Source organism: Lontra canadensis, unplaced genomic scaffold, assembly GCF_010015895.1.
Source record: "Lontra canadensis isolate GAN:19392208 unplaced genomic scaffold, GSC_riverotter_1.0 scaffold25, whole genome shotgun sequence".
NCBI classification, from domain to species: Eukaryota; Metazoa; Chordata; class Mammalia; order Carnivora; family Mustelidae; genus Lontra; species Lontra canadensis.
Genome location: NW_022631019.1, coordinates 17,466,914 through 17,591,174, shown reverse-complemented (window position 1 = coordinate 17,591,174; position 124,261 = coordinate 17,466,914). Strand labels below are relative to the sequence as shown.

Genomic DNA, 124,261 nt, shown 5'->3' with positions numbered 1-124,261 from the left:
GTGGGAGTATTAGACTATGTACAGTGCGCCGCGTGCTTGGCGAGCTTTACCTCGTTTAACCTCACGGTCACCGGCGAACCGGATATTATTAGCCAGCTTTTACAGACGTGCTGGCTTGCCCGAGGAGAGGCGGCGGCTAGATGGGAGCTGAGCTGCAGGTAGCACCGAGGGTGCAGCTCCGCAGCCTGGTCTCTTCCTCGCAGTGGGATTCTGCTCCCGAATCCCGCCGCTGCCGCAGCCTCCTTCCACTCCGCCAGTTCCCCGGTCCCCGCTCCCTTCCCTCTTCTTCCTGTTTTACAAATAGAGCAAGCACCTAAGCTAGTCAGTGAGTTGTCCAAAGTTACAATGGTAGGCCTGGGGCTCTTTGGCCATCATCATCATCATCATATTTCCTTTTTTTTTTTTTTTAATCTTTTTACAAAGCATCTGAGCCAAGCTTGGAAGTGAACCTGTGCCTCTTCCCTTAGCTCCCAGAGTGGGAAACAGAGGCAGCGAACAGGAAAGGAATTTGTCTTAAGGATGTGCAACTGGAAGAAAATCAGTTCTAATCATCCACCCCTAGCCCCCTCAGAGGCAAGGTAAAGCAAACTGAAGGTCAAAATCCAGAAGCCAGCGTTGTCAGGCACTCAGCACCCTAGACAGGGGGCAGGAAGAAGGGTTAAAGTGTCTGAAATACATCTAATGGCTGTTAGATTCACATTAAGGAGATGGGGTTGGATTATGGTCCCAATTACCCTAACGACTGACCCTGTGCCATCAGAGAGATCGATCACCTGGTCTGGTTCCTGCTCATTGCTTCTGTTGTTGCTGCTGCTTCCAACCCTGCTGCCCTTGCTGGCGACCTTGACCTAACCAAGTTCTTCCCTTTTATTCATTTCACCAATTTTTATTGAGAGCCACTTCTTTCATCAAAGACACCCAAAGAACTGCAAGAATTTTTCTTCTCTAGATGCCTCTAACCCAGAAACTTGGGCAAAAAATTGAATTTTTAGGTGAAATGAGTTTGGGAATTGCTGCATTTTGCAAGGCTGCTTGAGGATCCATGATGCCTGTTAACACAGAAACGGTTCTGGGAGGCCCTCAAGTAAAAAGACCCTGCAGCCTTGTTTAACCCAGCGTTCCCCTTGAGGTATTAGGCTGGGCCCTGGGCTATTAAGCATAATGTCCACACAGATCTACCCCTTCAGGGGCTCACAGAGGAGACAGATGAGCAAATGCAGTAATAGAGCATTTGCAAAGTGCTGACAAAGCAGAGGAAGAAGTGAAACATTCTATTGGGAAAATGGAGGGAAAGATTTGCAGATAAGACAGTATTTGAGGAGGAGTTTTCTAGGCTGAGAATATGGGAAAGGGCATTTCATAGTAACAGCATATTTAGAGACATGTAAATAAGTATAACTTTGTGTCGGTCTTTGGGGATCGGTATTAAGTATTATTCAAGAGGATTTGTTTGGTTTTGTTTTGTTTTTGCATGTAGTAAACCCCGCTGAGCTAAGCAGCAAATGGAATTCATTGCTTCATGTAACAGAAAAGGTATGGATGGGCTCCAGGCAGACTGGATCTGGGGGCTTAAAACTATGACATCAGAACTTAGTCTTTTTTTTTTTTTTAAAGATTTTATTTTTAAGTCATCTCTACACCCAACATGAGGCTCGAACTCACAACCCAAGATCAAGAGTCGCTTGCTCCACTGACTGAGCCCACCAGGTACCCCCAGATTCAGTCTTTATTTACTGCTTCCTGACTGTTTTCCTTTGTGTTGCTGTTTCATTCTCGGGCTGCCTTTCTCCATGAGATGGCAGAACGACTGCTTACACTTCACATCACGTTCTTACCAACATGAAACAGAGCTGGTTTTTCTCGCGGCTGTCAACAAGAGTCCTGGGACCGCCTCCTGTTGTTCGGACTTGGGTTACTGGTGCATCAGTAAACCACTCTCTTGAGAGGGGGGCCTGGGATATTCTGAATGCCCAGGCCTGGGGCCCATCTCACCTCTGGAGCTGAGGTGCAGTGAGTCAGCAGCTCTCAGGTCTCAGAAGCTGAGAACTGAGGCAAGGCGGCTTCCTGTGAGAGGGTGTTTTCTGTTGGTCCCTCTAAGGGATGTACTCTCCACCCTTTTCCTTCCTGATTTGTATCTCAGTAGGCCGACCTGCATAGATGGCTTCAGCAGGTCCCTTCTCCTCCGGCTTCCAGTTGAATTTTTCCAATAGAATATGTTAGTAGGAGATCAGAGGGGTTGGAGGAAGAGGAAATGAGGGTGTTAGTCTACAGACCTCTTCCCTCCCAGGTTCCTGCAGGTTGGCTGCATATATGCGCTGAGGCTTCTGTCAAGTGTCCTACAGATCTCGCCTCTAGTTATGCTAAGGTCTTTCTTTCGGTCTTCTCTCTGCGGGCAGCTTCAGGGTGCCATAACTCTTCCATTCCTTCTGGTTTCCCTCAAGCCTGCCCGCACACTTGTGAACAACTTTTACCAAATGCCCCTCAGATTAATCTTTTCCTGGAACCCTGATAGTTACATTCACCAAAGGTAAATCAAGTGTCTATTACCTGCTCTGTCTATTACAGAGCAGGCACTGGCAATTAGAGAGTCATACTGGTTTGGTAAAGCTATGACAGTATTGCAGACCAGGGGTGATAGTACCTTCGACCAGGGTCGCAGGGAAGCATTTATGAAAAATAGTATGATCCTGACTGTATTCAATTTTTTTCTAGATTTTATTATTATTTTTTACTTGAGAGAGAGAGAGAGAGAGTGCGAACACACAGATGGAAAGGGGGGCAGAGAAAGGGGGAGAAGCAGACTCCTCGACAAGCAGGGAGCCCGATGTGGGGCTCGATCCTAGGACCCCGGGATCATGACCTGAGCCGAAGGCAGATGTTTAACCGACTGAGCCACCCAGGCACCACCCTGCCCCCGCCACACCACTGTATTCTAAAGGGAAAGTTAACAAAATTTGCTGATTTGAGAGGAGTTGAGGATGGAAGCATTTGGAAGACCTAGGTCTGGAGCCCAAGGTGAGGTCGGACTGGGCGTGGTGATTTGGAAGGGAAGTGTGATGCGTAGTTGAAATCATGCGCTTGGATGAGATGAGAAGAGCGAGTGGAGTAGAGTGCAGCAAGAGCGAAGGACAGAATCCAGAACAGTGTCAGGTCTTCACGGGGTAGGCAGAGAGGGTTGCCACCTCGTATCCATCAGCTAGGTTGTAAGCAACTAGAGAACAAGAATGGAAACTTGCACATCTTTCCTCTTTTCCATTGTGTCCGGCAAGGTGCTGGGCACACCCCTAAAATAAGTGGTTCTTATGAATGAACTTTACACAGTTTCGTATTTCTAACACTCCCTTCTTCTCCTGTGGTCTGAGTCACAGGCGGAGGAAAAAAAAGAGAACGAGAACCTGATCCCTCGTGGCTCAGTTCATTGAAGGCTGTGGCAAAGTGGATAAGCATTTTGCTGTCCTGGAAAACGCAAGCAGAACCTGTTGATTCTTTTTAAAGTTTTTTTTTAGTTTAATTTAATCTATTTATTTGACAGAGAGATCACAAGTAGGCAGAGACTCAGGAGGGAGAAGCTTTTTAAAGTTTTTTTTTTAGTTTAATTTAATCTATTTATTTGACAGAGAGATCACAAGTAGGCAGAGACTCAGGAGGGAGAAGCAGGCTCCCCGATGAGCAGAGAGCCCGATGTGGGGCTCGATGCCAGGACCCTGAGATCATGACCAGAGCCGAAGGCAGAGGCTCAATCCACTGAGCCACCCAGGCGCCCCAGAACCTATTGATTCTTAGCAGCTTAATGCCTGCCTTTCAGGAGAGTTTCCAGACAGGCTATTTCATTCCAAATTTTGTGAGTTTCCTTTGATTAGATTTAAAAGTCAATACTTTTAAGAAGTCATTATGGAGGTAACAGAAGTAGTCAAAGATCTCTTTCTCACACTCATACATTGCTGGTGGAAAAAATACAGCCATTCTTGGAAATCGTTTGCCAGTTTAACAGTCTACATGTACACCTCCCCTATTACCCAGAAATTCTGCTCCTACTTAGACACTCAAGAGAAATGTAAGTGTAGGTATACACACGCACCGCTCTTAATATCTTTATTTGTAATATCCTCAAACTGGAAATATTCCAAATATCTGTCAAAAGAAGAATGGAGAAACTATGGTATAGTCAAACAAGGAAATAGTACACAGTCATAAAAAGGAATGAACTACTGATACCCACAACAACATAGATACATCTCAAAAAAAAAAAAAATGGTTGAGCAAAAGAAACCAGATACCAAAGAGTTGTGGATGTCATTCCATTCATAAAACATTCAAGGCATTCAGGCAAAACTCATCTCTGGTGATACAATCAGAATAGTTTCTACTTCTGAGGGGTTGGATTGAGTAGAAAAGGGCATGAGAGCACATTCAGGGCTTATGGGGAATTTCTTTCCACACTGTACATTCAACACATATTTATTGGATATCTGCCACTTGCCAGGCACTGGTCAGGGCATTGGGAATATAGCAGTGAATGAAACAGGCCAAAGCCCTGCTTTTATACAGATCTATCTTGACTCTTCGTTGGCTGCACGGTATCAATGGATTCTTTTTTATTTTTTTAACTCCCTTTAAAAAAAAAAGATTTTATTTACTTATTTTTAGAGAGAGAGAGGACACAAGCAGGGGAAGCATCAGGCAGAGAGAGAAGCAGGTTCCCCGCTTAGCAAGGAGCCCAAGGTAGGACACGATCCTAGGACCCTGGGATCATGACCTGAGCCAAAGGTAGACGCTTAACTGACTGAACCACCCAGGCGCCCCCTCAATGTATTTTAAATAGAAAAAAAAGAAGTGGCCTGCTTTAAATATGGATAATGACAAGACTGAGGAACTTTCTTCTACCCTTTGAGTTGCTTATGGAAATGTAGCAAAATATAGTGGAAAGAGCCTGGGATTTAGGGGATCAGCTCCACTATTAAATAGTTCTGTGGTCATTGAGCAGGCTCATTAAACCTACTAAACCTTACTTTTCTCATGCGTCAAATGACATCGATGATACCTGCTTTGCAGGGTTGTTTTATAAAGTGCCAGACACAGAACAGATGCTCAGTAAATACTAGTTGGTTTATAATCAGTTTATAATTAAGTTTTATTCAAGGCAGCAGTATTTTGCCTCCTTTGCAGCTATGTGTGAGTTAATTTTGCTCAATGAGATATGAGCAAAAAGAAGCTGACTTAGCTGGGAAGAGGTCCCTCTTTGTTCTTCTACCATTTCTCTTTCTTCTAGCCTGTGATGTGAATGTGATGGCTGGAGCCCCAGCAGCCATTTTGGATCAAGAAGTAACCCTGAAGATTGAATGCTGAGATGGTGGATCAAAAAGATGAGGAGCCTGAATCCCTTGTGATATTGGAACTGCCATGCCAGCCCTGAGTTGCCTATATCTAGACTGCCTTCACTTGGGAGAGAAATATTGCTAGGTGTCTATCACAGCCAAACCAAATCCCCACTGATATACCCTTTAAGTCATCCCACCATCTAGTCTGTTCATTGATATATCCTTAGCTCCTTTAACAATATCTGGTTCTGATACTAGTAAGTGCTCAATAAATGTGGAAGAGAGGAAGGGAGGGAGGAAATAGAGCTGCTTCTGATTATGGGAGAGCACATAGTGAAAAAGGAAGAGGACTAAATATAGAAGCCTGCCTGCCAATTCAATTGGTCTCTCTATCTTTTCCCTTCCACCCTTCAGGCTCATTAGTGTGCATCTGGGTTTACTAGATATTCAAATTCCCAGTCTGCCACACACTCTAGATCTCCTATGGGATTTGCCTCACAGATGGTACCTTTAACTGAAGAGCCTTAAATTAACCAGCTTCCCTCATAACATCCTCGTTTGTCTCCCGCTCCTGGAAAATCAGTCATGCCCCCAACAAGAGAGTTGCAACAGGATCCAGTCACTTACGGGAGGAGTGGACCTTCTTACTAGCACCACATTCAACATTGGTTGGGCCATGCATCGTGTATATTTTTGATATTTTTAATTTTCCCATTATAAAAATTAGTCTTGCCCTATATAGATAATTTTGAAAACAAAGGATAAATACGAAAATCACTCACAACCTCATGGTCTAGGGAGCACCACTATTCAATACTTTGGTATATTTCCTTCTAATCTCTTTAGTAAGATGAGGTATATCATTAGAATCATTCAGTTTGGATCTCCCACTTATTTTGCTTCACATTACATTGCAAGGTTTCTCTGTGTTGTAAGATATTATTCTGAAGTATGTTTTTTGATGGCTATGTGATATTGCATTGTGTATATTCCATTATTCATCTAATTGTTCATTGTTGGAATCAAGTTTTTTTTAGGATTTTCTCTTCTATAATTAACTAAACAACAAACGCCTTTTAAAAAAAGATTTATTTATTTGAGAGAGAGAGTGAGAGAGCATGAGTGTGCGCCCATGTGGGGTGAAGGAGGGGCAGAGGGAAAGGGAAAGAGAATCATAAGCTGACTCCCTGCTGAGCACAGAGGCTGATGGAGAGCTTGATCCCAGGACCCTGAGATCATGACCTGAGTGAAATCAAGAGTCAGCTGCTTGCTTGACCAACTGAGCCCCCCAGGTGCCCTCAACAAATATATATATAAGTATACTTTATATATAAATATATTGTTACATTTATGATTTTTTTTTCCCTTAGCAAATTTCCCAGAAGAGGTTACTAGGCAAAGAGGCATGAACATTTGTAAAACTCTTCTTGGAAATTGACAAAATGCATTTCAGTAAGTTGTACAAATCATATACTCCCACATCCTCAGTGTACATCTTACCACGTTGTTAATAACATCGTATTTTGTATTAAATTTTAAAAGCCTTTCCTGTTTGGTCAGCAGAAACAACTCTGTGACATCTTGACTACTGGAGAGGATGAACACTTTTTCATGTGTAATTATGAGCTATCAACGTTGTATGATTGATTGTAAGAACATCTATACTGAAGGTAGTAATCCTGTGATGATCATACTTGTTGACATTTTCCTTTTTTTTTTTTTTAAGATTTATTTATTTGAGATAGAGAGAGTGGTGGATGGGAGGGCAGAGGGAGAGGGAGTGTCTCAAGCAGAGTCCTTGCCGATCCCAGAACCTGACACAGGACTCAATCTGATGACCCTGAGATCATGACCTGAGCTGAAACCAAAAGCTGGACACTCAACTGCTTGTGCCCCCCATGTGCCCCTGTTGGCATTTTTTCTTAGTTTGTGTCTTTCCTTTTGAATTTTTTCTTTCTTCTCCTTCTCCTTCTTGTTCTTCTTCTTTGATATATAGATGTTTTTAAAGTTTCGTTTGAAGGTAAATGTATCTTTTACCCTCATAATTTCTTCCCTCGCTTTCTTTCTTACAGGCATCTCATTAATAGGGACCTTCATTTTGGGGGATGATTTCTATTTTTTATATTTACCACTTTAGTTCAAGTGAAATTTATTTTAGTATAAAAATATGAGGTAAGACTCTGACCTAAATTCTTTTTTTCATAGATATTTTAAAAATCTTTAAGTAATTTCTACACCTAACATGGGGTTTGAACTCATAACCCTGAGATCAAGAGTCCTGTGCTCTACCTATTGAACCAGCCAGGTGCCCCTTAAATTCTTTTTTCAATGATAGTAACATTAATGATTAAAGGATCCATTTAACCCACTGCTTGTATGTATACAATTTAGTATATATAAAAACACAGGGCACCTGGGTGGCTCAGTTGGTTAAGCAACTGCCTTCGGGTCAGGTCATGATCCTAAAGCCCTGGGATTGAGTTCCACATCTGGCTCTCTGCTCAGCGGGGAGTTTGCTTCTCCCACTGACCTCTCTCCTCTCATGTTTTCTCTCTCTCTCTCAAATAAGTAAATAAATAAATAAAATCTTAAAAAAAAATAAAAATAGGGGCACCTGGATGGCTCAGTGGGTTAAGCCTCTGCCTTCGGCTCGGGTCATAATCCCAGGGTCCTGGGATTGAGCCCCGCATTGGGATCCCTGCTCGGTGGGGAACCTGCTTCCCCCTCTTTCTCTGCCGGCCTCTCTGCCTACTCGTGATCTCTCTCTCGTGTCAAATAAATAAATTAAAAAATAAATAAATAAATAAATAAAAATAAAAACACAGTACATATATATTTCTGGTTATTTCTTCTGTTTCATGGATCCAGCTGTTAATAGAAACTGTTTTGATTATTGTAGTTTTTTTTTCTGGAAGAGAATGTCAGGGCATGGATATTTTCAAATACATTTCAGAAAAGTTTTACCATTTTTATACCACCTCCTTCCTGTCTCCCCCTTCCCACACCCCTCAAACTGCAGCAGGATTCCAGAGAGCCAATCTCAGGATGGCAGGCATTTTCCCTAAAAGTCTTTGGAAAACTGCACTCACATCCGGCTTGTGCTACTGACTAGTTGTTGAACCTTGAGCAAATCTCACACACTTTTCTCTTCAGCTACCTGGAAATAACAGTGGTACCTCCCTCCTAAGACAGTTTTGAGGCTCAAACAGTTTATTGAAAGGCTCAGTGGGCTGAGCCTCTGCCTTCAGCTCAGGTCACGATCTCAGGGTCCTGGGATCGAGTCCCACATCGGGCTCTCTGCTCAGCGGGGAGCCTGCTTCCTCCTCTCTTTGCCTACTTCTGCCTACTTGTGATCTCTCTGTCAAATAAATAAAATCTTAAAAAACAAAGCGGGGGGATTAGCAGCTCCTCATACCAGTAGAATCACACAGTATTTGTCCTCTTGTGTCTGGCTTATTTACTCAGCACACTGTCTGCAAAGTCTGGCCATGTCCTGCACGTGTCAGTATGTCCTTCCTTTTCAGGCTGAGTAATCCACGCATACACCACATGTCATCTGTCCACTGGTCCGCTGATGGACGGCTTGAGCGCCTTCCATCTTTAAGCTGTCTTGAAGAAAGCTACTCTGAACCTAGGTGTGTTCATATCTGAGTCCCTGCTTTCAGTTCTTGTGTGTATATGCCCAGAAGGGGCCTTTCTGGATCACCTGGCAATCTAGTTTTAGTTTTGGGAGAAATCACCGCAAGGTTTGCCACAGAGGCTGCACATTTTACATTCCCCCCCTGCAGGTGCACGAGGGTTCCCACGGCTCCACATCCTCGCCTACGTGTGTGCACTTCACTGTTTCTTTTGGAGGGGCTGAAAATGTTCTCCAATGGACTGTGATGACAGTCACACATATTTGTGGATAGACTAAAAACCATTGAGGTGTATAATTTAAAAAAAATTTTTTTTAAAGATTTTATTTATTTATTTGACAGAGAGATCACAAGTAGGCAGAGAGGCAGGTGAGAGAGATGGAGGAGAAGCAGGCCCCCTGCCGAGCAGAGAGCCCGATGTTGGGACTTGATCCCAGGACCCTGAGATCATGACCTGAGCTGAAGGCAGAGGCTCAACCCACTGAGCCACCTAGGCATGTATAATTTAAAGAGCGTGTTGTATGGTGTGTGAATTATGTCAATAAAGCCGTTGAAACAAAGCAAGAGGAGGGGCCCCATCAAGGTTGGGCCCCCCACCTGAAGGAGGGCATGCTGATGTCTCTGGGGAGTGGGGGCCACGAAGCTGCTCGTGCAAGTGTTGGAAAGAACTGGAAAACTAGACTCCATTGCTGCTCTGCAAGGGGAGGAAGTGTCCCTGGAAAATGCGCACAGGGACAGGAAATAGGAAGGAGCGAGCCCCTTCTTCCTGCAGCCTCACAGTCCCCCTCACAGGCGGGCAGGGGGCAGCTGGCCCAGCGGAAAGGTGGCATGTGGGGTTCCAGCCCCAGCATCCCAATGCCTTCCCCGAGAAGGACAGGTTTGGAGCCGAGAGAAAATAGCTTAATGACTTGCTGTCTTAATCGGTTCTGGTTGCTATAATAAAATACCATAAAGCAGGTGGCTTATCAAGAACAGACATCAATTTCTCAGTTCTGGAGGCTGGAAGCCCACAGTCACGGCGCCAGCGTGGTCGGGTTCTGATGACCGCCCTCTGTCTGGTGATGGCTGTCTTCTTCCATGCCCTCACAGGGTAGGGAGAGGGCGAGCTGTCTCTCTGGCCTCTTCGTGTAAGGGCACTAATCCCACTCAGGAAGGGGTAGAATGTGTGCATATCAATACGTGAAAATACCAACAGTTGAGTTCGCCTTGTGCAGGCTTTCCACTGTCCTGATAAGAACAAAATACGTCTTCATGTATAGGCGATGAAGTACAAGACGTCTAATATCAGCAATTCCCATACGAGAGAAGCGCTCTTCTGCTTACATTTAAAATGGGTATTGCGGGGGCCTGGGTGGCTCAGTGGGTTAAAGCCTCTGCCTTCGGCTCAGGTCATGATCCCAGCGTCCTGGGATTGAGACCCGCATCGGGCTCTCTGCTTGGCGAGGAGTCTGCTTCTCCCCCTCTCTCTCTGTCTGCCTCTCTGCCTACTTGTGATCTCTGTCAAATAAAATAAATAAAATCTTTTTTAAAAATGGGTATTGCATGAAATAAAAAGTGAATGGTAAAAAGTTGTGCCTTTGATGGTAATTTTCCTGCTCTTTGAGCAAGGGATCCCTGCATTTTCACTTTGTGCTGGGTTCTGGAAGTTGGGGAGCTGTCTCTGCAGCCATCCTAGTTTGGATTGGAAAAATCCTTGGTCTCTGCCTTCCTCTGAACTCTTTTCTTTCCTCGTGGCCCGCCCTGGGCACCGGGTCAAGCTAGGCCCACCCTCTGGGGCCACCCTCCCTGCTTCCACAGCCTTCCCTGGTTCTCTCGCCTCCTCCTTAGTCCTGACCCTGTGGCATTTCCTCATGGATCCCTGCACTCTAACACTCTCATACTAACTCTTCTCATACTATGTGCCCCGTGCTCTGACTCCTTTGCATGGACTCTCCCTTTTGTTCATTGGTGCATGAAGGTTCCTAGCACATAATCAGTGCTCAAAACCTCTCTTTCACTTAAAAAAAATTTTCCCCACATTTTATGATGAAAATTTCAAGCATACATAAAAATCGAGATAATAATTTAAACAACCCTTGTGGACCATGGACCTCTTTATCTACAGTATCCTGTCTTCTGTTTCATCTCACTCATTTGTCTTTCCCTGTCGTGCTGATGGGTTTCCTCAAATGCCTTGTGATTCTTGATCACCAGCTCCCAGTTAGGAATAAAGAGCTGTCTTGCTTTCTGTGGAGAGTTGGTGTGGATCTCCTTCGCAGTTGTCTGGATCTGTGGACCCAAACCAAGGCGTACTGTCCCCTGAATGTGAGGAGGGATTTTTTTTTTTTTTTTTAAATCTCTGAGGAAGTGAGCTGGAGCTGTCCATGGCCTTGTGGATTGGGTCCCAATTCCGTCAGACCTCTCCTTCAACCCAGAGACATGGCACCAGCCTTGGTTTCAACGTCTCTGAGGTTCGGCTTCGCAAGGGCCCCTCCTTTAGACAGAACATCTAAGTTTTAATAATTCCACCCTCTTCCTCATCTTCCCCCAGCCCTTGCTTGTTGCCTCTATGATACCTCGGCATTCTCTCCATCCCTTTTCTTCTACCTAATCACCAACTCTTTCTGTTCAGTTCTCTTTTCCAGTAATGGGTGTGGTTCTGGTCTCCTGATTGGACCCTGATTGATTTACTTAGGTACTAAGTGCTCCAAGGGAAAGAAAGATGGCGTGTCCCAGGCCACCGTGAAGATGGACAAGCCGATGCTCTCACACCACTGCAGACTCAGGGACAGTTACACTCAAATGCTGAACAATGAATAAAGTATTGAGAAGTAAAAGCATTATTGCCTATTGATATAGCAAGCACTGGATTTAAAATACCTGGAGAGAGGGATGCCTGGGTGGCTCAGTCAGTTAAGCTGCTGCCTTCGGCTCAGGTCATGATCCCAGGGTCCTGGGATTGAGTCCCACATCGGGCTCCTTGCTCATAAGGGAGCCTGCTTTTCCCTCTGCCTCTGCCTGCCGCTCTGCCTGCTTGTGCCTTCTCTCTCTCTCTCTGACACATAAATAAAATCTTTAAAATACCTGGAGAGACTCTGGGGTCAGGTATATCTGGGTTTGAATCCAGGTTCTGCCACTTACATGCCAAGTGGCCCTGAGCAAATGGCTGAATTTCTTTGAGCCTTTGTTTCTGTGTCTGTAAAACAAGGACCGAGCAGCTTCCTTGTAGAGCTGTTGCAAGGAGGGAACGAGACAATGCGGTTAGAGGATGAGCTCAGGAAATGGTGGTGGTTGTGGAGCATAGGCTGTGGCGGGACTGAATGGTGCGATAGAAGAGGAAGAGGCCAGAGATCTGAAGACCCGGGTTCTAGTCCCGCGCCTGGAGCTAACTGGCTGGCGAATCCCTCTGAGGGCCCCCCTTTCCCAACATGTGCAACCCCACATTTGAGTCACAATCAAACCAACTCTGGTTCCCTAATGCCGGTGTCATCTGATGGGCCTGCAACCAAATGAGGCCAATCATGACGCTGTCCTACAGTTTTTCAAAAAGCTAAATTATTCAGCTTAAAGGATTATCCGTTACTGTGAGATTTTGCCCTTCTTACCATTTGGGTGTCAATATCCTGTTTTAATGAAATGGTAATATGGAAGGGTATTTTTTTTCCTTTCGATGTCCTTATTTGGTAAAATATGAAGTATGAGTAAGAACAATGAGAGGAGACTTGCCCTACCAGATACAGAAGCACAGCCTTAGTTAAAACCCTCAATAATTTAAACAGCGTATCAGTGGTGAATGGATAGGCAGACGGTTCAGTGGAACAGAGTGGAGAGTCCAGAAAAATAGAGAAATTTAAAATATTATAGAAATGGCATCTCAATTATGTTTATAAAATACATAGAAAAGGACATATTTTTAAAAAAATTTTAAAAGATTTATTTATTTTGGGAGGGTGAAGGGGGAGGGGAGAAAGAATCCCAAGCAGACTCCCCATTGAGCGCAGAGCCCTACGTGGCACTTGATCCCACAAAACTGAGATCACAACCTGAGCTGAAACCAAAAGTCAGACACTTAACTGACTGTGCCACCCGGGTGCTCCTAAAAGGGCATATTTTTTAGAAATAATTGGATTATATGTAAAATAAAATACATAAAACAAACAAAAAAGGTTTTTCTCATAGCAAAAAAAACTAAAAGCAAATCAAAAAGCAAATAGCAAACTTTGGGGACTATTTTCAGTTCACGTCACAAAGAAAGGGTTAATCAACGCAAAATACAAATAGTATGTTCAAGGCCCTCAGAGGCCCACAGAGCCATAGACTGTGGGCCAAGACTGTGGACAGTTCACAGAAAAGGAAACACAAATATGTATAAACACATGCAAAGACACTTAGTGTCATTCACGTGAAGGGAAATGTCTGCGACTTGAACATTTCGGTAGATGACATTTTGGCAAAAGGATAAGACAGCTGTGTAGTTGCCTCAATCAGTCTGGGATGCTTACACAGATCAGAGTGCAAGGGACACCTGCAAAGATAGATTTCTGGTCTTGTTGTTTTCATGACCAACAGGTTTCTGGGGAATTAGAGATGGGCTTTGCGGAGGTTTTGTTTTGTTTTGTTTTAACTTATAAAGTAATCTTGAGAATTAAGCACACAACTGTTTCTAGGGTGCCCTCTTCAAGATCCACATTTCTGCATCAACAGGAGAAGGCAACCTGCAATGTTTGCCCCGCGATGAGAATTTTCTCTCATTCTACTGGCCTCTTGGTCCATTCAGGCTGCTGTAACAAACACTTCCATAGACTGAGTGGCTTCAACAAACGAGCATTTAGTTCTCACAATACTGGGGGCTGGGAATTCCAAGATCAAGGTGCCAGCAGGTTCAATCTGGTGAGAACCTGCTCCCTGGTTCAGGTCTTCTCGCCGTGTCCTCACTTGATGGAAGGGGCGAGGGAGCTCTCTTTTTATAAGGGCGCTGTGAGATAACGGAAAATGCACATATTGGTCTCTGCACCCTGTCGCTGGCACAGAGCTCCTAAAACCCTTGTGATTTCCTCAGTGGTAAGAACACTCAGAGCAACTCTCGTTCTAAAATTGTCTTTGACCTTGTTCCTGACTCAGGGCCCCTGAACTTTATAAGTTTGTGAGTGATACGAGCACTAGGAGTGTATTTTTTTCTTTTTTTTTTTTTCTTTTTTTAGAGAAAGACCACAAGTAGGCAGAGAGGCAGGCAGAGAGAGAGTGGAGGAAGCAGGCTCCCTGCCAAACAGAGAGCCTGATGTGGGGCTCGATCCCAGGACCCTGAGATCATGACCTGAGCTGAAGGCAGAGGCTTAACCCACTGAGCCACCCAGGCGCCCCTGGTTTTTTTTTTTTTTTTTAAGATTTTATTTATTTATTTGAGAGAGAGTGAGAGAGAGCACGAGCCGGGGGAGGGGCAAAGGGAGAGGGAGAAGCAGACTCCCCGGTGAGCAGGGAGCCTGAAGTGGGGCTTGATCCAGGGACCCCGGAATCATAACCCGAGCCAAAGGTAGATGCCCAACTGTGACGGAGCCACCCAGGCACCCTGCATATTTTGATGCCGTGTGGGCTCTTGGATGGCTCCTGGGTGGGCTGCTCACTAGAAAAACCAAATCCTGATTAGAAGATGGGAATTTTCAGCCCCGCCCTCCAACCCCGGGAGAGGGAAGGGGCTAAAAACTGACTTACTAATTGTTCAGTCTCCATAAAGTCCAGTCACACAAGGAGGTGGGCAAAGACATCCACAACGGGAAGTCCAATGACCTCAACTCCCTGGGGACAGAAGCTCCTGCGGTTAGGACGCCCCCTTGCTTCAGCATAATGTAACAACCTGATGGGATGCTAAACATAGTTGCAAGACTTCACACCTCTTAGCTCATCTGAGCCTCATAATAACCCTTAGGTTGATCCTGTTACTGTCCCTGTCTCACAGATGTCACAGATGAGGCTTAGAGAGTTACCAGTAACTTGCCATTGCCACACAGCTAATAACGGAGTTGGAATCAAACTTAAGCAATTAGCTACAAAGTCTATAGCCATAACTACTGCAGGAAAAACAAAAATAAAGTGTTTAATTCAGCCTTCACTGCAATCACGGGCATCTCTAGGACCGTATTACTACAGGAGCCACTAGCTATGTGTGGTATTCGAATTTGATTAAATTTAAATAAAATTAAAAATCTAGTGTCTAGGTTGCACTTGCCACATTTAAAGCGCTCGATAGCCACATGTGGTTAGTGGCTGTGGTCCTTGGTGGCAGACACAGAACAGAACCTTCCGTCACTGCTGAAAGTTATGCTGGACAGCACTATTCCCGACAACTTGAGGAAGTATTAGCCAAACATAAGACTTGAACTGAATAGGTGTCACATGGTCTTTTTTTAATTAAATACCACTTCATAATATTATTTGCACCTAACACATACATTTTTTGAAAAATAAGACATGCTATATCAGTCATGGAGTTAACAAAATATAAGCATCCACATAGAATATATTCTAAGGTGACTTCAGTTACACAGCTTCTCAGAGAAACACGCAGTTCTTTTTTTCTTTTTTTGCTTATCAGCCACTGTTGGACCAGATATGGAATTCACAAGAGGGAGCGGTGGAGGGTCTCCAGCACTACCCTGATGGATGTCCTGTGTATACCAGTACCACCAAGCTGGCTGGTTTCCCCTGGAAAAGCAGTGGAAACGTTGGTCCTCCCTTCCCTACACAGCAATCAGTTTCACGCTGCAAAGACCCTACATGACCTGAAGCTTAATGCAATGGCCTCATCAGATCTGTGGCTTCAAGGGAGGGGTCCGGGGAGGGTCTGAGCTCTCATTAAAGCCCACTGGGACCAGTCTTGGAATTGGTTCTAATGTCTGATTAGAGAACCCAGAGTCCCAGTCTTTAGAAGAGGAGGACAGAGTGGAGTGCAGAGAGGAAGACCAGGGAATGATGGGAAGTTTGAACCCAAGTTTGGTGAGCTTGCTTTGGTACTGGCTGCTAGGAAATAGAGAGAGGCATGCTTCTTAACATGGCTTGGAGCATTCCAGAGCCAGGAGAAAAAAATAAAGAAACTGGGCTGTGAGTAAAAAGTTGATATCCTCCCCACCTCCCCTGTCCTAACAGCAAGTGCCACCAGCAAACAGTCCATTTCTACTTGGAGACAAAGGGTGGGAGAAGACAGCCCCAGACAGACTCAGAACTCTGGAGTCCAAGGCCCCAGATCGGCTGCTCTCCCAGAGTCCCCAGGGGCCTACCCCCCGCTTCCCATCAGGAAACTGTCCTGCGATCTCTGCTCAGACTTCCTGTGCTCAGCTTCAGAGGACAATGCCATCACCCACAACCTGCAGGCAGAGGTGGCCCAGGCCCCAGAGGTGGGGGCTGGTGGTACCGAAAGCATGACAGTCAGCTGACCTGAAACTGAAACACGCTTTTATCCATTCCTCTCATTCTTGCCTGGCTTGAGACCAAAAGGCGCATAACCAAAAAAGGGAAGGGGCAGAGTGAGGTTGGAGCACATAACACTCCAGAATGATCACCTGGTCTGACACACTGAGATGGCTTCCCTGCTCACCTTCCCTCCTTTTTTTTTTTTTTTTTTTAAAGATTTTATTTATTTATTTAATTGACACAGAGAGAGAGAGCATAAGCAGGGGGAGCAGCAGTGGGAGAGGGAGAAGCAGGCTTCCTGCCGAGCAGGGAGCCCAATGAGGGGCTCAATCCCAGGACCCCAGGATCATGACCTGAGCCAAAGGCAGATGCTTAATGACAGCCCCCCAGGCGCCCCTGCTCATCTTCCATTTATCCACTCTGCCCTCATCTCGCCCACCTTAGAAAAGTCACTTGGAAAATCTGAAGAACAGCAAAACCAGGTTTTAATTCCCCTTTTTTGTTTTGTTCTGGTGGGCTTACAGCTTGACCTTGAAAAGTGACTTTTACTGTCCCTTCAGATTCCCTATACTCGGCATAAAGCTTCCTTTCCAATCAGTGTTGATCCTGCCGTTCTCTCTTATGAATCATCAATGGCTCCCATGCTCTCTGAGATACACCTTGATCTCCTCTAGCTGGCATTCGAGACCTGCATGACTGGGCATCCACTGCTTATCTTTCCAGATCATCTCCCACCACCCTCTCTACCTCTCTTTTCTTTGCCAACACCCACTCCCCACCTCTGCCCCTTTGCAAATGCTGGCCCCTCTGACGGGGGCAGGGGGAGGTGGTCACCCTACTCACATCTTTGCAAGATTTGCCCCCATTGATGAGCAAAGCCCAAATCATCACCAATTCTTTTTTTTAATTAATTAAAAAATTTAAAACATTTTTAAGTAAAATCTATACCACACATGGGGCTTGAACTCATGACCCAGAGATTAAGAGTCACATGCCCAACCGACTGAGGCAGCCAGGTGCCCCCAAATCATCTTGGGTTCTGAATAACCTGCTCTGGGCTTGGGCCTGACCTTTAGCAGGGCTCCCCTAACTGTCCTTTTTCTGTGGCCCATGGTTGCTCTGTGCCCCCCTCCAAACCTCCCTGTTGTATCTTCCATTGCGGGTCTGCAGGGCAGAGACCAAGGCTGTTCTTTGTAGCCCTCACCATCCAAATGCTTATTTATTTAGTTTTTTAAAAGATTTTACCCATTCACTTGAGAGAGCAAGAGTGAGAGAGAGAGAGAGAGAGAGAGAGATCACACATGAGTGGAGAGGGGGGCACAGGGAGAGGGAGTAGCAGACTCCCCACCGAGCAGGGAGCCTGACAGGGGACTGAGCCAAAGGCAGACACTTAACCAATTGAGCCACCCAGGCGCCCCCATCCAAATGCTCAATAAAACACAGCAAATGCATCACAAATATTGTTGAACTGAGTGGATACGTATCCTGAAGAAAAAAGGTCATTGCTGCCTTCTTAGGCACGTCAGACACAATACCGGAGTGGTTATCACAAGCAACAGATGCCAGTTTTCGAAGTCAAGGTAGTAAATCGATATGAAGCACAATCCATAAAGGTTAATGATCTATCAACACTGGTCTATTAACACTGTTATCTCGCCTATTATTTAAAGAGTGCCTAGGGAAACAGTAAGTGTCGATCTAAGTAGCAATCATGGGATGGATAAATGCCTTGGATCCTATGGGAATTATTTGACCTGCTAAATGAGCCCTAGACAGGAAACAAGTTGGGGTAATAACAACTTTCCAGGAGGGGTGTGGCACCCCTCCCAACCAGGAGGTTTTCGCAGCCCATCTCTCTCAATTTCAAGGTGTGTGCTCCTTGGATCGCCTGCATCAGAATGACCCTGCTGTCCATTAAGAATGTGGACTCTTTTTCCTCCCCGTCATTCCCATAGAGGAATGGGTGTAGAGGTGTAGGAATCTGCATTTTAAACACACTCCCTAGGGGATCATTATGCTCAAGTCCTCAAACCCTTCTGTCATTCTCAGAAGTCCAGAAAGAAAGCAGCAATCCCTTACCAAGAATGCTTGCTTTCCCAGACATACGCACATGGTGTGACCTAAAGGGTCTTGGTCAACTCCAAGGAAATGAACCAGTAATTCAAGTTTGGTTTGATGGAGAGAGGATGGAGGCTGTCTCTGCAGTACACAACCCCAAGCCTTCCAGAGGGCACTGGTGGGCAGGAACACACCCATGAAACAGCCAGGTTTTCTGCCTATCCTTTTATAAGTGGTACAATCACCTTTTGTAAGATGAAAAGGGATTTTTCTTCCTTTATGGGCTAACGCATCATTACCCCTGCTCCTGTCCTTATTTCCCTCCTTCTCTTAACTCTTAACCCGGGGTGGGGGGGGGTTGGGAGGAGAAAAGCAATTACATAGTTCACAGAACCAAAACCAAATTAGTTTTCAGAGCAGATCTAATACAAACACACCAAGCATGTTTTCTCCAGAAGGGCACAAACCACTGGAAGGCAGAAGTGTATTTTCTACAGGTGAATGATAGGATGTTCCCAGGGCTGGCTTTACTATGCTTTGGGATGACAGCACAGATGTTAGCGGAAATGTGGGATGTTGAGTGAGATGGGGAGGATCAGGCAAGGGAAGATTAGATTCTGAGGTCTCTAGCCTTTCACGGGATGTGGAAAGTGAGAGCGGAATGTCTGCCTTGCTTTAGCCCCGAGGAACGCGGCAATCTTTGGTCACCGCCAGAGGAAGCTCAGTTACCATCCTCAGGGATCATGACTGCTTTCCCAAGCGGGCTGGACAGAACCTGGCAGAGTCTGAACTCCGCACTCCCTCCGACCCCGGGGAAGGGGGAATACAGCTTTTATCCCCGCCGCCACCCCCCACCCCGGTCATCTAAAACCTCTGAGACCAAGATAATACATTCTTTGCCAGAGACAAAGGTCTCCGAGATCCCCTTCTAGAGAGTTCTCGGTTTAAAAAAAGTAAGAACTTGAAAGGCAAACTTTAGAATTCAGGGTCGAACTGCTCACTGTCGGCCTGGCTTGAGAGCAGTTATAAATGGAGGGAAGGGCAGTCTCCTTCAAGGCGGGCTCATTCCTTCTTGGTGTGTTCCAGGACTCGGTAGGGCACCCCAGAGGCACCCCCGGAGCTGTGTTCCTCTTGCATGATGGGCAGCGTGGCAGGAGCGTAGATCTCTGAAACGTTGTCGTTGTTTTCCAGGGCCCCATAGGAAAAAGAAGCTTTGAGGTCAGGCTGAACTGTCATTCCCTTGTCATGCATGTTTTGCATACCTGAAATGAAATCCATGTTCTCCAAATCATTATGGGGCAAGGGGGCCCAAGGATGCTGCATCTCCCTCTACCCTACCACGGCCTGATTACAGTGCTCGGGCGCTAATCACGTGCCTTGCCAAGCTCCTGAATGCTTTAGATTGAAAAAAGAACAACCATAAATGTATGCTAGAAATATTATGGTTGCCAAGCAACAGGGACAAATCTTCAGGAAACAGGCACACAGACCAGTCCCTGTCAAGAGAAGCCCGGGTTGGTCTAGAATGAGGCGGGATTATGTGCTTGGGTCCCAGGGGAAGCATGACTGTGCTTCGAACGTGGTAGATGCCAATACTTTTCTGCCTAATTAAACTAGGATCATTATCCCCTGGAGAGAAGAGGGTAACTTCCATGTCATGGACACCTGGCGGGGACACAATGCATCGTGACACTCAGAGAAAGAGATCTGACCTTTAACGCTGAACATCGCTCATCTGCAGAGAGGGGGTATGACACAACCTGCTGCTTTTGAGCACATGGGGTTGCTGGATGTCTACTTAGTCGAGAACAAACACTTTAATCATTAATTCCGTTAGTCTTACTCGGCAAATCCTCCCACAGATGGGCCCTGGGCTTGGAAGCCAACTCTCTTCCTGGCAGGGAATGGAGATTTCAAATTCTCTTACCCCCAGGCTGTCCTATGAAACTGAACGCCAAGTGTCCTCTGTGAAACTATGACAATAACAGCAGGTGCTAGACTATTCCCTCTGCCCAGACTCTGGGCTGAGGGTTTAGATCAGGACGGTACCAACAGCAAGCGTGAGAATAGCTAACAGGTACCGAGTGTTGAGCTGGGGACAGACCCAGCTCTAACCAGCTGAAAAGTTTTCTCTCTTCTGATTCTCATAACTACTGATAAGGGAAACGAGGCACTTGGAGGTCAGGTACGTTGCTTGAGGTCATCAAGATGGCAAGTGGCCAGGCTGGGATTCAAACTCAGGTGGTTTGAACGCTGAGGACCACGCTCAGCTGGAGTGCTATACGGCCTTCCTAGGCGCTTCCACTGAATGCCCCCCAGATCCCATCCTCCTCATCTGGGTAAGAAAATGGATTCTGAATGGTGAGGTTACTTGCCGAGAGTCACAGAACTGAGATCGGACACCACAGCACATGGCCTTGTGACTCCGTGAGTGGCCTGGGGAGACTCTATGCTTTCACACAGCACTAGCCTTAGCTCATAAGCATTGGGAAGGGTACGGTCTAAGAATCTGTGGTTTGGATTTTTTTGGTGGGGTGGCGCTTGGGAGAAGTTGAGGGATGCCTGTTGGCTCACCAGGCACACTTTAGCTCCTGGATTTTTTTCATAGTTCCTCAGCCAAAGAGCACCAGGATTATACCTAGAGTCTAACAGATGTGGCTTTATCATTCTCTGCCATGAGAGATTTGTCCACCGTGGGGAACTGTGGGATGCCTCAGTAGGAGGGTGTTAGAAAATTCAGGATTTGTGTTAGGCAATTTGGGAGAGGGTTTAAGGAAGCTGGGCTAGGGTTTGGATTAGATGCTGTCGGGAAGTGGGACCAGTTTAGTAACTGGGAATCTTAATAATTCTTATCTAGATGGAGAGAAGGCCGTGTAGGCTCAAGCTGTAATTGGTAAAGAGGTGTCAGTCCCCCGTGGTTTGGTCAACGTTCACGTTTTGTCTGCATTCATACGTGACAATGGAGTGGCCCTGTTTGTGTCTGGTCTTTCATGGTCGGAGTGCCCCTGTCTGATGCTGAAGTTCTGGGAAGCTGGTTTTTGTCAGCCAGGGACACTGAGGCCCAGCTGGGAGGGCTAGGTAGCTCCCAGCTCTCAGGGACAGCTTTATCTTTTCTCATTTTTTAGAAGTCTTTCCCGTGCTAGAATTACTGAAACCCTCTCTAAGTTGTGACATGCAGAACATTTTTTGGAAAACTAAACACCTCTTGAACTGTAGCTACTGTCTGCTGTGGAGCTGTTGATCTAGATGGACCAAAAGCAAGGTTCTAATGCTGACCAGGGAAACCGAGTAGCTAGGAAAGACAATCTGTTGAAGTGTTTTTTTTTTTTTAATTTTCATTGGTTAATTAATTTATTTCTAAAGTTTCAAAAAAAATTTATTTAAGTGATCTCTCCACCTAATGTGGGGCTCGAACTCATGACCCCAAGTCACAGATCCGGGATCCGACATGGATGCTCTTAGGCTCTCTCTCTTCCGACTGAGCCAGCCAGGTGCCCCCCTCCCTTTTTTAAACAGTTTTATTTTTCATGTTCTACCTGGCATCAGGTCAAACAAGTGTCTGAAATTTTCAAGGATTTTTTTTTTTTTTAAAGCAAAAGGGACGTGAAATCAAATTTAACCAGGCATCTACCAAGTCCCAAACACTGTGCAAGGGGCCTTTAACATATTATCCCACTACCCCGAAAGAAGGAATCCCAATTCACAAGTGAGGGTTGGAGGTCTTGGGAGGTCCAAGGACATGCCCAAGGTCACACCACGGGTGGGTGGTAGAGCTGGGATTTGAATCCAGGCCACCTGGACTCCAAGCCCACACTTTTCATTGCAGAGAATATGTCTACCCCCAAGTGTCTTGACATGCTACAGCACCAGGGCGGGATCTCCCTTGGTCAAGATCTAACCTCCCACCCATCACAAGGTACAAAGAGGAGCCCAGAGCCACATCCACGAACAGACCACAGAATGTTGGTATCTAAGTTTACCTTAGGTTACCTTCTATTTTCTACTAGCAGATACGTCTGTATATATGCATACACAAATACTTAGATGTATACACATACACAATTTGTAAACACACCAACACACAGATACACACACTTGCACACACAGAGTTGACACCTCACCTATCTGGAATTCAGCTATCCAGCGCCCTCATCTATTGGGGACACAGCCGAGAAACAAGGAAGTAAGCAAAAAAAAGGCATCTGAGCAGCCCGATTAGATGTTTTAAAAGTCCATGCACTAAAGCTCATGCACTTAACTCCTAGGAGAAAGCGTAAGGCCCCAACTCAAAGCTTGTTTATACTAATTTTACGTACAGTTCAAACAAGTGGGGTCAAATGAGATGTTTGACCCGCAAATGCTATACACAGGCGGGTTGGTAAGAGCATGAAGGACAGACGACAGCTTGATAGCAAAGGATGAGGAAATTAGATAAAAGTAGACACATACACCTTGGGGCCATTTAAAGTCGGGGTACCTCAGTTGGCTCTGAGAACACACTGGTATCCCAGAGTACTTTAGTCAGCGGTACTATATGTCGTCCGTGGGCTTACAGTGTGCTCATTAGGGTGTCTTCATGAAGGGTGGGGCTTATGTTCTGCAGAATTCCATCTTTTATTTTTTTTTAAAGATTTTATTTATTTATTTGACAGACAGAAATCACAAGTAGGCAGAGAGAGAGGGGTAGGCAGGCTCCCTGCCGAGCAGAGAGCCTGATGTGGGGCTCGATCCCAGGACCCTGGGATCATGACCTGAGCCAAAGGCAGAGGCTTTAACCCACTGAGCCACCCTGGTGCCCCTGGAGAGTTCCATCTTTACACCTAAAATAAAAATTCTGACTGAAAGTGAAAGCTAGTGGTCACCAGCAACCCACAGAACTGAGCTCAGCACACCTGCATGAACCTTCCTAATGTGGGTCCCTGTGGGCAGGGCAGGCACTCTCTGGTTCTCCACAGACTCCCCTACTCCCTTCTGTGCCATTCTCTGCGGAGTCACACCTTTGTTACTGTCACCAGCTAGAGGCATTTGAGCTTGTGCTTCTCAGTGTGAACCCCCAGCTCCTTGGGAAATTAGGCTTTCCAGAACAATCCACGCTCTGGTGCCACCTAAGAAGTGAGGCGATAGTCTCTGAATTTCATTCATCCTATTTTCCTTCCCCTCTCTGGTTATTCCATTCCATTTCGATGAGTGGATTTTTTTTTTTTTTCCTTCTGCAGGCATGAAGCCTGATGTACAGATCACAAGTATACCCGGTGTGAATCGGGCCTGTCTTTAAAGAGATCCTAAAATAAACACGGGAACTGGCAAGATGGGCTCAAAACCAACCGAGGTGCCTCCACCATTGCCTATTTGGCACAGAGAGATTTTAAAAAAGAGAGAGGGAGAGAGAGAGAGAGAGAGAGAAAGAGAGAGAGAGAGACGGTCACACCGTAACGGCACAGCACACCTTCCCTGTACCGAACCCAGCGGCTGGTTGTCTCTTTTTAAACAGGAAGTAGCAGTCATTCTATATGGACGGGCTGGCCAGTGGGACACACGGGGTTTCAACGTTACCTGGCATGGCATCCATGGAAATATAGGGCTCGAATGGAATGGCCTTCTTCCGATTACGTGTGATTAAGAAGACGCCCAAGAATGCAATGAGGCACCTGAGGAACAGGGATAAGGGAGGGAGAGAAAAAAGTCCAGGGTGAGGGCAGGAGAGCTCGCTTTCCAACCCCGGGTAATGGGAAAAATGGGAAAAGAGGGCTGCAGGCCGCAGAGGGGGGGTCGCTGCTGAGGAGCCCTGGGAGGCCTCCGGGCTTGAGATGGGAAGCCCGAGGCAGGGCTCGATCCCACAACCCTGAGATCATGATCTGAGCTGATACAATTTTTTACTCTCCCTGTTGATACTCATACACGGGATAAAGAAAAGCCTCCCATGCCTTGCAGGCCACACAGCATTCATCAGAATAAATTAGACAAAGCTCCCATGGTTCTTTACTTCCATTTCACCTGTATCTTAGAACCTCGCCTTAAAAAAACATTTTTTTTAATTAAAAAAGTTCTTTTTTAAAAAAAGATTTTATTTATTTATTTGACAGAGAGATAGAGAGCACAGGCAGGCAGGGGGAGAGGGAGAAGCAGGCTCTCTGCTAAGCAGAGAGCCCGATATGGGACTCTATCCCAGGACCCTGAGATCATGACCCGAGCCGAAAGCAGCTACTTAACCAACTGAGCCATGCAGATGCCCTAAAGAAAGTTCTTTATGGCCTAAATTCAATCAATACAGGAGGAGAAAAAGAAAAAGTTAAAAGTCCCTGAACTCCCCCTGGTCCTATGTCCCCAGATAGGGGTAGATTCTTCTAGATTCCTTTTCTCCCCCCTTTTCCCTAGAGCTTAAATAAGTGCACTTTTTAAAAACTGAGGTGAAATTCACATGCAGTAAAATGCACAAACCCTAAATGTAGTGCTTGAAGAATTTTACCTGTGTGTACCCTCTTGCGATTACCACACAGGTCAACAGAGAAGAGATTTCCATCTCCTCCACCCCAGAAAGTTTCCTTGTACCCCTCCCAATCCATGATAAACCACAGGAAGCCACTGGCTACTATCATCTGATACTTGATTTGCCTGTTCTTGAACTTTTTAAAGGAATTTTTAAAAAGAGTTATCTATTTAGCTGGGATGGGAGGGGCAGAAGGAGAGGGGAGAATCTGATGCAGAGTCCACGCTGAGTGTGGAGCCTGATGTGGGGCTCGATCCCAGGGAGCTGAAACCACGAGTTGGACGCTTACTGACTGAGCCACCCAGGTGCCTCATTCTGTCCTTGAACTTCTTACAAGTTAAATCATACAGTATATACTCTATCTGGTTTCTTTCCCTCGTAAATATTTTTAAGGTTCATTCACTTTACTGTATGTATTAGTAGTTCATTATTTTTCATTGTTATACTGAATTCATTGTCTGAATATACTGTATCATTTGTTTTTCACTCTCCCTGTTGATAGACATTTGGGTTGTAACCAATTTGAGGATATGACGAATACAGTTACTATAAATATTTAGGTACAGGTCATTTTGTCAAAATATGTACTCATTTCTTTTGGGTATGTATCTAGATGTGGAACTGCTAGATCATAGGGTAGACCATACATTCAGAAAAATGTAACTTTTTCCATTAATGCATCCTAGACATGGTTCTATGTCGGTATCTACAGACTGGCCTCAATTTTTCAAAATGGTGGCATGGTACTTTATTATATGGGAATACTGCAATTTATTTAACCTGAATTCTACTGTTGGGCATTTAGTCTACTTTCAATTATTTACTTATACAATTAATTTTAAAATTAATAAACAGCCTCATACATGTGCCTTTGTGTCCCATTTGGAATGTTGCATCAAACATTGCTCATTTGTAATTTTTAGTGGTCCTGCCAGATTGTCCTCTGGCATCAGAGATCTCCTCACTGTGGCACAGAACTGGTCTCTTCATTCTCTGGCCGACATGGACACCCTCAATCTTGCTGGGTTTTGCAAAATCATGGCATCTCCTGTGGCTTCAAAATGCATTTCTGTGATCTGGGGTGAGGCTGAGAGTCTTTTCATGGGTCTAAGAGGGATAGTCTAGAAACTATGTCAAGGAGATTAAAGCCCAAAATAAGAGAAGGGGGAAGGAGATAAAGCCCTTTGGGGAGTAAAATGCTCACTCATCTCTGGGGGACAAAGCTTTGAATTCTGGCTGCTCCCTGGGCTCTAGAGGATTGTGTGAGAGGCAGAGGCAATAGCGGGCCAGACAGGTGAGCTGCCCCAGGGCCACGGAGCAGGGACTCACCCCAGTGCAAACATGCAGATGTGCAGTACGTCCTCCCCGATGAAGTCCAGGTAAAACACTGCGCCTGCAGAGGCAGAAAGCGGCAAATATGGGTGAGCTGTTTTCAAATCACCTTCTTGCCTGTCTGTCTAAGATTCGGCTAAGCTCTCTTCACTGCAGGAAACCGAAGTGGTCAGGAGCCTGATGACCAGCAGGGTACATGTCAGAAGAGTGGAATAAAAGTCCTTTTGGGGGGGACAGATTGTCTTCTCTTTCTCCTCCAATGTCCCTCTTATCGCCATCTTTTTTCTTAACTTTTTATTTGGAGATAACATTAGACTCACAAAAAGGGTATAGAGTTCGCATGGACCCTGTGCCCAGCCTCCCCCAATGAAACATATTAAGAATAAAACTGTAGATCTTTTTTGCCAGTTTTTAACACCCTCTTCACCCATCTTTTTTTTTTTTTAGATTTATTTATTTATCAGAGAAAGAAAGAGAGAGGGAGGGAGGGAGGAAGGGAGGGGTGGGAGTGGTGCGAGAGAGAGAGAGAATCCCAAGCAGACATGGCACTGAGTGGGAAGCCCGAGGCAGGGCTCGATCCCACAACCCTGAAATCATGATCCAAGCTGATACCAAGAGTCCGACACTTAACCAACAGGGCCACCCAAGCGGCACTCTCTGGTCTTTCTCAGAATGGAAAAACAAGGCTTCAAGTTAAGCTCAGAGCCTTCCTACCTCACATGGCCAGCAGACGGCAGGCCTGCAGCCCCCTCCCAGGAGGCGGCAGTAACATGGGCTTGCCACCCTCACCTGCCCCCCAGCAGCCTCTGTCTGGACTCATTTCACCTCCATGGGATTCTAGCTGTATCTCTGGGCTCCCACTCCCCACCCAGCTTCTGACTGCTTCGTGCTGTTGGCTATTCCTTTCAACCTCGCCCAGACCCAAGTTCTTTTTTTTTTTTTTTAAAGATTTTATTTATTTGACAGAGATCACAAGTAGGCAGAGAGGCAAGCAGAGAGAGAGAGAGAGAGGAGGAAGCAGGCTCCCCGCTGAGCAGAGAGCCCGATGCGGGGCTCGATCCCAGGACCCTGGGATCATGACCTGAGCCGAAGGCAGAGGCTTTAACCCACTGAGCCACCCAGGCACCCCACAGACCCAAGTTCTTGACCAGAACTTAAATCTTCACACTGGGTTCACTTTCTGGCTGCTCCGGGTTGACATCCCACTGGATCCCCGGGTCTGCTCATCGCACAGGCCCCAGCAGGCCGTGTGCCTACCCTGCTCCTGCCTCTATGGGCAGGATTTGAGCAGCACTGGTTCTAGAGTGCGAAACACACAGCCTTATGGCCAAGCTTTGCTCAAAGGGAGGCACACTGGCCCATACTGGTCTTTTCACTTTGAAGATTTTCGCCTTTACTGCCCCTTAAAAACAAGACAATCTGATATGCTTGTAGCCTCAGAAGCCACCTAAGGAAGAAAAGGGGACTATAAGAATGATGACAGGTTACCCACCACCTGTTCTATCACAGATGTTCATACGGTCGTAACCTTTCGAAATTATAGAAAGAAATCTGGGGTCACGTAGAGGAGCTAGAAGACGATGGCAAAAATTGTTAAAGAAACCTTATACACGCTCTACTGAGTACATATTGTACATATTTCAATTCTGTACATATTTCAATTATTCCCATTTTATGAATGTGGAACTGAGGCTCAGAGAGGCTAAGTGACTCTCCCAGAGCCACACAGCTCCGTGTCTATTCTGGGACCCAGGTCTCTCTGGCTCGAAATCTTGCACTTTCTCCATTAAACTATACACAACTCTGACAGGTAGAACATGTCAGTAGAATTGGCCCTTTGCCAGAGGCGGAGCCTCATCCGTCGACACTGGGGTAACGTCGCTGCTGCTAAGGTAGGAGATGGAAATCCAGCAGTCGCCGCCCTTACCTGCCGTGATGGCAATGGTAGTGGACAGAATGTAGCCCACGCTGGCAATCAAAGAGGAGTCGTACATCTGTGAGGCTTGACTTAAAAACCTTCAACACAAGAGCACTCTGGTCAGTGGGCACATTAGAAAGGCTGAGGTGACAGCTGGTGACAGCAGGCTTAGCTTGAAATATGAAGACAATACATGAAAGAAAGATGCCATGCAGGTGCATCTCTGGGGCTGGGGTCCACGCTTCGCTCCCACTTGTCACACAACTTGAGGTCCACCGCCATTCCCCAAGGGGGCCATGCCTTCCCAGGTATATACTTCTGGCCGTATGGTTCTCACCCACTGGAAATACCCCTCTCCTCACATCAGTGTCCCCTACATCGCCACGCACCCCTACAAAGGGCCATCCTGTTCCCATGAACAGTCCAAGAAACTCCCGTGGCACTTACTGCATTCTGCCTGTTGCTGTCAATATTTTTTTAAAGCACATTTTCTGCTCAATAAAAAAATAACATGCTTACTGCAATAAAGGTGGGAAAAAGAGAGAGAGGAAATTAGACTCATTCCTCCTCTCTCCATCTAGGATTGATACTCCCTCATTCTGGAATATATTCTTTGTCTGTTCTCTGGGTGGTAGCTGTTCATATTGTCCCACTCGACTGCACTCGTCCATCCCAGCGCTGGCAGTGCCTCCAAGGACAGCGGCTGTTGCTCTTGCCTCTGTGGCAGAAGACCCTGGCACACAGGAGGCCCTCGGTGGCTGTGTGGCTGTGCAGCTGTGTGCTGGCTGGGTGAGTGAGAAGCTCCCCCCCATAGGGGTCGGGGGTACTAGATTCTCCTCTGTAACCCTGGAGTGCTCAGCACGGAGCCTGGGGCTGGGTGGGCTCAGGGGCGATGACCAGAATCTCTGCAGTAGGACTCGGGACAGTAATAATCAATATAATCATGGTCATCAAGATCATAAAAGGGGCTGAGATTTTCAGGAGGTCATCCTGGGGATGGCACGGAGAGCTTCACGCTCCTTCTAAGGAGGGTTTGCTGTTATTCTCAGTTGTGGACACGAAATCTGATCCCAGGGAAGCTGCGGCAGAGGCCTGGATTGGAATGGTGAGGGTGTGTGGGATGGGGAGCCCAATGCCGGGTTCACATCTCAGCCCTGCCCTTTTGGTTGCTCAAATGCAAAATGAGGATGGGATCATCTGCTTCAAGGGGTTCGGTGGGGGGATCCGATGAATTAAAGTTTACATGAAAGGGGGGTGTGTGAGGGGCTTCCCCTGGAGCCCCAAGGCAGCGGTCACTCTAACAACTGCTCCAGGCCACTGCTGGGGGAAGGCGAGCCCAGCCACCAGGGGCCCAGGGCCTGCCCTGCCCAGGATCCATCAGCCTCATATGCCACACTGAGCTCTGTGCCGTTTACCCTCCTGTCCCCAGCAGGGCCATCCCAGGCCCTCCTGGGCCCTCTGCAGAGCACCTGGTCTCAGATGGGAACAAGGCCCAGGGCCACCCTCAGGACCACTGCTTCTGAGACAGAAATGATGCTCTCACTCTCTGGAGAAGATTCCTGGAGGACAAGAAAGGACGACTTGCTATGTTCCACCTAGCAGACAGAGAAGTGTCTCATGGGGGCACACACAGCCTCTTCTAAAGTTCTTGAAACAGACAACCACACTGGGGCAGAGGCAAAGTGAGGCTGCCCCTTCTCCCAGTTTGAGGCAGAGAGAAAAACATCTCCACTCCCAGCTTTTTCTTTCAAGGAGCACAGAGTCCCTCCAGGGGACAGCTCAGCAGATCAGCGACCCCTCTCTCCACAGTGGATGCTGACCCTTGCTCAGCTCACGGGCTGTGTCTCAATGTTCTGCCTTCCCTACAGCTTCAAGAACAAATGAAATCAGGTGCAAGAAATGGAAGTGACCCCAAAACGTGGAGAGGCCCAGCAGGAAAAGACTTTGCAACTCACGCAGCCTGGTAGACAGCGGTGGCCACCATGCACACAAACATCACGTAGAAGATGGGGTAGTCGAGCTGCAGATTCCCCTGTATGGACAAGACGAGCATCCCGGCCACGGCCTTCACGGTCACCACCGTCATAGAGCCTGCAGGGGGTGAACGAGGACCAAGCGAGGGCGTCAGACCCTGCAAGTGAGTTGATGACTCCAAGGGACGTGTCGAGAAAAGATGGAGGGAGCCCTGGCTGGGCCACCCCAGGGATGGTGAGGATACCAGGGGCAGCAGATCTCCCCTGCCTTCCACGAGTTGCCGCTATCTATGTGCTCTGTCCAAGGTGTGGAAAGCAAAATGCCCACATGCTTCCAAGTGTCACTTCTGAACACCAGGAAGAAAGGGCATTGAGTTTAACTCTCTGTGTCTGGACCATGGTCAAAAATCATCCCTAAATGGATACATGAACTTCCTGTGAGTACCCTTCTTATGGCAGTTACAGGGGAAAAAAAACACGTGATGTGTCAAGCGCCCTCTAGTTTTTATTTTAATGCTCATTCACTTGTATTTTTAAAAATGTTTCATTAGACAGAGATCTCCAAATATTTTGGAATCCTGCCTCTAGGCACATGAATACTTTTCCAAAATATAGGTGTTTGTGCATTTTAAAGTGATCCTCATGTAACGCTGTGCTTATAGGGTATGCACGTAATAGAACAGGTGTTGGAGGTACCACTGTTCACCTCACCGTGGAGACCACTGCTTTCCCCAGTGGTGCAGAAATGGCTGCTGTCAGGCCCCCCCACTGGCCACCCCCACATCCGGGTACAAATGAAGCCCAGTGTTCTGGCTGAAGGGCTCCGGTCTCCTGTTTTTCTCGGCTTCTGCACATTTTCTCTCTTGCTAACAGCCCATCACACAGCAGCTTCTGGGCCCCCGACAAACTCAATGACCATTTCAAACATCAGCAGTCCAGTTAAGAGACGCTCTTTCAAGAGGGTGTCCCTGTTAGTGAGAAGTGGGCAGGAGGAGGGCGGCCAATGCGCCTTAGAACCTTCTGGCCTCCCTACTCTCCAGAGAGGACATTTGGGGACTGTGACATTCCAATCTACTTTGGAAACAAGAGCACTTAGGAAGGGACCACCGATCTTAGCTACTCCCGGGACAAACATCTAAAGTGTTACGCTCAGTAAAAGACACCGATCACAAAAAGCCACATGTTATGGGGTTCTGTTTATACTGTATACTTTAAATAGGTGAGTTTTATGGTATATAAATTATATCTCAATAAAGCTGTTTTAAAAATACCAAAATAATGGAAACTTGTCCTACGGTGTCCCCTGTCTGTGGGGCTGAGGGCCTGTCACTGCAGTGGGGGCTCAGTGTGGGAAGGACAGAAGACCAACAATACATCTTTGGCACTTATGCCCACCTCATTTAACCCTGCTCTCCCCACTGAGATCTGGGCATTCTCCTATGTCTATTCTGAGAGGACGATGTGGCTTAAACTGGAGGGGTCACCAGTCTGAGGCCAGAGCCCCTGGGAAGCAGCCAGAGGGGGTCCCCCACCTCTTCCCTAAAAGCTCAGGTCCTTCTCCCAGCTCTAGTGAGCGTGTCAGACTCCGTGTGGAGTCAGGCCTTGCCTCGGTCTGATGTAGGAGCTGTCTCTCACATGGCACCCATCCCTCCAAGAAGAGAGGGAAAAAAAAAGTCAGAGAGCAAACTTGGTTCCTGTTTTTGAATCCAAAACTCATTCCTAGCCTGACCAGTTTGCGGGGAAGCCCTCAGGACTCGGTTGCTGGAGCCTGTCTGCCTCGACCTTCTCGCCCCGCCTCACCTTCCCTCTGCTGTCCTCTTCTTCACCGTGATCCTCATGGCCCCAACGTGTCTCTCTTCTATGCATTCACCTACTTGCTTACTGGTCATTCCTGCCTTTGGAACGGAGAACCCCCGAGGGCACAGGGCCGTCTGTCTTGTTCACCCCTGTGGCCAGTTTCCAGCACTGTTCCTGGCACGTAGGGAACTCTGGGTATTTGACAGGACTGACGGAAGCCACTTCCTGTCCACGGGGACCTCGTGGTGCTACGGGATGGTGGCCACGCTCAACCACCCGGACCCCCACTTACCCAGTAATGCCACCAGGAGAAGAATCACGATGATGTTGTTGGCATTCTTCTCCTTGTAGAAGTAGAGCAGCAAGCAGAACAGGATGATCTCCACAAGCTATGGGAAGCAGCAAGCAGGTGGTCAGCGGGGCGGACACGATGAGGGGAAGACTGGGAGATGCTGGTGGGCTGGACTGGGGCTAATGCTGCTGGAGTCACCAACCCTTAGCACTGAAAGGGACTTGAACAGCCAGCATTTCCCAAACCACGGACAGACTTCATGGAAAAGGAAGGGATTCAGAATGAACTCTGCGGCAATCTCTGCCCCTTGGGTAACACCGACAAGGAGCTCACCTCTGAGCTTTGAGGGCGCTGTGCTGGCCGTACACACACACAGCCGGTCATGGATGGCCAGGATCAGGCTGGGAAGGTTTCTTTCCACTTTGCTGCTCTGCGGGTGACCCCTGAAGGTCGGTCAAAGAGAGGGTCACTGGCTCACTGAGGAGATGAGCTCCCTGGGGCAAGTAGATAGGTATTCACGTCCCCATCCCCTAACCACACCTCCGGTGGGTGCGGCTCGGTGGGGGAGAAAGACAAGGACATCTGCAGTCAGGGAGGCCAAGTATGAAACCAGATCCACTGCTAAAATAGTTGTGTGACCTTGGGCCAGGCACTTAGCTTCTCTAAACCTCAGTTACCCAATCCGTGAAATGGGGATGATTCTTCCTTTGCAGGGTCACGATCACTGCTAATACTTAACGAACTCATAAACATACCAGGCACCGTTCTAAACATCGTATCTACGCTAAACTCACTCAATCAGCACAATGATTCTATGAAGTAGGCACGATCACAATCTGAAGCTAATAAAAGGGCAGAGCCAGGATCTGAACCTGGACAGTCTGCCTCCAGGCCCCATGTATTTCCCACAAGGCTACACCACCTGAACGAGGGAAGCCCAGGGCCTGGGGCTTAAAAGGCGCTCAGTCAATAGAATCTTCCTGCTAGACATGCACAAGTGTGAAGTGGGAGTTCCCGCCTTGCCTTAACAACTGTCCTTTCTACTCCTCAAGGGCCCAGACATTTGGCAACATTTTCCCAAGAAGTCAGACCAGCACCAGCGCCCAGCAAAACAAAAGCAGCAAACTTTGACCTTGGCACGGTCCCATCTGCCTACCCCAACCTCTTACCGGAGTTTATTTATCATAACAACCAACGCAGAAGAACTAATGGGTATTTGAAAATTTTTTAAATTCCTAATTAGAGACCATAAAAAAAAAAAAACCCATCTGGCTGTTTTCATTTTCCTGTTTCTTCCTGTCTTTGTGGCCAGGAATACATATTAAAAATATATATATATTTTATTTATTTGACAGAGAAAGACACAGCAAGAGAGGGAACATAAGCAGGAGGAGTGGGAGAGGGGAAAGCAGGCTTCCTGTCAAGCAGGGAGCACCATGTGGGGCTAGAACCCAGGACCCTGGGATCATGACCCCAGCAGAAGGCAGACGCTTAAGGACTGAGCCATCCAGGCACCCCCAGGAATACATATTTTATCTGCTTGTCGTCATAGTGAACGCATAATTTTGTGCTGGGCCATTTTTAGTCACCACAAACCAATTCCCATATTTTACGAAGTTGTCATAATTATCTTTAATCGCTGCAGAATACACCATAAGTAGGTAAATGACTCATCCACATCCCTAACCATCGGGCGTGCCCAGTTTGCCAATCATTCTTCATGATGCTTAAATGAGCCTGGGAAGAGCGCTCAGCCTTCTGCGGCGAGAGGGCGGTGTGGGTGACCTTGAGTCCTGGGAACATGTCTCTCTCCTCACTCCCCCCCTCCCTCCCCCTCCTGTTTTTCTATCTTTCTTTCTTTCCTGAAGTACAGTTGACACACGCGGTGACATAAGCATCTGGTGTAGGACACGGAGCCTGGACGCCGTCCCCTCTCTCTGCTACGCTGTGCTCGCTAGCGCCCCTACCGTCAGCCCGGCGTCCCCGCTGTTTGGCACCCAGCAGACAACAAAACAAACAATGACTGAATCCGCTGGGGACCGATCTCTCTAGCTGGCAGTGTTAGGGCACAACAGAGAGTTACTCAGTTCAGAGGACTGAAAGCCATCAGGGGGACGGGGAAGGGACAAACGCAGGGGAAGAATGGGTCTGTTTGGCAGAACAAATGGCTCCCACCAAGCAGCGGTGTGGGCAGGGATTCCGCGGGCTACCCCGCTGCCAGAGCCACACCGAGATCGATGCCTGCAGGGCAGCCCCCTCAGTTGCCCTAGAAGTCACCTCTGGCTCCTTCTAATACCAAGATCTCCTTCTACGGGAGGGGTTTTCCGCCATTTTTTTGAACTTACAATGTATACACCAGCATGCGGACATGCTAAGCATGTGCAGTTAAACCCAAGTGTGGAAGGAGCGAAGGTGTCTAAGTTTCTTAAGATGCCAAGCTCTCCACCCCTGCCCCCTAGCACGCTGCATAAAAGCTTCCTGCACTAACCCCAAGGGGAGACAGTGCTCTGACAGTGATCTTCCTGTCTCCTTACTTGTGACAAGGAAGGAAAGTTCTTTGCTTTCAACACTTCCTCGGATTGTGGTCCATTTAACGCACCCCCAGCAGCCACCCCACTTGAGTTTGGTTCCAGTAGCACCGCCTCGCAGACACGAGGAAGGAAGACAAACTGAGGGATAACTAGGCATCTGCTGAGGGATGGGTGATTTCCACACCACCTTGCGTCTCCCAGCCACCAGCTCTGGTCCAGTGGCTCCCACCTGATTCCAGCTTCCAGGTAGGTGACTTGGGTGAGGTCACACAGCACAGATTCAAGCCCAGGGCTCCCTGAGAGAAGTCTGTGTTCTGGGGGTTAAGCTTTTTCTGAAGGGGTTGTTCTCTGGCTCTGCCCTACAGCCGTTTCTCCCACCCAGGACCATAGGTGTGTGCTGGGGCTGGCTAGAGGCAGGGAGGTGACTCAGGCTCAATCCTGGAGAAATCTATTCTCTGCCTCATGAGCAAACTAAGGAGAAAGAACATTCCAGGCCTGTAGAGCACTGCTAGGCTATTCGTGTCAGAGGAAAAACAGTGACCACCTTCATCAGCAGGCCAAGCCGGCCTCGAATCCAGCTCTGCTCTCATGGGACTCTGGGCAGTCAGCCAACTTCCCTGAGCTCAGTTGTCTCATCCATAAAATGGGGAGAAAAACATTTACCTTACAGGGCGGTTGGATTTGAGATGATACGTAAGAAAGTATTTTGCACTGGGGTGCCTGGGTGGCTCAGTGGGTTAAAGCCTCTGCCTTCAGCTCGGGTCATGATCCCAGGGCCCTGAGATCGAGCCCCACAATGGGCTCTCTGCTCAGCGGGGAGCCTGCTTCCCTTCCTCTCTCGCTCTCTCTGCCTGCCTGCCTACTTGTGATCTCTGTCAAATAAATAAATAAAATCTTAAAAAAAATTTTTTTTAAGTGTTTTGCACAGTGCCTGGCTGGGAACAGGAATCTACAGCAGTAGCTTGATCAAATACCTTACATGCTTCCTCCATCAGTTTATCTGTAGACCTAACATGGGACACAAGTGGGCCTGGGAGTTTAGGAGACCATTTCAGAGTCTCCTGTGTTTCTATCAGCTTCTATCCCTGTGGGATACCAGGAAAAAAATAAATAAACAACACAAATTTTACTGTTTAAAATTTTAACTGTTTTCTTACCATAAAAGTCTTAAATGCTCACTGTAGAAATTTCGGATGGTGCATAAAGACAAAAGTGAAATGAAAACTCAGTCATAATTCCAGCTCCCAGAGACAACCATGGATGGAATTGCTGATCTTCCATCCAGTCCTTTAGCAACACATTCTACCTACACACCTACGGTCCAAAACTAAAAACTAAGATTATCATATTATCTATGCCGATGTAGACATTACTTGGAATGTAAGTGATAAAAGCATTTTCCCATGAACTCCATACTCCTCACAAGCACGGTCTTTGGTGCTGGGAAATACATCACGCGTCACTCGAATCCCCTATTCCTGGAGGTTCAAGTTCCCGGGTTCTAGGACCTGATACTCCCTCCTGCAATCACGGGTAGGACCAAGGGCTTCTCTTACCATGTACAAGAGAAAAGGCCAGCTCACGAGGTGCCTGGTGATGTTCTCGCCTGTCATCTTCTCGTGGCTGTTGGGTGCGAATGTCACCAGCAAGTAGGTGCCCACGATGGCCAGACCACAGCCGACGAAGGACAAGACGTAGCGCCCTGCAGGAAAGGGGGGAGGCTGTCACAGGCTCACCACAGGTGCAGGCTTCAGGCCCATATGTGTTTCTAGAGCAACACGTGATGACCCGCTATTTTTGGTTTTTCTTCACCTCACAAATAGATCATCTCCCTTATTGTTATTTTAAAAAATAACATTCATAAAAAAATAATGATAACATTTAGGGACGCCTGGGTGGCTCAGTCAGTTAAGCAACTGCCTCCAGCTCAGGTCATGATCCCAGGGTTCTAGGATCGATCCCTGTGTGGGGCTCCTTGCTCAGCAGGGACTCTGCCTCTCCCTCTCCCTTTACTGTTCCCCCTACTTGTGCTTTCTCTCTCTAATAAATAAATAAATAAATAAAATCTTAAAGAAAATTACATTTAATATTAAAAAATTTTAGCGAGAGTGTAGCATGTATGCCAACAAGTACTCCACGAATTCTCACAAGGAGAACACACCCAATGTAACCACAACCCAGGTCAAGAAAGGGAAAATTAGCAGGACCCCGACATCCTCACTTGTGTCCCCTTCCAATCACTAGGCCACAGCCCCAAGGTAACACTGACTTCTGCCAGCACTGAGAGTTGGCCTGGTTTTGAACTTTCTCTACGTGGACTCAAGCTATATGATTTCTTGTGTCTGTGTTCACATAAGATGTTTGTGAGTCTGTGAGATTCACTTGTATCCTCGTGTGGAGTATGGAGGTGTTTCCTTAGTTCTCACACCTGTACGGCATGTGAACACAATTTATCCCTTCCCATATCCACACCCATATTTATCCATATGCTGCTCATGTGTGTTTGAATGCTCTCCAGGGTTATAACAGATACTGTCGCTATGGGCATCCTTGTGCGTGTCATTTGGAAAACACACTGCCCCTGTTTCTGCTGGGTATAAAACTAGGAGTGGGAATTCCCCAGTCAGGGGACAGGTGGACCTTCAGCTTCGTAGTTACTGTCAAATGGTTTTCCAAACTCCATTTCCATTCCTGCTGGGAGAGCATTAGAGTAGAACTGCCTCTTTTTCTCCTTCAGAGCAGCCATTCTGCTACTGAATCATGGTTTCAGTATGCATTTTACAGGGAAGGTTTTAAAGTCAGAATCACTTTATGGGCAATATAAAAAAAACCAAATACAACAAAACCTCACAAGCAAACCTTCAGAGCCTACCATGCACCTTTTAAAAATGACCTTATCATTTCCCATCTGCTAGTTAATCTCATCCCAAGGGACCGGTCCAAAGGACTATCAATGTTCTTTTCCACAGACCTGTTGGACACTGTTAGGGCGGCCTGGGAGTTTCCTGACTCTTCCCCTGGGTCCTGTCACACTCCATCTGAACCTTGTGGATTTTGTGAAAAGCCTCTTGAAGTCCAGCCCAGACCCGGGAAAGCTGAGAAGGGCTGTGAGTTCTGAGCTACACACAGTGACCACAAGCCTCTGGATATTTCTGGATAGATCTATCTACATATTTCATTCCATGGTCTCCCAAAAATGTGATACATTTTTATGTCTTTAATTTTCATTCTAGGCCTCATAAGGTGCCCTCAAAACAGTTTTTCAGTTTTTCAATGAATGAATGAACCACGGTTAAACTTAGTAATGAGTCCTGTGCTAAGATACAAGAGTCTGTTTTCTTCAGGGAGGGAAAGGTCTTACTCATCTCCATGCCTGTGGTGTACAGCACAGGTCTAGCATTGGGTGACTGTTTGCTGAATTTAATAAAACTTTAGGCAGGACAGCCATGTACAGTTGTACAAGTTGCTCACTGCACAAAAGCACCTTAGAACGTGGGCTAAAATCTAGCCCATGCTCTGCTCACCAAGGCATGTGCCCATGAAACCACAGATGCCCAAAGGGGGTATCTTTTTAAAATTCGCATAGGGCACTGCCTGAACTAGCATGTCTCTTATACCAGGACTTTCTAGAGTGAGCCTGGAAGGGACATAAAACTACACTGGCCTCAGAACCAGCCCAGCTACCCCTGCATCCCCCCCTTCCCCCACCGTTCTGCCATCAGGACTACTGCAAATCACTGAGTCTTTTGGTCTTGGCATCGTATATTAACTCTTCTTTTTTCAGTGAAAGATTCTTTTCTTTTCCAGCCACTGGCCCCATCTTGCCCCCATCCTGTACCCATGATTCAGAACAGTGGTTCCCAAACCTGGCTACGTGAGCAAATTCATCTGGCTGCATGTTTAACCCGTAAGCTCTAATCCAGCTTGTACAAGTAATAAAGAATGACTCCTGACCTCCAAGCTTCCCATTTGCTTTAGAACTCATTTAAATAAAGAGGGTGCCTTTTATCAGGCCTCCTAAAATCCCAACAATGGATGCTCAATAAATATTGATTGAGTGGAATGAAATCAACCTCCTTTTAAGAAGTCTCACAGATGATTCTGCTGTGTAGCCAGATTTGGGAACTACTGATTAAAAAGCCCAGCTCTCAGGAGCCCTATAAGGGTGGACTACACAGCACAGAAGGGAGCAGGAGACAGATGATCTCTAAATTGGGGTGAGCTGGTTTTATAATGAAAAAACAAAACAAAACAAAATAGCACAAGCACAGAATTAAGAACAGGGGCTCAAATTGGTGAACTTACTCAGAAAGTCTTTGGGTTTCCATTTTTCTTTGATGAATATGATTCCTATGATGGCACTAGCTACAAAAAAATAAAAGCACAAAGAAAAGAAAATGGAGGCTGCTCTCAGTCCAGTGGAGTCCCTTTGCCTAGGCCCTAGGGTAGACTCATTTGCCTTAGGGTTTGGTACTTCCTACCCTCTCCCTCCTGCTCCCCCAAACTCAGTCCTTCTGGTTCCTCTCTTTTCCCATCTCAGAAAGGGAGGCTCCTCTCTGAGTCTTCCTGAGGATTTCTACAAGTCCGGGAGCACTGGTGTGGAGTACTTGCAGTGTGACAGGTCATTTGCACAGGTTATTTCTGGCATGTCTACCCAAGGTGGGTGCCGTTATTATTCCCATCTGAAAAACGGGACACTGAGGCTGGGAAAAGTGAGGGTGCTGGTCAGGACCATGCAACTGGTAAGGACTGCTGGACCCCAGGGCCCTCGCTCCTTCCATTGCTGTGACTAGCTCTGACATTCTCCCCATGGTTCTTCTGTCTCCTTCTCAGACTTCCTGGTCACTGCCTGGAGGGATGGGGCTGGCATTACTGGGAAGAGACCTGGATGGCTATTCTCAGCTCTGTGTGTTCTGGGGTGAGTCACTACCTGTGAGTCTCAGTTTGGATCCAGCTCAGGCCAGCTTGCTGCTTGTTAAATACTGAGGAACCCACTGTCGCATGGGCAACCATGGTGGTGGTCTTCACACCGTATAAATCAGAAACACTACACATGGGGTCTTCCTATTCTCCTTTCCTACTTTCTCCTTCCTTCCCTCCTTTCTGTCTCCCTCCCTCCCTTCCCCCACTGCCTTATCCTCTTCTTTTTCCTCTCTCATTTTCTCCCTCTCTGAATGTTGGTTCATCAGCACACCGCTGAAAGCACCCCCTTCTCTGAGCTTTAAGGGCAATTCAATGAGAAAGTGCATGTAAATCATGTGTCCATGGTAAATACTTGATAACTGAGCTATTATTATTATTGAAGTAACTGGGATAGTGACTGATAAGTAATAGGTACGCAACAAATGGTGGCGATTACTTTATTATTTGTTTTTATTACTGTTTTTTACTGGGTGACTTAAGAAGCTCCGAGAGCCCCTCAATTTCTAGCTGCTGGTGCCTGAGAATCCATTGTTCTACTTCAGTCTCTTATGTTTAAGAATTTGATTGTGAGAATTACTAAAGTATTAAAATTCGGAGGCAACGATTTAAAGAACTTTGTCACTCAATCACCTGTTTCTCATTGTGGGGAAAGGTTCCAAAGCCTTTTCAGAGGTCAGCTATGGGCAGAGGACAAACCTCAATCCCGGTCAGGGAGGACCCAAAATACAGACATAGAAAGTGGGCCAGAGAACACAAGGAAAGGCTGGGACTGGGAAAAGCTACTCGCCTCAACTAAAGGCACTCGGATTATATTTTACTATTATTACTAAATTATTAAAACTATTATATTTTTTATTTTAAAAATATTCTTTATTTAAATTCAACTTCGCTAATGTATACTGTATTGTTAGTTTCAGGAGGCAGGATTTAGTGACTCATCGGTGCTTGTTACATCAGCCCTCCTTCATGCCCATCGTCCAATCAGCCCCTACTCCTGGACCCTCAACTCTATGGTCAGATTATATTTTACAACAATATTGTGTGGATAAAAACACAGCATGTTGGAGGACCTCACTCGTCTCGTGGGCCGTGAAAGTACAAACCCAGGTCAAGAAAGAGGGGGACTCTTCATGGGATCGGGAAAAGCAACAGGTTTCCACTTCTTTGCCAACTTCTGGTCATTGGGGGGACTGCCTGAAACTCTGAGAATTCTCACTAAGGGACCCCCTGCCTGACTGATGACGTCTGCCACGGGCACAGGCCGGGCGCGTGGTTGCTGCCCTTCTCCGTGGGGTAGAAGACGCCCTCTTAACTCCAGAAGGAAAAAGACTACTCAAAATGCCACTTTTTTCTTTAAGAGCAGGGAAGGGCTTCCAGGCCATGTGGGGCCTGCCAGCAAGCAGAAGGGAACATTTCAACGCAAGTTCATGGTCCCCGCTCCTGTGTTCACTATCTACTAACATCTTTTATTTAAGAAGAAAATTTTTTTTCCCTAATGCTATTTAATTTGTGGAACACAAACATCAAAGCTCCTTTATCTTTTCCTTGGTTCAAATGCTCTGAGACACTGGTTTGGGGATTACAGAGATCACAGAGAAACGGCAGGTGAGAAAGTGACCAATGCTTCAGACGTAATATCAGCTGATGCAAAAAGATCAGAGCCTCAGTGGAAGGCCTGTCTGTTAGAGGGTAAGCTGTCTGAATCCTACGAAAGCTCAGGTTGTCCTGACAGTGCTGGGATGAAAGCTTCCTGTTTGTATCTTCCTTCTGCAGTGGGAATAGAAAGCAATTCTGATAAAGTTTCTGAGTCTTAAACAGATTACGGAGCCAGATCATCCTGTACCCCAGCCCTGCCACCCTGTACCCCTAGTTCCTCATCTGTAAAGTGGGGATCGTGACAGTGTCACCCTCAAAAAGGAGGAGTGGAATTAATATCTGTAAAGTGCTTTGCACCAGGCCGGCGTGTATGAAGCCCTTCGTGTCAGCGACATTACCAAGCAGAAGCTGCTTTGTTTGCTGAGTATGGTGGTGGCCCAGGTGTGTGGGTCCCAGGGAGTAGCAGTGGCGGGGAGGGACCCCGGTCTTACCTATCACGGAGACCGCACCAAGGGGCACGATCAGCGACAGCGGAGCGAAGGCGTAGGAGGCAAACACGCCCAGCTCGCCCAGCAGCATCAGGAACAGGCCCAGCCACCATGTTTTGGTCTTGAAATAGGCTCGGGGGTCCTTGGAGCCTGCCAGGCGGATGTGGCAGTACTTCTAGAAATCCAAGAAAGAAGGTGATTTGCCCAGAGATTTGGGGAAAAAGAGGCTATGACATCTGTATCCTAAATCTACCACCCATTTTTATTTGGGAAGATGTGTTTTTTTGGAGTTCCAGCTCAGAGAAGAGGCAAGCAGTCCCGATCTTAATACCAGGCTGTCACTCTTAAGACAGCAGTTCTCAAACTGGCTGGGAAGACTCAGACACTCCCTGGGGAGAGCTGGAAATGTGCATTTCTAATGCACAGCACAGGCAGCGTGCAGTCTGGAGCCGGAGCCGGGGTCGTGGACGCCATCCCAGGTTCCCTTGGCTTTGGGTTGAGCATCTCCCTCTAACAGCAGTGCCCCAGGGTCCCCATGCTCAGGGTGTCTGTTTGGCTGCACTCCCTTCTATAGTAGAGCCTGAACTCTTCTGGGCAGTCCCTGGGGCATTCTGCCCTCCCTCAGGTGGATACTTGGCCCAGGTATGGCCAATAGTCTTTGTTCTGGAAATGTGCACTTGGGACATAGAAAGTAGGGAGGTGACCAAGGAGAGCAAGGCAGTCATGCTCACTTAGCGGACCACAGCTCCCACTTGCAGGGGGAAGGACCATGATGGGAACCGCAACCGAGCGGGTGCGGAAGCAGAGAGACTGCTCTGTATAAAGCAAAGCACGAACCGACAAGCAGCCAGAAGACCATGCAGCCTCTGAAACACACAGGCACACTCCGGGCACACGGGTGTGCGTGGCACTGAGAGGTACCGGGTTACCCGTGTGTGTTCACATCTCTGATCTGGGGAGGGAGGGCGCCTCTCCACAACCCGAAGCTTGGCAGTGCGGGCGGGGAGGAGCGGGCCAGCATGCTGTAGGAATTAACCCGTCGGCAGGTGTCAAGCCTTGGTCAGGGTGTCCCAGAGCAGTCCCTGAGACTGGACTTGGGAGGACGTGATTCCCGGAGGCATCGTAAGGGAGTGGGAAAGTGAGCTGGAGAAGGGAGCACACCAGTGGAGGGTGCAGAATGAGTGTCCTGGGCAGCAGGGGGCTCATCCCACGGGGGACCCACTGGGAAACCCTGTGAACCAGCTCACAGCCATGAGACCACAGGATGGCAGCCTGGGCATTTATGCACGGACTCCTGTCCCCCACCGGCTAAAAACTGCCCCAGCGGGGCAACCACCACCATGGCTGCCACCCAGTTCACACATGTCCATGGAACCAGTTTCCGGGGCACCCTCAGGAGCTCCCCAATCTATCAGCGTGCACCAAACCACAGCTGTGGACCAGCTCAGCGGCTTCAGAGCACCCCAGGAAGGTCTAAGTCACGGAGTACGCCGTCATCAGAGTTGAGGGCAGTAGGGGATCACGTGGGGGCAAAGATTCAAGAGAGATTCTGGAACAACCACAGGGGATTGCCCAAGGCCCAGCCCAGGAATGGAGGGAGGCAACGTCCCGCAGCGAGGAGGCAGCTGGGCCCGCACCAAACCCCTGGGCTGACCAGCTGTATCTCTGCCCCCAGACAGTGCTCGTGACCGAGACTTACCTGTAGGTTAAGCGCAATGCTGACCACAAGGTGCCCGAAAATCGCCAAAAGGGCGCCGATCAAGTTCTCCTGCAAGGAAAGTTCCCAGGAGCAGATGTGAGCTGGGTCTAAGCCAAAGAGCCCCAGGGACGCAGCAGAAACCCCACCCTTCGCTGTCCCAAAACAAAACCAGAAAGACATCTGCCACAAAGCCACATCCCAGACCTCCTACTGGGAGTTTTACCATTTACTACTCAAGGCTAATGCGGCTGCCTTATTGGTTTACAAAACACCGCCCTGAGCTGGACACTTCCTGAAAGCAACTGTCCTGGGTCCAGGGTCACAATGACCCAATAAGGCCTTAACCTGCTCTGCTCTTTCCTTACTGTACTGACTCGTGCAGTCTTGTGCACACAAGCAACATTCAGAAACTGGAATTTATAAAAGAAACACAGATGGGGGTACTATTTGCCATTTAATCAATGGACTCTTCATGTTCCCAGAGGGGTCTCAATGAGACTCTTTAAACTGGCTAATTCGCTCCTGGCATTTTTAATGATTTCATTTACAAACGTTTAACTTCTGTCACCTTAAAAATAAGGTTCGGATTCTTTATCATGGCATCTTCTTTTAACTTCAAAAGACAATTACTAGGCATATATTCATCGTATAATAATCAGGAAATACAAAGAAATGACAGGAAGAGTAAAAATCACAACAAAACAGAAAAGCCACCTGTAATTCTAACCCAGAGCTAACTACTGCAGACATTTTGTTCTTATAAACTTTTTTCTTGTTCTTGTAAAATTTTTTTCTGTCCATAAATTCAGATATGAATGACAATGTTAGTTTATGTTGTAAAAATAAGATTATGATCTGTTTTATAACCGGTTCCTTTACTTAAGAAATTATAAACACATTCCTGTCGGGCATATTTAATTCATCATTTAAAAAAATATATTTTATTTATTGTAGGGGCGCCTGGGTGGCTCAGTTGTTAAGTGTCTGCCTTCGGCTCAGGTCATGATCCCAGGTCCTGGGATGGAGGCCCACATCGGGCTCCCTGCTCAGTGGGAAGCCTGCTTCTCCCTCTCCCACTCCCCCTACATGTGTTCCCTCTCTTGCTGTCTCTCTCTTTGTCAAATAAATAAAATCTTTAAAAAAAGGATTTTATCTATTTATTTGAGAGAAATGAGAGAGCGAGAGAGTGTGAGTTGGGGGGAAGGGGCCAAGGAAGAGAAGAAGCAGACGTCCCACTGAGCATGGAGCCTGACACAGGGCTCAATCCCAGGACCCTGGGATCATGACTTGACCCAAAGTCAGACTGTTAACCAACTGAGCCACACAGGTGCCCCTAATTCATCATTTTTAATAAATACCAAATAATTCGTCATTTGATATGCTGTATTTTATATCATTGCTTCTCCACTGTTGGATACGTGGGCCATTTCTTTTTTTTTAAACACCGCTGTGATCGAATATCTAGTACATGCATTTTTTTACATTTATGAGGATTACTCCCTTGGGATACATTCTTAGGAGGACTGCCGAGTCAAAGGGCACTTGCCTCAGCATGGAAACCACACTATACTACGTCCCCCACAGGCCCTCCAGGGTTTTTTTTTTCACCACTAAACACCAAAGTATGTTCTCTTAGCCAAATATGAATCCTCCCAGTCCAGGATGGGCCTTTTTCAACTCCCCTTTTGCTCTAGAGGTTCCCCCACCTGGCCACCCTCCCTGTGAAATTGGCCAGCTCTGCAAGGCCTGGGCTGGGTGCTAGCAAACCAAGAGTAAACAAGGCAAACACAGTCTTGCAGTTCATCTGAGAGACAGGTAATTAGCAAGCATAAGGCAGGAAGTCAGCCCTCTGTCCCCTCTGCTCCCCTCTTCCCTGGAATGCTGAGGGCCTAGACAACTAAGAAGGCAGTCAGCTATGAGTTACGGTAGAAGGAGGGGGGGGGCGTCTACGGATGGAAACCACCATGGCTGTCCTTGACTTTGTCCCCAGCAAGGTGCAGCATTGCAGAATAAAGGAAAGACATTGAGCAGGGAGCCCGGAGACATGGGTTCTAGTTTTAGCTCTGCTGCCTCATCACAGCATGACCTTAGATGAGTCCCTTCCCCTCATCAGGCTTGTATGTCCCTGTCTGGAAAATGTAGATGGTGGCCCAGATAACCTCCAAGGGGCCTTCCAGCCCTCACCTAAGCCCTGGGTCAGGACCAGACTGCCAATGAAAAGCAAGTGAAGGACCAGGGTAGGCAGGAAACTGACTTATATTCATTTCACTTCATACAACAACTCATTAATAGAAGGTCACTGAGGGCATCTCATGGACCCAAGGGAGCTGGCTTCCACTTCTTCCCAAGATGGCTCTCATAGCCTGAGCTGTGCTTCCTTGATCCTTTGCCATTTCTGTTCTATGTGTTTTTGTTGTCTCTTCTTAGACAGAATCAAGCAGAAGCCATGCCTGTCCTGTAGGATCACAGGATCTCAGAGCTCAAAGGTCACTGGAGATCAACCAGGCCAGGGTTTCCCTAACTGGGTTCCTAAAGAGGTCAATGGAGCTCTGAGGCAAAAAGCACAACATGGTTAAGTGAGTTTGGGAAACACTGGATCCTCGGTCCACTGCTTGGAGGCCCACAGGTGGGTCCTCATTGTCCATCCCAGGTGTCCCAAACCTATGAGGCTCTAGAACTTTTCGTCTGCAGACATCTGTGATGCTCACACCTGCCATCTTAACCACGTTCTTTTTCTTCTGGTAATAATACCCTGATTTTGCTGTAAGCACCCCCCCATGCCCCCAACTTCCCCTTGTATGGTCTTGTGGGGACTGTCATTCCAAGTGCTTCATCCTCTCCTGGACCACGATGGGCCTATGACCCGGTCAGAAACCCTCTCTGGATCCATATGTATATAAACATACACCTATGCACATGTGCGTGCATGAGCGCACACACACACATACACACACACACACACACACACACACACACACACACACTTTTTTTTTTTTTTAAGAGAGAGAGAGCCTGCCAGTTGTGGGGGAGAGGCAAAGGAAGAGAGAGAATCTTAAGCAGGCTCCACACTCAGCACTCAGGATGGAGCCCGAGACGGGGCTCGAAATCACAACCTGGAGATCATGGCCTAAGCTGAAATCAAGACTCAGACACTTCACTGACTGAGCCCTCCAGGTGTCCCTCTGGGGTCCAAATCTTGAATAGAGAAGCATGAAGGCTGACAGAAGTCTGGGCTCATTGCTGCCCAAGGCCAGGCCTGGGCAATCAGGCCCCAGGAGCCATCCTGGTGCCTGTGACTTCCAGAAGCCTGCTTCCCTGGCTCTTCCTTCCGTTCCGGGAGCAGTCCCACAGTCTTTTTTGCTTAAGAGCTGGTTTCTGTTACTTGCCCCACAGAGCCTAACTGAGTCAATGCTTCCCGTACGCAGTCTGGGAACATGTATATACTTAGTTCAATTCCCAGTAAACATGAATGTTTATTTCTACTTCTTTCTTTTCTTAGAGGGGTGGCTTCTGCTGACAAAAAAAGGCTACCTGTATCACTTCGATTTCTTAAAAAAATTATATTTGCCATAAAAGTAACAGATTCATGAATCTAGTTTATTTTAAACAAAATCTTACTAAGGAACTATGAAATTCTTAGAAGTTTAATAAATTACACTTATGATTATATGATTATGCTCTTAAATAGTTCAGTGCTGTTTACCTACAATAAATTCTGTTATTCCTTTCAATTTAAAAACCAAATTACAGAACTTCTGCTTCCAGCAAGATGGAGTAGACTTACTTTTCCCTATGCTTCCTGTATTGGACATTATATATAAATTGGACATTATATATAAGGGAAACACAAGACAACTCTGAAAGGTGGAGAGAAGAAGACAGACAGGGTGGGGAGCTGGGAGCCTGAGAAACAGCACCATGGCAGGTTCCCTGGGTCTTCTCTTCACCTCACATACTTCAAACTTGCAGCCGAAGAAGCAGGCAAGCTGGGAGTATCAACGGGTATAGACGAAAAAGCTCTAAGAGAGCATGGGCTCTTTAGTCAAAAGACCAGGAGACGAGCCACCAAGCAAGACAGAAAACTTTAAGACAAGTGCTGTTCCAAACATCACAGGAAAAGAAAATGATACCCACCCATCCCACACCAGCGTAAGCCAAGCAGGGGGCCTATATTTCCAACCTTTCATGGTTATCACAGGGCTCCTCAACTCACATGCTGGGACTATGAGAGAAGGCCAAGGAGGGATCTGAGGTCCAGGGATGAGGCATGCCCTCCCCCCTACCTCCCCGGCCCCACAGAGTGAGAAGAGCCCACGCGGGGAGTCTGGTCTTCTACCCCCAGCTAGCAGCAATGAAACACCCTTCTCCTACTGGGTGCTGTCAGTGGAAACCTGGTGGAGAGGCAAGACCTTCGCCATTATACCCTCACAATTACACCGTCCCAAAGTTGAGGTTACGATTTGTAGTAAATCGCAGTGATGGCCGCCAGCCATTTCTCTCACAACTCCCAACAAGAGTGGGGAACTTTCCCTCCCACCACTTGAATCTGGATGGGTTTGTGATCAACAGCATGACATGAAGTTGAGGGTGGGGGACTTCTAGGGTCAGGCCCTGTAACTTCTACTTTTGCACAGAAGGAAACTCAACCACATATAAAGAAGTCCAGTCTATCCATAAGAAGAGAGAGGCGCCCTGTGGAAGACCAAACAGATACACAAGAGGGTCAGGTCGACACCCGGAGAAGAGACAGGCCCAGCCATCTCAGCCAATGGCCAGCTGAGTAAGTCAACCTGGCTGAGGCTCCAGGCATGAGTGATTCCATCTTGGATTCTCCAGCTCCAGCCCCGGCCTCAGCGCAACACCACAGATGATACTATATGGAGCAAAGATGAGCCCTTGCTGCTAAACCCTGCCCACATTCTTTGTTTATTAAAACTTTATTGTAAGAACAAGTCACATAAGATCTACCTTCTTAACAACTGGGGTGTGCGGTGTAGTACTGTTAACTACAGGCACAAGGATCTCTAGAACATGTTCATCTTCCGTAACTGAGACTTCACGCCTGTTGATTAGCAACTCCCATTTCCCCACCCTCCTGCCCCAGCAACCACCATGCTCCTCTCCGATTCTGAGTCTGACTCTGGTAGACAGCTCACAGAGGGGGAATCATGCAGTGCTTCTCACAGTTCTAGAGGAGGGGGAAGTCCAAGATCAAGGTTTTGGCTGATTCTATTCCTGCATAGAGTTCTCTTCCTGGTCTGTAGCTGGACACCATCTTCGTGTTCCCTCACATGGTAGAGAGAGATTATCCCCCTCTTTGTCCCTTCTTACAAGGGCGCTAATCTCATTCATGAGGGCCGCACCTTCATGAACTAATTATCTCCAAAGGCCCTACCTCCAAAACATCACACTGGGGATTAGGGCTTTAACATAAAAATGGGGGGGGCGCGGAGCTGGTGACAAACATTTAGCCCACAGCACTTATTTTTCTTAGCATTATGTCCTCAAGGTTCATCCATTTTGTCACACAGTGCAATATGTCTTTCTTGTACAAGGCTGCATAATATTCCACTGTGTGTGTGTCTCATGTTTTCTTTCTTCATTCATCTATCAATGGGCATTTAGGTTATTTCCACATCTTGACTATTGTGAATAGTACTGTAATCAATATTGAAGGGCTATTATCTCTTCTAGATTCTGATTTCAATTCTTTTGGATCCTTTCCAGATTCTTGACCTGTGGAATTATGAGCAGTGAGATGATGGCTGTTTTTAAGTTTAGGTTTTCAAATGGTTTGTTACAGAGCAGTTGCTAACTGATACACTTCCTTAATAAACCAGAGTTGCTTAATGATCCAGCAATTTCTGTCTGGGACTCAAGATCTGATTCCATTCCCGATATTCACTAACAGGTGACTTTCACCTTCCATCTGATTGGACTGTGTACGCTTCTACAGCTTAATTCCCCCACCCCCTTTCTTTGCCCTGCTAAGGTATTTTAATGTCCTCCCACTTTAATGCCTGCCTCTAAATGTTCGTTAAGGACATTCTATAAACCTAGCATACCTTTATTTAACCCATCATTACCTTTGTTATTGGGGTAAAATTCACAAATCATAAAATTTACCATTTTGACCCTTCTGAAGTATGCCATTTGGTAGTTTTTGGTATATTCACAATGTGATGAGTGATGTCATTGAAAAGTGGTGGAATAGAGAATTTCAGGAACCCATCCCTTCAGAAAAAACACTTAATGAGCTGGCAAAACCCATCAGAATCACATTTTTATACAACTCTGCAGTCTAGCCGAATATAACATTCGGAGGAAGGCACGGTGAAGAAGGATGCCATTGCTTTATGGTACGAAAGCATTTTAAATTGCCTGCCTCCCATCTCTTAGATCTGTGGAAGCCACAAGGACACAGAGAAGGCAATATATGAAATTATATATATTTTTAAGACTGTGGTTGTGGGTTCTGACCTGTCTGGTAACCACAGAGGAACTGGCTCAGGGCTTGTCTTTGTTTTGTCTGACATGGAGGGATACCAGGGCTGGGGACAGCTTCCTAGGCTGCTTATGGTCAAAGCCTTGAAAGGCTGTGTAACAGCTTGAGGACAAGAAACAGTACTTAGGATGAGCAATAGGCAGAAGCGAAAGCCTGGGGAGGAATAGTCTGGGAAATGAGATATACAGAGAGATATGAGCTTTCCTAAGTCTCCACACATACCGAGCAATTGAAAAGGCCATGAATGTAGCTAGGGCTGGCTACATGCTCCAAAAACACCTGAGAAAACAGTAGCCTTCACCTGTGGCTGGCCTTCAGGCTGAGAGCAAGCAGGGAGCAAAGGCTAAGGCAGAGGGAGTTGGGAACAGCCTGGCTAAGCATTGGCAGGCCCCGACACACAACCAATCTGCAAAGACTGGGAGAATGGGGGGAAGGTTTTTTTGGTCCCTTTTTTTTTTTTCTTTTCCTTTTTTGACAGTAGATGGTTAAGGAAACTGTCAAAACACAAGCTGACCACTTATAAGAACAGAGTTCATCAGGATGCCCACAGAGAGGACACAGACTTTACAAAAAGAGTTTAGAAAAATCACAAAACAAGGAACAAAACAAACCACAACAAGCAACAACAACAAATGGGGTGTAGATCTGATTTCTATGGCTGAAATGTAATATTCGAAAGACCAGTTTGCATGGGTGTTGTAAAACCATGCCACTAAATCCCGAGCATTTCTACCATCCCCAAAAAAGAAATCCTAAGCCTATTGGCAGTCTCTCTCCATTCCCCACCAGCCCAGCCCCAGGCCACCACTAATCTACTTCCTGTCTCTACAGACCTGTCTATTCTGGACAGTTCACATAAATGGAATCCTACGGGATGTGGTTGTATGCTTTCAAGGCTCGTATGTTATAACATGTACCCGTACTTCATTCCTTTTTATAGTCAAATAATATTCCATCAATGGATATAACACATTTTGTTTACCCATTCACCAGTTACAGTTGTGTCATCTCCACTTTCTCTCTATTGCAAATAATGTTATTAACATGCCTGTACAAGTTTCTGTAGAGACATGTATTTTTTACTCTCTTGGGTATCTACAGTGACTATTTTAACTTTTGGGGGGGTGTCAAATGGTTTTCCATAGTGGCTGTACCTGTTTACATTCTCACCAGTAGAGGACTCCCAATTTCTCCACATCTTTGCCAACACTCATTATTTTCCTTATTTTTTATTTTTTTAAGATTTATTTTTTAATTTAATTTGGTTTTTCTTTAAAGATTTTATTTATTCATTTGACAGAGAGAGACACAGCAAGAAAGGGAACAAAAGCAGGGTTTGTGAAAGCAGGAGAAGCAGGCTTCCCGCCGAGCAGAGAACCTGATGCGCAGCTTGATCCCAGGACCGTGGGATCATGAACTGAGCCGAAGGCAGACACTTAACACTGGAGCAACCCAGGTGCCCCTATTTATTTATTTTAAAGGGGGGAGGCGTACACCAGTGGAAAGGGCAGACGGAGAGGGAGGGAGAGAATCTCAAGCAGACTCCCCACTGAGTGCAGAGCTCGACCTGGGGCTTGATCTCACAACCCTGAGATCATGACCTGAGCTGAAATCAAAAGTTGGATGCTTAACCAACTCACCCATCCAAGTGTGCCATTACTTTCCGTGTTAAAAAATGTATGACAGTTACCCTAATGGGTATGCAGAAGAGTCTAATTGTGGTTTTGATAATGCAGTTCCCTAATGACTAATGACACCGAATACCTTTCCACATGTTTACTATCCATTTATCTTCTTTGGAGAAATATTTATTCAAAATCTTTCCCTGTTTTTAAAATTTGAGGTTAAGAGTCACAGATACTAAAAATTGACCATTAACCATCTTAAAGAGTGCACGTCAGTGGCATTTAGTAGACTCATAATGTTGTGCAACCTTCTGCACATTAAAAAATACTTGGGTTGTAAGAGTTCTTTACATATTTGGATACTAAACTTTTCCCAGATACATGATTTACAAATATTCTCTTTGATTCTGTGGGTCATATTTTTATTCTTGATAAACTGTTTTGATATACAAAAATTTTAATTTCGATGAAGTTTATTTTTTCTTTTGTTGTTATGCTTTTGGTGTCACAAGAGAGTTTTTTTTTTTTCCTAAAAAATAAACAGAGAAGAGAACAATGTAATCCAAGTTCACAAGGATTTATACAGGCATGTCTTGTTTCATTGTGCTTTCCCTTAGGGCACTTCAAAGATATTGTGTGTTTTATAAATTGAAGGTTTGTGTTAATCTTTCTTCAAGCAGGGACGCCTGGGTGGCTCAGTTGGTTAAGCCACTGCCTTCGGCTCAGGTCATGATCCCAGGGTCCTGGGATTGAGTCCCACATCAGGGTCTCTGCTCGGCAGGGAGCCTGCTTCTCTCTCTGCCTCTGCCTACCACTCTGCCTGCTTGTGCTTGCTCTCTCTCTCTGACAAATAAATAAATAAAATCTTAAAAAACAAAAAAATCTTCCTTCAACCAAATCCATCAGCACCATTTTCCCAATAGCATTGGCTCACATTGTGTCTCTATGTCATATTTTAAATTCTTGTAATATTTCAAGCATTTTCACTATCACTGTATTTGTTATGGTAATCTGTGATCACTGATCTTTGATGTTATGACTGTAATTGTTCCTGGGGTGCCATGAACCATGCCCATATAAGACAATGACCTTAATCAATAAAGGTCTTTATTGACACAAAGGTTTTGTGTGTTCTGGCTGCTCCACCAATAAGCTGTTGCCTATCTCTCTCCCTGCCCTGGGGCCCCCCTATGTCCCGAGACACAATCGTGAAATTAGGCCAGTTAATAAGTCTACCGTGCCTCTAAGTGTTCAAGTGAAAGGAAGAACCAAATGTCTCTCACTTTAAATCAAAAGCTAGAAATGATTGGGGCACCTGGCTGGCTTAGTTGGTAGAGCATGCAACTCTTGATCTCAGGGTTGTAGGTTCAAGCCCCATGTTGGGTATAGAGATTACTTAAGAATTTTTTTTTAATTAAAAAACAAAAGCTAGACATGATTAAGTTCAGTGAGGAAGGCTTGTGCAAAAGCTAGATGGACTGAAAGCTAGGCTTCCTGTTCTAAATAGTTAGCCAAGTTGTGAATGCAAAGCAAAAGTTCTTGAAGGAAATTAAAAGTGCTACTCCAGTGGACACATGAATGATAAGAAAGTGAAACAGCCTTATTGCTGATATGGAGAAAGTATAAGTGGTCTGGATAGAAGATCAAAGTAGCCACCGCATTTCTTAAGCCAGAGCTTAATCCACAGCAAGACCCTCATACTCTTCAATTCTGTAAAGTCTGAGTGAGGGGAAGAAGCTGCAGAAGGAAAGTCTGAAGCCAGCAGAAGGTGGTTCATGAGGTTTAAGGAGAGAAGCCATCTCCATAAAGTAAAAGGGCAAGGGGAAGGAGCAGGTGCTGATGGAGAAGCTGCAGAAGTTCTCCAGAAAATCTAGCTCAGACAATTGATGAAGGTGGCTACCCTAAACAACAGATTTTCAGTGTAGACCAAACAGCCTTCTATTGGAAGATGCCATTGAGAAGTTCATAGATGGAGAGAAGTCGATGCCTGGTTTAGAAGCTTCAAAGGATGGGACACCTGTGTGGCTCAGCTGATTAAGCATCTAAGTCTTGATCTTAGGGTTGTGGGTTCAGGCCCCACCCTGAGAAAAACACAGGCTGACTGTCTTGTTAAGGGCTAATGCAGCTGGTGACTTTAAGCTGAAGCCAATGTTCATTTGCCATTCCAAAAACCCTAGGGCCCTTAAGACTTCCGCTGGATCTATTCAGCCCATGCTCTATAAAGAGAGCAACCAAACCTGGATGAGAGCACATCTGTTGACAACATGGTTTACCAAATATTTTAGGCCCACTGTTGAGACTTACTGCTCAGAAAAAAAGGCTTCTTCCAAGACTTTACTGTTCACCAACAATGCACTTGGTCACCCAAGAGATCTGATCAAGATTAATGTTGTTTTCATGCCTGCTAATACCTCATCCATTCCACAGCCCATGGATCAAGGAGTAATTTCAACTTACAAGTCCTACTATTTAAGAACTGTATTTCTTGGGGTGCCTGGGTAGCTCAGTTGGTTGTGCAACCGACTCATTTCAGCACAGGTCATCATCTCAGAGTTGTAAGATGGAGTCCCACATGGGGCTCCCTGCACAGCATGGAGTCTGCTTGTCGCTCTTCCTCTGCTCCTCCCCCTACTCTCTCTAAAATAAATAAATAAAATCTTTAAAAAATGTATTTCTTTAGGCTATCGCTGTCATAGAGAGTGATTTCTCTGATGACTCTGGGCAAAGTAAACTGAAAACCTTCAGGAAAGGATTCACCATTCTAGATGCCATTAAGAACATTCATGATTCACGGAAAGAGGTCAAAATACCAATATTCACAGGAGTTTAGAAAAAGCTGATTCCCACCCTCATGGATGACTGTGAGCGTTCAAGACTTCAGTGGGGGAAGTAGGTAGGTGCAGATGTGGTGGGAACAGTAGGAGAGCTAGAACGAAGTGGAGCCTGAAGATGGGACTGAATGTCTATAATCTCGTGAGAAAACTTGAACAGATGAGAAGGTCTTCTTTAGTTTTTAAAAGATTTTATTTATCTGAGAGAGACAGAGTGAGAGAGCATGAATGTGAGCAGGGGGAGAGGCAGAGGGAGAAGGAGGGACAGAATCTCAAGCAGACCCCACGATGAGTGCAGAGCCAAAGTGGGACTTGATCCCACAACCCTGAGATCATGACCTGAACTGAAATCAACACTTGGCCACTCAACCCACTAAGCCACCCAGGCGCCCTGAAGAGGTGCTTCTTATGGATGAGCAAAGAAAGTGGTGGATGGAATCTACTCCAGGTGATGTCTTGAAGATTGTTGAAATGAAGCAAATGACTTGGAATATTACATAAACCTGGTTAATAAAGCAGCAGCAGGGTTTGAAAGGACTGACTACGATTCTGATAGACGTTCTACTGTGGGTAAGAGGCTTTCAAACAGGATCACACGCTACAAAGAAATCCTTCATTCAAGGAAGAGTCAGTCAACGCAGCAAACTTCACTGCTGACTTATTTTAAGAAACTGCCACGGCCACTTCAACCTTCAGCACCCAACACCTTGATCAGTCGGCAGCCATCGACGTGGAGGCAAGACCCTCCACCAGCAAAAAGACTGTGACTTGCCGAAGCTCACATAGTGATTAGCATTTTTAAGCAATCAAGTATTTTGTTTTTTTTTTATGTTAAATAGACAAATTTTCTAGTGTACCATTTTTTAAAAAGATTTTATTTATTTATTTGTGAGACAGAGCTAGAGCACTGTGAGCAGGGAGGGGGCAGAGGAGAGGATGTTCAAGCAGACTCCCAGCTGAGCACAGACACCAACACAGGGTTTGATCTCTGGATGCATGAGATCATGACCTACTGAAAACAAGAGTCAGACACTCAACCAACTGAGGCAGTCAGGTGCCCCTCTAGTCTCCCATTTTAATTCCCTTATCATTTCCTTTATTATTTATTTTTGAGTTATTTTCTTAGTGATTGTGCTGAGGATTATAATTACCATACTGAAGCATGTGATAAAGCATTTATAATTACATTTGTATGTACAAATACTATATTTGTTTTTAACATAGTATATAATTAAAATATATGTGTTGAGACACTTGGCTGGCTCAGTCAGTGGAGCATGTGACTCTTGATCTCAGGGTCATGAGTTCAAGCTCCATGTTGGATATGGAGCTTACTTAAAATTTTTTTAAAATAAAATATATATATTGCAATACAGTATAGGCAATGGTGTAGTAAAATTAACAAGATGTCAATTTCCTCAATCTTTTCTAGATAGGTTAAGCCAACATGGCTCTAAGTGAAAATTTATCAGCATAATTGATAGTGCCTTTTTGGTAAACTTCACAGAAATTGAGAACATACCCCCCTCAAAATATGTCATTTTGGCATAATCATTATTTTGAATTAAAGTTACTTAAGAAATAGCCAGTACAAGAAGCGTACTCTGAGACCCCTTTGATCCCTGAAAGCAGGAAATAATTCTTCCATGTGAAAGGTACTTTCCCAATATGCACCGGGAGGAAGAGACACATCCTTATCACCAGAGATAGGGAATTTAGGGCCAAGAAGGCTATATAAACAAACCTAGTTACCACCTCATTAATTTACTACCCCAAGCCCAACCCCTTTGTCTTGTCAATTCTTCACAAATTTATAGTTTCTTTGTCTAAAAGGTATAAAAGCTGCCTGCTTTGGTTACTTCTTTGAGCATCATATCTTTGGCACTCCCATATGTATGAAATTAAATTTTTCTCCTGTGAATCTGTTGTATGTCAGTTTAATTATTAGGCCGCCAAAGAATCGAGAGGGGAAGGGAACCTAGATTGTGAAAGCAAAACAAATCCTGTTGTAAATTAACTATACAGGGGCACCTGGGTGGCTCAGTAGGTTAAGTGTGTGCCTTTGGCTCAGGTCATGATCCCCCCAGGGTTCTGGGATCAAATTCCCCATCAGGCTCCCTGTCCAATGGGAAGCCGGCTTCTCCTTCTCCCTGCTACTCTGCCTACTTGTGCTCTCTCTCTCTGTCAAATAAATAAATTAAATCTTTAAAACAATAAAATAAATTAACTGTATACAGTACTTTGTTTTGAAGAAAAATAAGAGGCTCTCCTTGTATTGTTAGCTGATAAGTCAATAAAAATAATTTATCACTATGTGGGTTTTTTTTAAGTAGGTTCCACACCAAGTACGGAGCCCAATGTGGGGCTTAAACTCATGACCCTGAGATCAAGACCTGAGCTGAGATCAAGAGTTAGAAGCTTAACTGACTAAGCCACCCAGACACCCCGTCACTATGTGATTTTTAGCATATAATGCAGAAGGAGTTGAAAGAATTTAGGGATAAGCACTATAATAACATTCTTCCATCCCAGGTACTTATGTGAACGGGTTCTCAGGGCTTCTAGCTGTAAAACCCAGAACCTACAACAGAACTGATGCTAAAATCTGTCTCATTCTAACAATCAATAATATTCGTCTTGACTATTGGGGTGAAAAAGTCCCTTTCAGATATTCATTCCTGATACAATGTTATTTTATGCTTAACAATTATTATGAGACTTTATATTACATTCACCAATTGCTTTTAAAGCTTCTGGATTGAGTCAGTACTTCTGAAACTGTGAAAAAGCAAGCCTGAGGCCCAAAATGGCATCACTTAAGCCAAATTGCCAAACTGGGGCTTCGTACTTAACCTAACTGAAGTTCTAACCTCCTCCAGAAAGCTAATCTTTTTTTTTTTTTTTTAAGATTTATTTTTTCACAAGTAGGCAGAGAGGCAGGCAGAGAGAGAGAGAGGAGGAAGCAGGCTCCCCGCTGAGCAGAGAGGACCCCAGGACCCTAGGATCATGACCTGAGCCAAAGGCAGAGGCATTAACCCACTGAGTCACTCAGGCACCCCTCCAGAAAGGTAATCTTAACTGGTCAGTCAGGAATCTTCTGATCAGCACCAATAAGGTAATCTGTCACATGGGCCCTCTCTATCCCATTTGTCCCCAAAGGAAGGTCACTTCACTTGAAATAACTCTTTTCTCTGTTTATAATTTTGTCTTGCTTTTATTTTTTTTAATTAAACATTTTATTTATTTATTTGACAGAGAGAGATCACAAGTAGATGGAGAGGCAGGCAGAGAGAGAGAGAGAGAGAGAAAGAGAGAAGCAGGCTCCCTGCTGAGCAGAGAGCCCGATGCGTGACTCGATCCCAGGACTCTGAGATCATGACCTGAGCCGAAGGCAGCGGCTTAACCCACTGAGCCACCCAGGCACCCCTTGTCTTGCCTTTAAAAACTTGGGGCACCTGGGTGGCTCAGTCAGTTAAGTGTCCAACTCTTGATTTTGGCTCAGGTCATGATCTCAGGGTCATGAGATGGGGCCAGGCTCTGCACTCAGTGGGAAGTCTGCTTGAGTTCTTTCTCTGCCTCTGCCCCCTCTCCCGCCCCTACCAGCACACACATGAGCTCTCTTTCTCAAATAAATAAAACCTTTTTTCTAAAAAGGTTTTATTTATTATTTATTCAACAGACAGAGATCACAAGTAGGCAGAGAGGCAGGCAGAGAGAGGGGAAAGCAGGCTCCCTGCTGAGCAGAGAGCCTGATGCAGGGCTCGATCCCAGGACCCTGGGATCATGATCTGAGCCGAAGGCAGAGGCTTAACCCACTGAGCCACCCAGGCGCCCCTCAAACAAATAAACCTTTAAAAAAAAAAAAAGGCCTCTTCTCTTTCTGTCACCATTTGGAGCCCCCCTGCCCCGCAACTTGCTAGATGGGTTGCTGCCTGATTCATGTATCAGTTAGTAAAGCCAGTTAGAGCATCAAAATTACTTCGTGGAATTTTTGTTATTTCACAAACCCTATGTCAAAGAAAATATTAAAAAGTGAAATTTGATTGCATATTTTCCACTCTCTTTTTTTCAAGATTATTTATTTATCAGAGAGAGAGTGAGAGGGTGAGCGAGCACAAGTAGGGGGAGCAGCAGGCAAAGGGAGAGGGAGAAGCAGGTTCCCTGCTGCACAGGGAGCCTGATGCAGGACTTGATCCCTGGACCCTGGGATCATGACCTGAGCTGAAGGCAGATGCTTAACTGACTGAGCCACCCAGGCGTCCCTTCTCCATTCTTCATTGTAGAGAAGTATGATAAGTATCCATACAATGTTGAAGTGTTAAAAGATAGACACTGTTAGGGGACAAAATTCTGTGGGGGAAACGTAAAGGAAATACAAAATTAAGGAGAAAAAGGAATGATGTAAAATTTCCAACCGCTAAAGAAGAACTTTTTCAGAAGGTACGTATCAAGTGGGCTTTATATTCCAGGGACTATAAAAAAAAAATTCTAGTATGAAAATGTGCCAGAAATGACATACCTTGCAAATATAAACTTGTAACACACGTTTTAAGTCTTAGATGTCAACCAAAGAAATGAGTGAGGCTATACATGGGGTTTCTTTAGAGGGTCAAGTCTGAAGAGCCCAGAGGAAGCCCTTCACTAAGGGTGGCTCATTAAGGATACAGAGCAAGGACCTCAGGCTCATGGAGGCCAAGATCTGGGGACCAGGCGGAAGCTTGGCCCAGAGACTCAGTTTACCTACGCTGATGATAGAGAGTTGAGTTAACTGGCACTGATGTTACAGGAACTGCCTTGGGCAAGTAGGAGACAAAAGGACTCTGGTTCTGGCTCCAACAATACCTCACAGCTGCCTTATTTCCTTTATAGGGGACAAAGGGGAGAAGGAAACAGGCTCCAGGCCTTGGGCAGAAAGCTGAGCCCAGAACCCGTGCTGTTCAGAGGACACCGGGGGTCACACAGCTACGGATAGCTTCCAAGGTGGGCGGGCAGGGAGATGGGCTTCGCCTCCTCCGCCAGCTGGCATGACAGTGCCCCCCGCTCAGAGCTGGTGCGTGGCCTTCCTGAGGTCGTCGGGGGAAAGCGCGGAGCTCGGGAACTTACAATTACAGTGAACCGTATGAAACTGCCACTGTTCAGCCATTGTGACCTATGAAAATGGTAGTTTCATTTGGTTCGTTCGACCCATACACTGGCAGCCACTGTTTTACTTTTACCCTAAGAGACCAAGCTGTCCTCTGCCGAGATGTGGATAAAATCCACAAGGCTGAGAGTGTGTTGTTAACGACGCGGCGGCGTAGGTAAAGAGATGGAGAAGGGAAACCGGCGGCTACCGCCAGGCACCCAAGTCAATACTGTTTCGGGGAGGGGGGTGGGGAGGGCTGAAACCTAGAAATAAAACTTGTAAAGCTCACAAGGATAATATCCATCTGAGCAGCAGAAAAACAAGGCGAAAAGGTTACTATGATAACAAAGCCTGGTGTTGCTGGAGTATTTTTATCTATACACATTTGATGTGGAAAGCCCTTTCCACGCCTTGCCTCTGGGCCACGTCCAACCACTAAGGTGGGGACTATTATGATTCCTAATTTCTGCATGCAGGTCAGAGGGACTTCACACACGAACAAAGGAAGGCCTGGAGACGTGCAAGAACTTGTGGGAGGATTTCTGTCGCTCGAGGCCGGATTTCTAGTCTCCAGGTGGTAATTTCCCCTCTAGACCATCTCCCACTGTCTTATCCCTGGTGTCCTTCAAAGGTGGTAAAGTGAATTAGGGGAAAAATAAATAAATAACCCTGCCTCCTAAGTGCTACATTCTCACTAGTGACATGAGCAGCTGAGGTTTCCTTTAAAGGTCATTTCCACCAGCATGTTCATCTCCGTGCCTAATAAGGGGCCACGGACATGGTTAGTAACAGCGCGATATAATTAAGTGTCCTTTCATCCAGGCATTTCAAAGGGCTTCGGCAACGTTAATTACTCCCCAAGCCCTTGTGAAGTGGCACTTGGTTCCATTCTATGAGCATTTAAAGTCAAGCAAAGGCAATGCCACGGGCCCAGGGGTTACACACTTTGAACATACACCTATTAGCGGCCCTCAAGTGTCTGGAGAAAGAGTTGGGGTGTGCAGGGCTCCTGACATGAAACTCTTCCTCTGGAGCTCAGAGCTTGAAAACTGTAAAATGGGGGTGTCTGGGTCTGCTGGCAGGGAGGGAAGTGAGGGGAGGTACTTGGGTGGCTTCTGCCACTGGACAAGTCACCGTGTTCCTCTTCTGCAGAGAGGTAACAGAAATTATCTGAAGTGGCTTAAGTGCCAACAAGTGCACGTACATGGAAGGCTAACCCAGAGCAGGGATCTGATCCCAGACTCAGGGACTCTGTCCCAGACCAAAACAAGGGTTTCCCACCGCGGGGCAGCTTGTGAGAATTGTCTGGTGCTGGCCGTATCAAGAGCAGGCCGCATCAAGTCACTTCTCTCTCTGCTTCCGCTTCCCTGCGTAGACAGGGAAGACCGGCAGTTCTGGGCTGGGGTCCAGCCGCTGCCACTTACTGCTGTGTGACTTCAGTGGAATCACCATACCTCTCTGAGCCTCAGCTGCCCCTCTGAGAAATGGAGTAACTGTAAACGTTCACGGGATTATCACGTGACATGAAATAAGGCACAGGTTGAAAGACCACCCAGAGCATGAAAAATACTGACACAATTCTAGTTTGTTACTATTATTTTTACAATTTTCCTTAGTATTATCATTATTATTAGCAACAGCTCTAAGGACCCTTCTGGCTCCAAGAATTGCTTTTTTATCAGCTATAACTCTGGGAAAGAACAGTTTCCAGAAAAGGAACAGAGGTCACAGAGGCAGGAACCCTTGCTTGATCAGTGGTATCTGAGTGAAACTAGCTCAGATCTCCCATTCTAACACCTGCTTTCCATCTGCCAACAAGAACCTCTATTTAAACATCACAGTGATAAGCCCAGTCATCACTTGCTATTTAAACTGACCTCCCACAATCCTTTGGGCTTGAAGCTAGCAAGAGTTAAGTATAAATTGCGGGTTTTTGGCTTGTTCTGAAGGTTACTCAAGTTCAAATACAAGAGATGCATTAGTCTGGCTAAACCAGGTCCTGCTACCCTACCCTTTCGCCTGGCTTCAGGTCAGCTCCCTGACGCTTACATTCTCCAGCAGGGGAGGCATCAGCTTCCCCAAGACTGTCATTTCAACACTTAATAACTGACATCAGAAAGAGAAGGGACCTTGCAGAGTAGCTGGCACAATGCGGGGAGTGGTGGATAAAAGCAAGGGCCTTGGCAATGCACAGACTCATTTCGAATCCTAGCTTTACTACCTATTGACTGTGTGGCCTTGGGTAAGTTAATTAACCTCTCTGTGCCAGTTTCCTAATATGTGAAATGGGGTTCTAATATACCTACCTTATGGGGCTCTGTGGGGATCAGTACGGTCCCTGCCATATAGTAAACACTAAAACCAATGTTCACTGCCATTATGATCATGACAATTACTATAGTAATTGGAATTGGCTAAGGAAGCATGATAGAGAGGACCTATATTTTCCTTCCAGGAAAACTGCCAAAACTGGAGCTGGAGATGGAAGGATGGGTAGGATTTCTATGGGGGATGGTGCGGGCAGCTTCGGGTTCCTTCATCCGTACATTCGGGTCATCCTCCAAGCACCCCTGTAGGATGGATTTAAAACTGACCTGCAGAATAGCTGCACGACTTTTCCCCAAGTGATACTGATAGAAAGCGAGAAAGCTGGGATTTGAAGCAAGCAAGCTCTGATTCTAAAGGCCATGTTCTACCTTTGTATCAAATTCTGTCCTGAAGGGTAAGGTACTGACAGAATTAGCTCCCCCAACCTCCCTCCTAGACTATAAACCCCTTCCAGGAAGAGATATCTCAATTATTTATACAGGCCCCTCCCCCACACCCCTCGCAGGCATGGATAGCAGATGCTCAGCTGAAATGCCTATTTGCAAAATGGAAGAAACTGAGGCCTGACTCTTCCAGACTGAGACCAAGCCTCCAGGGCCAGGAACCTCAGGCGATGCTGCCTCCTGGGCAGCTGGCCTCCTGGCCTCTCTTTTACAAATTCCCCCCTCCACACCCCTCACCCCCACTCCAACAACCAGGACAGAGCAGGGCTGCCATGAAAGGCCAACGGTTTGCTCCTGACTCAAGCCCAGTGATGGAGTTGGACTTGGGCCTGCTAATGTTTTCCTTGCCCCAAAGACAGACGATCTGGGGTCAGCCTGCCCAGCTGACCCCAGATCGGTATGACCACCTCCCACTGAGAGCCAGCCAGACAGAGAGAGAGAGAGAGACAGACACATAGATAGATAGATAGACAGACAGACAGACAGACACACACACACACAGAGGCCCCCCCCCAATAAAACCTGTTAGCTGTGTGACTCCACCCCCATGCCCACCACAGATTGGACCAGGGTGGCCACCTGACTCAAGCTGGCCAATCAGGTCTTCCCTCTTTCCAGGGTTGGGTGATCGCCCCAGTCGTTCCAACCTCCACCGCCCTTCCTACCTCTGGCTCCAGTAGCTACCCTGTAGTCTCATAATAGTTTTCTCTTTTGCCTCACCGCCTCTGAAATAGGTTTTTATTCCTTGCAACCAAAATAGCCATCACAAAATTGAGGAGGAGGAGGAAGACAACTTCCTCAGGCAGAATTAACTACACCTTTCTCTGCTTCAGGTACCTTCATCTCCTCCTCCTTGTAACAGCAGGCACTCCTGCCTCCTGCATGGGCTAGGTGCTTTTTCACTGATCCACATGACTGGAGGGATGACGGTTGGAGGCAGGTATTCCTACCATCAGTCTACCCATAACAGAAGTTCTGAGGGGCTAAGCCATATGTCCAATGACACCTAGCCAGGAAGGAGCAGAGTAGGGATGCGAACCCAGGCCTTCTTCCTTTTATCCCTCCCTGGAACTTCGTTTGCTCCTAACTTTGCCCATGTGCCTGCCTCCCACCTCAATTTTTTGTTTTCTTTTTAAAGATTTATTTGAGAGAGAGAGTGCAGCGGGGAAGGGCAGGGGGAGAGGGAGAGAGTCTGAAGGGGACTCCGCTGAGTGCAGAGCCCAAGGCAGGGCTGATCTCACAACCCTGAGATCAGAACCTGAGCAGAAACCGGGAGTCAGAAGCTTAACAGACCTACGCAACCCAGGTGCCCCCTCCCACCTCAATTTTTCAGCTTGTTGGTAAAGTCACCATGATTGATTTATCTCTGCTCTGGCATGAAGGTATTTCTGTAATGAGTAATAATGGAATTAATTTGTAATTTTTATGGAAACTTAATAGAAATCTCATCTGGTAGAGTGTTCAGTGTTTTCTGAGATATTGTATTTGTCTGTCTGGCATCCATTCTTCACAGAACCAACGGTCTTAACTGTATATTCTTAGGTTCTGCATGCGTGATGCTCTGGCATTTGTGGCCTCCCTCCCCAGCACCAGACCACCTCTCCCAGGGCTGGCCAGTTCTTAGAGCAAAGGAGCGGCACTGCTGCACTGTTTCCAGCCACCCCAGATTAGAAGCAGCCTCAACAGCCAGCAATAGGGAATCTGTCCAGAAAATTTTGATACGGCAACTCAACAGATTATTGGGCAACCATTCAAAAAGTATGTGTTAAATCACTATTACTCGATGACATGGGGTAATAGCCCACACACAGGCTTAAGTGAAACAACTGAGACACAAAACTTTCTGTACAGTCTGATCCTAAATGTGTAACACCAAAAAAAGACAGGAAGGAAATATCCTGAAATATGAGCAAAGCTTGTCTCCAAGTAATAGAGTAAGTGAATCTTCTAAGCGGGAACGCATCCCTTTAACAATGTTTCTCTACCTTTCCATTTTGATGTCTTTCTCTAACCCCCTATTTTTATGTATTTCCACAAGCATTTATTTTCCCTGGATTACACATTCTCCTACCCATGGGGTGGGAGGCATCTGCCTGTTTCTGCCAGCGACAGGCACACAGACCTTGGACATGTCTGTTAGCCAGGGCTGTACTGTGTTACTTTCTGGTTAGAAAAACACAACATTGCAAAACCACAAAAACTCTTGCCTTGTAGGAGAAGGAAAGCTCGGTGAGCGGGTGGGCGCTGCTTGTGGGTGGCAGCTGGCGCAGCTGCAGGGCCGCACCGTGGGCTCCGTCCATGGTGTCCTACAGCCACATTCCCTGGGCCCAGCCTGGGAGCCGGAGCTGCTGCTGCTCTGTGGGGCCAACCCTGGAGACCATCTTTCCCGGCGGTGTTCACCTCCTCTCACCAGCCATGGGAGGATGGACAGCTTCTCTCTCACCTCCACGCAGAGAAGTGCCAAGTTCTGTCGCTCCTAAGCAGACAGTGTGATTCCTTGTCCTGGTGGTGCTCTAGGGAGGTGGGGAGGAGCATTAAAAATGCATGTACAGTGAGACATAGAGCCCAGCTTTGTTACCCGAGGAGGAAACACTATGGGCACAAAACACAACCTATCATGAGAAGTGAAACCATTAAAAAAACTGTATCAGGGGGCACCTGGGTGGCTCAGTGGCTTAAGCTTCTGCCTTTGGCTCAGGTCATGGTCTCAGGATCCTGGGATCGAGCCCCACATCGGGCTCTCTGCTCGGCGGGGAGCCTGCTTCCCCCTCCCTCTCTGCCTGCCTCTCTGCCTACTTGTGATCTCTCTCTCTGTCAAATAAACAAATAAAAAAATCTTAATAATATATCTTAAAAAAAAAAAAACTGTATCAGGCCTTTGGCTCCCTTAATAAAGATGTGGTTCATCTGCCTCAGAACCTTTTCTCCTGCCCCATAAAAGTCAACTTTTCTCTTCCTCTGCTTCTTTCCTCCCATCACATCCTAATTTAAATCCTCCCTTTTCCATAGGCTCCCCTACACTTAAGCGGTGGGGAATATATCCCACCCATTGGGAAAATATCCCAATGCCACAAAAAAGGAAACATCTGTGTTCTAACTTAGGGAAAAAAATGAGAAGAAAAGCTATCTCCGTGCATGACAGAAGAACTAAGCTACTACCAGTGGTCAGCTGAGCGCAGGTGAGGTAACACTGGTTACCTCAGTGTAGATAACACTCCCCCCTGGGAGAAGATCTGTGTGACCAGATCACCTCAGCTCTGGGAAACTCAGGTGCCTCACTGTAAAGTGGGGGTAATAATGTGGCCTCAAGTAAAATCGGCGATGATAGCAATTTGGACCATTGTTGTAAATTTCATCAGGGGGATATTTTCAGCGCAGGTCAAGTTTTTCTAAACTAAGGAAGAGAGATGAAGCATATGTTCCTAGGGTTCTGGGAGGCATGGCCAGAGCACCTTATACCATGGTGCTAGGTATTTCTTTGAAGTCCTCGTATAGTAAAAAGAAAAAAAAAATCCATACAAATTTGGATTCTACTACAAAGTCTATGGTCTGTTTTTTTTTTTTTTCCCTCTGTGGGGGCTTGAACTTATCACCCTGAGATTAAGACCTGAGCTGAGATTAAGTGTCAGATGGTTAACTGACTGAGCCACCCAGATACCCCTCGATGTTTATTTTAATATAAAAATGTTATAGCTTTTCATCTGTCATATGCTACCTGTTTGCCTTGGCCAAGTCATTTAACTTTCCAGGCAGTTTTCTCTGCTGAAAATACAGATAATAACACTTCTACTCCCCCCCACGATAGGGTTGTTGTGAGAATTTGGTGAAATAATGCAAGTATAATGCATGCACAGCAAATAGCCAAAGGATTGGCGGCTGTTATTAGTATTAATTTTATTCCTACCAGCTTAATTATTGAATTGACCCGCAGATCTTCCTTTCTTTCATGTAACCAGGCAACAAATATTTATACAGGGCTTCCTATGTGCCAAACAGATACAGCCTCTGCTATGCCCCCACGGCTTCAGAAAGTTGCCTTCTGTGTCTTGCAACTTCCAGTTCCTTCTGTTATCTAGCTCTACCCCCAGGAATGCCGGTTCCTGGTGTGAACAGCACAGTCATATGTCACAGGGCTAACACTGTGTCCAGCATCTAGGAGACACTGGATGCAGGGCTTAGCACTGGGGCAGCCACAAAGACCATTTGGCTCAGGTCTCACTTTGTTAAAGAGCCTCAAAATTCAATGATTGCTGCTGCCTCCAGATGAGATTATACATTCGGTATATATACACATATACATATGGTGTGTGTGTGTATATATGTGTGTATACATATATATGTATATACATACATATATATTTATGTGTGTATATATATACACACACACAGTATATACAAGGTACACTCATCAGATAATTTCATAACTGATATTCCAGAACCAGACCTCCCTGTGAAGACCAATGAATATTTGTAACCTTGTGAAAAGCATAATTATTCTTCACTGTACTTCCTTGTGTGGGTGAAAAGCATGACTGTTAAATTTAGGTATTTTAATGTTTTGAATATAGCAGCCTTAGGAAGGAAGAATGGCCCAGGGAGAGACCTCAGAGAGACCCTTGCAGGCCTTCAAGCTGGCCTAGATCTGAAGGGGGCACTGCAGCCTGAACTGGAAAGATGTCTCCTGAATCCCCAGTTCAACGGCAGCTTGCCAAGGCCCGGCCTAGAGCCCAGCATGGTGACCTCCATACACCACCTACTGACTGGCTAAAGGCAGGCCTGTGGAGCACCTGGGGCAGCTCGCAGTCAAGAATGGAATGGCTTACTCAGGCCTAATCAACCACAACTCCGGAGATCCCACAGCTGTAACCAGCCCCGCCCACAGGATGTCCGAGAAAGCAAATAGGCCTTGAGGACATGCCAATGGGGTGATGGAAACCTGGGCCTCCTAACCTTCTTTGGACCAGCTGCTCTGTTCAGGTGGGTTTCTGTTTTTGCTTTTGTTTGTGAAGTTGTTGCTGTCATTCAAGTCCCTTCTAAAAAGCAGATTCCCTCTTTGCCTGTGGGCCAAGGCCTCTGAGGCATCCCCTGCAAAGTCAGGAGGCTTTCCCTCAGCTAGGTAGGAGTTAGGACAAAAAGCTCTGGAGGAACTCTTTGCTTTAAGGTGCACATTGTCTACCTAGTGAATCTCCTTTTCTGCCTTCAGAGCACTTTTCCAGCACTAACATATGCCCAAGAGGCAAGTGGCCAACTCTATGTTTCCAGCGACCGCTTAACGCTGAGGCCCTCACAGCCAGCAGTAAGCACAGGGTCATTGACTCAAAAATGTAAAGATAATTCTAGGTGCTTGCTTCCATTCCATTCCCCCTGACCATATCTCAATGAATTATTTCACCAACCCACAGAGCAGGCTGGACAGATGAGAGGACCACAGCTCATAGCTGCTGAGAGTAGTGTATTAGAATTTGGCTCTATCTGGAAAAAAAAATAAAATAAAATAAAACACGCCCTTTTCCACCACCTGACGATTCAGCTTCTGGCTGGTAGTGAGTGCCGCTTACAAAGCCCTTTCCCTTTCCTGGGCTTTGGCTCACTAAAGGGTTACACTCCTCCCCTACCATTGAGCTGGAAACTATAACTTCCAGCAGCCAGTGTAGATCAAGAATTCCTTCCCGTATCCCACCTGCTAACTCCACCATCTGCTATTGCCAGGAAGCCCGAGCCGGCGTGTAGAGGAATAATTTTGGCAGTTACTGCATTTCACTTCCTGATTTGGTAAAGCCTGCCATCACCTATATTAAGGCAAACCTATGCCCCCCTCCCTTCGCTAAAATGGGGGGGGGGGGCATTGCAAGGCAGCGAGACCCAGACCTGCAAGGCAGGTGACAGCAAGAAGGAAGGGTATTAGTACTAGGGGGCGTTAGATGATTCCAAATGCATTACCTTTCCTGAAAACAAAAAACGAAGGCTGATTTCAAGTCCCCCCTGCCTCAGGCTTGATCACTACTCACCCGGGCGGCGTCTCCTCTGAGGCCCACCTATCCCAGGTTTCTGAGAAACGACTTAGACTCTCCGCACCACCCGGAGGCACAGCCTCCTTAATTCCTTCCCCAACTCTGGAGCTGTCTGGGTGCTGCAGTGTTTTGCTTTCAAAGGCCACGATCTGATTTGTCAAGCCGCCTGCCGGTCAGAAGCTGGCGGGGACTTCTTGCAGGCGAGTGGCTGCGAGGAGGGAGGTGGGCGGGACAGCCCCCGGCTATTGGCTGCGCCGCAAAGCTTGCTTGAGGCGTAGGGGGAGCGACTTGGGGAGGCGGCCCCTGTCTTGAGCTTTGCTCTCACCTGGAGGGGGCCCCTCTAGCGGCCGCGCCAAGGACGTTGGAACAAACCCCTCTCTCCCTCTCCACCTGTACGGGGTGCTGGGGTGACTGCTCACTTCCCCTGCCCGACAGGTGGGCAGCCTGCCAGGAGCCCGACCTTCCAGTTCTCAGCGCCACCTCCCGGGCTTTGCTCCTGCAGTTCCTCCAACTTAGACTCTCCGCGTGCCTTCAGATCCTTCAGGACCCCCAAGACCCGGCTCCCACAAAGCCGTCTCAGTACTCGGGGCATATACAATGTCCTTGCGGGCGCTCCCCTAACACCTGTTGGCTGCGCTATGTACCAACCCTCCCAGCGCGTCCGCCGCTCCGCAACGCCCAAGGTCCTAGCACTGCGTGAATGCTTCCTAACGTACAACGGATACAGTAAACAATAAGTGTAATCAACACGTGCATGGAGCTTACACCTTTTCGCTTAGACGCATCTCATTTCAGATCCTCACAGGAACCCCCTGAGTGAGATTTTGAGCTCATGCCCATTTTACAGATGAAGAAATGGCGTTCGGGCCCAGACCCCAAGGAGGAGAAAGAGCCAATTTGGGTTCAGATCTGGAGGCAGAGAGAGCTCAGAGGGAACACCAGAGAGCAGAACGAGGTTGGCATTTCGTAGGAACCTCCCAAAGAACAGCGTGGCTGGTGCAAGATTTTTCTGGGGCGTGGGTAGTAGGAGCTGCCATCAGCAGACCTGGCTAGGGACAGAGGTTTGGATTCATCCTAAATTTAAAGGGGGGCATTGCGGGTCCTGCGCCGGGGAGTGACAAGATCACTGTGACTGCTCTGAAGCTTGCAAAGAGGGGCTCGAGGAACACTGTATGTCTGTTCTTGTATCGTTGCCCGTATCAGTCTTTTTTCTTTTACTATTATACACAGGGCTTGGATGAATGTTAGTTGTTTTCTTCTTCCTTTAAAAAAAAATATTTTATTTATTTATTTGAAACGAGAGAGCAGGAGAGTACAAGCAGTGAGAGTGGCAGAAGGAAAGGGAGAAGCAGGCTCCCCACTGAGCAGGGAGCCCGGTGTGAGTCTGGATCCCAGGACTCCGGGACCACGACCTGAGCAGTTCTTAATCAACTGAGCCACCCAGGCGCCCTAGTCGTAGTCTTCTAACTAGGATTTCCGGGTAGGCAAAATTCTAAGGCTCTTGGTCTATAGCAAGATATTTGAGGGGTCATTTAGATAACCCCCTATTAGGTTTCCCCACTAGTTGTGATGTAATTAACCCAAACCCTAAAATTCTAGCGGTTTCCCTAAGGTTTTTTTTTTTTTTTTTGAAACACCTCTAATGATTGGCCAACAACTTTTCACGCTAAAGAAACGGAAGAAACCATTGGCTGATTACTCATGAGGCAACCTAAAGGAGGACTCTAGAATGTTGGGCCCGTGGTTGCCATAGCAACGGGGAGGCTGGGTAGCCCAGATTCAGCCCAGGGAGACCCAAGGAGGTAGGAGGCAGTTCCTGTCTGGGAACCGGTGGGGTGGGAGGGTCGTGGGGAGGAGGATCTGCTAGGTGCGTGTTTGTTGGTGCCCCAGGGTGGGAAGAAGCCACAGCCCCAGGGTGGGAAGAAGCCACAGTCGCAGGTGCTCCTCCCTGATGGTGTGCCCTTCAAGTCCCCGCCCCCCCAAAAGGGGTGCTGATAATCATGGGGTGCCCTCCCCGCACGGGACTCCTGCAAGGGGCGTGGGCCTCTGACTCCCCTCTGCCTCTGTGAGCGTGCAAACGAATGGGGTACTGGGTTAGTGGGTGGACGAAAAAAGAGCTGAGTTCTAATCCCAGGTCCACTCCAGCTCCTTGGGCGTCCCTCAGCAAAATCCTCCCCGCTCTGGGCCTCAGTGTATCCATCCCTAAGATGAAAGGGTAAGATTGGAATTTGGTGGTCACTAGCCGGCTGTAAAGCTCCTTCCTGCTCTTTGAATGCTTTCCTGGTTTCTCATATGAAAAATATGAAGTGGGTTATTTCCCTGGGTACGCTTTGAAAAATGGAAAATACTTTCAAGATGTACCATAGCATCATGTATAACTGAATTGATAAAAATCTCATGTCCTCCAAACTGCTCACGTAAATACCAGAAAATTCCACATAAGGTAAAAAGCATACAGGATTTAGTATGTATTGACATACACTGCACATTAATATGCAGGTATAAGTGTATAAAATACGTGATAATGCTATAACTGAAATGATGTTTTTTTTTAAAGAAACATATAGTAGAGTGGAAACACTTTGTATTTATAGTCCGATGAGTTAAATCCTCACAGAATGTAGCTCCCAAAGGAAAGAATTGTATAAGACTACATCAGCAGGCACTATGGCTAGAACATATGTACCCCTAGTATTCATTCATTACTCAGATATTATTGAGCAACTACTATGTGCCAAGAAACAGACTGGGGATTTAGTGAGGAACATTCTATCCGGAAACCATAAGCAAAGAAGTACATGTAAAATATGGTGTTGGGTAGTGAAAAGTGCATTGAGAAACATAAGGCAGAGTCAGGGGTAGAGAGTGGCGGTGGTGCTCCTTGAGAGAGACTGGTTAAGGAAGACAGTCTCAGGAGACAGTTTGAGGAGAGACCCAGATGAATTTGTGACAGGGGCAAAAGATGATCCCCAGCATAGGGAAGGGAGGAATCTGCATGCTGCAAGGAGGTATTGGAGAAGCTGAAAAGGTCCCGTGGCTTTAGATGGGAGGATATGACAGCTGCCTTCGAAGACTTGAAGAACAGTCATATAGAACAGTGGCTTTCAAACTTTTGGACAGTGACCTATGGTAAGAAATGCATTTTATACTGTGGTCCAGCACATATATACATGACAAACAAAAACTTCACGAAAGACTGCAGGCTGTGACTTGCATTTTGAAAATCACTAATGTGGAAGAGGAGTGAGTTTTACTCTAGGCTGGTTCCCAGCGGCGGTCTTAGGGTGAGTGAAGGGGTGAAAAAATGAATCAGCTTTGATATAAGCAGAAATTTCTAGTAACTGGAACTACCTAACGGTGAACTGCCTCGGGAATTTTCAAAGTAAGTTCTGGGGAAGCCCAGCATTCTGTGAAAATTCGATAGCCTCAAATATTTGCTTTATATTTTGAAAACTGTATGCAATAACCTGTTTTTAAAAAAACAACCATACCCACTCAGGGCTGCCAAATGTCAAAATTCAGGATGTTAACATTCAGCAGATGCTGCCTTAGTGGGTATGATAGTGAAGAGTGAGCGGAAGTCAGACTTCTAGGTTCAAAGCCTGATTCCATCTCTTAATTCTGGTGTGACCTTGAGCAAGTCACCTAACTCCTCTCTCTAAACTTCAGTTTTCTTATCTACCAAATGAGGCTAATACCTCACTGGATTATTGTAAGGACAGCATGCAGAATTCTATACAAGGTGTTGAAGACTGTAAGCATTCAATAAATGATAACTATTATTTTAAGCTGTTACTACATTATTCCTGTGGATGTGTTAAAATCTAATATTCATAAAAGCCTACTGTGGACCAGACAACATCATCTACTTCATCATATGGACCATCATATTTAATCCATAAGCACCTTGAGAAGAAAGTCCTGTCATCATTCTTAGTTGATGGAGGGGGCAGTGGGGTCAAAAGATGAAGGGACTCAGAACCAGGAAGTGGCAGAGCATAACCTTGAACCCAGGGATACTTCTGATTACTGTACGGGTACTCACCTGGGAGTTGCCTGGGCATATGCCATTGATAAGGAAGGTGGTATATCTTCATTACTCTTTTCTGAGATTCTAGGTCCATGACATTCTGTCATGAACAGTGACACAAGGAACTGCAGCGCTAGGGCACATCTGGGCGGCGCTCCGTTCACACCTGGTCTGCACCTGGTCTCATCCTGGCTTCACAGGTATGCATACCAACGCCAGAAAGCATTATCAGTAGTTGCCTTTAAGGGTTAGGATCATGGATTGTTTTAGAAAGTCTTTTTAATTCCCTGTATTTTCCAAAAATTTGATAAGGTGCCCATATCACCATTGTAATAGGAAGCTTAATTTTTTTTCTAATCACTTGTAATTCTAGCATGTGAGTACATTTTAATTTTTTTATCATTTGTTTATTTTTTAATTAACCTTTGCTTGAGTGTAGTGCATAAGCAATGTTACGTTTGTTTCGGGCATACAACACAGCGATTTGCCGAGTTTGAACATTATGCTGTGCTCACCTCAAGGCGAGCAACCAAGTGCATTTATAAAAGAAGAGCTTTAAACAGACACATGAAAAAATGTTCATCATCGTTAGCCAACAGGGAGATTCAAATCAAAACCACATCTAGATACAACCTTACACCAGTTAGAATGGCCAAAATTAACAAGACAGTAAACAATGTGTGTTGGAGAGGATGTGGAGAAAGGAGAACCCTTTTACACTGTTGGAGGGAATGCAAGTTGGTGCAGCCATCTTGGAAAACAGTGTGGGATTCCTTAAGAAATTAAAAATAGAGCTACCCTAGGACCCTGCAATTGTACTACTCGGTATTCACCCCAAAGATTAAAAAAAAAGTGAAAAGAAGGGCCTTCTGTAACCCAATGTTCATAGCAGCAATGGTCACAGTTGCCAAACTGTGGAAAGAGACAAGATGCCCTTCAACAGACGATTGGATGAAGATATGGTCCATATATACAATGGAATATTATGCCTCCATCAGAAAGGATGAATACCCAACTTTTGTATCAACATGGATGGGACTGGAAGAGATTATGCTGAGTGAAATAAGTCAAGCAGAGAAAGTCAATTATCATATGGTTTTACTTACTTATGGAGCATAAGGAATAACAGGAGGACATTAGGAGAAGGAAAGGAAAAGTGAATGGGGGAAATTGGAGGGGGAGATGAACCATTAGAGACTGTGGACTCTTAGAAATAAACTGAGGGTTTGGAGGGCAGAGGAGTGGAGGATTGGGAGAACTGATGGAGGGTATTAAGGACGGCACGTATTGCATGGAGCACTGGGTGTGGTGCATAAACAATGAATCTTGGATCACTGAAAAAATAAAATAAAAATTAAAAAAACAAATAAGATAGCTTTATTGTAGCTAGGAAAGTAGATGGTAGAAGTACTGAGTACCTAGTAGAAGTACTAAGACAAAGACATAGCACTGTAGCGTGGTAAGTGAATGGTAGCTGCTTTTATAGATCCTAAAAGACATTTTTATACTGGAGTGGTCGTGTTGCTGTGAGCATTATTGATTTCTGGTGCTCTGAATCTCTTAGTTTCTTGGAGTGTGTTGCCAATAACTCTCATGAATATTAAAATTTCAGTATAGAGTGTTAAGCAGAGAAGATGGGGAGCATTGCAGCTGTGAGAAAGTCAAGTGAAGAACAAACACTGACGGTGGAAAGGATTGGTAGAGCGTGCCATCATTCTTTCTGTCCTTTCCTTCGTTAGTAAATGGTGTGGACTCTTGAGGAGAAAAAGATGGGCAAAATAGAACTCGTCTGTCCATGAAAGAGGAACAGCTATGGAAACTGAATCCTGCTCCTGCTGTTAACAACTAAAACCCAGACTCCCATGAAGCAACTGGTTTTAGGCATAAGACAGCTCGATTTGGCAATTCCTGAGAAGAAAACCAAGGCGAGCCTTGCAGTTACCCAAGCTTCCTGCTGCGGGCGGTGTCCAGGCCACGGTTCAGGGGTTGGGAGGGTACTGAAGGCAAAGAAACCTAGAAAACTCTTTGGGATGATGGGGTTATGTGTGTCTTAATTGTGATGGCATTTGACACAATTGTACACATTTGCCAAAAATTAAAACTAAGGAATTATATTGTATGTTGGTCAATTATCTTGATAAGAATACATTTATAAAATCCAAGCCTTCAGTAGCTCTGTAAGCAACACCAACAATGAACACTTACATAATTCTCGTTACAGGCAGTGCGATGTGCTTGCGAGTTAGGGTCGTAGAACTAGGTAAATCTCAGCCCCTACGTGCAAGATTGCTCAGTCTGTTCTGCAGATAGAACAGAACCCGATCAATGTAGTTAATGTGAAATGATCCCTACAAATGCTGTGTTTTGCTGTTCCAGGTACTTAGAAGAACATGTAGTAGAGTTTTTCATCAAACAAATGGAACATACCACAGAACTTTGCTAAGATGGACAACTCAGCACGCAAAGACCAACACCCTGACAAAAAATATTCCAGCCATGCCAGCAAATTACAGAAAGGTCTTGTGAATTTATGAACAGATATCTTTGAGGGGAAGAGAGAACTTTTATTTTTTTAAGATTTTATTTATTTGTTTGAGAGGGAGGGAGAGTGAGAGTATGAGGGGGGGGAGGGGCAAAGGAAGAGGGAGAAACAGACTCCCCACTGAGCCGGAAACAGGACTTGGGGCTCTGTCCCAGGACCCTGAGATCATGACCCAAGCCAAAGGCAGACGCTTTGACTGAGCCACCCATGCACCCTGAGAATTCTTGACCTATGTTCTTTTTGGCATATAAGAACACATATGTGGAATTCTAGGTCATACCAACAAGGCCACCCTTAAGACATATCAGATAAATTGCTTTTGGTGGCTCCTCACTGCTTCTAGAGTGAGGACTGGGAAGAAAGTGTGAAAAGAGAATGAGGAGAGAAGGGGGAAGAAGTCTATTCACCACACTTGTTCTTTCTACGTTTCTGGTAAGAATCTCCATCTTCACACTTAGAGGTGTAAAGAGATCTACTTTCTCGATTCCTAAAATTAATGCAAGCCCCCCACACTGTGGATTGGTGGCAAGTTTAACTCCAGCCATTAGGGGCACAAATCCCATGTTCTGCTTGTTTCAAGTTTTGGATCTTTCTCAGTAGAAAGAGGTGATGGGATGCCTGGATGGGGGATGGGAGGAAGCCCTCAGGTCATTGTTTATCCATCCACACAGGTGAGAGTTCCACTGTCCCAGCCCACAGGCTCCCTTTGGTTTTGTTGGTATGTTTCTGGACCACACCTGGTTAGGAATCATTTCTGGGGCTGGAAACCTCATTCCAAGATCCTTACTCCACTGGTTTTTCTTTCTTTTGGGGTCTTTCCTCCTCCCTGGTACGCTTCTAGATTTCCTACTGCTCTCCAACTCAGAGCCAGACCTTACTTTTCCCCCTTCTTTGACTTTGTGCTATCTCTTCTTCTTTAATACTTTTAAAAATTGAAGCATGATATATATTCAGAAAAAGTACACAAATCATAATTATACAGCTTAATAAATATTCATAATGAAAATACAACCAATAGAATAATTCTCTCAGACCAAGAAAATAGAATCGTAGCAGTATCCCAAAGACCCTGTCTTGTTGCTTCCCCTTCTCTGTGAAAGTAAACACTAGAGCTATCCTGACTTCTAATATAGTAATTACTTTAGCCTGTTACTGAACTTTAAGATTTATTTATTTATTTATTTATTTGACAGAGATCATAAGGAGGCAGAGAGGCAGGCAGAGGAAGGGAAGCAGGCTCCCTGCTGAGCAGAGCTGAGAAGAGAGCCTGATTCGGGGCTTGATCCCAGGACTCTGGGATCATGACCTGAGCTGAAGGCAGAGGCTTTAACCCACTGAGCCACCCAGGCGCCCCTGTTATTGAACTTTTAAAAAAAGAGATTGATTTATTTATTTTAGAGAGACAGAGGCAGAACATGCGCATCTGCGCCATGGGAACAGGGGAGAGAGAATCCCAAGTAGACTCCCCTCTGAACACAGAGCCCATGGTGGGGTGGGCTTGATCTCATGACCCTGAGATCCCAATCTGAGTGCAAAGCAAGAGTCAGATGCTTAACCCACTGAGCTACCCAGGTGCCCCACCACTGTTTTTAAATTTCAGATAAATTGGAATCATACAATATGAACTTTTTTCTCTAGCCTTTTTCCACTCATGTTTGAGAGGTTGAACTTCATGTTTCATGTATCAGTTAATGGTTCGTTTTCGTGGCTATAAGTTTGAATACACTGCCAATTATTTATCCATTCTATTATTGAGGACATTTGGGTTGTTTCCAGTTTGGGGCTGCTATGAATAGATGCTTTTCTAACTAGGCTCGTACATGTTTTGGGGACATACATGGAATGTATGTATGTCATCTATGCCTCAGAGTAGAATCGCTGGATCCTACGATGTGTTTATGATCAGCTTGGTGGATACCGCCATTTTTCCTAAGTAGTTTTGCCAATTTTACTTTTTTACAAGCAAGGTATGAGAATTCCAATTGCTCCACATCACCACAGACATCTTTTGCACGTAATGGTTTTAATTTGCATTGCTCTTTGATCAATGAGATCGAGAAATTTTTCATATGCTGGTTGACCTTTAGAATATTCTCTTTGGAGGAATGATTGTTCAAGCTTTTTGTCCCTTTTTTATTGGATTTCTCTTATTTTTACGAGTTCTTTAAACCATTCTAGAAATGAGTCCATTTGTCAGCTACAGGGAGAGTAAATCCCTTCTTGCAATCTGTGATTTTTCCTTTCCACTCTTAATGGTATGCTAATTGACAGAAGGTCTTAAGTTTAATACAGCCCAAATTATCAGTCCTTTCCTTTTTAGTTACTGTGTATGTCTGTCCTATTTGAGAAATCTTCACCTAGCCCCAAATAATTTCTTCTAGAAACTGCATTATTTTACCTTTCATGTCTGGTAACTATTATTTTAAGCTGTTACTACAGCTTAGTAGTAGTAAGGAATCGTTTCTGTGTGTGGGACAAGGTGGATGAGCAATTTTGGTGTTTTCTGTATCTATATCCAGGTGACCCAGCACCATTTATTAAAAGGCCATTCTTTTTCTACTATTCTGCAGAACTGCCTTTGTCATAAATCAAGTGTCTATGTATATGCGGGGTTACTTCTGGATTCTTTATTCAGCTCAAATACTATACTTTTTCTTTTCCAAATACTAAACTGTCTTAATTACTGTAACTTTATAAAAAGTATTGAATCTAGTAGTATAAATATTTCAGCTTTGTACCTTATCTTGGTGATTCTTGGCCCCATTGCATTTCCATATAAATTTTAGAATCAACTCGTTCATGTCCTAAAAATAAAAATCCTTTCTGTTATTTTGGCTTGGATTGCATTGATTCTAGCAATCAATTTAGGGATAATTCACATCTCTACACTATTGGGTTCTCCCTTTCATGAGCATTTATTTTATTCAAGTCTTCTTAAATTTTTCTCAAAAATGTTTCACAGATCTCTCTGTAGAGAACACATATGTCTTCTTTATGTCTGTCTAGGCATTTGATTTTTATGCTATTATAAATGGTGATATTTTAATTTCCTTCTCTAATTGTATCCTGATAGAGAAATAAAACAAATGGACTTCTGTATATTGACCTTGATTCTAGTGACCTTACTAAATTCAGTGATTACCCCTCATAGGTTGTCTATAGATTCTCCTAAAATTTTCCCATGTATAATCTTGTCATCTATGGATAATGACAGCTTTATTTATTCCTTTCTGATCCATACATTTTTATTTATTGCTCTTGATTTTTGTGCTTGCTAGAGCCAGGACAGTATTGAAAAGAAGAGTAACAACAATCTCCTGGTTTGTCTCTCAGGAAAAAGCTTTTAATATTTCACTATTCAGTATCATGTTTACTATAGGCTTTTGTCATTGATAGCGTTTATCAGATGAAGGAAATTTGCTTCTATTCCTAGTTGGTTAGTTTTTTTTTTTTAATAGCAAAAGGACATTAGATTTTATGAAATGCTTTCTGTATCTACTCAACAGATACTTCATCAAAAAAGATATGCAGATTGGAAATAGCAAATGAAGAGATGTTCAGCATCCTTAGCCATTAGGAAAATACACATGGGAACCACAGTGAGATAGTACGACACAGCCCATGGGATGGCTGAAATGAAAAAGACTGCCTGTGTTGACGAAGACGTGGAAGAACAGTAACTCTCGTATACTAATAGTGGAGACGTACAAAGGCACAACTTTGGGAAAGAGTTTTGCAATTTCTTTAAAAGTTAAACATTTGAGGGCACCTGGGTGGCTCAATTGGTTAAGTGTCTGCCTTCTGCTCAGGTCATGATCCTGAGGTCCCCCATGGTCCTACTCAGGGAAGAGCCTGCTTCTCCCTTTGCTGCTCCCCCTACTTGTGCTCTCTCTCCCTGTCTCTCTCTCTCTAATAAATAAATAAAATCTTTAAAAAAAATTAAACATTTGATCCAGCCATCCCACTCCTGAGTATTTACCCAAGAGAAATGAAAACATGTGTCTACTTGGAAGAGTTGTATTGGAATGTAGGTAACAGCTTTTATTTGTCACACCCTCACACTGGCAACAACTCAAATGTCCATCAGCAATGGATTAATATTTCTATATGAGGAAATACCACTCAGCAATAAAATCAATGAAGCGTTAGTACTTCAACAACATGAATGAATGTCAGAATAATTATGCTGAATGAAAGAAGCCAGACAAAAACCATGTACTTTTTTAGTACCTGCTACATGATTCCATTCTGCATCTGCTGAGATGACCATATGTTTTTTCTTTTTTAGTTGGTCTATATGGTGAATGACATTGACTTTCAATCATTAACTTATAACCTATCTTTGCATTGCAGAGATAAACTCCACTTGGCCATGATATATGATGTTTTTTATATATTGTTGGACTTAGTTTACCAAAATTTTCCTAAGAATTTCTGCATGTGTGTTTCTGAGGGAAATTGATCATAGTTGTTCCTCTTACACCCACCATGAATGACTCTGTCTCATTTTGGTGTCAGGGTGATGCTGACCTCCTGAAATGGATGTGGAGATGTCTTATCCTCTTCAGGCTTTTTTTTTTTTTTTTTAAGATTTTATTTATTTACTTGACAGAGAGATCACAAGCAGGCAGAGAGGCAGGCGGAAGAGAGAGGGGGAAGCAGGCTCCCTGCTGAGCAGAGATTCCAATGCGGGGCTCGATCCTGGGACCCTGGGATCATGACCTGAGCCAAAGGCAGAGGCTTTAACCCATTGAGCCACCCAGGTGCCTATTATCCTCTTCAGTCTTATGGGGTAGATTATAAAAAATTGATAGGTAGACTGTGCTATAAATGGCAATTAGGTCAAGTTAGGTAATAGTATTGTTCAAGTCATAGATTTTTTTTTTAATTTTATTTTTAAGTAATCTTTACACTCAACTTAGGGCTCAAACTCATGGCCTTAGGGTCAAGAGTCACACACTCTACCAACTGAACTAGCCAGGTGCCCCCAAGTCTTTGCATCTTTACTAATCTTCTACCTACTTATTTAAATTATTGAGGGAGGAACTTTTAAATCTGACCATAATTGTGGAATATTCTATTTTTTCTTGTAGTACCATCGGTTTTTGCTTCATGTATTTTATATTTCTTATATTGGGTGTATCAGCATTTAGGCTTGTTATATTCTCTTGAAGAATTGACCCCGTATGATTATGAAATGATCCTCTTTATTGCAGGTAATATTTTTTACTCTGAAATCTGCTTTGTCTGACATTCTCTCTAGCTTTCTCCTGCTTAGTGTTAACATAGTGTATCTTTTCCCATTCTTTTATTTTTGACCTATTTCTGGGATTATATTTAAAGTATATATTTATATATTTTATATATATATATATATATATATATACAATTTTTTTAAAAAATTTTATTTATTTTAGAGAGACAGCACGAGAAAGGGGAGGAGCAGAGGGAGAGGGACAAGCAGACTCTGCCCTGAGGGCAGAGCCTGGTGCAGGACTCGATCCCAGACCCAGAGTTCATGACCTGAGCCGAAATCAAGAGTCAGACCCTTAACCGACTGACTCACCCAGGCGTCCCTAAAGTATATTTCTTGTAGACAGCATATAGTTAGGTCTTTCTTTCTTATCCCTTTTGACCATCTCTGTCTTTTGATTGGGATGTTTACACTATAGAAATTTGAAATTTAATATTAATATTGGTGTGTATCTTGCAATTTGCTTGTGATTTGTCCCATCTGTTCCATTTTTACTTTTTTGTCATCTTTTGCATTGAGTAGGGGTTTTTTTGTTTCTATTTTCTATTTTTTGTTTTTATTTCTATTTTATCCCTTTTGTTGGCTCCTGGCTGGCTTCATCGGTGGAGCGCGCAACTCTTAATCTTGGGATTGTGAGTTTGAGCCCCATTTTGGGTGTAGAGAGTCCTCTAAAAGAGTAAAATCTTTAAAAAAAAAAAAAAAAGGAATATCCTTTTGCAGTATTCTCTTAGTGGCCGCTTTAGGCCTGGCAAACTTTGGCCTTTGGCCAATTCTCACCTGCTGCCTGTTTTTATAAATTAAATTTTTTTAAAGATTTTATTTATTTATTTGACACAGGGAGAGAGATCACAAGTAGGTAGAGAGGCAGGCAGAGAGAGAGGGGGAAGCAGGCTCCTCACCAAGCAGAGAGCCCAATGTGGGTCTCGATTCCAGGACCCTGAGATCATGACCTGAGCTGAAGGCAGAGGCGTTAACCCACTGAGCCACCCAGGCACCCCTAAATTTTGGTTTTGATTGACTATTTACCTTCTGGTTACGAATTGCATTTTTTCTTCTTTGTATACCTATTAATTCTTTTTTTTTTTTAAAAGATTTTATTTATTTATTTGACAGAGAGAGATCACAAGTAGATGGAGAGGCAGGCAGAGAGAGAGAGAGGGAAGCAGGCTCCCTGCTGGGCAGAGAGCCCGACGCAGGACTCAATCCCAGGACCTGAGATCATGACCAGAGCCCAAGGCAGCGGCTCAACCCACTGAGCCACCCAGGCGCCCTACCTATTAATTCTTAACTGAACACCATATATTTTCCATTTTATTTGTTGGGTGCTTTTGTAGTCCTGCAAATTCTTGTGGTTTGTTTTGCAGTTAAGTTCCTCGGAACCAGTTGGATTCTTTCAAGTCTTGCTGTTAAATGTTAATCAGCTGACAACTGGCCAGCATTTGATCTAGGGGTGATTTTGCTCTATGTGTGTGGCAAAGCTCTTTGCATACTCTCTCTTCTAGGAATTATAAAGCTTTCCACTCTGATGCGTGGGAATAGGAGCTATTCCTGTGCCTGTGTTCAGGTGTTATTGTTCACTTAATTCTTCTGGTTGATTTTTTCCACAGCCTTGGGTGGTGTTGTCATATGTGTATCCTGATCAATACTCAGGAAACCACCTGAGGGGAACTCCGAGCAGGTCCCCCTCTTTCTCTGTGTGGTTCTCTTTTCTGGTTCTCTGCTTTGTGAACTCTAGAAGCCTGGTCTTTCTGGACTTCCTGATTCATTTCCTCAACTCAAAGAGGATGGCCTGGATTCCTCCTTCCTGGGCTGTGGCCTGGAAACTTCTCCAGGCTGTAAGCTGGGGGTCATTTTACTGCCCACCCATTTGCTTCCCACTTCTCGGGGATCCCCATTCTATGTTGCTGCATGTCCAGTGCCCGGAAAACCATCGTTTCATATATTTTGTCCGTGTTTAACTTCTGCTTCCGCAGCTAGGAGGGCAAATCCAGTCCCATTTTGGTTGGAAATGGGAATTCAATTATCCAGAGTGATTTTTTAAAAAATCTTATTTTTCTGGTTGTTGTCCTCCAGAAGCTTGCTTACGTGCAGCTGGTTCTACCAAAGCCAGAAGCCCAAGTGTTTGATCTTCTTTTGAGTCAGGAAACTTTTTTCCTTCCCCCAGGGAAATGGCCTTCCATTTACCTTTAAAAAAAACAAGAAGCCCCCTTTCTTTGCTGTTTCCTCTGCTGTCGCTTTCAGTTGCTCCATAGACTTTTAGAAACAAAAGCTAGGAAGCCTTGCCTGGGCTGCTTTCTGATTTGTTCTCTCTAGTTTCCTTAAAGAAAAAATACCTAGCCATCCATCTCCTAAATGGGTTTGGGGTGGGGGGTAGGGAGAGAAGGGAGGAAAGGAATAAATATAGTGTATATTTATCTCTCAGATGTTTTCTAGCCAAACATTTATTCTGCTTCTTTTACTTCATTCTCAACCTGAGCAAATTAGGTCAGATTGCCACCTCCCCATTATTTCATGCCTTGGTCTGTTGGGTCCTTACCCTGGGCCAGACTTAGGAAGAAGAAACCCAGCTTGGAGCGTAAGGGCCCGGGCTTATGAGACCAACTGTGTTCAAACACTGGCTGTTTCCCTGAAGGGCTGTGTGATTTGGGTGAGTGAGTAGGCCTCAGTTTCCTCGTCTCTGAAGCTGGTTCATAAAAGCACCTCCTGAGGGGTCCCTGCTGGCATCGGGTTTCCCTGTCTGAAAAGCAGTTTTGTGTTTCCAAAATTTCAGAGACTAAGAAATGGGCCTTAAAGAGTTTCTGTGCAACCTCACCCCCACATCCCATCTTCTTTCTTTCTCTTGGCTCTCTTTTTTCGACTTCTGCACACATTTTCTCTGCGAGGGTTTGGACTTGGGTGTTGAGATAATATGGCTCAGTGTTGTGCACATCCTACAGAGTCGGGATGGACCCCCATCCAAAACCTGGCTTGAATGTCAAGACTGGTGATGCCGCACACTCATCAGGATGATATGAGAAGGTTTATTACTCACATAATGAGGCTTTCTGGGGAGAGCAGAGTAGGCTTCCTCATCTGGCCCCAAAATGCCTCGAGAGAGAGGAGGGAGAGACACTTGGGGTTTTACTGTGGTCAGGAAGTGGGGCTGGGGTGAGGGTCAGGGTTTGTATGGTTTAAACTTCTGGCCTGTACCTCTAGGCCTTCTCATCAGTTTACCCGATGTGGGGCAGAAAGAGAAGAGGGAGGGCTAAGGCTTAATAGCTGTCAGCAGACCAACGTCGAAAAATAAAGTCCGATTATGTTACACTCAGAGGTTGGAGTTGATAATTAATCTGCTGTACAGAGAGCTTCTCTCTGTGGAGCCTTAGCAATTGTCCCACATGTGAGAGCTTCTCTCAGATGAGGGGAGGGGGCGGAGGAGAGCAGGAACTTTATATATTATTTATACACCACAACCCCGACATGTACAATTTTTTTTTTAAAGATTATTTATTTATTTATTTGACAGAGAGAGAGATCACAAGTAGATGGAGAGGCAGGCAGAGAGAGAGAGAGGGAAGCAGGCTCCCTGCTGAGCGGAGAACCTGATGCGGGACTCGATCCCAGGACTCTGAGATCATGACCTGAGCCGAAGGCAGCGGCTTAACCCACTGAGCCACCCAGGTGCCCCGACATGTACAATTTTAAGTTTGTTTTCTTTTTTTTCTTTTTAAAAAGATTTTATTTATTTATTTGATAGAGACACAGCGAGAAAGGGAACACAATCGGAAGGAGTGGGAGAGGGAGAATCAGGCTCCCCACTGAGCAGGGAGCCAGATGCGGGGCTTGATCCCAGGACCGAAGGCAGACACTTAAGGACTGAGCCACCCAGGAGCCCCTGAGGTTAATTTTCCATAAATGATCCCCTTGTGTTTTTTAACCCCATATCTGCACAAAGCAGAAACCTAACTTACACTTGTCTTGCACTGTGCCCAGACAGCAAGTCCCAGTCTGGGCTTTCGCTCCCTCTCAGGCTGTTATGGCACTTGACTGAGGTGTGAGTCTGGGCTGAGGATAAGAGCCCATTTCCTCTTCCTAGTGGCTCTAGAATGGTTTTGTGTCCCCTTCCTACGTGGCAAGACTGTCTTCCCTGCCAGATCCTCCCTCTTCCCTGAGACAATATGCTTCAAGGATGTGACCAAGTCCCACTAGTTTAAGAGTTGGGGCAAGGGTTGGGGGTGGGGTGGGGAATGCCTGATAAATTACCAAGAGGGAAAGAAAGTAAAAGGAATATTTTTTTAAAAGATTTATTTATTTATTTATTTGACAGAGAAATCACAAGTAGGCAGAGAGGCAGGCAGAGAGAGAGGGAGAAGCAGGCTCCTCGCTGAGCAGAGCGCCTGGATGTGGGGCTTGATCCCAGGACCCTGAGATCATGACCTGAGCTGAAGGCAGAGGCTTAACCCACTGAGCCACCCAGGTGCCCTGTAAAGGGAATATATATTTTTTTAATTAGTTTCATGTTTATCTCCTGTCAAAAGGCAAGTTTCTCTTCTATTCCACTTAAAATAAAACATTAGGGGACACCTGGCTGGCTCAGTGGGACTCTCGATCTTGGGGTTGTGAATTCAAGCCCCAGGTTGTGTGTGGCAATTACTTAAAAACATAGTCTTGGAAAAACAATAAAACAAAAACAAAATAAAATTTAGCACGGAGAATTGACAAATGTAGAAAACAAAGAGCACTTTGAAGTTTTATTTTGTTTTTGTTGTTTAGGTTTTACTGCTGCATATCCAACACAATCCTCCATTCCTTTTAAAAGCCGGACTTCAACAATTCCAGAATCAGAAAAAAAGGGATTCAATAGTCAAGCCAAGAGATTTTATTATAAAAAGGTAATGACATACTTTTAAGTCTGGGTTTGAGCCAGGGTCACCAGTCGGGCTGGCACAGTTGCCCCTAGGACCAGTAGAGGGCGGTGTCACCCAAGGAGCCACAGCCTCCTCTCCAATTGTAGGCTCCGACTGAATTAAAAGAATGAGTTGGGAAGGTATCAGATTCAGGGAGAACAACAGTGTCTGGATTTATGGTGCCACATCGAACCCACCCCAAATTTTTTTTAAGAAGAACTGTATTTTAAAATTTATTGTAAAAATATAAAATTCAAAAATGGTGGTATGTGAAGTAAAAAGGAAAATCCTTTTCTCTCCCCTTTCCCCCAGCTTCACTCCCTCTGACAGGAGAGGAAATAACAAAGTTTTCCTTAAATAACATGCTAATAAAATTTAAATTACCTTTGTGATGAAGGCCCCCCTCTTTAACGGAGTATTATTACGGTTCCTGTTCTCACCCTCTTCCCCACATATTTCTATGTCCCTTTTCCTCTTTGATCTGAAAAATTCTGCTGGGATCCTGGTCCTCAGGCAGCTTAGGATTTCACTGGCTAAAGGCCCAAGGGTCTAACCTTCTCCTCCTTCACCAGTGGGGGAGCTGAAGTCCCTCACGGACGTCCTTAGAATTTTTAAATTCCTTCGTTCATTTAACCAAGATATTTACAATAACCTTCTTTTGAAGGAGTCATCCTCTTCAGCTACCTTTTCCTGCATTCTGAAAATGTTTTTGATCTTATAACCTTACCAAGATGGTGGAGAGGGAAGGAGGAGATGTAGCTTCTGAAGGCAAGTGAGTCAGGAAGGACTTGGGAGGGCAGGGGTTGCTCAGCAAGCCCCTTCGCCCATAGGCCTGTTCCTGCTTTGTTTTTTGTTTTTAAGATTTTATTTATTTATTTGACAGACAGAGATCACAAGTAGGCAGAGAGGCAGGCAGAGAGAGAGGAGGAAGCAGGCTCCCCGCTGAGCAGAGAACCCGATGTGGGGCTCGATCCCCGATCCCAGGACCCTGAGATCATGACCTGAGGCTTTAACCCACTGAGCCACCCAGGCGCCCCCCTGTTTCTGCTTTGTAAACAAGAATGCTAAAGGATGGAATGTTTAAGTTCCTTAAGTTTTAACATTTTAGGATTCTAAGCAAATAGTAAAGAATATAATGCATGTGTATACACACGTGCATACACACACACACATTTTTAATTACTTGAAAGTCTTCCCCAAAGATGATAAATAAGGTATTTGCTCAGGAGTTTTTTCTCTTCTTCCTCTAGTTTCGCGCGTTTTGCATGTCCCTCCGTCCCTCTGTCTGTCTCTTCTGTGTGGTATCTCATTTGTCAGGCCAGTGATAACTATTGTCCATCTCTAGAACACTTGCAATTCCAATAAAAATAATAGCAGCTACCATTGACTGATGCCTACTATGTGTGCAGTCATTTTTAGACCATATCTCTAATCCTCAGAACAATGTTGAAAGGAAGGGTTTATTATCTTAATTTAACAGGAGAGGAAATTGAGGCTTAGGAAAGTTAAATGACCCACCCAAGGTCATATAGCTCAGGGCTTGGCCCATAAGAGGCCCTACATAAATATTTGCTGAATCAACATGGAAAGAATTAGATGTCAGACCCAGGTCTAGCTCACTCCAAAGCCTCATGTTCTTTCCACACACCACCACACCCCCTTTTGTGGCCTGCGAAGCCACACTTTTGATTTATGAAAGTCAGCAGTATGTTTCTGAATAGACCTTAGCAAAACACCCCAAACTCAAGAGAGGGAAAGATGTCAAGCAAGGAGCGTCACCGCCATTCTACATGATCTAGTTCTGAAGACTCAAATCCAGAAACCAAATGGGCTGGCATTTCGAGTAAGCATTTCAGCAACTATTGCCCTTCAGAAAAGTTTCTGTTGAAGGAACCAAGATGGCGGCCAGCCAAAGCTACAGGCAGCATTAAATAGAGAAAAGAAATCGCTCAGAAGTTCGATTCGCACTTTCCAAATGGGGCCATGTAGGTTTGTCAATGTGGAAACTCTAAGTACTTGAAAGCCTTCTGTAAATAAGTATGTAAATAATTTTGTGGCAAGAGCATGGGGATCCATAAGTCAGGGTCCCTGCCTTCTGCCCCATTAAAGAGCTGTGTGCCTTTAGACTGGTCACTTGGAATTTCTGAGTTTCAGTTTCCTCATCTGAAACGTAAGGAAGATTTGGGCTATATAATTTTTTAGGCTTTTGAAGCTGTAAAAAGGGGGAAAAAATGTTCTTGTCCCATGCTCATTATTCTCATTTTTCTTGAGGGACACGGACATTGAGAAGTTAAAGATGTTGTTTAACATCACCCAATAATTTAGTGAGGCAATACAAATTAAAAACAGATTTTAAAACTCTGGTGTTTCACCACCCTTCTTAGAACATTAATCGTCCACACCCTGTGCCTGATCTCATAACTTGGTTGTATCCTCACATTAGTTCCGTGACCCATTTAACACATCTTTAACACAGAGAATCAGAGTCTTGTGAAATGCGCACTTACCTTATCAGTCCAACCTTGTGGGGAAACATGGCCCAGCTCACATATCCCATATAACTCCGAGCCCTGGCCACAAGGAATCCTTCCCAGAGCTTGGCGTTGTGACTGGCAATTTGCGCTGCTAGAAATGAAGTCTGCTTTCCTGCACATTTTGCAATTATTTACGGAGGTGCTGGTGACTCCATGTACACGAAGAAACATGCCTCATGTGGGATAGAACAGAGCCCAGGGGCCTGATGGACATTTTCTTCCTCCACCTCCCTGTTTCCCATTTGCCTCTGGACAGTGGTCATGCTTTCCAGGCTATGTAACACTGATAATGTCTTCGCAGCCCACTAAGAGCAAGGATGTTATAATAGGCTCTCTGGGGCTTACTGTTCCATGATTCTAAACCTGACTTATCCCTTCCAGGCTCCGGTGAATGAATGCTGGTGGCATAGGGGCCCTGTAGTCTCTAGATGGGCACCATTTACAAATATATGTTGGTTTTATGTGTAGCCTGACAGTAAATCCACCTTCCCAGATGGTAAGCAGGCTCATGTTTAATTTGTGATGGAACAGTATAAAGTGAATACTGTTTCACTCACTAACTTGACAAGGCATCGGACCTGGGTGTTTTACACGTCAAGGAGATTTAAGTGAAAGGAAGTTCAGTTTGCCAGGACCACCATGTTCAAGGGGATAATTAGCCCAAGTGTGCACACAGCTGCGTGTTTGAACCACAACAGGCTCTGCCTGACCTTTCTGCTCCAGAAGCCCGACTGCTCCCCGGGGGGTCACCAGCACGCCGTCCTAAGGAGTCTGCACTCCCTGTTCCTGGAAATAACAAATACTTGGTGGGCACTGGAGGCACACCAGGTGCCCCCTGAAGACCTTTGCATTTATTAACCCAGACTCCCCATAATCACCCTGTGAGCGGAGTCTCATCATCATCTCTGCTTTTGACATAATGACCCAGAGACTTGAGCACAAGAGGCTTGGGTGTCTTGCACGGCCAGGCTCAGGCAGAGCGAGGACAAGCCCAGGAGACAGCTCCTGGTTCCCAGACACTGTTCCCTGTGTCTCCTGGGGATGGAAGGAGGGATGCCCTCCTCTGTGCTCTGACAGCTGCTCCCGTGCCCCTGTCTGCCTTCTGCTTGGTCTGATGGCAGTGGGTGTGTACGTCGAGTCCCTCCGTCCCATTCCAGAACATGAGAGCTGCTAACAGGCAGTGCTATTCCCTTGCTGCTTTGCCTGAGCTCTGGTCCGCAGTAGCCTTTCGTACACGTCTGCTGAGTTGAGTTCTTGCTGATGTGCTGCTCAAGGGATTTCAAGGGGCTGCTAATAAGCGGACACTAGATTGGAGCCAGAGGAGGCTCTGAAAGAGAAGCAGGTGGCTCTCGGGGACCATACCCACAGTAACCAAGGCTTCAAAAATGCGGGATTGACTGCTTTTGCCTGACTGTGTTTCCAGCTGTGCCCAAACAGCTGGGACCCATTTCATCTGTCCAGTAGCCGCGTCCCTCCGCCCTGGCTTCCCCACACTTACTTGAGTGGCTCAGAAACAATCTCAAGAGACCTCATCCCGTTTTCCGGCTTTCTCCCTTAGGGCTTCCAGGGACCCTTCACTGCTGACGCCCTCCCCCATTCTGAACAAAACAGTGAGGCTTTCTTGCGTGGAGTGTGCTTGCTGCCTCTCTCTCCCTTTTCAGCCGTGATCAGAGCGGGGGAACTTTGATGCCAGACAGAAATAGATGTGGGGTGAGGCCGGGAGGGAGAGAAGGCAGGAAGGGTGAGGGGCATCTTACAAGGGGCCCATCTCAGAGTGAGAGACGGTTTGGACCAGAAAGGCTTCAGTGACCTGGAATCCCTGGGCTCAGCAGAAGGGCCCTTTCTGTGACAGTGTCTCATAGTGAAAGCCACCGGTGGGCCAGGTAAGGACGCACTGCCGCTGGGAGCTGCTGCCACCTCCGGCCCCCTTTCCTGGGCGGTGGATACCAGGGATGTGGTCTGAACACCACAGATCTTGACACCCACATGCACGGCCTTGCAGGTTCATAGATGAGGGGCCTCAGGTCCAGGGAGGACATGTGTCCTGGGGGCAGGTGCCTGCTCTCCCACCCTGCAGTCTGTGCTGTCCTCATCCCTTTGGCCGTGTCAACCTGAGTAAAAGCTTTCTGGCTTCCATGAAGTCAACAGGGTTGATGGACACATTGTCCTGAGACCCTAAGACTAAAGGCATCTGTAAAAGGAAATTATTCCCTCAAGAGCCCCAAATCTCTGTGTGGTTTCACCAGTGGATTAACAGCAGCCCCAGGCTCTGCTTCCACCTCAGACATGTCCTCCTCCTGTCAGATACTTCAAAGCCCTTCCACAGACCCCTAGATTTCATTCATCTTGTGCCCCCCGAGAAACGCCAGCTCACCAGCCCCCAAAAGAGACCAAAGCAAGGTGGAGTATCTCTGAAGGGTCAAAGGCAGCTCTAGTAGGGTCTTTAGCCAAGGATCCAACAGAGACTACATTTCCCAACCGAAGGAACAGTTTCACAAACTATTCATTTGAAAAATACTGATTGGACAGAATTTAGGAACTCAGCCCTAGAAAATTCAGGCTTTGTAACAGGCTCCAAGCTGGGGGACTTCAAACTTCCTGTAACCTAGTTTATATCTGGGTGGGGGAGGGGGAGGTACATGACCTTCTCCCTGTTGTTTCCTTCTCATTACCTGTCCAGCCTATCCCAGGATCAAGTCAACGGAGACCTTTGTCCCACCCTTGGCACCTGCAGGGGCTGCCGTTTGGCATTCTAATCCTTCAGAAGGTCTCTCAAAGTGCATTTCAATCAAATGTCCCCAGATGTGTGTTGGGTCAAGGGGTGGGAACACATTCGACAGTCCTCCCCGGTCAGTCCCACTCTCAAGGTCTTTAACCCCCATGGGAAGGTTTGGCTCCACTGCTCCACTCCATTTCTTGGCAATGCCAAGAAGAGTGGCCACACACTGGCTCTCACCCCTTTGTGTATCAACTCATTTAATCCTCACGCTGTGGGGCAGGTCTGGGAGACAGCAGTACATCGGCCACTCAGCACCGGGCAGGCAGGTGGTCGAGCTCATTCTTTTCCTTTCTCCCTCCCCACACCCATTTATGCTTCGTTTGTTTATCTGGTTTTTGCCCATTGGGGTGGTCTTGGCTAAGAAACCGAAGGTGGCTAAGATTACCCCAATGGCAACCTGGATTCTTGTTTCAGAAATGCACTCTGAGAAGTCTAAACTCACTCAAAAACTGTTATCCCGGAAGTGAAACATCCTGGATATTTATGACCCTCCCAGCCGGCCACTCACCAGCCCTCCTAGCACTCAGGGAGAAAGGCCTGAAAGCTCTGCCATTGGAGGTTTCCCTCTGAGGAGCCTAGAAACCTACCTGCCTGTCCTGCGAAGATAACGGTGTGCTGGTAAACCAGCTCTCTCCTCTGTGAAGGAAAGTTCTAATTTATAGCATTTGCCAATTGCTGGGGAGTAAATACTCCCACCCTGCCTTCAAGCTACCACGAGGAAGATCTCTGACATTCTAACCATCACCCTCTGGAGCTGCCATGGGCCAGCTCTAGCCTACCGCTGCCTACACGACTCTTCTCAGAGATTCCTTAAGGGCCAAAAGGCAGCCCTCTCTCCCTCCAGGCTGTAAGGTGACAGCCCTCTTTGTACTTGGCCCGGACTCAAACCAGTTTGCAACACAGCAGAATTAAAACGTGATCAAGGATTTCGATTAAATGACAACCGACTATTTTAGTATAAGTATGTCCCAAATACTGCATGGGATATACTTACACTAAAATAGCTTTTGGTTATTTAGCTGAAATTCAGATTTAACTGGGCAAGGCGGGAGGGAGCTGCTTTGTGTGTCTTGAATTTTAGGAGGCAACTCCATCTCCTTAGACATGTCGTGTGGGTGCCCGGAAAACGTGTGTGAACTGATGGAGGTGTTGAGGGTGGCAGGGGGACCGAAAGCCAGAGGTGCACGTCTTCCTTGTTCGCTGCTTAAACCTGGAAGAGTCACAGTGACATGCCCTGCTTCAGCTCCTCGTTGATTTAGGGGCTCTCAAAACTAAGAAGCACCCAAAGGCTTTGAGTCTGACGTCTCTGATTTACAAATGAGGAAACTGAGGCCCCGTGATGTGACTTGCTTCAGGTCACTTAGCTAGTTGCAGCACTGAGAATAAATTTCCGGACTCAAAAGTCTGGGGGTAGGGGCGCCTGGGTGGCTCAGTGGGTTAAGCTGCTGCCTTCGGCTCAGGTCATAATCCCAGGGTTCTGGGATCGAGTCCTGCATAGGGCTTCTTGCTCAGCGGGGAGCCTGCTTCTCTCTCTGCCTCTGTCTGCAGCTCTGCCTGCTTGTGCTCTCTCTCTGACAAATAAATAAATAAAATCTTAAAAAAAAAAGTCTGTGGGATTTTTTTTTCTTTTTATCCTACACATTCTCATTTGAAAGTCAGTTTGGTTTAGTGAGTAAGAGTGGATTCTATGTTTGATGGGGGTGGACAAAATAGATGAAGGGAGTCAGAAGGTAGAAAGTTCTAATTATCAAATAGATAAGTCAGGGGGATGTAATATACAGCGTGGCGACCCCAGTTAGTGAAACTGTATTGCATTTTGGGAGTTGCTAAGAGAGTAGATCTTTAAAGTTCTCATCAGAAGGCAAAAATTCTGCAACTGTATATGGCGACAGATGTTAACGTGACTTACTGTAGCGATCACTTTCCAGCGTGTACAAATATTGAATCATGCCGTATACACAAAACTAATATAATATAATGTTATGTGTCAGTTATATGTCAATTAAAAAAACTAAAAAAATATATAAAAGTATAATGTTATGTGTCAGTTATATGTCAATTAAAAAAAAAAAAGAGTAGACTTTGTACTAAGACCACCTAGGTTCAAATTCTGGCCCTGACAGTTACTAGCCATGTGACCTTGGGCCCTATCTCTTTTGGTTCTGTCTTCCCATCTTTAAAATGGGGGTTAAGGGGCACCTGGGTGGCTCAGAGGGTTAAGTGTCAGCCTTCGGCCCAGGTCATGATCTCAGGGTCCTGGGATGGAGTCCCACATCTGGTCCCACCCTTAGCAGAGAGTCTGCTTCTGCCTCTCCCGCTCACTTCCCCTGCTCGTGCTCTCTCTCTCTTGCTGTCAAATAAATAAAATCTTCAAAATAATGAATGAATTAATTAAAATGGGGATTAAACAAGTTGCTGCGTGTAAAGTACTCAGAACAGTGGCTGACACACAGTGAGCGGCCAGTCAATAAATAAATGCTAGCCCCACGAACAGCCCCCTAGAAAAATCTCTTCCTTGTTTCCCTGGAGCTCCTTGAATCTGCTCCCACGTGCCAATGTCTTCTGAACTTGGCCTAGGGCGCTGGTGTACCAGGTTCTGCCTCCCGTCTCATGTCTGCCCCATTCTCCCTGGTGATCAACCCCCGCTCTGCGCACCTGAGATGATCATCACCTACAAAGTGGGAATCAGTGTCCTGTACCCACCGGCTTTGAGCGATGCTCCAAGGGTTCACTGCAGTTAAAATTCAGCGCAGAGGAACCTGTTAATCTCACTGGTGGTTCTGTCTCATATATTAAACCATAATCAGATACTGCTCAGGCCAGACTGGAAAGTCCTGGAAGGCCCTGGTGGCACTTTGGGCTTTCTTTCTGCCCCAAGAAAGGTAGTAGGGACGGTGGAGGCAGGATGAGTCTTGGGGGAGGAGGTTGGAGAAACTGCAGAGACTTTGTGTTCTTCACGTCCTTAACACTTGTAGCAGTGGGATATTGGGTAAATTCATCTCCACTTGCCTCAGTGTCTCCATCTGTAAAATGGGGACAGTAACCCCTTCCTCTCGGAGGACTAAACGAAGCAACCTTTGAAAAGCTCGTACCATCAAGCTGGCACCCAGTAAACTCTCAGGACAGTGGAACATTCGTATCCTTTCATGCCACTTGCTTGGCCAACTTCTGTCAACATAATACTCCCCCCTGGTAACTAGCATGGGAAATGAGATGAAAGTTCAATTAACTGCAAAAGCAGAAACGAGCTTAGAAATCAAGCTTCTGCTTATTCGTCTCCATCATACCTGCATCATTTAGAATTTGAGCTTCTGAACCTGTCTCTCTTTTTTTTTTTTTTTTTTTTTGCGAATTAGAAACGGTCTTGTTTGGGATGAAGGTTGTTTTTGTTTCATTTTGCTTTATAAACAGAAACACTCCCTGATTTCTCTTCTGAAAGGCTGAGGAGGAAGCTGAGTCAGGTGGGTGCGGTTAATGTGAAATCAGTCATCATTCCCTCATTTTGGGCTTGCCTTCCCCAATCAGCACACACTGACTTGCGTATCAGCCACACCGAGCATCCCATCTTATGCTCATTTCTCTAACGGCATGAAAAAAACAACTGCATTCTTCTGGAACGCAGGAAGACGTGGTGCAGCGAGCCAGACCCAGGCTGGGGGTCTCAGACCCAGGCTGGAATTCCAACCTCCAGCACTTGGTAACTGAGACAGTGAGCAGGCAGGCTAGGAAATGGTGGAGCCAGCTTTCCACCAAGTGGTAGTGATGCCTGTCCCGGAGGATGACAGTGAGGCCGAGCATTAATGGTTATGAAGCTTGCAGAAAAGCACAGTGGAAATGAATGTACTGCTATGACACCCCATTCTCTTCCTTTCAGGATAGCATCCCAGGTCCGGGGTTCTACAACGTCATTCACCAATCTCCAGTGTTCGACAGTGCCTCGTTGTCTAAGAAAGGGACGTGCACTTTTCCCTCTATGGTGAGAACCTCTTTCCCGAGTAAGGCCATTAGCAGATCAGCACTTTCCTTCGTCCATTGCGTAAACACGTATTGGACCACTGGTCCCTTCTCTCCAAAGACCGTGGTTCTAATTAGGAGAGTAACTGGTGCCTCAGGTGTCATGCAGGTAAATTAGAGCCTGTGTCTTTAAGTAATTTCCCCCTCACTGCTCCACATGGCCAGAGTGAGAAGAGAGGCTAGAGGGATATTCAGAACCCGATTGTCCACATCAACTTTGTCATTGTGGAGTGGGCTAAGCAGATGTTTTCCTGAGATTTCTGGGCACCAGGGAAAAGATCTTACCCTAACAGGGTGTTTTACACCACTTGGTCTAATTGGGTTATTCAAATTATTGAGAAATCTGCCGGGAGCAAAAAGAAAGCAGGCAACAGGCTGAAATGGAGTGATCTTCCTTCCCTTCTTTGTAAGATGTGGGTCTTTATCTTTGTGGATGGCTCTAAGAATCAAGGATCTATATGAAGTGCTGATGTCCCTGACCAGACCTGGGCAAGGATTTTTTTTCTTTTGTTCTTAATTTGAGTATCTATAAATTGACAAGAAGAAGATATATAGTGAGTGAAAAGGGTCAAACTGGGGTAAAATTAGCTGAGGTAGAAAAGTGAAAAAGAAAGCAAACCCAAATTAGCATCAACAAAACACATATGCCTTCTGTCCCTTTAAAAATTACAACAATCTCTTGCAAAGATGTATTATAATGCCTGACACTGGAACGGATTTCAAAACAAAACAAAGCACCACACAAAGGGTCCATTTAAGACTCGCTGAAGGCAGTCACTTACTGGAATTTGACTTTGGCAGAGCTGACTTTAAAGTTAGCTCCCTATCAGCGGAGATGTGGAAGTCACCCATGGCCCCAGTGAACCATGCCTCTGCCTCCTTTTCTGCCCCAAACCCTGCAGATGAAGGGACCTGAAAGCAATCGGCAACAGAAGTGCCATGTCACGAAGTCTTGGCTCAGGAGACAAGACTTCAGACCTGAGCCTGACTCAGCTGAGGATTCTCGATGTGGCCTCAAGCACGTCACCCTTCTGTGTCCCGGTTACCTCATAAAAGTGGAGACTCCCTGGAGGCGCTGGGCAAATTGCAATGAGCGAAATGCTCTTTGAAACTGCGGAGTATTGTAAACATGTTAAATATTATGAGTGTTACCACCTGAGTCACCAACAAGACCTCCTGCACCTCCTAGGTTTTCTCTCTGAGAAATTCTCTACCGCAGAGTGGCACAACCCACTCCTGCTTGGTGCCAAAGAGGGGATCAAATGAGAGCACACGACCAATTCCCTGCTAGGCTTTGTGCACAATAACTTTCCAAACGACGAGGCTGAGCCCTCTGGAGGAGAAGAGGCCCAGGGGAGGGTCCGAGTTTTACAGAACCTAGTCAGGCCTGTCAGGTCTTTAAAAAATTCAGAACAAACCCAAAAGAAAGCAGACATGGAGTTGTGCAGGCTTCCTGTCCCTGCTTTGATGGATGAGAATTTATATTTATAGATATTTAGATTCCTGTAACCAGCTTGCAGTGGCCCATGGAGATCTGTTAGGAGACCCCACATCTTAGCTATTTCCTTTCTGCGCCGATGTGAATTTCATGCCCCCCCCATACCCTTAGTGACTTTCACATTTGACACCTCCTCCATTTCTGGATCTGAGGACTCTGAGGGTAGGAAAAGGAGACCTCCTCGGAGGAAGATCTGCCGGACTGACACTGGTATAGTCAGGAGGAGGTGATTGTAGGTGAGGCTGACTAAGAAACTCTATGGATCCATAAATTCTAGAAACTTCCTGATGACTTTTGGAACCACTACACCCAATCTTCAGAGAGGACCTGTCATCTTGCTAAGTCCAAATAATTTAAAGAGCTTCATTAATGTATTCTAAATCTTTGTTCCAGGATTATTCATGAGGCTGACAGGATGTTAAATGAAGCCGCTGGGAGGAGACTTTCATAGCCTTTCTGTTTGCATGGTGGCAGGAGTGGTTCTGGAAAAATTAGTAGGTGCTGGAGAGAGGTTCACAAATGCCGGCATGTAGCCAGATTGGAGCCCACAGGTCCGGCAATGAAAAGAAAGTCAAGATCGTGTGAATTAGTGTTACTTTGAGACAAATTCTATTATAATGCTTTATGAAAATTGGCTTCAAATGAACAATTAGAACAATTTTTTCCTACAAGTATGTTCACAAGTATTCTAAGCCGAAAAGATTTTATGATCTAGTAAGTTTCAGAAAGGCTGGGTAAGTGAAGTTAGGTTTGTTTATGGAAGGACTTCTCACGATACTTAACACGGTGGGCTTTATGGTGAGCCTTCAACGTGGGAACATAGTATGAGGCTTCTTAAGTTTGTTTGACTCTGGAACTCTCTCCCTGCTGCTGCCATCACCAGCACTAACCTATCTTATAAAACTGGTATGCCAAGGAACCCTTCGGGAAATAGTGTTTTTGAAAAGTGTGCTTGCCTCATCTGTTGGGTGAATCAGGATAGACATGCTACAAACGGGACCCCTGGGGGGTGGTTTCACCTTACCAGCCTTTACCAGCCTTTACCAGCTTTCCTCTGTGGAAGCAAAAGGGAAAGATGTGCCTATCCTACTGGGCAGAAGAGAGAGAGGGTAGAGATTCCCCTTGAACTAGAACATCCCACAGTCATTCATCAGCTGCCCATCCTGTAAATGAAACATGTATTGCTTTATTCTTTTTTACTTTTTCCCTTTAGAATGAGATAGCTAATCTATATCACATAATGGGGACAGATTGGTGACAATGTTGGTTCCACCCCTCGAATGGCAGACAAAGCCCAGTGTCCTATCCGTAAAGTGAGGATAATCATAATATCCACTCCCCAGGCTTTTCAAGAAAATTAAACACAACAGCCCATGGAAAGCATTCCATTAACTATTGCCCAAAATGCAAAGAGCTTAGAGGGCTGGGGTAACCTTCCTTCTGGGAGCATGAGTGAATCCTGACCATTAGAGAAGGCTGACTGGGACTTGAATCCAGGTTAGACTCTGAACAGCTGAGACTCTGGATAAGAACGTGTTTGCCCCCGGGAGCTCGTCCACCCGTATACCATCAGTGTTCCACAGACTAGACGTTGAGAACCACTGCCATGAAACTCAGGGTGAGGAGCTGGTGGGAGGGAGGGTCCATGCCTCTTCACAGCCTCACCCACTTTCTGTGTTTGTGTAGTTACTGACCCCTAGTCAGCTGAGGTGTTCTCAAGCTTTTAACCATAAAATAATGAGAATTTTTTGTTTGTCTGTTTTATCAGGCTCCGATACTTGCCATACTATCCTAGGGTAAAGCGATGTTATCACCTAGTTTCTATGGCTTTTGCCCCTTTTCATTTGGCAAACATTGATTCTGCTTGCTTTATTTCTTTTCTTTTATCTGAAAATAGTTTATGATGACTTCCTGGAAGGAGTAGGATTGGTTCTACTGAAAGAGAAAAAAAAATTGTAAGGTTCTATGCAATCAGCAATTAGGGGGTGCCTGGGTGGCTCAGTTGATAAGTGTCTGCCTTCAGCTCTGGTCATGATCCCTGGGTCCTGGGATAGAAACCCCGCATCCAGCTCCCTGCTCAGCAGGGAACCTGCTTCCCTGTCACCCTCTGCCCCTCCCCCTGCTCATGCTCTCTCTCTCTCTCTCTCAAATAAATAAATAAATCTAAAATGAAAAAAGAAATCAGCAATTAGGTGGAGGGTAGGAGGCATGGTTGGACAGCAAGCCCTATCGACCCATGTACCTTTAAGACATTCGAAGCAAACTTGTTATTTAAGCAATTCAGATTACTTAATCTTAGAAACAAGACATGAGGTTTTACTCAGAAGGAAAGCCTTGGCTGGAGGAAGAAAGTTTAAAGCTTCCCATCATATAAATTACCCAACAGTTGATGAGTCAAGGGTATGTGGCTTGAAACGGGATTGGGTGGCAATGCATTTATGGCAAAATTATTTTTGCCGAGTCCCAAATATTAGATGAATAAGTTGAGTTAGTTTACAGAAGTCAGAACAGGTCAGAACTTGCGTTCTCCAAGAGCAAATCCTCAAAGCCTGAGGTCAGTTTATCATTGCTCCTTGCAGGAGTTTCAGCCCTCTCACAATGCCTTTAGACCTAGTGCTGGCCACCATTCCTTTGACATCTGTCCCGTGGAGCCCAGAGATTATGTGAGAGTGCTGATTCCTTTGGTTTTGTCCTTGCAGCGCGCCCGGTTGGACACTATCATTTCTCGATACCCTGCAGCGAACGCATACACTATCCCATCCAGTCTTGTCTCGAAGAAAGACTTCAGTAATTCCTGTTCCAGCATGTTCCAGTTGCCAAGCTTTGCCAAAGTCCTCAAATTTGAAACTCCTGCACCAAACCAGTATAATGTAAGAACGTTGCACGCGCTTGTTAAATATATACTGGATGAATTCTTTACTAAAATAAACGAAGGCGGGGGACGCTTTGGGAAATAGCGTTCCAATGCAATTGACAAACCAGTTAGTGTTTGTTGACTGCCCAGCAGGTACAGAAGGCTTCACATGGCTTTATGGGGAATTTGCAGAACCCAGAGAAAAATGTGAGCAACACGGAGGTCAGTGGGAAGCAGTGGGAAGACCTTGCCCTGGAAAATACTATAATTACTCCTACTACAGAGACTTTCTGGGACATATTCTCATCTGTAACAATTATTATTTCCCACATTATCTGTGTCACTATCCATTTACTTCTTAGGCTTTTATAGGGAAAATAAGCTTCCATATTTTCATATCAGAAATTGGATTTTTAGCAGTAATGTTCTGCCACTTGCAATCACTTTGTAGTCATGGAAGCAGAAGGGTGTGATTAATGGTTAAGAGACAGAGTCAGGTTCAAGTGGATGCTGCCCTTTTCTGACTGTGTGGATCTGGGCATGTCCCTTCAGCTTTCAGGACCCAAGTTATTGATCTGCAAAATGGGGAAATGTGTCTACTTCATAAAGTTCATGCAAATGTTAAATTGGGTCATCTGAGCTGAGTGCTTAGCCCAGGACTTGGCCGCACAAGGACCCCACCATCTGTGGAGATCGGCAGAGCTGTCTTTAGGGAAGTCATATTACCTCTTAAGCCTCAATTGTCAAATGGATTCAATTATACTCACCCTACAGGGTTATTATAAGAACCAATGAGACAACACTCCAAAATACCTAAGAAAAAGGGGGTATATAGCTCAGTGGTAGAGCATTAGACTGCAAAATACCTAAGAAATGAATTGTGTATAAAGTATTAACATGATTATGATATATTGTCATATATGGTCTTAGATACTTTGGTCTCAGAGTACTTCATTTTTTATTTCCTTTTTCTTTTATTTTTTAATTAATTAATTTGTCAGAAAGAGAGAGAGCGTGCGCGCACACACATGCAGGCAGAGTGGCAGGCAGAGGCGGAGACAGAAGCAGGCTCCCTGCCGAGCACGGAGCCCGATGCCGGACTCAATCCCAGGACCCTGGGATCATGACCTGAGCCGAAGGCAGCGGCTTAACCAACTGAGCCACCCAGGCGTCCTCCTTTTTCTTGTATAATACCTTTAAGTAATATTAATTTTCTGCCTACAAAGACCCTGCCAACTTTCTGTGATTGATCCAATCGATTACAATGTGCTCAAAACAATGTATGGGCCCGCTAGGCTGTCACTGTCTAGAAGAAATATAGTGGGAGTCACACACATCATTTAAATCTTGGGCACCTGGGTGGCTCAGTCGGTTAAGTGTCTGCCTGCAGCTTGGGTTATGATCCTGGGGTCCTAGATCAAGTCCCGCATCGGGCTCCCCGCTCCATGGGGAGTCTGTTTCTCCCTCTCCCCCTCCCCCTGCTCATGCTCATTCTCTCTCTCTCTCACAGAAATAAATAAATAAAATCTTTAAATCTTCCCGGTAGTCACATTTGAAAGTAAAAAGGAACAGGTGAAATCAATTTTAAGAATATATTTATTTATTTAACGCAGAATATTCAAAATATTATTTCGATGTCTCATCAATATAAAGATTAATATACTATTAATTATAATTATACATGTAATTATAAATAAAATAATTGATGTTTTACATTCTTTCCGTCTATCTTAACAATCCAGTATATGCTATTTTATTTTATTTATTTATTTGACAGAGAGATCACAAGTAGGCAGAGAGGCAGGCAGAGAGAGGGGAAGCAGGTACCCCGCTGAGGAGAGAGCCCAATGTGGGGCTCGATCCCAGGACCCTGAGATCATGACCCGAGCTGCAGGCAGAGGCTTAACACACTGAGCCACCCAGGTGCACCAGTATGTGTTTTATACTTTCAGCACATCTTAATGTGGACCAGCCGTGTTTCTAGGGCTCGATCGCCAGTGCCTACTCTATTATACAGCACAGCTCTAGTCTTCCCCTGAGATAATCAGAGCCTGAAAATAATAATGAGGAGGACGGTGAAGTAATTTTCAAGGCCTATATACCATTCTAAGAATGATGTATTCATCTTGTTTGATAATCACAAGAATCCCTGAAGTGAGTTATCTCTTCTTTCAATGTACAGAAGAGGAAACTGATGCTCAGGGAAGGGACGGGATTTGCCCAAAGTTATCCGGCTAAAGGGACTGTTTGCATATCGGTGAGCACAAGTAGACGGCTGAGGGATACAGCTGGAGAGTGATCCGTCGTCGTGTTCCAGCCCTGCTGGGTCTCCCTTCGTGGAATCTGTGACTGCTCTGTGCTAGACCAGGGATACAGCTTAGATTCCAGCGGGGAGCTCAAGACAAAACTAGTAAACGGGCAAACCAGAGAATTATAAGCGCTGGCCAGCTTTGAAGCAAACAAACAGTTGGGGTCTGAGAGATAGAATATGTGGAGAATATGGGGGGTTGAGAGCATCACGTACTTTAGACTGGGTGGTCAGAGAAGGCTCTGAGGCTGAGACCTAAGAACTGAAGGAAGAGCTAGAGTTGGAGGAACAGCATGTACAAAGGTCCTGGGACAGCCTTTGGAGACTACAAGAAGGTAGCTAGAGCAGCATTAGCTAGGAAGAGAGGAGAAAAGGGGAAGCCAAATAGGCAGGAGCTAGTTCATTCAGGACCCTAAAGACCCTGGGAGGGGTCTTTCATTTGGTTCTCTGTGGGATGACATCATCTGATGTACTTAAAAAAAAAAAAAAAACTCCCTCCAGCAAGCCCTATGGAGAATGGACCATAGTTTGGGTAAAGAGTGGATTTTGAAGAACCAGTTAGGAGGCTGTTATGCTAACAGGACAGAGGCCAAGGCCTGGTCCAAGAAATGGATAATGTTCTGGCCCTTGCACCTTTGCCATTCCTGAGGGAGGGAGTTAGCGTTCTATGCGTCTGCCTCCACAACCCCACTGTGGGCTCCATCACCCAGCTTAAAACCTCCAGTGCCCCACACAGGTCCTGGTAGACGGTACACTTGCAATAAATGCTTATGACGTTGAAGGAATTACCCCAGGGGTATATAGTTAATCTAGAAAAGACCCTTTCCCAAGTCAGAGCTCAGACTTTCTGCCAACAGATCAATTTTAAGTGCATGGTTTTTGTTGATTATTGTTTTAATGTGACTGTGAAAATAATTTAGGCTCTTCATTAAATATATTCAAGTATTTTAGAAATTCGTGAACTAGAAAAGCAGAATTCTCTTAGAATTCTGCCCTCTAAAGCAGACCACCAGCAAAAATAGGTGCAATTTCTTTCGTAGTCACTTCCTCCCCCATCCCTATCTCCGGTATTAGGATTATGGTGTCGACGGTACTCGTGCATTTTCTACTCAGCTCTATCTTGGATTTTTCCCCTCCATGGTGATATAGCAAACCTGCTTCATTTTTTTTTTTTTTTTCCCAACCGGCCAGTCAAGCTAGCCAACTGTTTTCCTCGTCTAATGGTGAAATCTCCTAGTGACACACGTTCAGAGTATACAAAAATGCTCCCTCTTTCAGTTGTTTTTCTGTCTGTATGAGGAATAAGGCTGAAATCATGTTTTGTCTACAGGAGGCTTTTTTTTCTGACCTGGAGAACAATGGTTAAGTCAACCGGCAAGAAGCAGAAGTGTGATAATCGTGTTAGCCACACTGCAGGCGAGGTCTCTTAGGGCTTTTCTTTTCCTTTGCTTACCTGGATCCCCCACCTCTCCAGGCGAATCCCTTTTCTCCATACCATGTGATTACTTCCTCCCCGGCACCCTGGCTCCTGTCCCTCTGTCCAGTAATTAGCCTGCCCCATCTGATGCTTTTGTTTGCCCTCCCTGCATGCATTCTAGCCATCGGGACCCTGGGAAAAGCTAAGTTCCTCCCCCTTTGTAAACACAAAATCAAAATGCCATCTGCATTTCTTGAGAAACATTTTTTTTTTTTTGACAAAAGAGTATCTCAGAGAAATCAAACCATCCTGGCCCCAGCAAATAGTTTCACTCGTTCAGTAAATATTCCCAGTCACTGCCTTTATGATTTTTATTGCATCTTTATCTAATGAATACAGGGCACTGACTACAAATTGGTATTTAAAATATTTATGATTCAATATAGCAGAGGAATGAGCTCAGGGTTCTTTTTCTTTTTATTCCTCTCCTGTTATTTTCAGAGTGCCAAACATGCTGTATATTGTTTGGATCAGTCAAAATTTTTAATTTCTGGTTGGTCCAGAAAAGTCGAAGACAAGGGACTATTACAGATCTGATCATCATCTTCAATTACCTGATGCCCTTGTGTGTCTCCCCAGTCCTGCGTTCATAGAAGGGCTGTTTGAACAGTAAGGAATCAGGGTGGGGAGATGTAGGACTCAGTGTCCTGAAAGGGACAAAAGTCATAGAGAAAATAAGGAAAACAGTGTGCATTTGCAGTGTTACAGGCTTGAAAAAGACACTGTCCTGTAGGTGATGTCTGCTGACCGTTGTCACCCTAACTGCCTCAAGTAGAGCAGGCAGCCAGCCTGGCAGCCAGATTTCAGACTCTCTTCCTGGTTCTGTCCTCTGGGCCATGGAGGGTGACCAGACATCTGCTGGTGATCACAGACTCCTTGGCCTCTCCAGCTGGGGTGATGGCGAAGGCACAGTCGGGGGGGACCGTTTCCTCTCTAGTCCGTTCATTCTCTGAGGGACTCGTGCTTGTGTTCTCCCCCCAGACCTCTGTCTCTTACTGCAAGCAGAGAAACAACATCTGTGCCCAAGCCGGGTTTCTGTCCAAAACCCAGAGAGGATTTTTCAGTGTCGCTGAAACGGGACCTGCCCCAGGTAAGCAGCCAGCCACCTGGCAAGGGCCTTGACCTCAGGGTTAACGTACCAGATTGGCTCTGTGGGGCACCATGGCTTCATAGAGAGTCTCTTTGGAAAGAGTTCGGCTTTGGAGGAAGCGGGGATGTTGAACAGGTGTTGAACAAAAAGGAGAAAGCTGAGGAAAAGACCGGGTCTCCCACTTTGAGGAAACAAGGGCTGTTCTGGAAATGGCCCCAAAGCAGCCTCATTGCCCTCCCTTTTCATGACCAGGCACATCTGCTCTGGGCGGCCAGATGGGGAAGTGGCTTCTCAGCACAGAAGGGTGCACATCCCCGTGCCCCAGGTGTCCCTACAGTCTCTGGGGGTGTGTGTGGTGGGGAGGGTGTACTCAATACACTGAGTGTCCAGACCCTTCCTTTCCTCCTGAGCCTAGAGGGCACTTTGTCAGTTAGTCACCAAGCACTGGAAAATGGCTCCGTTTACTCAGAGCCTACTCCGTGCTAAGAATTTTCCACGCAGTCTTCGCACATCTGTCTTCCTTGGCTTGTACTCTTAGTGGGGCTTTTCTGGTGAGGAGAGGGGGCTCAGAGAGTGGTAGTGACCTGCCCCGCATCACACAGCGGACGGACAGCAGGCCTAGGCCCAGAGGTGTCTCTCTGAGGAGACTATTATCCCAGACAGCCCACAGTGACTTCTGAAACGGTCCCAAGAGCTGGCCTGCAAGTGTTTTCCTCTCTGGGCTGGGAGAGCTATTGCTCCGTCCTGTTCTCTCAGACCTGCTCCCCGCTTCCAGCCTCAGTGAAAGGTTTCCAGAGAGGTCAGGCGATGCCGCCATTGGCATTCTGGGAGCCCTCGTCAGAGCAGAACTTCCCAGTGGGTCCTGCAGATCCCCCTGTCCCCCCAGCAGGGAGCCTGGAGCCCCAGAGCTGAGGGGAGGAGCAGGGAGGGTTTGCCTGCGCAGTCACACCTCTTGGAGGCGGGGTGTGGATAAAATTGCAGGCCTGTCCGATTTCATCAAATCCAGATTAAAGTTGAGAAGATCAGTCTGAAGCTGAATAACAAAACCAGCCCTAATTAGGAGGCTAAACCCAGGCTAAAGCTCCCCTGGCTTGCATCATCAGAGGCAAAGCCCCACCTTGTTTATTTATACAGAACAAAGCCCGCATCCCCGGGAGTCTGGCCAGAGGCCCTGCCCGTGAGCCCTGGGATGTGGGCACCTTCCCAGCCCGCCACATGTGCCTGCTCCTTCTAGGAGGATCCTCAGGGGTCCCCAGCCCCTTATCCTGGAGCAGGGCGGGGAGAGGTGGGTACCAGTGCGTGCTAAACTACTACTGTGTGCCAGAGGCTTTACGTTTCTCATCGAATGATCTCCAGACCCTGTGGAGATTGTGGCCGGCACACAATCGTGTGCTCAGAAAGCATGAGCTACTGCTATTATGGGTCCCCATTGTACAGGCAAAAATGATGCCCAGGGTCCCACCAGTGGATTGGAGTCCGGGCCCTTCCCACTTCATGCCTGGTGGCTTAGTCACTCCCCACCCAAAATTTGCCTGGGGAATCTGCGACAAACAATCGGTTTTGACCTCTCAGAAATGACTCCAGTTGTTCCTTCTCCTCCTGGGAGGGTGGGGGTGGAGTGGGGGGAGCAGGGGGGCAGATGTGGAGCTGTAATTGGCGCCCTCTGCTGGGTCCCTGGCCCTGGCCCAGCTTCTCTGGGGACCCCTTCCTCAGACGCTAAGGGTCAGGACTGGCCTACCTTCAACTCTGAGGAAAATGCTCACTGTCACACATCTGTTGGGTTTTCTAGTTTCCACCTGCCAAGCGTGTCACAAATGTCCTCCTCTCTATTTTTCCTTAAAATAAAATTTTTAAAAAGGCTATCAGGCTAGGAGGAAAGGCCAAAGTTAAAATGTCACTTGAAAAACATGGGTTTCAGAATAGGAATTACACTGTGAGATCCACACCGCGTTGTCTTCCAAACACACTCAGGAAAAGACGAGAAGGAAATACACCAGCAGTTATCTTTGTTTCTCTCTGTGACGCGGGAGCATGAGTGTCTTTTTCTTCTTCCTTCTGCTTTTCAGCATGTGATAATCAAGTGATTGCTTTAACCTTTCTGTGGATGGGAAAAAAAATACATTTGTATATGTATAAATATATACATATTTACATGTTCATGAGAGAAAAAGAAACAAACTATGAGAAATGTATACCAATATTACAAAGGCTGCTAATTGGACATTTGCCTTTTGCTAACCATATATTGGGAACATCTTTTCATGTTATTAAAAACCCCCATAAGAATATCATTTTGAGACGGACTTATGGTATTCCATTGGATGGTGGTACCATAAGTTAAGGACCAAATGGCCTTTTATTGAAAATGTAGGTTGTTTTATTTTTTTTAAAAATTTTAAAAGATTTTATTTATTTATTTGACAGACAGAGATCACAAGTAGGCAGAGAGGCAGGCAGAGAGAGAGGAGGGGAAGTAGGCTCCCCCTGAGCAGAGAGCCCGATGCGGGGTTCGATTCCAGGACCCTGAGATCATGACCTGAGCTGAAGGCAGAGGCTTTAACTCACTGAACCATCCAGGCACCCCGAAAATGTAGGATGTTTTAAACTGCTCACTATAGGGGCGCCTGGGTGGCTCAGTGGGTTAAGCCTCTGCCTTCGGCTCGGGTCATGATCCCAGGGTCCTGGGATAGAGCCCCGCATCAGGCTCTCTCCTTGGCAGGGAGCCTGCTTCCCTTCCTCTCTCTCTGCCTGCCTCTCTGCCTACTTGTGATTTCCTACTTGTGATCTCTGTCTGTCAAATAAATAAATAAAATCTTTAAAAAAAAATAAACTGCTCACTATATAAATAGACAACAAACATCCCTGTAGCTCCCAGCTTGTGTACAATCAAGATTATTTCCTTATATTAATTGCTTAAATTGAAATTGCCAAGTCATATTTCAGTGTTGTTTTTTCTCTTTTATATCGGTGACCAAACTGCCCTTCAGCAGAGAGGTCATTTATCCTCCTGCTTCTACGAGGCACCTGTATCTCCTCACCTTTGCCACCACTGGGTACGATCACTCAAAGAGCATCTTGCTAATACGTTATCTTGCTAATACCCCCTGTTGTTTTCAGTACACTTGCAATGGAAAAGTACATTTTATTTGAAACAAAATCAATCTTACAATGTTTAGAAAACTTGAAATATTTTTCTCACCCACAGTGCTACCACGTTCGTGGGTTCCCATGTATTTTTGTTCAGACGGATCCATTTGTACCTGGTATATATAGCGACTTTTAGATATTATTTTCACTCACCTCCCTGCCCCCCCCAAAAAAAACATGGCCATGTGGTTTTATGGTCTCCATGTTGATCGTGGCCAGGGCTGACCTTCCACCGGACTGGGCTTCTGGGCCCAGCATGGTGCCTCTGCTTTTGGACCTTCGGGCCACGTACCCTTCTCACACTGCGGCCGCTGCTGTTGTGTACGTCTCTATGTTTAGAGCTTTTCCCCCATATTGACTAATTTCTTTAATTTCTGATAATGGGAAAGCTGGGTCAGAGGATCCAGGCATCCTCAAGACTTCTGGTCAGTACTCCCTCTTTGTACTGCAAAACACCCGTACCCCCGACAGGGCTCCCAACAATTCAGGGGTGAGACTGCCTTCTGTTCCCTCAGCCCAGGACCTTCTCTTCCTCTGTGAAGCTTCATGCACAGCCAATTTTATTTTATTCTCTCAGTTTCTTGAAACAGGGCGTGGTGGGAAAGCGTGGACTTTGGAGACCGGTGGACCTGGGTCCACATAGTAGGTACTCAATAAATATTTGTCGATTGCATAATAGTTACTAAATGACTACCATGTGCCAGGAACTTCAATATTAGTCAACTTTCCTAACCACCATGTTGCTGGAAGAATTATTCTTACCTTATGGAGGAGGAAGCTGGGCTTAGTTCCTAGTTAGATGAAATCTTTTTGACAAATCATTCAATATCTCCAAGTCTCCGTTTCCACCTCTCTGGAATGGAGGTGACAGTGACCCATCTGTTTCCTCGAGGATGAATGTGATTTTCAGTGACTTCACGCAGCCCTTTCATCAGACCACCGTGGAGAGATACCTCCTTATAGTATTAAATGTATTTTTAGGTGTGAAGTAGTAGCTTTTCATTTACTTGAGAAGAGTTTCTTATTCTGTTATTTAAAATGTCTTTCTTCTTAGGACATTATAATATCAACGACTCCCTTGTGAAGCAGTCGCCAAAGGTATTAATGTCTTGTTTTAAATCAAAAACTGAACGTGGATTAAAACTGACATCAACGGGCCCTGGACCTGGTTATTACAACCCCAATGATCACACCAAGATTCTGAAAAAGACTCTTATCCCGTGAGTCCTGATTATTCTGATCTTTCTTTGGAAAGGTGGCTCTGGGGAAGGACCCAACAGCAGCAGAAAAGAAAGGGGTGTCCCTGGTTGGCGGGACACAGCTCCAGGTCCCTCTCTGGGGGCCCTTGTTGACATAGTGGGTGCTCAATAAATACTTACTGAATGCTTGATATTTATTGAGCAACTACTATGTGACGGGAACTTAGCCTCTTCCTCAACCACCATCATGACCCTATTGTAAGAATTATTATTCTCACTCCATAGACTGGGAAGCTGGGCTGCAGTGAGCCCGAGGATTTGCCTGTGGGCACACAGCTAACTTGAAATGACCCTGCGAATCAGGCTCAGGACTGTCTGGATCCTTCCACATCCCTCATGCTGATATGCTATCCTGGTGCTGACATTATTCTATTTTTATAACATAACATCTTTGCTGGGGTGGCAGGATATACAGCAGCAAGGGGCTGTCATAATTTTGTACGGATAGATTGAAAGTCTAGACGGTTGAGTTGGTCATACCTGTCGGATTTGAACTTCAGCTCTGCTGTTTTCATGCTGTATGGCCTAGGCCACTGTACTAAACCTTCTGAGCCTCCATGTTCTCATCTGTGGAGTAAAGTGGGGATAATTCATGCCTTGTAGGGTTGCTTTCAGATCTGATATGTTTGCCGTGGGGTAGGTGCAAATGGTGACAGCATTAGCACACATTTAAAAAGTGAAGATGGGGACTCTTGTTAACATGTTTAATATCCTATGCATTTAATATTACTTTCACCAAACAGGTTCAAGAACTCGCAAGTTTATTTATTCCTCAGATGGTTCTAGAGCTAGAACTAACTGTAAGGTCAGGCTGCCTGTCACCATCTAAGACCTCACCCCAGTATAGTCCTCTCCAGGCAGTACTGGCCCCTGGTGGGGACAGCTGACCTGCAGGGCACTCCCCCACCCCCCACAGGGGTTAGGCAGGTAGCTAGGTTCATACCCACAGCAGGTCAGAAGTCCAGGCAACCGGGAGAGGCTGGCAACGTTGTGCCTCGTCTGACCATCAGCGCAGGACAAGGAGATGGGGTTGGGGAGACACGTCAAATCAGACTTAGGATCTGGAGAAAGAATTCAGACCTCAGATGGAATCCATGGGTAAGTCCCTTCTGTCCTTCAGTTCTTGGGTTCTGTAGATTGGGACCTCACAGGTTCCAGGGCTCAAAACAGGACGGGCTCCAGCAACAGGCTCTTTCTGAATTATCAGGGACTCCGGCCTATGGGTGGGCTTAGGTCACCACTGCGCACCACCTTTCCGCTGCTGTGCCAGTAAAGAAACCTATTACACCCAGTGATTCTTAAACTTGGGTTCCCCCTCGTGAGTACATAACCCCCATTCGGGTTCCTCCTGGTGAGTGCACGGTGCCCAGGACATTTGCATTAATTTCCCCCTTGGTCTGGGGCTGCTCTCAGCACCTTCCTGGGCCTTATCTCTTTAGGTGTGAAAAGAAGGAAAGGTCTTTGCATTTCTGACACTCCAGGACCCTGGGTTTGCTCACCCTATCATTTAGGAGCACATACTAGGGGCAGTGAACATGGAGCCAGCCCACACCCACAAAGGAGGCCCAAAATGTATACATTTGTAATTGACATGGGAAGGATACAGCTGAGAAACCTCTACTTGTACTTAAAAAACAAGAAGATAAAATTCAAGTGTGCTCCAGGGTAGTCTAAACAAGCATCCATCTGTTTATGTTCAATGATGAGGAAATGAATTAATATAAAGCAAAAATACAGCTGAATACCCTGTATTGAGGGATTGTCCAGACTCCAGTCTCTCGAGTTGGAATTGTTTCCTCTCCTGTGTCCCTGAAGGGAAGAGAGGGACAGGAGCGGTGGGAGTGGGTGGGGGGCACCTGCTGGAATCATCAGGCCCTTGACAAGGTTTGCATTGTTTCCTCCCCATCTCTATGTAACTTTGTCGCGACTTTATGCACATCAAGTCTAAGCACAATTCGCTCTCCTGGGCTGCATGGGGCGGTGGCCGAGAACCTGAGAGTCATCACCGGGTGTCCTCGTGGCTAGTGCAAGCAGCCCCGGTGTCATGCCCATGTGACATGATGTGAGGCCTCTCTTTATTGGTCTTCAGTTGCAAGTGCTTGGCTTGTATTTTAGGGGAGGGTCCCAGCTTGCAAAAATAACCTTTTGGCTCTGCTTTCTTGAGGACGCAGGAAGAATCAGAAGATAGCAGTGGTCCCTAAAATTGTTAGTCCCATGTTACCCACCAAAAAAAGTAAAGCCCAGGAGTTGAGGATGGGGTGAGATCCCGGGCGGGCTAGGGAGGCCGACAGGGGGCCAGGCATGGGCTTGTCTCGTCTCTGCTCTGCTCCCAGAGATGACAATGGGCTGCGGAGACGATGTGGCTAGTGGAGGTGTATACACACAGGATCCAAATCAGAGTTGGGCCATTGTTGAACCTCCCACCTTCCCCATCCATCAGTTCTGGGAGCCTGGGGGGGGGGGTCCCTTAACTCCCAGGAATTCAAATTCAATTCTGCAAATTGTGAAATGAACACCACGTAACGTGCTTGGGAGGCTAACATACGATAACCCAGAGAACTCACCGGGTCTGGTTCACGGTAAGATTTTGATACACGGAACTTGTATTTCGTATGTGAGCGGGTCTCCTATACTCACCGACTGCTTATTGAGTGGCCCCTGGAGGGCAGGTGCTGTGCTAAGGGCTGGCAGGAGTTTGGATGACCGTGTCTGGGCTCCCTAGCTGAGGAACAGGGCACAGGTGCCTCTTGGCTGTGGCAACCTTCTGACACAAAGCTAAGAACATTTACCGGCTTGCAGCGAGGGCTTTGGAAGAGACGTGGAGTGTCTGCTTCAGGTCTTCAATACCATCACAGTGATGACTCAGTGAATCAGGGTGAGTCAGGATAAGGGCTTTTTAGAGATCAAACTTGTCCCTCCCAGGCGCTGCCTTCCACGCACAGCAGCGAGGGGAAACGCCCACTGACATCTTTCTAACCCTTGATCTACTTCCTGGAGTTTCTAAGCCCCTGGTTTTGCACAGACACGCTGTCCTGCCACAGCCAGAGCAGAAGAATCAAACCCTGTTGGCCCCGCTCCAATTTGGGTAATTATCATGACCCACCTAAAGTTCCCCTGGGATTTTCAATTAGATACGGGATGCTTCTTCCCAAGCGGCTGTAATCTGTCACCCTCTCCCCTGTTAAACAGATGCTGCATTCCACCCCAGAGGCAACCGGCTGCCCTTTAATGATGAGAAAAAATTGCCCCTTTATCCCTCCCGACCCTGGGAATCCCTGAGGCAGAGTGAATCTGTGCCTGGGAGTGTCCTGAGGGTCTCAGATGCCTTCCCCGAGTGACCTGCTGGGTCCTCCTGAGACATTTATTATTCTCGGGTGATTTGAAAACAGCTCACATTAGGAGCTGCAAACGTACTTAATCCAAGTTGTGGCCAACTCAGAGCCTTTGATAGATATTTTCTTTCTATGAGGCAGGACCAGGTTGGCGTTTATAACTAAGCAATGAGGCTCATAAAAGCCCCGGTCACCATGCACTGAGGGCTGCCCTGGGTCGGATGCAGCCAGACATTTGTGATCTGCCCAGCCCCACCTCACCATGGAGGGAGCAGCCCTGAACGATGATAAAGCTGTCAGGTGGGGTTCAGGTGTCTGGACTCCCCAACTTGGGGCAACCCCTCTGCTTTTCTCTGCAGTTCAGTAAATGTTCTGGGGAATAGGGATGGGTCCTCAAAGATGAGTAAGACGCTGTCCCTGCCTTAAAGAGCTAGGCATGTAAAGAGCATTAGAAAACCTAGCATGTTATGTGCAGCGAAAAGAAGGGCTATAACATATGGAGGGCCCAGCCATGCTGAGCTAAGAGCTTTCATGGGTGCCACCTAGTGTCATGCTCCCAGCTCCCCTGCAGGGCAGTACAGCTACATAGACAGATGAGGGTGGTGGAGCAAGGCGTAGTATGCAGGTCCAGCTGGCTCCAGGACCCATGCTGCTCTGTGGAGCCCCAGGAAGGGCGGTGGGGAATGGGGAGGGCAGTAGCCACAGAAGTTTCCCTGAAGGATGTGAGATGTGAAGCATGATCAGAGTTTGCAGGGAAAGGAGATCCTCGCAGAAGGAACAGCACAGGCAAAGTCAAGGAATGGTCGAACAGTGTTGTGTTGGGGGTTTCTGGAAGGTCAAATGGGAGCAAGGGGCGTCGGGGGTTAGGCTGAATTGAGAGGCCATAAATAGGAGCTATTCCTTTAGCTTCTCATCGGGGTCTGTGAGGGTGGATGGTCAGAAACAGGTGAACATTCTAGAAGTCATGGGTGCATTGAGAGCTGAAGGCCATCTAGGAGACTCGGTGGCCTCTACCCCCCTTATTCCAATTCCTGCCACATACAGCTACAACTCGTGCCTTAAGTATGCTCTTGTCCCTGCTGTTTCCTCTGCGGTAAATGCCCCCTTTTCTACCTGAAGAATTCCTGCTCACCTTTCAGGGCAAATGTTAGCTCTTCTAGGGTAGAATTCTGGATTCACTTAATTGGAATTTCTGCCCCTCCAACCCAGTGCAATGTTTTTATCTCTATTCTAATATTTCATGCTTTAAAAAAATAATACAAGTAAAGTACTAGTTAATCTTCATAAGAATCCTGGATGGAAGGTATTCTTATGCCCCGTGTCACAGAAGAAGGAACTGAACCTCAGGGAGGCTGAGACTTCTCTAAAGTCGCAGAGCTAGTGATGGGGACGTGTGGATTCAAACCCAAGTTTGTCTGGGAGCAAAGCCTATACCTCCTTAAGTTGTCACCAGCCAGGATTGTCACTAGCAGCGGATTGCCAAGCTCTTGGGAACATACAGGGTCTGTGGCTCAGCACAGAACAGTCTGGACTCCCCAGAGTGCCTGGCACACGGCTGCACACGTGGCTGGCACTCTTTAAAGATCCAGAGAGCTGAGCTGCCGGTGCTGGGACTGTTGATGGGGTGGAGGGCAAGGGACCTCTCTAGGCCCTCCTGCCAAGAATTCTGATGAGAGGGGCGCCTGGGTGGCTCAGAGGGTTAAGCCTCTGCCTTGGGCTCAGGTCATGATCTCAGGATCCTGGGATCGAGTCCCACATCGGCCTCTCTGCTCAGCAGGGAGCCTGCTTCCCACTCTCTCTCTCTCTGCCTGCCTCTCTGCCTACTTGTGATCTCTGTCTGCCAAATAAATAAAATCTTAAAAAAAAAAAATTCTGATGAGACACTGGCCCCGCCTCCTGCAGGCTGTTTCCGGTTAGGAGAGTAGACACCTCATGGCTGTCTCGAAGAATGGGGCCTGGGGGTGACCTAGACCGCTGGGGTGACCTCATGCGGTGGTTGGCTCGCTCCAGCTCCAGCTTTTAGGACTCAAACCTGTCTCTCAGTGATGCCGGTCCCACACTCATCAAATTTCTGGGGGTGCTTTGAAGGGGTGACACAAGCCAGAACAAGGCGGAGCCCGCTTTTATTTCTGAGGGGAGAGGTGGTTGATCACACACTATAACCTGTTCTTCCATGTCGGCTGGAGGGGAAGAAAGAGGCATGGTTTTATTCTCCTTTTCCTGTGGGTACCTTTGTTCTAAGCACAAGCATCCCAGCCAGCTGTTCTGCGTGAGACACGAGCCCCAAGTCGATTCACTGTGACTTCCAACGGCCTGGCAGTGGGAGTGGCCAGCCTGCTTCAGGGTGACTCTATGCAAGGGGGCCCCCAGCCTCTCTTCCTGAGGCTCCGTTGCTCCCCTGAGACCAAGCGGCAGGCCAAGTCTTGCTCTGATCATCCCACTAACAACATCTGCTTTTTTGTTTTAGTTTTTGAAGATTTGATTTATTTATTTGAGAGAGGGAAAGAAAGAGAGCATGACTGGTATGGGGAGAGGCAGAGGAAGAGGGAGAAGCAGACTCCCTGCCAAGCAGGGAGCCCAATGCGGGACTCGATCCCAGGACCCTGGGATCACGACCCAAGCCCAAGGCAGACACCCAAATGACTGAGACACACAGGCGCCCCCACAATATCTGCTTTTATTGAGCATTTACTGTGGGCTCCACTCATCAAGTGCCTTACAGAGAGAGGGTGCCGTTCCTCCTTGCTGCGGGCACAGAGAGGTCGAGGGACTTGTCTGAGGTCTCACAGTCAGTAAGTGGGATGCCTGGAATTCAGATGCAGGTCTGTGGCTCTAAATCTCCAAGATTCCCCTCTGCTGTGATGCTTTCCCCAAACCGCCAGCCCCTTGAGAGTTGAGTTCAGTGCTGGCGGTACTACCCATGGGCTCCGTGACTTGGGGCAGGGTTGGGGGGGGGGCGGCTCATTTTCTCTCTCTCTGGGCACCAATTTCTTTAGCACAATGAGGAGGTTGGATAAGACATCGCTGGGTCCCCTTGAGGTCTCTGAGTTTAAAAATGCCCTCACTTCCAAAGGTGTTGGCCAAAGGGCAGCAGGGTAGCAGTGGCCAGGAATCCCGGTCCCCTCCTCTGTTTGGGTGGGCGGCCTTCCAGCTGGGGTGAGTCTCCTGTGGCTGTTCAGTGCTGCGAGGACTTTCCCTTCCCTTTTAGTGAAAGACCTTAGACGAAGCCTCAGGTGAAAGGTGGGAGTGGGCAGCCCTTCCATCGCATGGCAGGGAGAGGGGTGTGATTCCCCGAACAATCCCAGAGTTCCCTGGGCAACTGGCGGACCTCCCCAAACCACAGCCTGGTGGATGATCACAGTTGGAAGGGGTTATCGTGTCCAATTTCCTCATTTCGCAGATGGGGAGACTGAGGCCCAGAGTGAATTCGTGACAGAGCTAGGGCTCAGGCGCCTTTCCATTCATCCACCTTTCTTTCTTCTTTTTTTTTTTTTAAATTTTATTTATTTATTTGACAGACCGAGATCACAAGTAGGCAGAGAGGCAGGCGGTGGGGTGGGGGGTGTGCAGGGGGGAAGCAGACCCCCTGCTTAGCAGAGATCCCGATGTGGGGCTTGATCCCAGGACCCTGAGATCATGACCTGAGCCGAAGGCAGAGGCTTAACCCATTGAGCCACCCAGGCGCGCCCCCATTCACATGTACTCTCTCCATGATGGACCTAAAAGACTCCTTTTCCTGAAGGGCAAGGGTCATAAACTTGAAAAGGAACAATTCCAGTGTGAGTGGTAAGCGCGAGGCAGAAGGCTCTTGATTTCCAACCAAGTGTTTGTCTACTCCCATATCCTGCCTTGCCGGGAGGATATAGTAAGATCCTGAAACGTCTGTGCTGGCCAGGTCTCTTGAGATCTGCTCATCTTGGGAGGGCAGATCCCTGGAATTCAGGAGGCCTCGTCCCATTTCCTGATCGGTTCAGCAGCAGCATCTCTAAAGCACCTGCTGTGCTCTCACTCTGTGCTGGGTCCTGCCCTGCCCACTGTTGGAGAGACGTCCTCTCCTTGCTCCCTGGGGCTGGTCCCGTGAACCCGCCATTGTGCAGAAGGGAGAAGTGAGGTCCGGGGACCCCCAGCTCAAGAGCCCCAGAACCACGCTCCACCCGGGCCTTCTGGTGCCTGTGCTCTCCCCATGCGGACACCTCAGTGTGGGCCAGGTCTTGGCTTGGCCTAAAAACAACTGTTTCCCCGATAGACTGCTTGAGTGCTAGCTTCACATTTTGTCTTTTTTTTTTTGAAGGAGAAACCCCATCCTGAACTTCTCGGCGCAGCCTTTGCCCCTGCCCCCGAAGCCGCCCCTCCCGGGCCCCGGGCAGTATGAGATCGTGGACTACGCAGGGCCCCCCAGACACTTCATCTCCAGTGCGTCATTTGTGTCCAACACCAGCCGGTGGACAGCGGCCCCGTCCCAGTCAGGCCTGCCAGGCCCAGGTCAGAGGAGTGTTTGAAATGACTATAAAAACCAAATCTGGAATTGTCATTCCTGGGCCATCAAATATCACTGATTTATGGGCTGTTTTCCAAACAGGTTACAGAGGCTTGAGTCCATCTGGAAGACCTTGTAGCTTGTCCTTTTGGAGTATGAAAGAAGTTTTTTTGTTTTTGTTTTTGTTGTTTTTTTTTTTTTTTTCAAAGATTTTATTTATTTATTTGACAGAGAGAGATCTCAAGTAGGTGGAGAGGCAGGCAGAGAGAGAGAGAGGAGGAAGCAGGCTCTCCACTGAGCAGAGAGCCCAATGCGGGGCTTGATCCCAGGACCCTGAGACCATGACCCGAGCCGAAGGCAGAGGCTTTAACCCACTGAGCCACCCAGGCGCCCCTGTTTTTGTTTTTTTAAGGTGGAAGGTGTCTTAGAGTTAATCCAGGCCAGAGATTCATAACCAATGACCATGGATGTCCCAGAGGCTCAGAGATGGGCTCTAGAGGGGTCTGTGACCCTGAAATTGCTTGGAGACTTGGAGCATGAAGACACTAATTTTTGGAGAAAGGGGCCGTAGCTTTTATGAGGTTGTCCAACATTTGTGTGTTCTTAGAAATGCTTAGCCCCCTGGCCTGGTCTGGCCGAATCACTTGACAGCTGGGGAAGGCCTGGAGAGCAAGGTGTGCACCGAGCCACAGTGCGGGAGGGGCAGACAGAGCCGTGGGCTGTTTCCCCTCCATGCTCTGTTGTGACGAGGCACGCGGGGCTATTCCCTGGGGCAGTTCCCCAGAGCTATCTAGGTTTGTGCCTTTTCCAGATGGCTGACTCGGGGGGACCCTGTCACCTCTGGGACCTACCTGAAAGTTAACAGTGTGAGGGACCTTCTCCAGTGGCTGGTCTCTGTACTCCATGACCTCTTCATAGCTCTCCTAGAGCCCCTCAGCCGCTTGCCACCCCCTGATGTCAGCCAGAGCTAGTGGACCTGGGGACAGACAGGTGTGCTAGCGGGCTGGCAGCGTGAGAGGGGGAAGGCAGAGCTGAGGGGGCTGCAGGTCTGTGTAAGTCAGTCTTTCAGTGAGGACTGGTGAGGCTCCCACCCTGGGGAGACAAAGGTCACCTAGCTCGGTGCTTACCACCAGGGATGTCAGTCTGGTAGGGGAGATACCCTCCCCTTCACGCATACGAGTGAGTAAAACATCAGGGGGACAGGACAGGGAAAGCGGATCTTAGAGCTTCGGAAATGTACAAACAAAGGATAATCAAGTCAAGAAGACTGCAGAGGTTGGACCTGGGGGTCACTGGTCAGCTCAGGCAGAGCTTAGCTCCATATGCACAGTGGGCTCCAGGAGGCCCGGGGCCCAGCGAGGATCCTCGTCTGCACGTGTGTGGCCCAGGCCTCTAGAAGGTTTTCCTGGGGGGTCTTCTCCCTGCAGCACACGGTGTGGGACACCTGGCACCTGGGCGCAGGCCACTTCCCGCTGCCATGATCACCCGCAGCGTGGGCTTCCCTGGGGGGCGGGGCTGGGAGTAAGCCCCACGCAAACATCGGCCTTCTTGCTTCCGGGGGGGCTGCCTGGTGCTCCCGGGGGCTTGGACCCCCAATAACCAAATCAGCATCCCTCTGGGAGTTTCCATTCACCCCGGGTGTGGTCCTGGCAGCTGAATCTCCTAGAGAAAATGTGGCTGCAGTCATCATGGCTTTCACTTTTCTGGAAATTTCTTTCTTTTTTTAAGTAGGCTCCACGCCCAGTGTGGAGCTTGAACTCACCACCCAGAGATCCTGACTCACAGGCTCTGTCAACTAAGCCAGCCAGGCACCCCTTCTGGAAATTTCTGAACGAAATGAAAACAAAACCCCACCACGTTGACACCTGGCTTCTTTAAAAGTATTGCTTTACTCAGTTGTTTTTTCAAATCTGATAGAAAACTCTTTGGCGAATTTTTCTTCTGTTAAAGAAGTTGCAGGGAGTTAAAGAAGGCCAAAAGCCAGAGTTCAAGTCCAGCATCAGCCGGACCAGGCCCTTCCCCTCCCCGCCTCCCCATGTGTGAGACACAGGGGCAGGACAGGGCTACCCCAGCATTGCCAGCTCTGATGTAGAATGCCAGGGGCTCGAGCAGCTGGGCTTTGCATTCTTAATTCTCTCTCTCTCTCTCTCTCTCTCTCCCTCTCTTGCCTCACAGCCACGTACAGGCCGGAATTCCCTGGAAAGCAGTCCTTTCTCTACAACGAGGACAACAAATGGATCCCGGTGCTGTAGGGCCCTCACACAAGCTCAGGGAGGACCCTGGCCATCAGCTGCCCCACCCAGGATCGCTGGGACGTTCATTCAGAGAATGTTCATTTCGTGTAGGACGGATGACTCCCCGTGGGCAGCTCTGCACCCCTCCCCTACGCCCCAGCTGCTACTGAGCTGGGCTCCTGCATTTGTCCTTGTCTTGAGCTGTCCCCTGCAGACTGGACCTCCATGTCTACTGACTCCAGTGGTTTGTTTCCTGAGCAGAAATGAGGAGTGGACAGAGCCTCTCTTGTTTACCTCGCCATGCACCTGTCCATGCTGGCTTCCGCGGGCCTCCCCGCGGATGTAAGGGGCTGCTGAGCTCAGACTCCAGCGAGAAGGCGGCCAACAGCAGATTCCCTGTCTAGATGCCTGATGCTGAGCCGTGGCTCTGGGCTCCAGAGCACACCTGCAGGATGGACCACACAGGATCGCAGCCCAGGCACACTTGCATCATTCAGCCTTGACCCCGAGATGTCCCCTGGAGTCTCCGGAGCTGGGAAGGCCCAGAGGCGCTTGTGATAGACACGGAAGGATTGCCTGGGCCCTCACCTCCAACTAGATCTTTGTATCTCCCATTTAGGAAGAGCACGGCAGCCAGTCACTGTGGTCACTTGTGCTCATTACCCACCTTCCGGAGGGGCCACCGCATCCCCTGGGTGGCTCAGTATTCGGCAGCCCACATGGGCAGGAGGCTGCTGGAACCAGGGCCCTGGAAACTGTGATTCTGAGGGGCAGGGAGGCCACATACCACTTGGTGCCTGTGGGTCCTTTCTTTCCCGGGGACTTCCCTGTCCCCAGGCCTGGCCTCTTTCTCCTTCCAGACCTGCTGCTCCAGCTTGACGCAGTCTTCGGTGGATCTTTTCTGGCCTGCCAAATCGGCTTCCTCCTGGCAAAAGGAAGAGATTTCCAAAGAACCAAGGGGAGCTGGAACTGAGCACTTGCCCCAAATACCGATGTTCACGTCTGACAGAGCAAGGCTCTGCTGCAGCCTCCTCCCTGCTCCCCACACAGTCAAGGCCTCTGACTCCCTGGGCCCCACCTCTGACTTTTCTCTGTGACTAGAGAACGGTTTTCCTGTCCGAATGGCCGCTGACTCGCCCTCCCTTTGGGGGCAGGTGGGTGAGGAAGAGGGAGGGAGATGGATAGAATACCACATCCAATTAAACTGAATTCTTGCATCTCACGAAAGCTGGCCTTTTTGTGAACCCCAGATTCCCGCCAGTGCCCGCTGCTCTGAGATGAGCAGGAGGTGGCCTGGAGCTCCTGGCAAAGCACCATGCAAGGCTGGACCTCGAGGCAGGATGGCTTGGGCTCTCCTTCTGTCAGGTCCGTAGCTTTTCCTTGAAGGAAAAGAGTTGGATTCGAATTCCGGGGCTCCAGGTCAACACTTTCAGGGGTTGGCAGGTAGTATGTGGAGGAAAGTAGGTAAGGCCGGTATGGGGAGTGGGAGCCGAGGCCGCCCGTCTAAAGGGACATCCAGTAAGTCTCCAGCTCACTGTGGCCAGATCTTCAGAGTTTCAACAGAAATCTGGAAGTCCTTAAAATGTGAAATCTTCTGATTGGAGATGTTGACAACCATCTTTCAACTTGAAATTTTTTGTTGAGGCTAAAGGAAACTTCTGCAGGCCATCCATTGTCCACTTGGGTTGTAGAAATTCTGGAAGACCCTTTTGAAGTTGGCATTTGATGCTGTACCTTTCTTTGACCCCAGACTCTGGACAATGGGGCCAGACCCCAAAGCCTTGGTTTTTAGGTCCCTCTGACCCTGGGGGACCTTTAACAGATGCTTGGGCTGGATGCCGCCAGCCCTGGGGTCTCTGTGCGCAGAGTCTGGGAAATGCATGGGAAAACGAGTCGGGTCTCTCTAGCCCTCGGGCAGCTGGGCTGCGCACTGGCAGGTAAGGGCTGTCTCTCCAGAGGAGCGCCCTCCACATGGGGTCAGGAAAGAGGGAACTCTGCGGAAAAAATGGCAGGGCTGTGCTTGGCCAGTCTGAATCTGGCTTTTGTTGAATACATGACGAGTTGAGGCCCTGAGCTCAGAGGGTCTGTCTTGACCATATCTAGCCTCTCGTAATGTGTCATGAGCTGCCTATAGCTCTGTCCAGACTCTGGCCATATGTCAGGATCACCTTGGGAGCTGTTAGAGAAAAAGGCTGCCCAGGCCCGGACCCTCAGAGTTCTGATGTAATTGATCTGAGGTAGGGTCTGGGCCTTGGTATATGTATTGATGTTCTCAGCAAGACGATAATGTATCTAGTTAGGGTTAGGGCACACTGATCCTTTTTTTTTTTTTTTTTTATTCATTTATTTGGCAGACAGAGATCACAATTAGGCAGAGAGGCAGGCAGAGAGAGAGAGAGAGAGAGAGAGATTGGAGGAAGCAGGCTTCCTGCTGAGCAGAGAGTCCCACTCAGGGCTCGATCCCAGGACCCTGGGATCATGACCCGAGCCAAAGGCAGAGGCTTTAACCCACTGAGCCACCCAGGCGCTCCCACACTGATCCTTTTAATAAAGTATTTTCCAAATGTTAAAGTGCATGCCAGTCACTTGGATAGTTATTAAAAGCCAGATTCTATAGGTCTGTGGTGGGGCCTGGGAGCCTGCCTGTGATTTTCAATTTTTTTTTAAAGATTTTATTTATTTATTTACTTATGTTTAAAGATTTTATTTATTTGACACGTAGAGATAGATCACAAGTAGGCAGAGAGGGAGGCAGAGAGAGAGAGGGAAGCAGGCTCCCCGCTAAGCAGAGAGCCCAATGTGGGGCTCAATCCCAGGACCCTGAGATCATGACCTGAGCCGAAGGCAGAGGCTTTAACCCACTGAGCCACCCAGGCGCCCAAGATTTTATTTATTTTTTTTGAGAGAGAGAGAAAGAGAGAGAGAGAGAGCATGAGAAGGGGGAGGGTCAGAGGGAGAAGCAGACTCCCTGCCATGCAGGGAGCCCGATGCAGGACTCGATCCTAAGACTCCAGGATCATGACCTGAGCTGAAGGCAGTCACTTAACCAACTGAGCCACCCAGGCACCCCATCATTCTCAATTTTTTAAAAAAATTGAAATATAATTGACATACAACATTGTATTAATTCGAGGCATAAGTGTTTCTAACGAGCCCTCAGGCGATGCTGATCCTGCTAGTCCCTGGACCACACTCAGGGTAGCGAGGGTCCGATAAATATACTTAATTACTCAACTCTGGCCTTCCATTTATTCGTTCATCTGCTGTTTGCCTATTTGCCTTCCTTCTTCCCCCCTCTTTCTTTTCCTCCCTCCCTTCTTCCTCCTGCTTCCTCCTCATCCCTCATGCCTGCTTTCCTCCTCCATCCCTTTCCCCCTCACTGGGTACTTGTTTTCCAGGAGAACACCACCAGGCAGGGGACGCCCTCTCCACCAGCGGACGGCCACCTTCCCAAAGTGACTCCCGTTTGGAAAGGACTTACCTTCACTCCTTCCCCCTTCGACTCTTTGAAGCAAAAGACAGTCCTAGAACAGAGCTGTTGGGCTCAGGAGGCATCCTTGGCCCCTGACTTCTCAGAGGGCAGGTCTCTCTCTGAGGTCCAAATGGCCCTTGAAGGCACTAACAGCCCTGGTCTCATCATCTGGTGGCTGTGATAAGGAGAACTGAGCCCTGGTGGTTTTCCTGCAGCTGCTGGATGGCGGGCGTGGGGCTGCCTGGCTCCCTTCCTGAGCTCTGTGGCAGGCTCTGCACGGATACGGATTCCTTGTCTGTATGAGTCCAGCCAGACCCTGGCAGATGACAAAGGCTTAAAGGCCTATATAATTATGGCGTCTCTAGAGCGGTGGTTCTTGACCTTGACTACACACTATAATCACCAGGGGTGGGGTGGGGTGGGCGGGGGCTTTAAAAAGTTCTGAGGTCTGGGTCCACCCCCAGAAATTCTGATTTGAATGCTCCAACGTGGGGGCACCTGACTGGCTCAGTTGGTAGAGCATGTGACGCTTGATCTCGGGGTTGTGAGTTCGAGCCCCACATTGGGTGTAGAACTTACTTAAAAACAAAATTTTATTTTATTTTATTTTGCTCTAAGATTTTATTTATTTATTTATTTGACAGAATGAGAGAGAGAGAGAGACAGCAAGAGAGGGAACACAAGCAGGGGGATTGGGAGGAGAGAAGCAGGCTTCCTGCTGAGCTGGGAGCTCTATGTGGGGCTCGATCCCAAGTCCCCAGGATCATGACCTGAGCTGAAGGCAGGTGCTCAATGACTGAGCCACCCAGGAGCCCCCAAACAAATAAAATTTAAAAAAAAATAGATAAAGAAATGCTCCAGGCCGTGGGGTCTGGGCAGTGGGGAGGGGGTAAAAGCTGCCCAGGTGATTCCAAAGGGCAAACCAAGGTGGAGAAGTGCCACCTGCCTGCTCCCCAGCTGCTGCTGGGAGGGGAGCTGGCAGGAAGCTCAAGAAGGAAGGAAATGAACAGGTGCTGAGCACCCCTGGTGCTCCTGGCAGGGTGCTGACCCTCCACACACACCCATCCTCCTGCGTCATCCTGCACTGACAGCTTGGGTGATGTCATAGCCGTAGTGAGGCCTGGATGGACGCAGGCACTTGGATGCCTACAGCGTCCCTTGAGCTGTGCCATGTGAGCCGTATGGGGGTCTGAGGCCCCAGGAGACACCAGTAATACTGATCCAGGCATCAAATGGTAATATTTTGTTCATCGTGGATTTTTTTTTTTTTTTGCTTTTATAAAAAACCAAACCAAACAAAATTTTGCATTGGTTTGTCTTAATTGCTGAGCTCTTGACTCCTCCTAAATTGTGTGCCTGAGATTTGCTGGCCTGACCCTAGTCCTAGCCTCAGCCCTGACTCCAGGCCGCGTGGCAGGAATTAGGACCACAGGCTCTGACTGTCAGAGCTGAGGGCCTCTTGGAGGCATCTGTGGCTTACAAATGTTTTAAAAGTTTTGTTCAAACAAAAGCTGATCTGCCATGAATGAAGTCAGGAGGGTCCTCAGGGTTGCAGCTGTCCCCTCCCCCACATCGAAGGGGCCTCAGAGACCCACCAATCAGCTCCGGGACTCTAACGATGATAGTTATAAAGACCCATGTAGATCCATGTCCCTCATTCATAGGCAAAGACACTGAGGCCTATAGGCGGTGGTGTGCTAGGAAGCTGGTGAAGGAAGGAAGGAAGGAAGAAAAAAGGGAGGGAAGGAGGGATGGAGGGAGGAAAGAAGGAAAGGAGGGAGGGAGGGAAGGAAGAAGGAAGGAAGGAAGAAGGAAGGAAATAAAAACCTTGCTTTGTAGGTTTTACAAACCTACAATTGACAACTTGTCAGTTTCTGGGGTGTAAATACTCCCCCACGGACCAACATGATGTCATGACCGCAGAGCTGGGAAGAGAGGGGAGCACCCATTTCTGTAAGCCGCTGAGTCAGCTGCAGGGACAATGACTTGGCCCGGAGTGTGGTGGCAGAAATGGCACAAGAATTCAGGTCATGTGGCTCCCAGCCTTGGGCTCTGCCTACTGGCCCCAGCTGTGCGGTCCTTGGCAAGGCCATCCTGGACCTTCCCGGGACTTCTCCATTTCTAGTCAATGGTCCTAAGGTCATAACATTCAGCCTGTGGGACTGTGCGAGACAGAGATCCCGACATCAGGATCCTGCTGGCTTCCAGGGGGCACCTCTTCTTCTCCAGTGCCCAGCATGCACCACTGGCCTTGGAGTCCAGGTAAACCACCCACAGGACGGGAGGAGGTGGGTCTAATCAGCTTCCACCCTCTGCTCCTGGGAAGACTTTCACAGAAGGAACAAGTGTAGTATTTGAAGTAATACATACATAGAATTTTATTACTAAATACCATGTGGGTATACAAAATGCATAATTGAATAACAGCTAAAAAAAATAGTCCAAGAATGTGTAATACACATTTTTTGAAATGATAAAAATGTATCCATGAAAAATATAAAATGTTGCATGTATATACAATATATACTTCTATATATATAACATAAATGAAAATCGTAAATAAGAAATGTGTACATGAGCGAACAGGTATGGAAGCTGTTTTTCTTAGAGCAGCTCTTTGTTCCAATCAATCAGCTTGATTATTTACATCTTCTACCGAGGAATTCCATGAGAAAGAGAGTGTTTCCACTCTGGTAACATTTAAAAATTGTTTGCACTGAAAATCGAGAGTTTTCCAGTTAATTGACCAAAGGTCTGAAGTTGATAGAAGAGT

The 124,261-nt window shown here is 46.6% G+C and overlaps 2 protein-coding genes across 6 annotated transcripts; one reads left to right on the top strand and one right to left on the bottom strand.

Annotated features, from left to right (window-relative positions):
* Positions 1 to 19,251: 19,251 nt before the first annotated feature.
* Positions 19,252 to 64,734, bottom strand: NIPAL3 (NIPA like domain containing 3). Of its 3 annotated transcripts, XM_032863761.1 has the most exons (12): positions 64,498 to 64,734; positions 43,434 to 43,502; positions 41,738 to 41,909; positions 39,033 to 39,092; positions 36,284 to 36,429; positions 32,197 to 32,293; positions 30,090 to 30,225; positions 28,144 to 28,232; positions 26,214 to 26,277; positions 23,951 to 24,045; positions 22,519 to 22,550; positions 19,551 to 19,659 (listed from the first exon to the last, which is right to left on the bottom strand). In XM_032863761.1, exons 1-11 carry the CDS (start codon positions 64,588 to 64,590, stop codon positions 22,534 to 22,536), a joined length of 1,038 nt encoding a protein of 345 aa, XP_032719652.1. In that variant the 5' UTR covers positions 64,591 to 64,734; the 3' UTR covers positions 19,551 to 19,659; positions 22,519 to 22,533. The 3 variants fall into 3 exon arrangements, with proteins under 3 accessions (XP_032719649.1, XP_032719651.1, XP_032719652.1); XM_032863758.1 differs by lacking the exon at positions 22,519 to 22,550 and having other exon boundaries at positions 19,252 to 19,659; positions 64,498 to 64,732; XM_032863760.1 differs by lacking the exons at positions 22,519 to 22,550; positions 39,033 to 39,092 and having other exon boundaries at positions 19,252 to 19,659; positions 64,498 to 64,732.
* Positions 64,735 to 70,017: 5,283 nt separating this feature from the next.
* On the top strand, positions 70,018 to 118,108 carry STPG1 (sperm tail PG-rich repeat containing 1). Of its 3 annotated transcripts, none has more exons than XM_032863755.1 (10): positions 70,018 to 70,103; positions 72,420 to 72,531; positions 74,708 to 74,848; positions 84,880 to 84,998; positions 94,201 to 94,302; positions 98,538 to 98,708; positions 103,459 to 103,567; positions 107,769 to 107,934; positions 115,597 to 115,787; positions 117,958 to 118,108. In XM_032863755.1, exons 3-10 carry the CDS (start codon positions 74,776 to 74,778, stop codon positions 118,032 to 118,034), a joined length of 1,008 nt encoding a protein of 335 aa, XP_032719646.1. In that variant the 5' UTR covers positions 70,018 to 70,103; positions 72,420 to 72,531; positions 74,708 to 74,775; the 3' UTR covers positions 118,035 to 118,108. The 3 variants fall into 3 exon arrangements, with proteins under 3 accessions (XP_032719646.1, XP_032719647.1, XP_032719648.1); XM_032863756.1 differs by lacking the exon at positions 70,018 to 70,103 and adding an exon at positions 70,496 to 70,516; XM_032863757.1 differs by lacking the exons at positions 70,018 to 70,103; positions 72,420 to 72,531; positions 84,880 to 84,998 and having other exon boundaries at positions 74,715 to 74,848.
* The last annotated feature ends 6,153 nt before the right edge of the window (positions 118,109 to 124,261 follow it).

Bases quoted from the DNA above. Each gene is read 5' to 3' on its own strand.
- NIPAL3 (XM_032863758.1), bottom strand. From the start codon at position 64,590: ATGGACGGAGCCCACGGTGCGGCCCTGCAGCTGCGCCAGCTGCCACCC. The intron at 30,226-32,196 runs GTAAGTGGGGGT...CACCCCCTGCAG, and splicing joins TCTCCTGGTGGCATTACTGG to GCTCTATGACGGTGGTGACC. The intron at 26,278-28,143 runs GTAAGGGCGGCG...CTGCCTCTGCAG, and splicing joins TACCATTGCCATCACGGCAG to GCGCAGTGTTTTACCTGGAC.
- STPG1 (XM_032863755.1), top strand. From the start codon at position 74,776: ATGGACAACTCAGCACGCAAAGACCAACACCCTGACAAAAAATATTCC. The intron at 94,303-98,537 runs GTGAGAACCTCT...TTGTCCTTGCAG, and splicing joins CGTGCACTTTTCCCTCTATG to CGCGCCCGGTTGGACACTAT. The intron at 98,709-103,458 runs GTAAGAACGTTG...TTCTCCCCCCAG, and splicing joins CTGCACCAAACCAGTATAAT to ACCTCTGTCTCTTACTGCAA.